Consider the following 113,978-nt stretch of genomic DNA (forward strand, 5'->3'; position numbering starts at 1 on the left):
CCCCTCTAGGTGGTCACAAAGCACCGAGCTGATCTCCCTGTGCTATGTGGCTGCCTCCCACTAGCTATCTATTTTACCTTTGGTAGTGTATATATGTCCATGACACTCTCTCACCCTGTCACATCTCACCCCTCCCCCTCCCCATATCCTCAAGTCCATTCTCTAGTAGGTCTGTGTCTTTATTCCCATCTTGCCACTAGGTTCTTCATGACCTTTTTTTTTTTCCTTAGATTCCATATATATGTGTCAGCATACTGTATTTCTTTTTCTCTTTCTGACTTACTTCACTCTGTATGACAGACTCTAACTCCATCCACCTCATTACAAACATCTCCATTTCATTTCTTTTTATGGCTGAGTAATATTCCATTGTATATATGTGCCACATCTTTTTTATCCATTCATCCGATGATGGACACCTAGGTTGCTTCCATGTCCTGGCTATTGTAAACAGAGCTGCAATGAATATTTTGGTACATGACTCTTTCTGAATTATGGTTTTCTCAGGGTATATGCCCAGTAGTGGGATTGCTGGGTTGTATGGTAGTTCTATTTTTAGTTTTTTAAGGAACCACCATACTGTTCTCCATAGTGGCTGTATCAATTTACATTCCCACCAACAGTGCAAGAGTGTTCCCTTTTCTCCACACCCTCTCCAGCATTTATTGTTTCTAGATTTTTTGATGATGGCCATTCTGACCAGTGTGAGATGATACCTCATTGTAGTTTTGATTTGCATTTCTCTAATGATTAATGATGTTGAGCATTCTTTCATGTGTCTGTTGGCAATCTGTATATCTTCTTTGGAGAAATGTCTATTTAGGTCTTCTGCCCATTTTTGGATTGGGTTGTTTGTTTTTTTGTTATTGAGCTGCATGAGCTGCTTGTAAACCTTGGAGATTAATCCTTTGTCAGTTGCTTCATTTGCAAATATTTTCTCCCATTCTGAGGGTTGTCTTTTGGTCTTGTTTATGGTTTCCTTTGCTGTGCAAAAGCTTTTCAGTTTCATTAGGTCCCATTTGTTTATTTGTGTTTTTATTTCCATTTCTCTAGGACCTGGGTCAAAAAGGATCTTGCTGTGATTTATGTCATAGAGTGTTCTGCCTATGTTTTCCTCTAAGAGTTTGATAGTGTCTGGCCTTACACTTAGGTCTTTAATCCATTTTGAGTTTATTTTTGTGTATGGTGTCAGGGAGTGTTCTAATTTCATACTTTTACATGTACCTGTCCAATTTTCCCAACACCACTTATTGAAGAGGCTGTCTTTTCTCCATTGTATATGCTTGCCTCCTTTATCAAAGATAAGGTGACCATATGTGTGTGGGCTTATCTCTGGGCTTTCTATCCTGTTCCATTGATCTATATTTCTGTTTTTGTGCCAGTACCAAACTGTCTTGATTACTGTAGCTTTGTAATATAGTCTGAAGTCAGGGAGCCTGATTCCTCCAGCTCCATTTTTCGTTCTCAAGATTGCTTTGGCTATTCGGGGTCTTTTGTGTTTCCATACAAATTGTAAAATTTTTTGTTCTAGTTCTGTGAAAAATGCCAGTGGTAGTTTGATAGGGATTGCATTGAATCTGTAGATTGCTTTGGGTAGCAGAGTCATTTTCACAATGTTGATTCTTCCAATCCAAGAACATGGTATATCTCTCCATCTATTTGTATCATCTTTAATTTCTTTCATCAGTGTCCTATAATTTTCTGCATACAGGTCTTTTGTCTCCTTCGGTAGGTTTATTCCTAGATATTTTATTCTTTTTGTTGCAATGGTAAACGGGAGTGTTTTCTTAATTTCACTTTTAGATTTTTCATCATTAGTATACAGGAATGCAAGAGATTTCTGTGCATTAATTTTGTATCCTGCTACTTTACCAAATTCATTGATTAGCTCTAGTAGTTTTCTGGTAGCATCTTTTGGATTCTCTATGTATAGTATCATGTCATCTGCAAACAGTGACAGCTTTACTTCTTCTTTTCCGATTTGGATTCCTTTTATTTCTTTTTCTTCTCTGATTGCTGTGGCTAACACTTCCAAAACTATGTTGAATAATAGTGGTGAGAGTGGGCAACCTTGTCTTGTTCCTGATCTTAGTGGAAATGGTTTCAGTTTTTCACCATTGAGGACAATGTTGGCTGTGGGTTTGTCATATACGGCCTTTATTATGTTGAGGAAAGTTCCCTCTGTGCCTACTTTCTGCAGGACTTTTATCATAAATGGGTGTTGAATTTTGTCGAAAGCTTTCTCTGCATCTATTGAGATGATCATATGGTTTTTCTCCTTCAGTTTGTTAATATGATGTATCACGTTGATTGATTTGCGTATATTGAGGAATCCTTGCATTCCTGGAATAAACCCCACTTGATCATGGTGTATAATCCTTTTAATGTGCTGTTGGATTCTGTTTGCTAGTATTTTGTTGAGGATTTTTGCATCTATGTTCATCAGTGATATTGGCCTGTAGTTTTCTTTCTTTGTGACATCTTTGTCTGGTTTTGGTATCAGGGTGATAGTGGCCTCGTAGAATGAGTTGGGGAGTGTTCCTCCCTCTGCAATATTTTGGAAGAGTTTGAGAAGGATAGGTGTTAGCTCTTCTCTAAATGTTTGATAGAATTCGCCTGTGAAGCCATCTGGTCCTGGGCTTTTGTGTGTTGGAAGATTTTTAATCACAGTTTCAATTTCAGTGCTTGTGATTGGTCTGTTCATATTTTCTATTTCTTCCTGGTTCAGTCTTGGCAGGTTGTGCATTTCTTCCAGGTTGTCCATTTTATTGCATAGAGTTGCTTGTAGTAATCTCTTCATGATCGTTTGTATTTCTGCAGTGTCAGTGGTTACCTTCTCCTTTTTCATTTCTAATTCTATTAATTTGAGTCTTCTCCCTTTTTCTCTTGATGAGTCTGGCTAATGGTTTATCAATTTTGTTTATCTTCTCAAGAACCAGCTTTTAGTTTCATTGATTTTTGCTATTGTTTCCTTCATTTCTTTTTCATTTATTTCTGATCTGATCTTTATGATTTCTTTCCTTCTGCTAGCTTTGGGGTTTTTTTTGTTCTTCTTTCTCTAATTGCTTTAGGTGCAAGGTTAGGTTGTTTATTCGAGATGTTTCCTGTTTCTTGAGGTAGGCTTGTATTGCTCTAAACTTCCCTCTTAGAACTGCTTTTGCTGCATCCCATAGGTTTGGGATCAGTCGTGTCTCCATTGTCATTTGTTTCTAGGTATTTTTTGATTTCCCCTTTGATTTCTTCAGTGATCACTTCGTTATTAAGTAGTGTATTGTGTAGCCTCCATGTGTTTGTATTTTTTACAGATCTTTTCCTGTAATTGATATCTAGTCTCATAGCGTTGTGGTCAGAAAAGATACTTGATATCGATTTCAATTTTTTAAATTTACCAAGGCTTGATTTGTGACCCAAGATATGATCTATCCTGGAGAATGTTCCATGAGCACTTGAGAAAAATGTGTATTCCTGTTGTTTTTGGTGGAATGTCCTATAAATATCAATTAAGTCCATCTTGTTTAATGTATCATTTAAAGCTTGTGTTTCCTTATTTATTTTCATTTTGGATGATCTGTCCATTGGTGAAAGTGGGGTGTTAAAGTCCCTACTATGATTGTGTTACTGTCGATTTCCCCTTTTATGGCTGTTAGTATTTGCCTTATGTATTGAGGTGCTCCTATGTTGGGTGCATAAATATTTACAATTGTTATACCTTCCTCTTGGATCGATCCCTTGATCATTATATAGTGTCCGTCTTTGTCTCTTGTAATAGTCTTTATTTTAAAGTCTATTTTGTCGATATGAGAATTGCTACTCCAGCTTTCTTTTGATTTCCATTTGCATGGAATATCTTTTTCCATCCCCTCACTTTCAGTCTGTATGTGTCTCTAGGTCTGAAGTGGGTCTCTTGTAGACAGCATATATATGGGTCTTGTTTTTGTATCCATTCAGCCAGTCTGTGTCTTTTGGTGGGAGCATTTAATCCATTTACATTTAAGGTAATTATCGATATGTATGTTCCTATCCCCATTTTCTTAAATGTTTTGGGTTTGTTATTGTAGGTGTTTTCCTTCTCTTGTGTTTCTTGCCTAGAGAAGTTCCTTTAGCATTTGTTGTAAAGCTGGTTTGGTGGTGCTGAACTCTCTCAGCTTTTGCTTGTCTGTAAAGGTTTTAATTTCTCCATCAAATCTGAATGAGATCCTTGCTGGGTAGAGTAATCTTGGTTGTAGGTTTTTCTCCTTCATCACTTTAAGTATATCCTGCCACTCCCTTCTGGCTTGCAGAGTTTCTGCTGAAAGATCAGCTGTTAACCTTATGGGGATGCCCTTGTGTGTTATTTGTTGTTTTTCCCTTGCTGCTTTTAATATGTTTTCTTTATATTTAATTTTTGATAGTTTGATTAATATGTGTCTTGGTGTGTTTCTCCTTGGATTTATCCTGTATGGGACTCTCTGTGCTTCCAGGACTTGATTAACTATTTCCTTTCCCATATTAGGGAAGTTTTCAACTATAATCTCTTCAAATATTTTCTCAGTCCCTTTCTTTTTCTCTTCTTCTTCTGGGACCCCTATAATTCGAATGTTGGTGCGTTTAATGTTGTCCCAGAGGTCTCTGAGACTGTCCTCAGTTCTTTTCATTCTTTTTTCTTTATTCTGCTCTGCAGTAGTTATTTCCACCATTTTATCTTCCAGGTCACTTATCCGTTCTTCTGCCTCAGTTATTCTGCTATTGATCCCATCTAGAGTATTTTTAATTTCATTTATTGTGCTTTTCATCGTTGCTTGGTTCCTCTTTAGTTCTTCTACGTCCTTGTTAAATGTTTCTTGCATTTTGTCTATTCTATTTCCAAGATTTTGGATCATCCTTACTATCATTATTCTGAATTCTTTTTCAGGTAGACTACCTATTTCCTCTTCATTTGTTAGGTCTGGTGTGTTTTGACCCTGCTCCTTCATCTGCTGTGTGTTTTTCTGTCGTCTCATTTTGCTTATCTTACTGTGTTTGGGGTCTCCTTTTCACAGGCTGCAGGTTCGTGGTTCCCGTTGTTTTTGGTATCTGTCCTCAGTGGCTAAGGTTGGTTCAGTGGGTTGTGTAGGTTTCCTGGTGGAGGGAACTAGTGCCTGTGTTCTGGTGGATGAGGCTGGATCTTGTCTTTCTGGTGGGCTCGTCCACGTCTGGTGGTGTGTTTTGGGGTGTCTGTGGCCTTATTATGATTTTACGCAGCCTCTCTGTTAATGGATGGGGCTGTGTTCCTGTCTTGCTAGTTGTTTGGCATAGGGTGTCCAGCACTGTAGCTTGCTGGTCGTTGAGTGAAGCTGGGTCTTGATGTTGAGATGGAGATCTCTGAGAGATTTTCGCCGTTTGGTATTACGTGGAGCTGGGAGGTCTCTTGTGGACCAGTGTCCTGAAGTTGGCTCTCCCACCTCAGAGGCACAGCCCTGATGCCTGGCTGGAGCACCAAGAGCCTTTTGGGAGGTCTGACGTCCTCTGCCAGCGTTCAGTGGGTGTTCTGTAGGAGCAGTTCCACGTGTAGATGTACTTCTCATGTATCTGTGGGGAGGAAGGTGATCTCTGCGTCTTACTCTTCCGCCATCTTGCCCCTCCCTCTCTATCTCTCTTTTAAATATGAGGAAACAGTCTGATATTTCACTATTGGCCTAGTAAGTTCCAGAAGTATTTTATCTGATCCCAAAGCCTACTCCATTCGCTTAAGTACAATACACTCGAATTCACCGGGAGAATGCACGGCGCGCCTCAGGCTGCTGCAACGTCACGCCGGCCTCTCTATTTCATTCTTTTTAATGGCTGAGTAATATTCCATTGTGTATATGTACCACATCTTCTTTATCCCTTCCTCTGTCGATGGACATTTAGGTTGCTTATGTGTCTTAGCTATTGTAAATAGTGCTGCAATGAATATTGGGGTGCGTGTATCCTTTCAAACCATGTTTTTCTTGGAATATATGCCCAGGAGTGGGATTGCTGATTCATATGGTAGTTCTATTTTTAGTTTTTTAAGGAACCTCCATACTGTTCTCCATAGTGGCTGTATCAATTTACATTCCCACCGACAGTGTAGGAGGGTTCCCTTTTCTCCACACCCTCTCCAGCATTTATTTTTGTAAATAACTTCCCACTTTAATTTCTAATTGTTTTCTGATTATAAATAAAAATGAAAATGATTAAAAAAAAAAAGAATCATGACCCCCAAATAGGTAAATGTTGGCAGTGGGCAGAGATGGGTGGGGAGCCAGAACAGACAAAGTAAATTAAGTAGGGCATTCCTGCCCAAAGGACACTAAAGGTCATCAGTGAACTTAGGCTATGTGGCCCAGACATGAGCCCCAGTCCCCAGGACAGCTGGGGATTCAAGGTTCCAGCCCCCCATTCCCTGAAGGCTCAGAGCTGCTCCTCCTCCTCTTCGTCATTCACGGGGCTCCCTCTGGAGGCCAGAGTGTGCTACTGACACGATGGCCAAGTAGGGGCCCACAGCACAAGGCGGACGATCTCTCCCACAAAGCGGGGGGAGGGAAGGAGATTTAGTATGGTCCTTGCCCACCCCTGGAAGGTATCACTTTTTTTTGCGGGAGTGTGGAATTCCCCCCAGCGTTGGTCAGGTGAGTGAACCAAAATGGGAGTGCTGTGTGCTTGTGGAAGACAAAGCGAGTGAAGATCCCAATTACTGTAAACTGGCACACTCCACGCTGTGGGGAATGGACATGCTCCATATGGCCACTGACGGTGGGCAATGGAAATGTGGACCTCTTGGGTCTGGAGGGCCTTGTATGGGGCTACAAATTTAGGTCATGGGCTGGAAGTCTAAATAAGAAATGAAGTGGTGAGGGAAGTCACAAAAGTTAAGCCAAACACCCTCAGGAGGCAAGAACAGGTCCACAGGGCCTGGGACTGAAGGTTTCCCATTCTGTGCTGCTGATGTTATTAGCTGGTTTTCTAATGGCCACAAGCTCCTCGGGTGGCCTTGGGTGGCCAAGACACCTTCTTCGCACTGGTCCTCAGCAGTCCAGAAGTTGTAACCCTGTGGGTCAGTTTCCTGGGCCGAGTGTCAGTGTAGGGCCACTGTCCTTGGGCTGCACTGCAAGAGCAGAGGTGTAAACAGAGAGGCAGCCTTTGGGAAGATGTCAAGTCAAAGTTAGAACCAAAGAAGTCCTCAGTTAAAAGAAACTGGTCAGAAGGAGAGTCTTGGTCATAACCAAAACAGTGGAAGTGGAAAGAAACGGATAAGAAAGGACTCAGATGAAATGTAGCAGAGGCAGGACCTGAGTCTATAAAAATATACCTGTAGAGATTTTCTTAACCCGTTAACTGTCACAGACCCCCTTTGACAGTCTTGTGAAGCCTATGGACCCTTCTCAGAAAAATGATCTTAAATGCATCCTGGGGAAAGAAATTATATACAAACATGGTTATTATCAAAATATATTTAAAAAACAAATTTGTGCATCATAATACATGTGCTCCTTTATTAATATATTAAATAACAAACTAATATAATTTCAACATAGGAATGGTTGCAATTTGTGTTTTGAGAGAGTTTGTGTAATGTGATATGAAAATATATGTGATTTTAATTGGTGACAAAGTTACAAGTACTGCTAATATTACCAAAATCTGTTACTTCTATTTACAGTGGAAGGAAATGGTAATTTTCAGGTAGACATTAATGAAAATAAACATGTACCTTCTTCCTATCCAAGTGCACACCCCTGTAAATTCTGTCCACAGACTCCACTCCAGAACACTGTTCTAGAGTCATCTTCATAAGGAACCCATTTCTTTTCCTTAGCACCCTACCCAGGAAAAGTGGAGCTACGGTTTCTCCAGGTTTGCCTAGTATAAGGTTTTAGTTCAATTGGCTTATATCAGAACTGGGAGGCAAAATCCTTCATTTCTTCCAGCTCAATGTTTTTCAAACATTTTGACCTACAACCCATAATAAGAAATGCATCTTGTATTGAGACCCAGTGCACATACACACAACTGAAACTAAAATTTCACAAAACAATACTCTACTATATGTAGTATACGTATAGTACATAGTTTGCTAGGGCTGCCATAACAAAATATCACAGACTGTAGGGCTTAAGCAGTGGAAATTTATTTTCTCACAGTTCTGGAGAATGGAAGTCCAAGATCAAAATGTCGGCAGGTTAGCTTACCCTTCCCCCTCCTCATATCCTCAAGTCCATTCTCTAGTAGGTCTGCGTCTTTATTCCCGTCTTGCCCCTAGGTTCTTCATGACCATTTTGTTGTTGTTGTTTTTTAGATTCCATATATATGTGTTAGCATATGGTATTTGTTTTTCTCTTTCTTACTTCACTCTGTATGACAGACTCTAGGTCCATCCACCTCACTACAAATGACTCAATTTCGTTTTTTTATGGCTGAGTAATATTCCATTGTATATATGTGCCACATCTTCTTTATCCATTCATCCGATGATGGACACTTAGGTTGCTTCCATGTCCTGGCTATTGTAAATAGAGCTGCAACGAACATTGTGGTACATGACTCTTTTTGAATTATGGTTTTCTCAGGGTATATGCCCAGTAGTGGGATTGCTGGGTCGTACGACAATCACTATTTTTTTAAACTTGCTATAACAAGTTTAAAAAACTTGGCTCGTTAAATATCCTGAATGTGTCGAAATCATGTTTCTCTATTGTTTCAAATTTAGCTAAAAACTAAACATAACATGATACAGTCAAGGAAGTGACATCTCCTCACCTTTGCCATATTCTATTGATTAGAAGAATGTCACAGGTCCTGCCACATTCAAGGGAAAGAGATTACACAAGGTCATGAACACCAAGAGGGGGATCATGAGGGGTCATCCTACAGTCTGTCCACCATACATACTCTGGAGGAGACAGAGTCTGAGTTTGGCCTAGGTAATAAACCAGATGAAGGTAATAAAAGCAATGAATGTGAGTGAGCTCAAAAGCTTCACGTCCTTTACGTGTGTAGCTTTTAACCTATACAATAAGATTGAGATAAGTAATGGTGCTCTCATTTTACAGATGAGTTACCTGGAGGGGACTATATTTCCCTGGCTGGGGAGTTGGGCCAAGGGGAGTATCTGGACTTAGAGGAACCAAAGAGTCAGTATCATTAGATGACCCAGGCTCAGGCTGAGAACCATCCGGGTTCAGTGGCAGAGACCAAACAGAGCTTCACCCACACTTGCAGACCATCCACTGACATTTGACTGACCACCACAGGACACTTGCATTGAGAACTTACTCTTTTTGTTGGCAGAGGGTAGTAGTTATTTGTTCTCTTGGTAACCACCCAGCAGATGTTGTGCCTGATGGCGTCTTTGTTCAATCCATCCAAACTCTCTTCTGTGCACACTATCTCCAAGAACCCAAGATACTAATAAGCCCCCGCAACTGGCAGGGGGGCTTGAAGACCTGAGAAGTGTGGAAGGTTCACCCTGGTTGGGGTACAAGAAGGCTGTCTTCAGCATGCCAAGCTCAGGGGATGGGAATCCTAAATCCTAGCAACACAACCATGGATGAAACATCTATTTTCCTTCAAGTATCCACTACAGGAGGGACTAGAGACATAAGTGAATAAAGCAGAGACTGTCTCTAGTAACTAAGGAAAATTCAGATTTCATTCATGTACTACGGATGTGTTTGTGATTATACCCAGCAAACATTTATTGAATCCTTCCTGTTGATGGGAGATATAAAGATGAATAATTTCTATCTCCGCCTAATCCAGGAAGAATACAGCGTAGATAGATTAGTGCTATAATAGAGGGACCGAAGAAGTATCCACGGAAGTATCCTGTAGGGTGGGGGGAAGGAGAGGAATTTCACGGAAGGCTTCTTGGAGAAGATAAATCATTTCCTTTGCAGTTAGGCATTGGAGAATTGGCAGCACTCTGCTACATGGCTGCTGAAGAGTGAGGCCTATATAAGGCAAAGCTTGAGCAAAACCCTGGAAGCCAAGCTGTGTGGAGAATTGGTGGAAACTATGGTTGAGAGAGTACTCAACCATACTTGAGAGGTAGGAGGGACTGAATTATTAAGGCCTTTGAACTGGTTTTAGGGGTTTGGAATAGATTTTGAAGTCATTGGAACATCATGGATGGAAAGAACAGATTCAGAGGAATGCTTTAGAAAAAGAACTCTGCGGAGGACAGGTTCAGGGTAGGAAGAGATTTGAGTGAGGCAGTGTTAGTATAATTCGGACAGGAATTAATGAAAGGTTGAGCCGAGGCTATGGAAGCAACTGGAAAGGAGGTGCAGAGGTCCATAGGGTGACTCTGGGAGATGGAAGAGTGGAAACCAACAAGAATTAAACCAAAGGCAGGGCTTCCCTGGTGGCGCAGTGGTTGAGAATCTGCCTGCCAATGCAGGGGACACGGGTTTGAGCCCTGGTCTGGGAAGATCCCACATGCCGCGGAGCAACTGGGCCCGTGAGCCACAATTGCTGAGCCTGCGCGTCTGGAGCCTGTGCTCTGCAACAAGAGAGGCCGCGATAGTGAGAGCCCCGCGCACCGCGATGAAGAGTGGCCCCCGCTCGCCACAACTAGAGAAGGCCCTCGCACAGAGGCGAAGACCCAACACAGCCAAAGATAAATAAATAAATGGATAACTTGAGGGAAGAAAAAAAAAATTTCTTTAAAAAAAAAAAAAAACCAAAGGCAGAGAAGATGGTGATGCCATTAACCAAACCCAGAAACCAGGCGGAGGAGTACACAGGTGAGGCAAATCAATGATGGTGTCCAATATGTTAAGTCTCAGGGGCTTGTAAGACATATTTGTGGGACTGTAGGTATACAATTCGAGAGAGAGTTATCTTGAGTTATCTTTATCACCACGCAGACAAAATACTGAGTCATTTTCGAGAACAGTATTTGAAACTGTGAGAGTGCATTAAACTAGTTACGAAGATGGTAGAGCATTGAGAGAGGGCTGGAGAGTGCTGTATACGTGAGAAAGAAGAAGTAGAAAGCAACTTAATAGGGACAGAAGTAGAATCAGGAGAGAGTGTGGTTCTGGTGACCAAGGGAAGAATTTTTTTTCTGAGGATAGCTGATTTACGATGTTGTGTTAGTTTCAGGTGTACAGCAAAGTGCTTCAGTTATAGATATACATATATCTATTCTTTTCCAGATTCTTTTCCCATAGGGAAGAACATTTTAAGGAGGAATTACTGTTGGTAAACTAGACAAGATGAGACCTAAGCAAGGACCACCGGGTGAGGTGAGTAGGTCACTGGCAACTTTGGGGAGCAGTTTGGGAAGAGTGGCAGAAGCAGAAATGTTCTGCCTGAGGAGACAGGAGGCTAAGGTGTATCACATCAGTCACTTCTAGGGGAAATTTGAGAAGGGACGAGTGTGAGAAAGGAAAGTGCCTTGAGGAAGGAGAGGGGGTATTTGAGACATTCTTGTAGCCACGAGCTACTCTTTTCCTCGCAAGAACACAGCTGTGCACGATAGGAAGAAGGGGTGCGAGCCCCATTTATTTCTTCACACAAAACTCCAGCTCTAAATTACCATCAGGGAAGGGAGGAGGGGGACATAATCTCTATTGTCAGATTCAGATTTTGCTCCGGCAGCTCTGGCTAAGTCTACTTCAGCTGTATAAACTCCATCCCTCCACCCCAGACAAAACAACAAAATACCACCGCCTCCCTCCGCTTCTTCGTAATCTGGAAAAACCGAGCAGGTGCACCGTGCCGGAGTCCTGCGCCAAAGACCCCTCTCCGAGCCGGCTTTAACCCGAAGGTGCTCGGCTCCCGAGCGGGTCCGGCCTGGTGTGCAGCTCCCGACGCAGCGCGCCGGGCGCAAACCCGACAGGGTCGCTTCAGTTCCGCCCACCTGATCCTCCCACGATGCTCAGGCTTTGCGGGCCGTGGCCTCTGTGGGGACATCAAGAACAGTCAGGAAAACCCTCGGCCCAGCCTGCAGCCCCTTCGGCCCGCTGCAGTCGGCCTCCATTACCTTTTCCCGCGCCGCGCCGCCCTCGGGAAAATGACACCTTGTGCCGTCAGCTGAGGCAAAAGGGTATGAGCTTTTTACTAAGCAAAGAGAAAATGCAGAACCGACTCTACATAGCAAAGGGGTGTGTTGCCCCGGCCCGGTCTCCCGGACGCCCCGCCCAGGCCCGCCCTCTCGGCACCGGGGACTACATTTCCCAGAGGCCTCAGCGGCCCCGAGGGGCAGGCCTGTCCGCTCTCCGCTCACACTGAGCGGTGACTGGCTTCCCCGGAGGAGGGCGGGGCCTACCCCAGCCAATGGGTGAGAGGCTCGTTACGGCGGCGGAAGCAGCGGCGCTGGGCTGAGGGGTGGGGGGCAGAGTGCTAGCGCCTCGGCGGCGGCGGCGGGTCCGGGAGCCCGAGGACGCCGGCCCCACAGGCGGAGAGCGCACGAGAGCGAGCTCGAGGCGGCGCGGCGGCCACTCGGCGCAGCACTCAGGTAATGGCGGGACGGGCGCCTGGGAGCGGAGGGGAGGAGAGGGGAGGAGACGAGGGGGCGGGGCGGCCGAGCCGGGCTGCAGCGTCCTTCCCGCTGCGTGTCCCCGGGGAAGGGCAGCGGTCCCTCGTCTCCTGCTGCGCAAACCTGGGCTCTTTCCCGAGCTGAGCACGGAGGTTGGGCCGGCGGCAGAGGCCGGGTGTCCTGTGGCAAGGAAGGGAGAGGCGTCGGGAGGGCTGGGCTGATTCGGGCGTGGGGGCGTGGCGGGCGTGGGCCTTGGCGGGGAAGCTGAGAGGCCGGGAGAGCGCGGGCGGGCGGGCGGCCCAGGGAGTTTGGCTCCTGGAGCAGTTTAAAGTGACTCTCCACATCCGGGCCCTGCGCCCGCCGCTTTCAGACCCTGACCGAGGCGGGGCCTCCGAGCTCCCCGCCCCTTTCGCCTGCGGCGCTTGTCTGCCTCTGCCATTGGCTCAGCCTCGAGAGGTTTGGGCTGCCCCGGCGAGGCTCGCGCCTGATTGGCTGGCAGTCGGCGGGAGGGTGGGGCGGGATCTCAGCGCGCAGGCAGCGCTGGATTGGTGCGGGCCCCGGACTGACGCGCCCGGCGTGGGGCCAATGGGCGGGCGGGGGAGGTAGGGGCAGGTTCGGGGGAAGAGGACTGGAGCGCAGCGGCAGCCGGGCGGCGGGGGTGAGCGGGGCCGGCGCGGCTGGACAGCGGCGGGCCCGAGGCGCGCTGGGGCACGAGTCGTCCCCGCGACCTCGGAGCCCAGCGCTGCCACCGAGATGGGTCCTCCGCGGCACCCCCAGCCCGGCGAGGTGGAATCGGGAGGGGCGGGCGGCGGGCGGCGGCAGGTAAAGGGCACACTGGTCCCGGGGTTCCTCAGAACGCCTGCCCCCCTCCCCAGGGATGGAGTCTCAGAGACCCGGAGTGTCTGGAGACGTGTGTTCTCCGATCTCAGCGGGGGGCTTCAGGGTGGGGGCAGGATTGCGGGCGGATCGGGGATATCGGCTCCTGAGGGAGGAGTGGGGGGTCGATTTTAGGGAAAGTGGTGAAGGTCTCGGTTCCCTTTGGCTCAGTGGGGCTCTGTGAAAGGGGCGGGGGAGAAATCCGTCAATGGAGGCCTGTGCAGAAAAGCGTTCGAGAATTCTTTTCGGATCAGGTCTTGATGGAAGGTTTCTGATCCCTTCTTAGGACAGGGCATCTGCCTCCGATTCCTCCTGTGACACACTGATGACAGTTCTGTTCACCTTGGTGTGAGGCTTAAGTCTTTCAAAGGCACATGCCATTTGTCATGAAACTTAACACAGAAGTATATATATTGTGTTAAGACCTGTCACGTGGATGTTATACACAATGTAGTGTCGACTTTTTCTTGTGGCAATCCACAGGTATTGGGGGGCGGTGTCATAATATCCCCCAGCACCACATAAACGATTTTACCATTAATTGAACCTATGTACATCAAAAACTTAAACAGCTTACACCATTTCTGCACTGTATATTGAATACAAGTATCATTTTAGATAGATGATGCTACATTTGCTTTTCTAAGAGAAGATGTAGGTACTAAGAATGCTTTACTTTCTCCTTATTGATTCTAATATCAGAATCCAGTAATGACCATATGCCTATGCACTGCAGGTGGAAATGAGTTCTCAACAGTTTCCTCGGTTAGGAACCCCCTCCACCGGGCTAAGCCAGGCTCCTTCACAGATAGCCAACAGTGGTTCTGCAGGATTGATAAGCCCAGCTGCAACAGGTGAGATGTGTGATATTTTTCTATATTGCTTCCTGCTTTAAAAATATTGCCAGTTTTCTAATTTAAAAATAAGCAAATTCTTTGTGGGATTTTAGTAAATACTAGATTATCAAATTTGAAGAAAGGATATATTACAGTCCTAATTTAAATAGGGCTTTCTTTCTTCCTGTTTTAACCACTTGATTCACATGTTCAGAGTGTACATGAAACTTATAGTGAAGCACGCCTACAGGAACTATTTTTTTTAATGTATTAATGTGTTCTTATTTAATTAAGGCCCAGAGGTGTAATAATAATGCCATGAGGGAATGCAAAGGTGTGTAAGACATAGGTCTTGCCTTTCAGGAGCTTACTATATAGGAAAAGAGATTTTAAAAAGATGTGTATACGCACATATATGCAACTTGGTTTTTAGTTGTATACTTTTTGAATGCTGAAGATCAGTGGCCTCAGCTGGTGATGATTTTGCCCCCCAGGGAATATTTGGCGATGTCTCGATACACTTTTAGGTGTCACAAGTAGGGGGTGCTCTTGGCATCGGAAATTTAGAGGCCAGGGATGCTGCTAAATACGCGACGTTAAGCAGGACAGCCCCCAACCCCACAGCAAAGTATCTAGTCCAGTCAGCAGTGCTGAAGTTGAGTTACTCCTTCAAATAATTCTGTATTCTGTGTATCAAGTGGAAAGGTGGCGTTGCGAAGTGAAGTAAGGTACTCCTTTTTTTATTCCTTTCTTTACTGCCTGATTTCTATGTTCCTCATTATGGTAAATGGTACTACCATCTACTTATTGCTCAAACCAGAAACTCAGGCATGGTGTTTAATTGTTCTGTCTTTGTCTCTCACCTGTGAGCTGTGGCCTCCTTCCTATTGCTTCGCCTCCTTCCTGCCAACTTAGTTTTTGTTACAAATTTATTTTAGTTCTCTTTAGACTTGAAGTAACTTTAAGCTCCTTTATTCCTCCTGCTTAATAGTAGCTGCTCATATTTTCTGAACAGATGATAAGTTCTCAATCTTCTTGACCCTGGGACTTTACACAGTCCAGTTTTGTTTTGTTTGCCACAGTCTTTCTTCTTCCTTTGCACACTTATTTATCTGGCTAACTCTTTGTTCTTCTTTGAGGTTTCCTCTCAGATGTCACTTTCTCTGGGAAGTCTTTACTGACTCCCATCATCCACTGCAACTCAAGGTCGGGCCTCCTCCTAGAATGAAGGCCAGGACTTTTCTGTCCATGCTCCTTTGTATGTGCTATCCTTGCTACAGGGTAGAGGTCAACAAATTCTTATAGAGCCACTTCAAGTTCCTGACCCCTTAACAAAGATTTTTGACAGTGTTTTATCTTTTGTATGAATTCACAGCGGAATTTTTTTTTTTTTTTTTTTTTTTTTTTTGGCCAAGCTGCATGGCTTGCGGGATCTTAGTTCCCCGACCAGGGATTGAACCCAGGACACAGCAGTGAAAGCGCCAAGTCCTAACCACTGGAGTGCCAGAGAATCCCCACAACAGAATAATTTAAAGGAGCATAGCTAAAGAGAATATTTTTGAACATCTATTTGCAACAATTATACTGCTCATTAAAAAGGGCATCAATTAGCAATAATTGCCCTCAGACTTTGTTGAGAAGGAAATCATTGATTTAGACCAAAATTGTCTATAATTTTACTTCTGAAATGTGTATGTTGTTTCTTTCAGTTGCTCTTAAAAAGAAAATAAAATTTTCCTTAAGTAGTTAGATGTCTTTCTATATTTCCTGTTGCTCTTACTGGAAGAAGTAATTTGGGATCCTACGCATGTCAGGATTTCAAGTACATGTTCACAGTACGGAAGTGTAGATTACAACCAGTTCTCTTAACTACTGCTTCAAGGTTCTTTTCTGATAAAAATAAACAACTTCAAATACCTAGAAGGAAACGATACATAGTTGCAAAAAGAGCTTAGTGGAAAATGGTCAGTGTGTTATATCTTAAATGAAAATGTCAAAAATCAAAGTCTTCCTGGACAGATAGGTTTGGGGGAAAGTTATGAAATTGTCCAGTTCCTTTAAAATTTTAATTAGGGGAAAATCTGGGCAGTGGGGAAGGTTAACAATCAGTTGATAATGGAAAGACAGAAGTAAAACTCTTTATTCGCAAGCATCACGTATACAGAAAATACTAAATGTTTTTTAAAAGCTGTTAGAACTAATAAGTGAAATTACTAAAGGTTGCAGGATAAAAGTTCAGTGTACAGAAATCAATTATATTTCTAAATACTAGTAATGAATAGTGAAATCTACCCACAAAATACTTAGGAATAAGTTAACAAAATATGTGTATGATCTGGGGTTAGAAAACTATGTAAAACGTTGCTGAGAGAAGTTAAAGACGTAGATAAATGAAAAGATCTTTCACATTCATGGATTGAAAAACTCAGTATTTTCTTTTACCCAAAGGGATCTGTAGATTCAAATGAATCTTAATCAAATTCACATCAGGTACTTTTCTAAAAATTGAATCTAAAATTGAATCTAAAATTTATGTGAAAACCAAAGGACCTAGAATAGCCAAAGCAATTTAGACAAAAAAGAAGAAGAAAGTTGGGGGACTCCACTGCCTTACTTCAAGACTTGGTATAAAGCTGCACTAATCAAGACAATGTGGTATAGCATAAATCACTGGATCATTGGTACAAACTAGAGGATCCAGAAATAGACCCACACATAATGGTCAATTGATTTTTGATAAAAGTACATAGATAATTCAATAGGGGAATGATAGTCTTTTTAACAAAATAGTGCCAGAACACCAGAATATCCATATGAAAAAAATAAACCTTGACCTTTACTTCCACTATGCACATAAATTAACTCGAAATGTATAATTATGGACCTAAATATAAAACTTAAAATCTCTAAAAGAAAATATAGGAGAAACTGTTTGTTACCTTAGAGTAAGTAAAAATTGTTTAGGGCACAAAAAACACTGATTAAAAGGAAGCAACTAATACACTGTACTTCATCAACATTAAAAATGACTGCTCTGCAAAAGACACTGTTAGTAAAATAAAAAGGCAAGCCACCAAATGAGAGAAGACATTTGTGATAAATGTGTCAGCAAAGGACTTACATCTGGAATATATAAAAAACTTGTAACTCAATAGCAAAAAAGGCAAACAGCTTGTTTTTTTGTTGTTTGTTTGTTTTTAAGGGACGAAATATGTGAATAGACACTTTACCAAAGATGCTGTATAAAGGCCAGATAAACACAAAAGATATTCAACTGTATTACTCCTCAGGACAATGAAAATTAAAACCACAGTGAGAAACTACTATACACCCACTAGAATGACTAAAACAAAAAGACTGACAATACCGAGTTTTGACGTGTTTGTCGAGCAAGCAGAACCCATGCATTGGTGGGATTGCAAAGTAATCTAGCCACTTTGGTAAGCAGTTTGGCACAGTATGTTAAAAAATTTAACGTAAGCTTACCGTACAACCCAGCAGTCTCATTCCTAGGTATTTACCCAAGATAAATGAAAATGTGTGTCATACATACAGTGACTTCTCCTTCAGTGTTCATAGAAGCATTATTCATAATAGCCAAACCCTGGAAAGAACCCAGATTTTACCAACTGGTGACTGGATAAGCAAAGTTTGGTTTAATCCATACAGTAGAATACTACTCAATGGTAAAAAGAAGCAAACTAGCATTATACACAGTAACGTGGCTGAATGTCAGAAGCATTTTCCTGAGAGAAAGAAGCCAGACCCAAAGGACCACATACTGTGTGGTTCTATGTCTATGAAATTCCAGAAAAGACAAAGCAGTGGTGGTAGAACCATCAATAGATCAGTGGTTTCTAAGGAGTAGGGGTGGGAGGGAGGGAATTGACTGCAAAGGGGCATGAATGAACTTGTTAGAGTAAGGGAAATGTTCTATGTCATGATTGTGTTGTGATTACAGTACTGAATACATTTGTGAAAATTTAGTTTTATACAAAAAATTAGTAGATTTTATATGAAAACTTTACGTCAGTTAATAATAAAGCTGATTGATTAAAAAATGGATAAGATATGAACATATACTTCACAAAGGAAGATGTATATGAATGGCCTATGGTCACATAAAAAGAAGTTCAACATTACCAGTCAGCATGGAAATGTTAATTAAAACCACAATGAGATACCCAGTACACACCCACTAGAATATCTGTGTGTCAAGAATCCGTGAGGATGAGGAACAACTGGACCGCTAATACACTGCCAGTGGGAACATGAGATAATACAACCACTTTGGAAAGTACTTCGGCAGTTTCATATAAAGTTTACCATTTGACCCAGCCATTCTGCTCCTAACTTGTTGGTGAGAATGTAAAAAAAAAAAATCATTGAACTCTCTTTAGAATAGCCATTTTATTGTATGCAAATTATACCTTGATAAAGCGGTTTTAAAAATCAAAATTTTTTAAAAATCTGAATGACCTAGAAGGGTCAATGTATAGCAGAATATAAAGTATATTAATCTTTTCTCCCAGCACTTTTTTCCTCCAAGAGAAAATTTCTGATTTTTTTTCCTGAGGAGATCATTGAACAAGGACTCAGAGTACATATGGATATTTATTCTAGAGTTGTAGACAATAGCAAAAATTTGGAAATAACCTAAAAGCTCATCAATGATATAATGGTTTAAAAAGGTATAGTACATCTATTCAATAGAATTTCATTTAGCACTTTTGAAATGATGCGGTGTATATTCTATATTACTTAGCGATTCCACTCTTAGGTGGAATCCAATAGAAATGGTAATGTTCACCAAAAGACATACACATGAATATTACTAGCATTCCTATTCACAATAGTAAAAAAAACTGAAAACTAACTGGGAGTAAAATGGATAATTTGTGATTTATTCAAGCAATGGCATACTGTACTGAGAATGAAAGAGCTACGGCTACATGCAATAACATGCACAGATCTCATACCTATAAGTGAGAGAGACAAGAACTGCGTACATTTGTTACGAGTGTATTTATATAAGTTCAAAAACAGACAACAGTAACCTATAGCTTTAGAGGTTAGCACAGTGAGTGACATTGGGAGGGAGAGCGACTGGAATCAGGCTGAGCAGGGGCTTATGGGAGCCAGTAGCGTTCTGCTTGTTGATCAGGGGCTGGTAACTCACGCGTCCTCCGTTTGTAGAAGGTCACTGAGCTATGCACTTGTCTTTGGGAAGGTTATAGTTAAATAAAAAGTTAAGTAAATAAAAACCCACCTAAAATTAAAGAGCTGAGAAGTGTCTGACGTTTTACCAAAATAGTAACTTGGTGCCTTTAGGGATAGACTTTGGGAGCAGCTTTACTTTCTTTATAGTTTTCCAAGTAATTAAAATTTTTTACGTAAGTATAATCTTTATATTCAGAAAAATAATGTCAGTGTTGTTTTGGGGAAATGATAGTGCAAATTAATATTTTCACAGACTCTTTCATTACATGAGTTCCTTGATTTTTAATAAATTTTTTTTATCAGTGTGTTCTGAATTCACAGCATTTTTTAATTTATTTTTAGTTTTATTTATTTTTGGCTGCGTTGGGTCTTCCTTGCTGCGCGTGGGCTTTGTCTAGTTGCGGCGAGCGGGGGCTACTCTTCGTTGCAGTGCGCAGGCTTCTCATTGCGGTGGCTTCTCTTGTTGCGGAGCATGGGCCCTAGGCGCACGGGCTCTAGAGCGCAGGCTCAGTAGTTGTGGCGCACGGGCTTAGTTGCTCCGTGGCATGTGGGGTCTTCCCGGACCAGGGATCGAACCCGTGTTCCCAGCATTGGCAGGCGGATTCTTAACCACCGTGCCACCAGGGAAGTCCGAGTTCCTTGATTTTTTTAACTTAATTTTTAAATACGTTGCATGTTCTCATGGTCCAAAATTCCAAAAGAAAAAGAGTATACACTGGAAAATATCTCTCCTTCCTGTCCCCCACTCATCCACTTTCTTTCCTTTCAGGGAACCAAGATGCTTTGGAGATATGTTATCCATATACAAATACAAATGTATTTGTATTTGTGTGTATTTTATTTACTTTTTCTCTGTTCTGCACCTTGGTATTTTCGTATATCTTTTTCATAATATATATATATTATACATTTTCCCGTAAGAGTACTTAAAAAGCTTTCTTGTTTTATTTTTATAGTTGCATGGTAGCCTATTGTGTGAGTATACCATAATTTATATAACCAGTCCCCTATTGATGGACCTGTAGGTTTTTTGGTTCCTTTGCTAGTATAAAAATACTGAAACAAATAACTTGTACCTGAGTCATTTTACACACATGCTGTGTATCTATAGGGTACAGTCATGCAAGTGGAATTGTTGAGTCTCAAAGGGTGCATGCATTGTAATAATGGTAGAGCTTTACTTGTTCACTCTGTAGGGATTTGGACTGAGAAATTGGTTACCTTTTTTTTTTTTTTTGGGCCGCACCGCACAGCATGCAGGACCTTAGTTCCCGGACCAGGGGTCAGACCCGTGCCCCCTGCAGTGGAAGCATGGATTCTTAACCACTGGACCGCCTGGGAAGTCCCCAAGTCACCTTTTTAATATTAGGTTTTTATAACTTTTTAAATAAATATTTTAAATGAAATTGTCTTATATCTTATATTACAATTTCAAGTATTTGAGGTCATTCTAGATAGTTTTCAGGCCCTTTGTTCATAGGAGTAGGAAATTACAATATTTAAAACAAGTCCCGTGTTCCATAGGTGTGACTTTCGAGTTGGCTATCCATCAGGGGAATTTGATGCCCAAATTTTCCTTGTTAAGAAAATCTCACAAGGAAATGGTCAGTTTATCAACCCTGAAACTTAACTGCAAGCACCACTCTTATATGTGCTGTTCTATTATTTGATATTGGAAGGGCATGACACGCTGTTTCACCCTTCATGTCTTCACTAGTCAACGATGAATCTAGTCGAGATGCTGAAGTCACTGCCAGGGAGCACGTGGGTTCCAGCAGCTCCCTACAGCCCCGTGAAGAGAAGCAAGAGCCTGTCGTGGTAAGGCCCTATCCACAGGTGCAGATGTTGTCTACACACCATGCTGTTGCATCGGGCACACCTGTCACAGTGACAGCCCCACCAGCACATCTGACGCCAGCAGTGCCACTCTCATTTTCGGAGGGACTTATGAAGGTAATGGAGAGGTTTAAAATTTCACATTGAACAACAGCTAAAGACTGGCTAGTATTTCTGACAGTGCTCACAAAGTCTTAGGCTGTATCCTAGGATCATAGCTTTTTCTTTTTGACCTATCAGTTCAGCTCCTCTCTGTAACTCAGAGTTCCGCTGTTCTGCAGTGCCTAGTCTTGTGCCGCTGGGCAGTTGGCATCACAGGATCTTTTCTCGTACCCATTTTGACGTTGATTTTATTTCAAGTTATGGGCATGCTAGTGTAGCTTTTATCTTGGAGTGGCACTCTTCTCCAAGGTTTTGTTTTGATAGCTTGCTAATTTGGGTGTATCAGAATATCGCCTTGTGTATTAACCATATGGATATGTGTCAGTTACTGGGAGTTTTGTTTACTTCCACCCAAACTTGGGAGGCAGCACGGTATAGAAGAAAGAATGTGGGCTGTGAGCCATACAGATCTGGGCTTTATTCCCAGTTCTAGTTTTTACTGTCTGTGTGGCTTTAAGCAAGTGACTTAGCCTTGCTTTGTATGTTTCCACATCTGTAACATGGAAGTGCTAGCACTTCAATGGAAAGGCTGTGATGCTAAGAGGTAAAATATATAAGGCCTCTGGCATCTTTCCTGGCACTCCCCAGGTCTGATTTGTGTACGTATATAGAATGAAATGCATCACTAGTAAAAAGCTGTTGATATGTTTCGTGTGGTTTTCTGTTTGCAGCCGCCCCCGAAGCCCACCATGCCTAGCCGTCCCATTGCTCCTGCTCCACCTTCTACCTTGTCACTTCCCCCCAAGGTTCCAGGGCAGGTTACCGTTACCATGGAGAGTAGCATCCCTCAAGCTTCAGCCATTCCTGTGGCAACAATCAGTGGACAACAGGTTTTTTTCCTCTTAATTTGCTGATTTTCAAACTGAGATGCCAAACTGTTGATCATTATTTATTGAATGCCAGCAGTACATTAGGCACTGGACTAAATAAAAAATTAACTGGTCACTGGTATCTGCAAGGGGACGAGAGTAGAGCGGACAGAGAAGGATGGCATCGGGAGTAAGGCCAGTATGCACCGTGGTCTTGTCGTTTAGCCCGTGTGTAGTGGGTGTCTGCTGTGGACGAGGCACCAGCTGCAATGCAGTGTGAGGAGCAGATCTAGCTAAGGCCGCCCGTGACCTTGAGGAGCACAGGAGTGCGGTCGTGCTGGTTACAGGTCCAGAGCTCCCGTGGGCTGAGAGCAGCCTCGCAGCAAGTGCTTCTCTAAGCTGCTTCTCTGAGGAGAGTGATGTGTATCTCTTGGGCGACGGGCAGGTTCCCTCAGCAGCCTGCCAGTTGTGAACATTTATTTTAAAGTCTCATGTTATAACTTAATTTTTTTTTTTTGAAATTGCAGTCCTTCCCCATAATATGTATTTGATTTATTTAAATATTTTAAATTACTTACCAATGAAAACTGAATCTCACAACTCACTCCCTTCAAGTTTTCAGGAAAAAAATGGTATTCCAAAAAGATGCACTGTGGTTTTTTTCCTTTTGTCGTACTGCTGAGTCCTCCCAGAAGTGCTGGAATGTCCACCTGAGAAGCACTGGCACTAGGGTTGGGCAGGTGTGAGGAAGGGACACTTATGGGTGAGCTGGAGAACTGACGGGGGAGTGCCCGTTGGATGCTGACTGAATTTACTTAGAAATCCTGGCTAGCATAAAGAATACCTGAGTGCAGTGGCGTGTAAAGGAAATAGTGAGAAAAAGAAAAAATAAGCTATAGGCCAAGACAAAGAAAACAAGGGTAAAAGACTAATATTGAAGATGAGAGTGTCTGAAAGTGGACAGTCAAATGTGTCATCAGTGACAGGAATCTAACAACTAGCTAGACTCAAGGCAGTTGACGGGTCCTCCCTGTCCCTTACCACATGCCTGCTGGCACAGGGCATCGTGCAGTACGCTGTGAAAAGAAAACTAAATGTCCTTTCCCTTGGGGTGCTCACTATCTAAGAGGAACAACATGACCCACATTTGGAGGCAGCTGACTTCCTAGAAGCAATGGCTAAGCACCCGTGGCTAAGACCAGGCACTTGGAAATAACGTCGCCTCCTGTTTCTTGCAGGGACATCCCAGTAACCTGCATCACATCATGACCACGAACGTACAGATGTCTATCATCCGCAGCAACGCACCTGGGCCCCCTCTTCACATTGGAGCTTCTCATTTACCTCGAGGTAAAGGCTGCATGTTTTTTCAGACTCTTGAAGTGCAGTGACAGGTATACGTTTGGTAGAAGATACAGTAACGCAAAGCATATCCAGAATGAGCTTTTTAAAGTTGCAGGGCAGCAGAAATAAACTTAGATTAATGCACATTTTTAGCGTGGCCTAATAGGTGCTTATTATAGTTGTATTGCAACACGTATGTGTATGTGTGTAAACTCAGAGCAATTCAAATTTTCTGTATGGTCTAAAAATTGTCCTTTATACTGAGGAACTCCTGAAAGCTATGGTAGTGTAAATATGGGCTTCATTTTTAATAAATAAGTCGCAAGTGTTAATACTGAGTATTTTTGAAGTTTAGTGAAAATGCTTAGTCAAATCATCTTATTCACATGGCAGTAAGATGAATTTATTCTTCCAATTAAGTTCTGATAGGTTGTAAGGTATTAAGTTTAATGAGTTTTTTCAATTACTTGATCAGAAATTGTTACCTTTTATTGGAGAGGATAAAATTATTGTCGGCAAAATCAGGCGAACGAATACTCTCTCTCAATGTAACTTAGTGGTTCTCAGAGTGAGGTTCACAGACTGCAGGGGGATCTGTGTGAGGTCGAAACTAAGACATGTGCCCTTTTGTCAGTGCTGATATTGGCACTGATGGTGCAAAGGCAGTGGTGGTTCAAGTGAACTCTCACTGGTGGTTAAACTGCTGCAGCCTTGGCTTGAATCAGGGTAATAGCAGCACCGTGCTGTGCTTCACTGCTACATACTTGCAGTTTTTTTAAAAAAAAAAAAAAGCCAGTTTCATTTAAGAACACCCTTGAAGAAGCAATACAGATTATCAGTCTTATGAAATCTCAGCCCTTGAGTGCACGTTCTCTTAATTTTCTATATGATGAAATGGGAAGTATACATAAAGCACTTAAGCTGAATACTGACATACTGAGCTTATAGGGAATATAATTGTAGCTATTTAAATCATGAGCCCGGAAGCCACACTAATGAAAAAAATACTGTTTTTCCAGGTGCAGCAGCTGCTGCTGTGATGTCCAGTTCTAAAGTAACCACGGTCCTGAGGCCGACCTCCCAGTTGCCAAATGCTGCTGCAGCTCAGCCGGCAGTGCAGCACATCATTCACCAACCAATCCAGGCACGCCAGGGTTGTGGGCAGCCAGCCAGCAAGCGTTAAGCGCCTACTCTGAGTTATGCACTCTGCTTGGCACTGTGCGAGCCCTTGATCCTCAAGCGACTTTGGATCTAGTTGCCAAGATGTAGAGAAGGCTGAATTATATACAGTGTCATGTGATCCGCTGTAGGAATTTAGGAGAGAGGTAGTAAGGGAAGGCTTTTGGTCGGGATGGGTGTGGCAGTGGGGATTCCGAGACGTGAAGGGCACGTGAAGGGGGGCAGCCCTCTGAACAAGGCAAGGAAGATAGTGGTGGTTGTACACAATGTGGAGTAAAGACTAGTTAGAACTAAGGGATTCTAATTTGGATAGGGGTGTGTGAACCCCTGAACATTTTATGCACATATGTATGCTTTTTGAGGAAGACGGTCCATGCCTTTCAACTTTTTTCAAGGAAATCTGTGGCCTCAGTACTACTGAAGTATAACGTGTTACTGCATGCTACCGTGTCTGTCTCTAAATTCGGGACTCTAAGATGGAGACTGTAAACTTGATTTTGTACACAGCAGAGAGCTACTGCGTCTTTGGAATATACTGATATATGGTCAAAGAAATATCTTTGAAAGATTAATCTGGCTGAATTGCGTACAGAAGGTAGAAGTTCAGTGCCTTTGGGGCCAGACTGGTAGCATGTATGAAATAGCTGGGTTTAAGGTACTACGGAAGAGTGCTGACTGGGACGCGGGGTAAGATATGTCTAGCCTAGAGCTTTCACATTAAACAAAATAAAAGACTTTGCTAGTAGTAAAACACATGTGGAGACTGATTAGGGCCCCAGGAGTATAATGGTAGGAAGGGTTGGAGAAAGAGGAGAACCAAGGTCAGGAGCTCAGTAGTGAGGAGGGCAGCACAGCAGTCCTAGTGTGAGAGGACAGGCTGTGAGAGCAGCGCGAGGGGCACGAGGTCTGCAGGTGAGAAACAGATCAAGAATGGGCAGAGTTTGCTGAGTTAACCTGCACGTGGCAGGAGCAGGAGAGAATGACTACTCAGAAGAGCTCAGGTGACTGGAGAATCTGACAGTGGACAAGCGGGTGAAGCCCAGTGTGGAACTCGTTTGTCAGGTGAAGATTTTACACACAGATGTAGGGGTAAGGGAAGTGTATCCATATGGAAACATCTAGAAAGCATCTGGGCACCCTGCACCTTCCGCTGGTAAAGAATGCTGTTACCACGTGTTTGCCTTTTCTGCCCTCAGATGGCATGAGAGCCAGCATCCAGTTCTGAGTAGGCCCTCTGTGGGAAGCCCTAGGTTGTGTCGTCATGAAAAGTGTCTGCTCCAGGACCAGCAACAGCTCTGTGGGAACTAGAGCTGAAGGGCTAGATTCCAGTCTGTACTAATCGTAGGACAGAATTTTGAGTCTGGTCATATTCGAAAAGGAGGGGCTTGTGTACTGTCCAACCAGAATTGGATTTTTTGGGATAATTCTGGCTCTTGGCCTTCTAACAACCTATCTGAAAAGAGAACTCGGTAATGAGAATTTATTTTCATTTGGACATAAACACCCTTATTTCGAGGCCCAGTTTTCATATTATACTTGAAGTGTTTTTGGCCTACTGTATTTTGCTTTTCAGTGAAATATGTTTTTCTCTTCTCTTGGTAGTCTCGTCCACCTGTGACCACCTCTAATACCATCCCTCCTGCTGTGGTAGCAACTGTGTCGGCCACCAGAGCTCAGTCTCCAGTCATTACTACAACAGCAGCCCATGCCACTGATTCCGCACTTAGGTATATTTGGGGATTTGAAGATCAGCCATCCTGCCATCCTCCCTTCTTCTCTCCCCTTTTCTTTTCCTTCCTTCATTCAACTCAATAAATATTTATTGAGTGCTTTTTTCTTTTTTTTAATGAGCTATGTTGTGTTCTAGACACTGAGGATAAAGCAGTGAACAAATAAAAAATTCTTGCCCTCATAGAGTTTCTGTTTGTAGAAACTGTGGCTGGAGACATACAATAAAAAAATATATAGTTTTTTAGGTGGCAAAGAGTGCTTTGGGGAAAAATTAGGGCGAATGGGATTTGGAGTGACAGGGTGGGCAGTGCAGGGAGCTTACTGTGTCATATTAGGTGATCAGGAAGGGCTTCGTTGATAAGAATGCAGTTGAACAGAAAATGGAAAGATGTCAAATGAGCCATATGGTTGTCTGGGATAAGAGTGTTCTAAGCAGTGGGAACAGTAAGTGCAAAGGCCCTGAGACAGGAGTATGTTTACCGCATAAAGGGGCAGCAAGAGGCTAATGGTAGGAGGGTGGCCAGAGATTATTTTAGGAGGTAGCAAGGTCCCCGGGTCATGCCAAGCCTTATGAACCACTCTGAGGATTTGGCCTGTGCTGGGGGCAATGGGAAGCCTTAGCAGAGTTTGGAACAGAGCAGCGCCATGATCTGAAGTAGCTGCATCAGCCTGGTTGCTGGAGAGAGTAGGCTGTGGGGAGGCAAAGTTGGAAGCAGGTTGTTGCGAAGAGTATGGCAGGAATCCAGGAGAGATGGTCGTTGGAGGTGGAAAGATGTGGTTAGATTCTGAATAGAACTTTGAAGACAGCGGAGGGGATTTCTGAGGAATCACGTACGGGGTTATCAGAGAATGAACAGTCAGGCTTATGCCAGGGCCGGCTGGCTGTGCAGCTGGGAGAGTGGAGTTGCCTAAACTTGAGATGGGGAAGGATGGGAGGAGTGGGTTTGGGGAGGGATTCCGGACTCTGGTTTGGGGCATGTTTAAGGCTGTGCTAACTTCTGAGCACCCAAGTGGAGATGTTGAGAAAGCGTAACGTATGAGTCTGGGGTCCACAGAAGAGTTCGGGAGGAGATGATTTAGGAAGGCAATGTAGATGGGGAGGAAGTTTATGAGAGAGAAGATGGCTCCCAATTGAGAGGGCTGTCGAGGGAAGCAGTGTTCTCTGGGAGAACCAAGATTCATTAGGGCAGGAAGATAGTGGATATATTCACAGAAGAGGTTGAGGATACAGGAGATTTTGCTAAAGATGGATTGTGAGTCCAGAGAGTATAGTAGAAAGGTTGGGTGGTTGAGAAGTGAAGCCAGTACAATTAAGAGATTTACAGAGCCGTACAGGGAGAGAGTCTGGTCGATGAGGGATGGTCTCTGATGCTTCTTGCGAGTGACACAATCAGGGATGAAGACATCAGGGTATTTGTCCTCACGACCCCCAAGCATATTGTGCTGGTGAAGCTATGAAAGTTGGGGAAGGCAATGGCGTGAGAGTCTTGCCAGGAGCATGCAGTGTTCCAGTGGTCTTTCTTGATGCTTGCCATCGATTACGTGGGTGCCGGGGAAAGAGCCTTTGGCAATATGAACAAGAAGTGATTCACTGGACAAAAGCAGGGATAGGGCATGGAGAACAGAGCTGTCGGGAACTAGAGACCATCCGGAAGTCTACCAGTTGGAAGCAGTCTGAGATGCCTCCTTGGTTTCATCCTTGCTTGACCAAGTAAATGAAAAGGAAACAAGGGAAAGAAAGCGGATCTATTTATTTATTTATTTATTTTTGGCTGCATTGGGTCGTTGCTGCACGCGGGCTTTCTCTAGTTGCAGCGAGTGGGAGCTACTCTTCGTTGCGGTGTGCGGGCTTCTCATTGCGTTGGCTTCTCGCTGCAGAGCACGGGCTCTAGGCACGTGGGTTCAGTAGTTGTGGCACGCGGGCTCAGTAGTTGCGGCACACGGGCTCTAGAGCACAGGCTCAGTAGTTGCACACGGGCGTAGTTGCTCCGCGGCATGTGGGATCTTCCCGGACCAAGGATCAAACCCATGTCCCCTGCATTGGCAGGCAGATTCTTAACCACTGCGCCACCACGGAAGCCCCGAAAGCAGATTTTAAAGAGAAGGTTAAGTTTTGTGATACTGAGAGTATCTGTGGCAACAGGCAGTTGAAGAGATGTCTGTGCTTGAGAAGTCATTAACGTGGGCTACAGTTAACGCTCTAGGTATCTGAGTCTACCCAGCGGGAATAAATATAATGAGAAGAGGGCCCAGAACAGAGCTCTGAAGAAAATAACACTTACATGCAGAGTAGTGCCTAGGACTTAACTTTAACCACTAGCTCTGTCACTTACTAGCTGTGTGCCATTAGGCAAGTGTTTTTAACTTCCCTGATCCTTAGTCCCCTCTTCAATAAAATGAAGACACTTTACTTCTCGGTAATTGAATATATTGCCTGAGGTGCAAAGAGACACAACAGCCCAACATAAAATAGACTGTGTTATTCATGTTAACTTTATAGTACCTTCAAAAAATTAATATATTCAGATGGTATGATGAAATTCAAAAGGTATGAATGTGTATACAGTGAAAACTAGGGTTAGATTTTTTTTTTTAAACCATGTTGTTGAATTATCTGTCTTTTCCAGTGTGTTGTTTTTACTAAAAAATGGATATTGGATTTTGTCAGATATATTTTTAGCATATAACTATATTTTCACTCCTGTGACAAATATTATTGTGTGCCTCGTCTGTGCCAGTCACTGCTCTAGGCACTGGAAATACACTAGGGAATTAAACAGGCAAAACCCTAATGATCAGATGATTTTCCTACTTAAATTATCTATAACTGTGACAAATTCCTAATGTCTGACTTCCTAGCTAATGGATGTACTGACGGGCATTTTGGCATATGTTGCATGTTTGTGATGGTGTGCCTTCAAGGTGTATTCCTGGAAGTGGGAGTGCTAGGTGAAAGAGTAAAGAGTAAATGTCTCAATTTCCTCACCTTGAAAATGGCAGTAATATTACCTTCCTTGATATGGAAGTTAATATATAAATATTAATGTGTAAATGTGTATATATTAATACTAATATATAAAGCACTTAATACATGCCTGACATGTAATGGTCATTAACACTTGTTATGTATTAACACTTGTTATTTTTCATTAGAGTAAATGAAAATCAAAGACTAGTATAGTCTATGCTTTCAGAAACACTTAACATATCTAAATACTTAATAGAAATGTTCTTTTTGGGGGTATCTTTTTGTATGAGCTGGACCTCTTTAAAATATGAGCACGTTTAAGTTTGAATTTAGGAGATCCTTTCCGGGTGATTCTGTTGGCATTCTTCTTTGTTACAGGTATCTTCAGAATTGTTCCCATAATTAGATTCCTCCATCCTAAAATTTGTGATTATTTTAATTATGTATACACATATCTCTCTGAATGCATTTCATTGTAAATGCTGGGAGTGGGCAGCTTTCACTGTACTCTGGTGACCTAAGTCATCAACTATTAAAAATCCAGTCTTCAATAGTAGGCTTTCTCCTCAGTAAGTTCCACCAAGTGTCATAGTTGCACCTAGGACCAGGCTTTCAGCTTTCCTTTGAACTTGAATAATATGCCATTTAGTTCTCTTTCTGTAGGGAGAAAGCCATCCTTTATTCAGTTGGTACGTTTTATTCACTAATATCCCACCAGGTCTGATCTTAAAGCATTTTGAGAGAGGATCCCTGTGATGAAACCATTGGTTAGTTTGGATACGTGAGGTCCCAATCACATTTCACCCTTACGGCTCAACTTTTCATGTTTTCTTCTTCCTAATTTATAATCACATGGTTCCAAAATACAAAAACATAAAAAGGTATTCAGTAGGGAGTATCACTCCTCTGTCGCACGTCCACCAAGTTCCTATGTTCCTTTCCCTTTGCCTTTGTAAAGTAACATGTTTATAGCTTTCGGGGTATCCTTCCAGTGTTTCTTAAATACAGTCGAATTCACATGCAATTCTTAACTTTTATCCTTTTTACCCCCCAAATTGTTTAATTCATAGATTCCTAAGCTGCCCTCTTATTGCAGCCGGCAGTGTGTCAGTCTCATGATTCATATGTTCCTCTTTGGGTTTTTTTCGTATAACAACGTATGTTGAAAGCTTTCCATTTCAGTACGTGGAGTTTCATTGTTCTTTTAGCAGTAGTATGATGACCCATCGTGTAAATGGATTTGAGGTTCTTTTCTATACTTTACTATCATAAATAATATTGCAGTGAATAACTTTATACTTTTGTCATTATGCATGTGTGCAAGAATATCTGTAGGATAAATTCCCAAAAGTGATCAGAGGGTATATGTGATTGTAATTTTGATACCTATGTCTTATTGCCTTCCATGGGGTTTGTACCAATTTACACTCCCTCCAGAATATTTAAAAGTGCCTGTTCCCTTACAGCTTGAACAACAGAGTACCCTGTCAGTTTTTTGGATTTTTGCCAATCTGATAGGTGAACGATGATATATCAGTGTCTTTTAAATTACATTTCTCTTCCTCTGATTAAGACTTAGTCTTTTCCCTTTGTTAAGGGGCCATCTGTGTTTTCTTTTTAGCAAACTGACTATTCATATCCTTGGCCTATTTTTCTATTGGGCTGTTACTTTTCTTATGGATTTCTAGGAGCTCTTCGTATATTAAGATTACACTTTCACCTGTGAGTCTTTTTACTTTGCCTGTAGTGTGTTTTACTGTGTTAGGAGGTTTGCTTATTGGTTTACAGAGTCAAATTTCTTGATTTTTTTATAGCTTTCGGATTTTGAGAGCTTTTAATTGTTAGAAAGCTCTCCCCCACTCCAAGGCTATTAAAGAATTCTGTCTTTTCTTCACGTACTTTTTTATTTTCCATTAAACCTTTCATCATTTTCATATTTATTCTGGTGTACTGTGTGAAGTATGGATCTAATTTTATTTTTTCCAAATGGCTATGTAGTCTTCCTAGCATCATTTATTAAACAGCCCATTCTCTCTCCTCTGTTTGAGGTGTCAACTTTGATATACTGTCAAGTTTTCTTACCATTTTTGCAATTTCAGTAGCATGCTTGCCGGTTAATTTGACATGATGTCTATGTTGATATCCCTTTCGATTATGAGGCAGTCATAACTATAACTTTATCTTCTGGTAAGGGATGATATAAAATTGGGGGAAGGAAGTCAGTGCTTCAAGGTCACAGGTTAAGCTTCCGTTAATCAAGGTTTTCTGTAATATTACCTCATAACAGTTAGAACCTTAGTTCGTATCTTCAGCTTTGTCCACAGAGTGAAACGTGTTCATTATAGTAATGCTTACTCGAGATGGTGAGAGAGTGTTGATTCATTATATCGAGGATACTCAGTATGACTAAGGATTAATTTATTTGGTTCATGGTACATGTTGATACCTTTTAAAATGAGGCTTACGGCAGTTTCAGGAGAGAAACTCGATGGGCAGTTAACTTCATTGGTTCACCTGTGGACTTCACAGACCTGTGAAAAATAAAACTCTGACTGTGACCCAGCACCAGACAGTAAGTGGCCTTGACTGCCTGCATTGCGTCTGGAGACAAGTCATAGATCGTAATGTCTTTTCTGTCTTCCCAGTCGGCCAACTCTGTCTCTCCAGCATCCACCGTCTGCAGCAATTAGTATTCAGCGTCCTGCCCAGTCACGGGATGTGACAACAAGAATCACACTGCCATCTCACCCTGCGCTAGGGACGCCAAAACAGCAGCTCCATACCATGGCTCAGGTAAAACCAGAGATGAAGAGCCATCTGTATACTCTGTGGGTTAAAACCAGAACTGTGCAAAACTCGCTAAAAGCCTGGCAATATCGAAAGCAGTGATTGCGTTTAAGCGGGATTGGGTGGGAGATGTTCTTGTTTCTAACTGTGTTGTGGGGTGTCCCCCCCACAGAAAACGATCTTCAGCACTGGCACACCGGTGGCTGCAGCAACGGTAGCACCTATTTTGGCAACCAACACCATTCCTTCCGCAACCACGGCTGGTAAGTCGGCAGCCCTGCTCTTCCTGCCAGGGAAGAAGGAGGCATAAGGCGTGGGTTCATTTTTTATTTCTCAGCTTCAGGCAGAGAACAAGAGTTAGGTTAGAAAAATTCTCTTACTTTTTCCCAAGAGCTTTTCTTGGGTTTTTAAGAATCTGTAATGTGTGCAGAGAGGCCATTGTTGAAGAATTTCCCTTCTTCTCCTGTTCCAGGATCGGTGTCACACACACAAGCTCCCACGAGTACAATTGTTACCATGACAATGCCCTCACATTCATCCCATGCTACAGCAGTGACCACCTCAAACATCCCGGTTGGTAAGTGGCGTGCAGCCTGCAGATGGAAGCTTACAAGGAATTTTTCAGCCCCGCTGACCAGGTCTTCGTATAGCTGGCTAGTGTTGATTTTTTTTTTAATTGTTAATTTTCAAAGCAACACTGACTTTAACTTTGAGTATTATTTCATATACAGATTTGGCATTTTGATGGTAGGGGGAGAAAAAAGAAGATAACCGTCTCTGAGAGCTCAAAGTAAACTACTTTAACTCCACTTTTGACTTATTCATCAACCTTTACCTTTTCTATGTTTACCTTTTAAAAAAGTAAGTTAACTTTACTGATAAAAGTTTGACAAGAACAACAGGAAAAGCAAGAAAGAAGCAAAGATCTGGAGTGAAGAGACCTCGTACACTGACAGATTGTTCAGGAAAAATCTCTGGGTGATGCAACAGTGGGAAGAATGCTAACCCTCAAGTCACTTCCCCGAGGTTCTTATCTGGGTGCCACCCAAGGTACTTCATGACCATCCTAAAATTCCTTCCAGGCTTTGTTTATTCCCCTTTTAAATATGTGTGTATTTTCAGTATTAAAACATCTTTGAAAAGTTTCTGGCAGCCAAACTTTAGTGATCAAGAGCAGGGATTGGCAAGCTTTTTCCGTAGAGCCGGCTCGTAAATGCTTTAGGCTCTGCAGGCCTCGTGGGTGTGTGCAACTACCTAGCTATGGACAATATGTAAACAAATGGGTGTGGCTGTGTTTCAGTTAGATTTTTTTTATGGACACAGAAATTTGAATTTCATGTCATTTTCAGGTGTCACAAAATAGTCTTGATTTTTCCCCCCCCTGCCATTTAAAAGTGTGAACCCATTGTTAGCTCATGGGCCAAAACAGGCATCAGCAAGGTTTGGCTGGCAAGTTGTCAACGCCTATCGTCAGAGCTGATAGCTCACTGTCACAGCTTCCAAAGCAGAGGCTGTGGCCTATGAGGCAGAACACTTCCTTCTTTAACCCACAAGTCACAGGTTTTAGTTTCTAGTGTTACCTCTGCCTTGGTTCTGTAACAGTGAGTGTGCCATCTTAACTCTCCTTCACTCCCAGAGATGTGGGACAGCTGCCATATTTTTAATCTGCTGTACTTTCAGAAGTAAGACTGCCTTTTGTGAGAGGACGCACTGACATACTCGATGGTCAGAAATCTGGTGACCAGACACAGAAGTGTCCCCCCTACCTGCTGTGTCCCAGCACTGGGGTGGTCCCTCCCTCCCTGCTTCCTTCCTTTGCATGTGTGACAGGCTCCAGCTTCCACAGCCCTCCTAGCAAACTTTGAGGGCACTTTTCCAAAATAACGGTAGGACCCAGGAAACCCTTGCTCCTCTTTTAAATAACTGGGCCATTCCAGCCCTTAAATTGGTACTCAGCCCCACAGATGGCTTTTAGCAGAGAAAATAACTGCGGTCTTTCTCACGTTACTGCTCACTCCAGCTTGGCATTGGAGAAACCAAACTTCTGTCACACCCTCTGAATTTAATTTCACTTCTATGAAGTCTGGCAGTGGGGGTAGGGGTTCGGCATTACAACACTTTTGTTGAAAAAGATCGTTGATTGTTCCATGTTGTCATTTCAGGCTGTTTTCTGGCTATACCTAACAGTGTCATCAGTTATCCGCAGCGCTGTCAAGTCAGAGCCAAGCCCCTTCTTTTCCATTTTTATAGTCGAGAGTCTCACTAGGGAATGTGCAGCTATGAAGAAAATCAGACCAGTAAAGAGGGGCAGCGTACCCTAGGAGGCTGTCTGGTTGCGTCTTGAACCCTCTCTGTGGAGAATTATTTAGAGATCAGTTCTTGTTAATGTCACTGTGTCTTCCTAAGAGTAACACTGTGGAAGTAAACTCACTGAAAGTAGCAGGAGACAAATAATGTTCATTCATTTGGCTAAAACTACCAACTTCTCACCTGTCCTAAGTTACTGTATTGCTGTGTTCTCTAACTCCCCAGCTCATTTATCTTTGAATTTTTACCATTTACTGAATTCTAGATATGAAGATCATTTGACAGAAGTGTCCAAACAGATTTAAACATCTACTTAGTGTGATTGCTTTTGTCAAAGTTCCATCAGGTTTATGCTCTAGTTTTGTTTTCCTCTTGTGTAGTAACCCAGATATTTGTTACATCATAATGGGATCCCTGTACAGAAGGGCCTCAGTTCAGAAGGGAAACCTGATATTAACCCTAGAGCATTGATTTTCAAGTTGAGGGCATAAGAGCTATATTAAAATCACCTAAGTGGCTTTTTCTAAGTGTCGCTCGCTTTCTCCAGGTGAGATTAGATATTGAATTCACCCATTGTTATTAATAGGCATGTGTTGGATCAGGGGAAGAGCCTGATAACCCCAAGCATAGGGTTTTCACCTGCAGTGAATGCCCGTTTCCAATAGAATGCCACCCTTATTTTCTCCACACCTGACAGTGGTCTCAGAATTATAAAAAGCAGAATCAGATGATCCCAGCCTACAGAAAACAGGGATTATCTTTGAAAATAGCCCCAACTTACGATTTCTGCATTATGTTTTTCCTGGAGTTTTTTTTTTTCTAAATAATTCAGGATGTATGGCCCTTTTAATTAGGAAAAAGTAAAGGTATGATTCATGTGTTTGTGTGGTTACCATCTGATGCTTAGCTACTCTGCCAAACACAGCTGCTTTTTTATTGGAAGCATAATTTTCTCCTACCTTTTATGGGCACAGTGAAAACACAGGCTTAGTCACTTTTCCCTCAGCACCCTCTCGACTGACTACTGATGGAAAATACATCATGCCAGCTTCTCTCTGCGTTAGCCAGCAGAGGCCATCCTCGCTGGTCAGACTGGGCATCTCACCCATCATCCTGCAGAAACTTCTCCAGCTGCCTCCCTCAGAAAATATCTGGGCCCGGGGGGGTTGCTGCTTACCTTTGGCGTTCAGTGTGCTGCACCTTGGGTAACGTGGTGGCATCCTCCCAGTCTCTAGTGTTTGCGTGCCTGCCATTGGTATGACTTGGGTCTTTACAGAGAATTAAATTTGAAAACTGTATGATCATTTTGATTTTGCCATAAAATATTATGCAAAGTCACAGGACACTCAGAAAACTTTAGAAATTAAGTGATTTTCTAGAGAAGGCCTCCTCATAGATGAGGAAACTAAGACTTGGAAATTAAAATGACCTTCTCATTACTTATTAGCTACGTAATTACTAATCAGTTATAGGCCTCTGAGAAGAATCTAAGGTGTTTGCCATTTCTGTATTCAAATTTTTGTTGATTTTTTTTTTTTTTTTTTTTAAGTTTTCTCCTTTTAAAAAAAAGGTCTCCAAGAAGCCAGGTCAGGGGAAAAGGGCCTAGTTGCTGATGTTTTTGATGAAGTATTAATGTTGAACCCTGCTTTGACAGATAGCAGTGTAAATATATCAGTGGATTATTGGATTGAAATAATTCAGTTGAACCATAGGTACTCATCTTTTCATTTTTTATTTTGATGAAAACTAAAAATCCAGGCTTCTTATTACTGTTTGCATTCTTAAGATTGTTGCTGGCCAAGAATGTTTTGGCATGCCAATGAAAGCATATGAGCAGTAATGTAATTGGATTATACTTTTTGTAGCTAAGGTGGTGCCTCAGCAAATCACACATACTTCTCCTCGGATCCAACCCGATTACCCTGCAGAGAGGAGTAGCCTGATTCCCATTTCAGGACATCGAGCCTCTCCAAATCCTGTGGCTATGGAAACCCGAAGTGACAATAGGTAGGAGGGAATGTGCCCCATCGTGGCACGAATTGTTTTGATTTTTCAGTGAAACCAATTGTCCCACAAATATGGCACGTATTTCCTTATTTTCAGTTTTTCCCCCTGAAAATCTAATACATTGTGTAATTTCTTTAATTTTATGAAACTGTGCTGTATTTATTCATTCTCCTTTTGATGAATGTTCTAGTATCTTTTTTTTGACTTGTGTACTTCTCTTTTTAATTTATTTTGAGCCATTTTGAGTGTAAGGGTGGCAGCATCGTGACCCCTTATCCCTATTTCCATTTTCATCTCTAGAGAACAAAGCTGTTCTTACTTAACCACAGTACGGGTATCTGAAACGATCCTTTAGCTTTCCATTCTCTTTCATACATTGAAATTTTTGAAGAGTATAGATAGGCCATTGTTTTTGCAGAATATTCTTCAATTTGGGCTTGTCGGATTGTTCCTCCTAGTTAGATTGAGGCTGTGCATTTTTGAAGTGAATACCAGTAGGTGATATGTTCTTCTCACTGTTACTACATCAGAGAGCTCATGCTCTCCCTTTGTCCCATTAATAGTTATCTCAACATTAATTACTTAATGAAGGTGATGCCAGATTTTTCTGCTGTAAAGGTGTACTTTTCTTTTTTGTAAATAACTAATTTGTGTGGAAATACCTTGAGACTGTAAGTGTCCTTATAAGCTTTCACTCAGTAGTTTTGCTTCTATTGACGATTCTTGGCTGAATCAGTTGATGGTTGCAATGTGATGGTTGCAAGATAGTGACTTGTTCGATCATTTTGTTGATATTTATCAGTTGACATTCTGATGTAAAGAAAGTTCATCTATCCCCATTTATTTATTTTGCTGTGTATTTTATTTTTGAACATCTGCATGGGCTCATGGATTTGGTTTTATTTATTCATAATTATAATCCATTACTGTCATCTATTTCGATGCTCAAATTGTCTCCAGGTTCGTCCTTGGGAGCCCCTTCAGACTAGTTCCTGGGTTTTGCTATGTCCTGGTCATTCTAGCCCTTCCTTACTTCTCACCACATTAAGGTACTTGAAACTCTTCCTGAACTTGGTCCCTCCCTCTGAGCCCTGGAATCTGCCATTTCTCCAAGGAGCCCTGGTTCCTTTGCATCATTTAGAAACTAAGATCTAGCCATTAGCTCTGTTTGTTGTTACTGGATTGTCACTTCTTCTAGGCCCTTTCAGCAGGCAGAGGTAGAAAGTATATAACATTTTAAAGACTAAGTACATTCTGGTATCTCTGGTCCAGCTCCATTACCTCCCCCATTCTGTATTTGTATCTCCCTTCTCCCACCCCACAGTGAGAACCTGGTGGAGTGCACATGAAGTAATTTCAGAATTGGATCATTTTTAAATATTCTTGTTTGATTATTGTGGTGTATAGAAATACTTATTAGTTTTTTTCTTTTCTTTTCTTTTTTTTTTTTTTTTTACCAAAGTACAGTTGATTTACAATGTTGTTAGTTTCTGGTATACATCAAAGTGATTCAGTTTTTTATATATATATATGCTATACAGTAGGATCTTGTTGTTTATCTATTTTATATATAGTAGTTTGTGTCTGCTAATCCCAGACTCCTAATTTATCCCTTCCTGCCCCTTTCCCCTTTGGTAACCACAAGTTTGTTTTCTATGTTTGTGAGTCTGTTTCTGTTTTGTAAATAAGTTCATTTGTGTCATATTTTCAATTCCACCTGTAAGTGATATCATATGGTATTTGTCTTTCTCTCTCTGACTTACTTCACTTAGTATGGTCATCTCTAGGTCCATCCATGTTAAAATATTACTCTCTCTAGGTCTGTATCCTTTGATATAATTGTTTGGGATGCAATTTGGGAAACGTTAGTATGGCAGTTAAAAGTAAAAAGAGTTTGTAGGGGATGGGATCATTTGAAAGGAAAGAAGAAAAACCATTTTGGTTCATATTATCTGTGTTCCATCTATAGACCATCTGTTCCTGTTCAGTTCCAGTACTTTCTGCCAACGTACCCACCTTCTGCATACCCACTGGCTGCTCACACCTACACCCCGATCACCAGCTCTGTGTCCACCATTCGACAATATCCAGGTATGAGCCCCACTGTTAAGATGACTTTTAACATTTTAATTTTTGCATGCAATGAGATAGAAATTGATCAGTGAGTATTTCTAGTATGGATTTAATTACTCTAGCTTCTATTTTCAGATTCAGATAAGGCTGAAATCTGAAGCTTTAAGGTTGTAAATCACCATCCCTGACATCTAAAAAAGTTGTTACTTATTAGTGATAGTAGCATGATTTTATCCCACCCTGAGGATAATTATGTTAACAGTTTTTGTTATCCCTTAAAATGGAAGTGCAGTTAAAAACGAATAAAGCTATACTCTTACAGGGCTTCTATTGTTTTGTGGGATATTTGTTGTGTTTTAATGTTAGTCCAGTTATGCTCAAAATTCACTATCCAGTCTGGTGAATAGTGTTCTTTTTGCCAATCCAGAATAAACAATACTACTTAAACCTCAGGGTTGGTATAGTCTTTTCCTGTGGGACCCTCAGCTCACTTCAGGCATAAGAAAGCCAGGTTGTCAGATTGTGGCCATTGCCTGTCTGCTGTGCCGTCCAGGACTGCAGCTGCGCCCACATGTGGCCATTGAGCATTTGAAGGGGATCCGGCACAAAGGAAGAACTGAATTTTTTGTTTTACTTAATTAAAATGAGAGAAATTTCAAATATGTTTGGAGCAACTCAGTGATATGCAACTACTTTTTTCAAAATTGTAGATTTTGTGGAATCAAGATACAAATCGAATATTTCTGAAATTTAGTCTCTGAATTGAGACGTGTTTTAAGAGTAAAATGTACCCTGAATTTTGAAGACATAATATGGAAAAGAGAATGTAAAGTATGTTGTTAATAACTTTTATAGTGATTATATTTTGAAATGATAATTTTTGGATATATTGAGTTAAACAAGATATGTCATTAAAATTAATTTGGCCTGCGTTTTACTTTATTAATGTGGCTACTGGAAAATCTAAAATTGCATGTATGACTTATATTTTCGTTGGGACAGTGCTAGTCTAAAACTTTCAAACACTGAGGTTTTTTTTTAATATATAAATTTATTTATTTTATTTACTTATTTTTGGCTGCGTTGGGTCTTCGTTGCTGTGTGCGGGCTTTCTCTAGTTGTGGTGAGCAGGGGCTACTCTTCATTGAGCTGCGCGGGCTTCTCCTTGCAGCGGCTTCTCGTTGTGGAGCACGGGCTCTAGGTGCGCGGGCTTCAGTAGTTGTGGCTCTTGGGCTCTAGAGCACAGGCTCAGTAGTTGTGGCGCACGGGCTTAGTTGCCCCGCGGCATGTGGGATCTTCCTGGAACAGGGCTCAAACCCATGTGCCCTGCATTGGCGGATTCTTAACCACTGTGCCACCAGGCAAGTCCCAATACTGAGGTTTAAATAGCTTTGAAAATAGGTTCCTCCATCTCTACATTGTTCTATGTGTGTGTTTTGATTTTATTTTTTTTTGCCGGGGGTGGGGGATGTTTGTTTTTCAAAACTTTCTTTTTAAAGGAACTTCATAATGGTGTTTTATTTATTTATTTATTTATTTATTTTGGGGCTGTGTTGTTGGGTCTTTGTTTCTGTGCGAGGGCTTTCTCTAGTTGCGGCAAGCGGGGGCCACTCTTCATCGCGGTGCGCGGGCCTCTCACTGTCGCGGCCTCTCTTGTTGCGGAGCACAGGCTCCAGACGTGCAGGCTCAGTAGTTGTGGCTCACGGGCCTAGTTGCTCCGCGGCATGTGGGATCTTCCCAGACCAGGGCTCGAACCCGTGTCCCCTGCATTGGCAGGCAGATTCTCAACCGCTGCGCCACCAGGGAAGCCCATAACAGTGGTTTTTTATTAACAATCTTATAAAGTAGAATAATGTTTAATTGATTGTTGCCAAAAGTAGGATGCAAAAAGTATCATAGAAGCATGTTGACAATTAGGAAGTAAATTTCATGTGTGTGTGTGTTACACTAATTGCTGAAAATTCTTAAGTCTCTGTATCAGTAACAGCACTTGCCTTCAGGTTCTCTCCTTCATCTACTACCTTGGCCAACTGATAACTTGTATAACAGTGCAGTCATTTTGCTTTTCTGGAGAAGGTCATTCATGACCACTGTGTATTTCTCTGAATGCTAGCCAGCTGAAAAGGGCATGCAGAGTCTCTCTTGACCTAGAATCAACTATGCAGACACTGTCATTCTATATAAACCTTTATTGTAAAAATCCATCATAAGAGCACTACTGTCTCAAGTGTTGGGGATCCTGCCAGTCATCTGTTTCTCTGCATTATTCTCCTTTCATCACTGCCGTAGCCCTGAGAGATACTAACACAGAAAAATGAATAGTACGTTCAATACTTTATTTCTTCCAGGATCGAACTGTCATTGTTGGTGCAGATGAGAGGTAATATATTATTTCTCAGACATGTGAATCTAAACATGGATGGACACAAATGAAAAAATGATTTAGTAACCAGCTTACAGTATCCTATTGAATATTTATTGAAACCCTACTTTATGTAAGGTCCTATGCTAGGCTCTATTTTTAAAGTTGACTTTTAAACAGCTTTCAACAAGCTTAGAGTCTAGTAGGAAGATTAGACATGAAGAGATACTATAATATGCTAAATCTCAAAAGAGGGGCTTGAGCAAAGCCATGCTGCTTCTGAGGTAAGAGGTTATTTCTACTTGAGGAGGTAGGATTGGAGGTCAGGAGTGATTTCCTGAAGGAAGTGACATTTGGAAAGCATCTTTCAGAAAGTATAGGGCAGAGCCGTAGTGGGTTTGGAGAAAAGTACTTTTCTGTCCGTGAATAAAGTATTAGCTAGACTATGTGGTCAGAGCAGAGTGGTTTGGTTTGGGCAGGAGCATAGTGTGAGTGAGAACACAAAGTGTGAAATAAGATTGGATCTTAAAAAGGCTTGGAGTGGTGACTAGACTGCAGGTTCAACAGCAGGCAAATGACCAAAAACTGTTATTTAACAGAAATAGCACAGATACACTTCTCAGGAAGAAGCTATAATGCTCTGGAAATTGTGTATGTATGTATTTTACAAAGGAAGAATTATAAACCGTGACTATAAATTTACATGTACTAACTTTTCACTATATTTTTCTTATGCATAATAATAATTTAAACCTTTATCTCTATGGTTTATAAAACGTTTTCAGTCAGATTATTTTTTAAAAATTGAGGTATAATTGACATATATTAGTATCACATGTACAGCATAATGATTCAATATTTATATATATTGCAAAATAATCACCACAAGTCTAGTTAACATCTGTCACCGTACAGTTAAAGATTGTTTTTCTTGTGATGAGAACTTTTAAGATCTACTCTTTTAGCAACTTCCAAATATACAGTACAACATTGCTAACTATAGTCGTCATGTTGTACGTTACATCCCCATGACTTATTTATCTTATAACTAGAAGTTTGTACCTTTTGGCCACCTTTACCCATTTTGCCCACTCTCCACCCCTGCCTGTGGCACCCACCAGTCTGTTCTCTGTATCCAAGAGCTTGGTTTATTTTTGTTTTCTGTATTTTAGATTCCATATATAAGTGAGATCATATGGTATTTGTCATTCTCTTTGTGACTTATTTCACTAAGCATAATACCCTTTAGGTCCATCCATGTTGTCACAAATGGCAGTATTTCGGGTTTTTCTTCTTTAATGGCTGAGTAATATTCCATTATGTGTGTATGGATATATATACCATATCTTCTCTATCCATTCATCCACTAATGGACACAGATTGTTTCCATATCTTGGCTATACTAAATAATGCTGCAGTGAACATGGGGATACGTTATATCTTTTTCCAGATTGTTTTGATGACCGAGAAGAAAAGTCTTTTGTTTGTTTTCTTTCCACAAACAGTGAGAAATCCCTTCTTTTTTTGTCGCTTCCTGGGAATGTTTTTGTTTTCAGTTTTGTTGTTTGTTTGTTTTTAATATACACAGTAGATGATATGTTTGCCTGATAGATAAAAGGACAAGTTAATTCTCTCTTCAGTGCGTATTTTGGAATTTAAAATTCACAACTACTGTATTTCAGAAGTGCCTGTGATAGTGGTTCTATCAATTAAAGCAAAGATTCTTGACCTGGAGGCATGGATGTATCTCAGAAGTTTTATATTAATTACTTACATAGTTGCCTGGCTCACATTTGGCTTTTAATAAATGATTGCTTTTTTCTCATTTTAATGCTATTTCTAGCAATCTGCAGAGAGATCGTATCAAATTGGTGGAAGTAAGGGGAAGAAAACCTCAACGTATAGAGTTTATGTAGCACTTTTTTTTTTTAAACTGAGAGTTTAGATCTTGAACAGTGGAAAAATTGTTTTGATTTGAGTGTTTTTCTCCTTATGTGGACTGTGCTAATCAAAGCTAACATTTTTGTCACTTTTTGCATCATTTTTAGTTTCAGCTCAGGCTCCAAACTCTGCCATCACAGCTCAGACTGGAGTTGGGGTGGCGTCCACCGTCCACCTGAACCCCATGCAGTTGATGACAGTGGATGCATCCCACGCTCGACATATCCAAGGGATCCAGCCAGCCCCCATCAGTACACAGGGGATCCAGCCAGCTCCCATCGGGACCCCAGGGATCCAGCCAGCCCCCATAGGCACACAGGGAATTCACTCAGCAACCCCAATCAGCACCCAGGGACTTCAGCCTGCGCCAATAGGGACCCAGCAGCCTCAGCCTGAAGGAAAGACTTCAGGTAATTTTAATTTTTTACATGGAAACTGGTGTGGAGGGAAAAGGTACACAGGGTTTGAATCATGATTCTACCACTTGCTGGCCTTGTGGTCTCAAGTAAGCTCGCTAGGCCTTAATTTTCTCTTTGTAACATGAGTTGCTTAGAACTTACCTGTCAGGGTCTTTGTAAGCATTAGAAACTACGTACATAAACAGCCTAACATGCATTTGCACATGGGGAGAAGTGTTCTAAAAGAGCTCTTAGTTGAGAGAGTACATTCACCTTATAAGACTAGCGTTCTCATTCCATTTCAAGATTTTTTTCTTTTTTATTTTTTGGTCGTGCTCCGCGGCTTGCGGGATCTTAGTTCCCCGACCAGGGATTGAACCTGGGCCCTGGCAGTGGAAGTGCGGAGTCCTAAGCACTGGACCACCAGGGAATTCCCTAAGATTTTTTTTGGAGTTGTTTGTAAAGCTGTAAAGATAGACTGGAATGTTGGTACCATTATTAGGAATTGAGAGGTGGTGGTATTTCACCAAAAAACTGTAGCAGAACATTTCTTGCAGTATACTATATACTTTATGTATCTTATCTCACTTATTAGTAATTATGACTGTAGAGCAAAGAAAAGAGGTTCTTAATGGTGCATCAGTAGACTTTGTAACCTCTCCCACTTTGCCATCTGCTTTTGTCCTTATCCCTCATCTTCTTGACATTGGGCAGTCCTAACATGGATACTCTTGATTGTGGTGGTCTGATCGTTGTTCTTTGTCTTATGTGACGTTTTAGTAATGTGACTTGCATTTCCTTCTCTCCGTTGCTCTTTCCTGTCCTCCAGCAGTGGTGTTGGCAGACGGAGCCACAATTGTAGCCAACCCTATCAGCAGCCCATTCAGCGCTGCTCCGGCAGCAACAACTGTGGTGCAGACCCACAGCCAGAGTGCGAGCACCAACGCTCCAGCCCAGGGCTCGTCCCCACGGCCAAGTATACTCCGGAAGAAACCTGCCACAGATGGGTGAGTAGACCCAGAGGGGCCAAGTGACACCTCTACTTCTGGATATAATTGGTGTAAACAGTAGGCAGTAATCCAGTGCTGATAGCAAACTCAATTTCCTCCAAGATAACTTGACCGCCGGGTTATTCAGTAGAGCCTTGCCAAGCTCAGACTGCAGGATGGTAAGAACCCAGGAGTCAGTTGGGTGTCAGTTTGTAAGCATGTGTTGCGTATTACGTACTTTTAGGAGTTCTCTCTGGTTCTGAGAGTTTAACCCTAGAACCCCTAAAGTAGCTTGAACTGAACTCTTCAGGCTTGTCTAGCTAGGCACAGTAATGTGTGCTGTGTATTTTTTCCTCATTGTCCTAAATGAATTGTTGCTCAGGGCAAGCAGTTTCCCAAGTGTATTAAGGGTCATATTTAGTAGCAAATAGTGTTCTGTGTTGTCATATAAGCTTCTGAGTTGGTGGGTCCTAGGTGGGAAGGTATGTGCTCTGCCATAACAGAGACCAGAGTCTCTGTCTTAATAGTAAGTCAGTCCATGACACAGTAACCATATCAATGAAAACACAAGGCAGAGCTTGTAGTTAAGATGGCAGATGGAATATGTACTTCTAAATTTCTCTTCCTCTCAAAACCCTACAGAACTTTTAGTAAAGAGGCTTTTTAAAAAGATTGTAGGGAATTTCCTGGTGGTCCAGTGGTTAGGACGCCACGCTTTCACTGCCAAGGGCGCACGTTCCATCTCTGGTTGGGGAACTAAGATCCCACAAGCCACACGGTACGGCCAAAAATAAGTAAGTGGGTAAGTAAGTAAATAAATATTTTTTGAAAAAAAGATTATAAACCCACAGGGATGGGGAGAATAGGAGAAGACACCAACAGCAACACGACTTTGAAGCTGGAAAGCAAATAGGCAAGTGCTCACTCGCTCCCTTAGCTGTGAAAAAGGTGAACGTTAAGTCTGCAGAGAAGAACGCTGAGAACCATCCTTGTTTAAATTGTGAATCTCCAAAAGGACCAGGAGCAGGAAGAACTGGGGGTAGAAGGCTGGGCTGAAATCTGTCTGAAAAGTGGTTAGAGCCCTGCCTTTCCTTCTCTACCCACACTGTTGGGTGCACTGCCCCTCCTCTCCAACGCCAGTGAACTCTGTAGATGGTCCACTGGGATTAGCCAGCACATTGAAGGGCATGGTGCTGTACCAAAAACGGATTAGGTGACCAAGCCTGTGTGGAGTGCTGAGACTTCTCCCTCGTGGCTGACACGACCCTGGCAGTTGAATTTAACTCTGTTGACAGAAAGTGAGAAGATGAATGTACTCTCCTTCTAGGGTCCATTCCAGCCCGAGGGGAAAGAGCTAAGGATACCAACAGTAGGGATTTAAGGACACTAAGGACAGGGCTCTGATTGCCCTTAAAGTAAACAAGCCCTGCCACAAGCTCAGAGCTTCCAACCAGCTTTTTAGTCCCCCCACTCCTCATCATGAGCGTGCAGCCAAGCATATCAGGTATCTGAGGGTTCTTCTAACGACGCAAGATAGAAGCCACAGTGAACACACTGAAAAAAGCAGCTCGGAAGATGCAGAGGCTAGGCAAGGAGAATAAAACTAAAAACCAAACATAAGAACACATGAACAGAGACAGACACTGTCAGTACCATCTTCAAAGGACAAAAGAAAACTGCATCCATGAAACAGGAAGGCCGTGCTCCACAAAAGGAACATTCCGAGAACAAGAATGTGTCCAGAAATCAAAAACTCAGTAGAAAACTTGAAAAGTAAAACTGAGGAAATCTCTCAAAAGTAGAGCAAAAAGACAAACAGATAGAGAATAGGAGAGAAAAGACCAAAAACTTAAAGAACCAGTTCAGGAGATCCTGCCTCCAAGTGATGGGGTTTCAGCAAGACAGATCAGAGAAGAGGAGAGGGATGACTTAAAAATAATTCATAGAAAATCACCAGAACCGAAGGGTAGGAGTTTCCTGATTTAACGAACCGTGAAATGCTCGGTACAGTAGATGGCAATGGATACAAACTGGCACCAAGATAAAATGTTTTGAAATTTCACAGCACTGGACAAAATGAGATCTGCCCCTTCTCCCATGCTTCGTCACCTCCAAAGTCCCTTCTGCTGTGCCCTCTGAGATCGTCTGTCATCATCTGAGTCCCCTGTGGCCTGACCTCTTCTCTGAGCATGGCTTCTTGCTTTAATTGGAACCTGGCTCTTCTTTGGGGTCTCGACTTCCTCCACTCTCCCCAGGGTGGTGGCTGTCTCTCCCTCCCCATTCCTTCCTGTCACTGGGCCTGGAGGTGGGGTAGCTGTCCTCTTTGGGCCTCACTGCCACTTTCAGGCCCTTCCTTCTCAACAGCAGACATGCTTCCTGGTCTGTATTTAGATTTCATAAAATTTGCAATTGAAAAAGTAGTTTCACATAGCCAGGTTACTCCAGACACACTGAAAATTTTTCCAGTAACTGAATCAAATACCGTTTTTAAATTCAAATTAGTTTAAATGAAATATTGTTAAGAATCTTGCTCGTCAGTTGCACTTGTCACCTTTCAAGTGCTTAGTAGCCCCATGTGGCTGGTGGCTACCTTGTGGGACAGATTCAGGTTTGATTTGGGGTCTGTGTTTGTCCTTCAGAAGGTACATAGTGTCTGGCTGTGTCATACCGTCTTCAACTTTAAAGTAAACAGAAATGATTTCCCAGCTCTCTGGCCTCTCAGTTGCTTGAATGCATCCTCTGCATCCGCCCTCCCTCAGCAGGGCACACCCATGAGTGCTAGCACTCCACGGCACAGAAGTCCGGCAGCTTTTTCTGTACCCTAGGGTCCCACAGCCCGCCTCTCTTTCCACGTCCCTGGCAGCGACTCCCAACAAGACCCAGCTGGGAGCCTTCAGTCTGTTGGTCCTTACCACCCTTTCACTTTTCCTCACTGCCTTTCCTGGCCTCTTTGTCTACTCTCCCTGGTTCAGAGTCTGTGGTCCGTTGCAGTCATTTCCTTGCGTACAGCCTCAGCTTCCCTGTCCTCCTCTTCACGTTGTCAAAATCAGAGTTAAAATCCAACGTTCTGCCTAAGTTGTGTTGTGCCGCTTGCCTGTGTGCAGCAGTGTTGCCTCGTCCTGCTTAACCTCACACACCTCCCCTGGGACCTCACAGCGGACCAGCACAGTCTGCTCTCCTTGACCATTCCTCCAGACACCCGTGTACCTCTGCTGCTTTCCAGACTTCCACGCCTCCTCTCCCACGTTCACTTGTAGCTAATGAATGTGCCGCCTGCTTTTTTCTTTCTGCTATTTTCTTGAGAAAATGGAAACAAGCAAAAGAGAAGTTCACAAACTAGCTATCACATACTTACCTGGCTGCCTCTGTCTCCTGCTCCGCCTCCATCTCTCAGTGGCGAGCTCAGCACTCAGAGGTGAGCTCCGGGGGCATCTCTCCAAAGCACCTGATTGCAGCCTGCCTCACCTCCGTGAGAACCGTGCCCCAGCTCTTCTGCCTCTCTCCTCCATCAGTTTTTTCTTGTTAGTGGATCCTTCACATGAAAAAGTATAAACTTGTTGTCATTTCTTCCACTTTGCTCTGCTCTCTAACCCATGTTTTTGCTCCTGTTTGCAGTGAAAATGAAGGCGTTGTCTCTATTTGCTAGCTCCACTTCTTCCAGTCTCTCTTTCTTTCAGCACTTTCACTGAAGTGTAGAAAACTGCACAGATGATGTATGTACAGTGTAATGAGTTAGCACAAACGTATAACTGCTGTATCGGTCAAGAAACAGAACATTACCAGCACTTTCTCCCAAAGATTACTAACCAGTTTTTCTTTTTACCCTATGGATTTGTTTTGCCTCTTTTTGAGCTCCCCTAGAATCATATACATTTTTTGTGTGAGTCCGTCTTCTTTCACTTGGTTTTGGGAGATTCATCCATGTTACTGCATATAATTGTAACTTTTTTTATGGTTATATAAAATGCCCTTGTCTGAGAATACCATAGTTTAACCATGATGGATATTTGGGTTATTTCCAGTTTAGGGCCATAATGTTACCCCAGACATCTTTGTGCATCACCTTTGATGCATCCATAAATGCAGTGCTGTTATGTACCTCGGAGGGGATTTGCTGGGATGTGGGCTGTGCTCATTTTCAGCTCCAGCAGGTAACGCCAGCAGTTTGTCCAGGTGTTTGTACCCATTTACACTCTCACCAGCAGTGGGGTCCTTGCCTTCATCATCATCGACGCTTGTTATTTGGCACTCTTTTTTAAGTTTGGTCATTCTGTGGGTTTATAGTAGTGTATCTCTTTAGGGGTTTGGAGGGCTTGTTTGTACTGAGGGATGGGGGGTTGAGTGGTCTTGCTTTTTTGTTTATTTCTTACTTTTTATTGTGGAAGGTTTAAACATAATACAAATTTGAACATCTGAATTTATACCCATTATTCAACTTCAGTTATTAACTTATCAGTTCATGTTTTATCTGTATGCCTATCCACCACCTTCCACCATATTATTTTGAAGCAAATCATAGGGAACACGTCATTTTGTTTGTACATATTTGTATATATTTCAGCATGTGTTTATTGAAATACATACTTTAAAAAAATGTAATAACCCCATAATGTTATCAAATATTTAGTCATTGTTCAAACTTCCAGTGATCTCAAATGTCACAAATTTTGTTTTGTTTTATATTATTTATTTGAATCTGTATTCTGATAAGGTACACACATTACGATTGGTCGATATGTCTATTAAGACTCTTCTAATATATGTTACCTCCATTTCTGTTTTCCTTGCAGTTTGTCTGTTGAAGAAACTTGGTCTTTTGTCCTGTAGAGTTTTCCTGTCCCCTCCCAACTCTCTCCCTGAATTTGTCGATTGCATCCCCATTCTGTTAGTTCCCTAGGGCTGCTATAACAAATTACCACAAGTTCGGTGGCTTCAAACAACAAAAGTTTATTCTCACAGTTCTGGTGACTAGAAGTCTGAAATCAACACGTCGGCAGGGTTGGTTCCTTCTGAACACTCTCGGAGGGTCCACTCCATGCCTTTCTTCCAGCTTCTGGCGGCTGTTGGCAGTCCTTTGTGTTGCTTCGCCTGTGGATGCGTCACTCCAGTCTCTGCTTCCATATCCACATGGCCTTCCCTCTGTGTCTGTGTGTCTCAAATCTCCCTCTCCTTTCTGTTAAAAGGATACCCATCATTGGATTTAGGACCTACCCTAAGTCTAGAATGATCTTATCTACTTAATTACATTGGCAAAGACCCTATTTTTTTTACATTCATAAGTACCAGGGATTAGGACTCGGATGGATCATGTTAGGGAACACAATTCAACCCACTACCCCCATTGCCTAGTTTCACTTGTTATTCTCTCCTCCACATTTTCTCTAAGTTGTTACTTGAATCTAAAGGCTTGGTTAAATTCACTTTTTCTCCCCTTTTGGCAAGACTCCTTCATAAGTTGGTGGTTTAGTCTTTTTATCAGGAGAAATACGCTGTGTGGAAGTCAACCTTTTTGAGATGTTAGCAGTCTTACGATCAGTGTCTGCATCCATTCATGATGAGGCATTGCAAAGCGGTACATTCTAGCCATTTTGTCTCAGACCGACTCTTCTAGCATTTGCTTGCACCGCTCTGCCAAAACTAAGCGTGTCAACATCACTTATGACTTCCACATTGCTAAGCTCCGGTAGTTAGTTGTCAGTCGGAGCCACGCATGGCCTCTACTGCGTGACAGTTGATCACTGGCTGCCTTGATCAGCTGTTTTCACTCAGTTCCTCAGGTCAGTATAAATACATAGGTACAATAATGATTGTAACTGCTAAACAGATTTAAATTTTATTTTATTTTTAAAATTTTTTTATTTATTTATGTTTATATATTTATTTATTTCTTTTTGGCTGTGTTGGGTCTTCATTGCTGTGTGTGGGCTTCCTCTAGTTGTGGTGAGGGGGGGCTGCTCTTCGTTGCAGTGCGCGGCCCTCTCATTGCGGTGGCTTCTCGTTGCGGAGCACAGGCTCTAGGTACGAGGGCGTCAGTAGTTGTGGCGTGTGGGCTCAGTAGTTGTGGCTCGTGGGCTCTAGAGCACAGACTCAGTGGTTGTGGCGCATGGGCTTAGTTGCTCCGCGGCATGGGGGATCTTCCCTGACCAGGGATTGAACCCGTGTCCCCTGCATTGGCAGGCGGATTCTTAACCACTGCGCCACCAGGGAAGTCCCTAAATTTTAATATTAAGTACAAAGGAGATGTGTAGGTAGAAGGTAGAAGAAGCAGGTAAAAGAGTCGCAATGGTTGCTTCCTGAAGAGAGACGGTCAGGAAGTGGGGAGGCAGGGGGAAGGGATCTGCTGTATGTTATTAAAAGGGTTTTAGTACTATTTGGTTTTTTAAATAATCTGCCTTCATTACTTTGATAAAATTTGAAAATCCATTAAAAAATACCTAGCCATAGGTACACTTAGCAAATGTGTAGTTCTTATCCTTTAATGCCGTCTGGGTTTGTCTCTTTACTCTTTCAGAATGGCAGTTCGGAAAACCCTCATTCCTCCTCAGCCTCCTGAAGTGGCTAGCCCTCGAGTGGAGAGCTCTATGCGGAGTACGTCTGGGTCGCCTAGGCCTGCAGGGTGAGCACATCATTGAGGACAGAAAAGTCTAATACATGCCGCAGACTTCACATCATTTGCCTCTAAAAAGAACCACTAGTGTGTGCATCTAAAAGAACCACTTTCTAGCTATGAGATCTGGACACGTTTCTCAACCTCTCTGATCCTTATTTACCTCATTTATGAAATGGGCATACTTATAACACCTGCCTCATAGGCTCCTTGTGTATTTAAACCACTTAGAACAGAGCCTGCCTCATAGTAAACACCCAGTTATTGTTGCTATCGAAAATGGCATCATGACAATAGTTAATACATTCTGTTTTCTTTATGCTTTATCTCCTTAATTCTAAAAGTAATATTTTGGAAAAGAAAATGAGACAATATAAAAATATTTAAGGTATAAAGAGAAAATCGTCCTATTCTCCACCCCCCTCTCCAGTCCCACTCCCCACAGTAATATTGATTGGTTAAAGTTTTGTTAAGCATCTTTCCACGTCTTTTTCTACATACACGTGTAGATAGGTTGATAGATTCTTAAAAACAGGATTTTGTTGATTGTTTTATATACTGCATTTTATACTTATATCTGTAATAGCTTACCATGTTAATATATTTAGATCTGCTTCTTCATAAAACTTAAAAAAAAATTTATGAATGCCATGTGTGTGCCAAGTATCATTTTAGAATCTGGGGATATAAGAGTGACTGAAATAAAGTGTCCATTCTCCTTAAGCTTACTATCTAGTGCGTGTAGAGAAATAATAAATATGTGAAGAAAAAGAAAACAGTGTAAACGGAATATAAGTGATGGGAGGAAGGGGTGATGACTTATAGAAAGGCCTCTCTGAGCAGAGGCTTTAAGAGCATGGAGGAATAAGCCACATGCTCCCTGATGTCAGACTATGTCAGGCAGAGGAAAGAGCAGGGACTAAGACTTTGAGGCAGGAGTATTTGCAGTCACCACTTTGTACATTAGTGCAGGAATGTGCAAATAACCACGTAAACGGAAACTGTGCATGGTTATTTATAATTGTTCTGTGACCTTAAAAACATTTGTGAAAGTATCAAAAATTCTCTTAACTGTCAGTTAAAATACATAGGGAAATGAAAAACATAGTAAAACTAAAATTTACTTAGTACACTGTAATTTGAACATCAGAAGCGCTGAGAATTAAAGTGTTTTATTTCTTTCTAAAAGCTAATCAAGTGGGAATTCCCTGGCGGTCCAGGGGTTAGGGCTCCACGCTTTCACTGCTGAGGGCCCAGGTTCAAACCCTGGTCGGGAACTAAGATCCCACAAGCTGTGCAGCATAGCCAAAAAAAAAAGAAAAAATAAATAAAAAAATAAAAGCTAATCAAGAGTACAGTTGGCCCTCTGTATCTAAGGGTTCCACATCTCGAGCATCCACAGGTATCCATGGATTTTTTTATCCGCGGGGGTGGGTATTAAGGGACGACTGTAGTTGGAACAGTGCTTCCCTTATTCACATTGAATAACTTATGATACAGAGCAAGAGTCCTTCTATGCTTTGGTGAATTGTCATACTCCTTTCTAAGTTTGGGTCTGCCCTGACATTTTATCCTGTCTTTTTTTTCTTTTGGCGCATTGGGTCTTCGTTACTGTGAGCGCGGGCTTCAGTAGTTGTGGCACGTGGGCTCAGTAGTTGTGGCGCACGGGCTTAGTTGCTCCACGACGTGTGGGATCTTCCCGGACCAGGGATCGAACCCGTGTCCCCTGCATTGGCAGGCGGATTTTTTTTTTTAAGAATTTATGCATTTATTTATTTATTTATTATTTTTTGGCTGTGTTGGGTCTTCGTTGCTGTGCGCAGGCTTTCTGTAGTTGCAGCGAGTGGGGGCTACTCTTCGTTGTGGTGCGCGGGTTTCTCATTGCAGTGGCTTCTCTTGTTGCGGAGCACGGGCTCTAGGTGCACGGGCTTCAGTAGTTGTGGCACACGGGACTCAGTAGTTGTGGCGCATGGGCTTAGTTGCTCTGCGGCCTGTGGGGTCTTCCCGGACCAGGGCTCAAACCCTTGTCCCCTGCATTGGCAGGCGGATTCTTAACCACTACGCCACCAGGGAAGTCCGGCAGGCGGATTCTTAACCACTGCGCCACCAGGGAAGTCCCTATCCTTTGTCTTTTCAGTGTTGTAAATTATTTCCAGAAGTTCCTTTAATGTGAGGTTGTTGCCAGCATCACTTCCAGGGACATCTTTATCCTTTTATCAAACCATCTGCCTTAACTAATCCTTGGAATCTGGGTGCACATTCCACAGCAGCATCTTTATCTGTGCTAGCAGCTTCACCAGATAGCTTCCATTAACCAAATCAATGCTGACTATTGACAAAATGAATGCAGCCTTTATTGGCTGTAAAAGGTTTTGGTTTTTTGGTTTTTTTAATCCTCCTTGTAATTTCCATCTTCTTTCAATGTGGCAGTTAATTCAACACTTTGGTCTGAGTGATTGGGTTGTTGTGGGGTTTTTTTTACAGCCTTCAATCCAAAATGGAAGTAAATACTCTGTTTCACTATAGTGGCTTACTGATCCTACTGCAGTTTCAACTAAAAGATGATATGAAGTGACTTTACCACCTTTTTTATGTTCATTGGACTTTCTCAGTGTGGTCCATGCCATAGCTTCATACAAGCCTAGGTCTCATCCTGAATTATCTTTGCTGTTGCCATTTTCAGATCTTCTAATCACATCCCATTTTACTTCTAGATTTATCACATTTTTTTCCTGTGTTTTCATCGCTGTTGGCCAGTTCTCTTTCAGTCGTTCATTTTTGTAAAATTTCACCTGGGCTTATCACTAGGAAACTAGACAGCACAACTACACACTTTGCTGTCTGCATGAACTGAGCAGTAGATGTGCAGTCATCAACCAGTCAACAACATACTGCAAAAGAAGTGATGTGTGATGTGCATGTCTGTAAGTTACAGAGTGATTTGTGGACTGAAGAGCTAGTAGCAAAGTTTGCACTTTATGAAGTTACTCACAGTTAATAAATATACTGTAGTAACTGAAATTCAAACAGTGTTGGCGGGGGACTGGGGGAATACAGTTACATGTATGTATGTGAAAGTCACACATATCAGTGTTGTGCGAAGTAAGCACTGTCTGTGTAGGAATAAACAAGGAGCAGCAAGGGAGAGCAGCCTAGAATGAGGGGCAGGGTTGTACAAAATGGTTCAGAGATAACAGTGAGAGCCAGATTATGTTTACAGGGCTTTGTGGGCCATTCAAAATCTTTCGCATTTTATTTTGAGTGAGACAGGAGTGCCATCAGAGGGCTAAGGCATAGGAGTGACATGATTTGACTTATTTCTAAAAGGATTGCTCTGGCTGCTGTGCTGAGAATCAACTGCAAGAAGACTAGAGTGGAAGCAGTGAGACCAAGTAAGAGATGATAAAACCTTAGACTCTCTTTATGACTCGGACCAGCATGGAGGTAGTAAAAGTCTTCAGAAGAGTTCAGATTCGCAATATTATTGAAGGTACAGCTGTCGGAATTTTCTGAGTGGAGAGAAAGGGAAGGAGGCAATGATAGCTACCAATTTTTGCCTGAGCAACTACAGATAAGGAATTACCCTTTCTGAAGTGAGAAATAGCAAGGGGGAAATCAGGAGTTTACTTTTAGATATTTTATTTTGAGATATCCAAGTGGTTAAACACACCCAAGTGGAGATGTCACGTGCATAGCTGGATATATATTTCTGAAGTATGTACAATTCTGGAATTGAAGATAGAGGTCCATGCTGATGATTAAGATTTGGGAATTAAAGCAGGTACCGGCATACCTTGTTTTATGGCGCTTCACAGATACTGCATTTTTTACAAATTGCAGGTTTATGGCAACCCTACATCAAGCAACTCTATCAGTGCCATTTTTTTTTTTTTTTCAGCATTTGCTTACTTTGTGTCTCTATGTCACATTTTGGTAATTCTCACCGTATTTCAAACTTTTTCGTTATTGTTATATCCGCTATAGTGATCTGTAATCAGTGATTTCTGATGTCACTGCTGTGATTCCCTGAAGGCTCAGATGATGGTTAGCTTTTTATAGCAAAAATGTATTTTTTTACAATTAAGGCATGTATATTGTGTTTCTTTAGGCATAATGCTGTTGCACACTTAATAGACTACAGTATAGTGTAAACATAACTTTTACATGCACTGAGCAACCAAAAAATTTGTGTGACTCGCTTTATTACGATATTCATTTTATTGCAGTGGTCTGGAGCCAAGCCTGCATTATCTCTGAGGTATGTTGTATGTATGCTTTAACACCATTGAGAGTGGAAAAGCTCCCATTGACAGTGAGTATAAATAGAGAAGTGGTACAAGGACCACACCTTAGGACATAGCCATCTTTAGAGGTCAGGAAAGTGCAAAACCAGAAAAGGAGACTGTATTCCTGTACTGTGTGATGTTCCCAGATAGGCTGGTGCCATAATTAAGTCCTCAGTTAATGAACATTTAAGTTATTTCCATTTATCACTGTAATAAACATTACTACAGTGAATCTCATTATCTATCATTGAGCCTCGTGGCAAACATTTCTCAGGGATAGATTTCTGGAAGTAGCATTGATGGGTCAAAGTAAATGTGCAGTTTAAATTCTGATTTCCAGTCACTCTACCTTTTTACATGCTTAGAAGATATGTGTTCCCATTTCCTGCACATTCTTGCCAACACCAGATATTAAATTTTGCAAACGTAATACACTTATTTTCAGTTGTTTAAGATTTTTTTTTTTAAACAGAGCAGCATATGGAGTTACTTTTAAAGTGGTAGAAAAAAAGTAGTTCATGAAGGTGAAGAGCACACCGTGATGTATCAATACAAAAGTTTATCCCATGTGAGCAAAACATGCAGAAACTTGGGTGAGGAGGGGCTGTTGCAGACTCTTTCCTGGGCTTAGTATGATTCAGAGAAGCTGTGGGGTGGGCCCCACACAGGCACCCAGGCTGGCCTTTTTTTGCAGTTGGCAGTCTGTTTCTGTGGCACCTGAAAGAAGAGAGGATTTGGATTGTGAAAAACAACCAGCTGAAAGAGCAGTTTTCCTACCCTCCCACGCCCAAGGAGTCTCACGTAAATGGCTGTTTCTTGGAATAGCCCAACTCATTTACCGACGAGTAATAACAGAAGGATTGATGGGAAAATAAGTTTAAAAAGTAGGAAAAAAGCAACAAAATATACTAGTTTGTTCACTGAGAACACTCACCAGAAAAACATTTACAGGGGACAGATGAAATTTATAACAGAATATTTGACTGTGAATAGAAATAGCCACCACTTTTATGAAACAAAACACAAGGATGAAATACAAAGACTCCCAAGAATAAATGAGAAAACACAAAGAGATGACACATGAGTGGACAGAATTCAGTAAAGATTTAGAAGAAACCATCACAGAATGAAGTACAGTTAAAACAGAAAACAGTGTAGGCATAGAGGATGGAAATGAAAAAAGTAAACAAAAATTTTAAAAGAAAACAAAAACCATACAGAACACGCTGTGATACAAGTAAGATCAAACATATACATCAGCGTCTCTGAAATCAATATATAACTTTAAATTGACTGCATGTTAATATCTTATCATTAAATAATGTATTTTTAAGTTGTTCACAAAATATTGGTGTATTGTATGGTGTTGGCAACTTAGATTCAATGAAATACTGAAATAGAGTGGTGTTGTGTAGAGATGGTAGTGGGTAGAGTGCAGTTGCTGAGTTGCATTGTACATGTATATTTTTAGTTTTATAAGAAACCTCCAGGGCTTCCCTGGTGGCGCAGTGGTTGGGAGTCTGCCTGCCAATGCAGGGGACATGGGTTCGTGCCCCAGTCTGGGAGGATCCCACATGCCTCAGAGCAACTAAGCCCATGCACTGCAGCTGCTGAGCCTGTGCTCTGGAGCCCGCGAGCCACAACTACTGAAGCCCCCGCGCCTAGAGCCGGTGCTCTGCAGCAAGAGAAGCCACCACAATGGGAAGCCTGCACACTGCAGCGAAGAGTGGCCCCCACTCGCCACAGCTAGAGAGGGCCCGTGTGCAGCAACAAACACCCAACACAACCAAAAATAAAAATAAATAAATACATAAATGAATAAAAATAAATTTATAAAAAAAAAAAAAGAAACCTCCAAACTGTTTTCCAGGGTAACTGGACCATTTAAAATTCATACCTGCAACATAGGAGATCCTTTTATTATACAACCCTGCTAAACTCATTTATTAGTGTTAGAAGGTTTTTTGTAGAAATAGTTGCTCCACATTCTTTCCTGCAGTGTGCTTATTAGCCATCTGAATATTTTCTTTAGCTAATTGTTCATTATTCATGTGTTGTGCCCATTTTTAATGGGATTATTTGTTTTCTTAGTGTTGAGTTTACAGACTTCTTTATATTTTCTAAATATAACTCCTTTATTAGATATGTGTTTTGTTTTCGTTGTTTTAACCATCTTAAGTGTATATTTTAGCGGTATTAAGCATATTCCCAGTGCTGTGCAACCAATCTCCAGATATTTTTCATCTTGCAAAACTGCAGCTGTATACCTGTTTTACAACAACTCCCCATTGTCTCTCATCTCAGCCCCTGGAAACCACCATTCTGCTTTCTTTTTTCAGTGAATTTGACTACTCTAGGTAGCGCATATAAATGGAGTCCTACAGTACGGTCACCCCTCGGTACCCTCTCGGGGCATTGGTTCCATGACCTGCACCCCTGCATATATCAAAATCCATGGAAGTTCAAGTCCCTTGTATAAAATGGCATAGTACTTTCATGTAACCTACGCATCTCCAGATTACTTACAATACCTAATACAGCGTAAATGCTGTGTAAATAGTAGCCAGCATGCACCAAGTTCAAGTTTTGCTTTTTGGAACTTTCTGGAATTTTTTGTCCCTAAATATTTTCCATTCACTGCTGGTTGAATCTGCAGATGTGGAGCCTGCAGGTATAGAGGGCCGACTATATTTTTGTGATTGGCTTATTTTACTTAGCATAATATTCTCAGATATATGCAGTATGTGCTTTGCAGATATATTTTTCAGTCTCTGCCTTGTCTTTTCAATCTCTCACAATGGTCTTTAGCAAAGCAAAAGTTGTTAATTTTGACGAAGCCCAATTTATCAGTTTTTTGTGCTTTTGGTATCATGTCTAAGAACTCCAGTCATAAAAGTTTTATAGTTTTACATTTTTACATTTAGATTTATGATCCTTGTTTAGTTCATTTTTGTATATGGTGTGAGGTTTTGGTCAATATTGAATTTTTTGCCTATATAAGTCCTGTTACTTGGGGCCTTGAACTTGAGGGGTATTGTCTTGTGTTGCTTTTGATATTCTAAATTTTCAGCAGTAGTATATAAATTTTCAGCAGCAGCAATATAAATCAGTAAAGCTTTACAGCTGTCAAGTGAAATATTTTACTTAAAAAAATGTTTGAGAAGAATTTGTAATGACATCGATGACTTCTTATAAAACTGAAAAAAGTAGAATATACATTTTTGAAGACTGTATTTGTAGTTACTTTAGATGTCTGGAGTATTTCTGGTAAAACATACTGGAATGTTGTGGTGACCCTGGGTAGAGGGCTGGGTGTTCGAAGTGGAGGGAAGTTATTCTCAATTTGTATTCTTTTCGATCTTTTCCATGTGCATGAGTTTCCTGTTTTATAAGAAGTAGGTTTACAAATGACATATGAAGTGTGAGTGTAGTTGTTATTAAAAAAAAAAAAAACCTCCTAAGGCAACATATGCAGTAATGAATTCTTGGAGGGAAAAATACAGCATTGTAATGAAACTTGGTTGTCTTTCAGTGATGTGACTTTGATTTCTTTAAAATGTTCCCTTTTTTCTAAGTTAATTTTATTACTGCCTATAAAAACGATGGGGATGGTTCTGAAACTTGAATTCCCTTTAAAAGTTACCTTAAAGTTCAACTTTTAAAATCAAGGAATAGAGTTTTAGTTGTGCTGTGTGTTGTACAAAAAGAATTGGACAAATATTCACCTTCTGAGATGATGCAGGTTAAGGCAGTTTTCTGTGTTTGCTACATCATCTTTGCTTTTGTGTTTCAGTGCCAAACCCAAGTCAGAGATCCACGTATCGATGGCCACTCCAGTCACTGTGTCTGTGGAGACCATGTCCAATCAAAATAATGATCAGCCCACCGTTGCAGTCCCACCCACCGCTCAGCAGCCTCCACCAGCCATTCCAACTATGATTGCAGCAGCTAGCCCCCCGTCACAACCAGCGGTTGCCCTTCCAACCATTCCTGGAGCAGTTCCCGTCACTCCACCCATCACCACCATTGCCACTGCCCCTCCACCGCCAGTGGCTGTGGGCAGCAGTCTCTCCTCCGTTTTGGGCCCTCCTGTACCTGAGATAAAAGTTAAAGAAGAAGTGGAACCAGTGGACATCATGAGGCCAGTTTCTGGTAAGTTCATTCACGGTATACTCTTTGCTGGCAGTTGCTTCTTCCCCTTTTCCTAACTCTCCTCAGAGTCCAAACTCTTGTGTGACCCTCAGCCAGGAAGCCTGAGCCTTGATGCCCATTTGAAATTTGTATTTCATTGGTTTTTAATAAATAGAAGAAAGCATTACGCTCCTTTTGAAAACTAAAACCATATTGCTGCCCTTTTGTAGTTAATTTTCTAACCAAAATCATGAAAAAGATTATTATTTCCCCAAGAATATCTTTAAACATAGCTTCTTGTATTCATTAAGAAAATGTTGCCATGTAAAAGGGGTTCACAATACAATCATAGCTAAGTGCTGATTAGTTTACAGTGTATTCCCTGCCAGTTTTTGTTGCCTTGTGTATGCAATAAAGTAAGATTTGTGTTGTAGAAAGTAGTCTCTTGATAAATTTATTTGTGATTAGTAAAATCTCAAAACTACCATTATCCCCTCCCTCTTCTCAACTCTAAACTTCTAGTTTGTAAAAGGCAGGTCACTATAAAGGTTTTCTTTTTGTTTGTTTAGTTTTCTGTTATTTTAATAACTTATGTGGAATCTTATTTTTCCTGACTACAAAAGTAACATTCAGTGTATGAAGTTTATAAAATACAGACAAAGCCAAAGTGGAAAACAAGTCAGTTTGTCCCATAGTTACCCAGTATTACCCTCTTACCATTTCGGCGTGAAGGCCCCCATCTCCGATGCCATCTGTTCAGTTATGAGGTGTGGTCATGCTATGTCTACAGTTTTTAAACCTGCTGTGTATTTATTTGCTTATTTATTTTCATTTTATTATGCCAGGAAATATCCTTCTATGGCACCCATATTTAGCCTCAGCACTTCCGTTGAAAGGTACTGTGGATAACCCTGGAGGGGAAAGGAAATGGTCTCACTTTTGCTGTTCATCTGCTCTTTCAACGTTCTGGATACTTCCTCTTAACCTCTCGGTACTAGGAAGTTGGCAGTAGTCCTTCCTCAAACTGTAAGGCTCTGCACCGGCCTTTGTCCTGTAGGGCTCTTCACCAGGCACTGATGATACAACCTTGTACAAAACAAGCACAACGCCATCCTCTTGGAGCTTACCTTCTAGCAAGGGCGACAGACGGTAAAATGAAGTAGAGACAAAGTGTAAGGGAAAGTTAGGGCTGGAGCTGTGATTTTTAAGAACGTTTTAAAGGGAGGGCCTTACTGAGGAAATGATCTTTGAGCAGAGACATTAAAGAGATGAAATGCTGGCCATGAGGATATCTGGAAAAAGATCATTTCAGACCAAGAGAGCAGTAAATGTAAAAGCCTGGTGTGCTCAAAGAATAGCAGAGGCAACGGTAGATGGAGCTCAGTAAGTGAGGGGAGCGGGACAGACAAGTTCAGAGAAACGGGGTCAAGACTGCGAGAGCCTGTGGGCCACTGTAAGGCCTTCGGCTTTGCTGAGGGAGGTGGGAGCTCTTAGAGGGTTCCGAGCAGAAGAGAGACTTGAGCTCACTTCCATTTTTAACAGACCACTCTGGCTGCTCTGTGGGAAAAAGACTGGGAACAAGGGTGGAATTAGCGAGATGTGTTTAGAGGCTGCTGCATTAATTGCAGGGACCAGTGAAGGTTTCAGCCAGGGTAGTAGCAGTACCAGTAGTATGACGTGGTGAGAGTCTAGATATATTATTGAAGTAGAACTGAGAGGATTTCTTTATTAAGGTGGAATGTTGTGTGTGAGGAACAGCATCGGAGGCTATAAAGTTTTTGGTCTTAGTGTATGGAAGCATAGCGTTGCTGGCAGCTGAGGTAGGGGAGGGTGCAGGGGCTCTCCATTGTGTAAGGAGAGATTAGGAGTTAGTTTTTGATCTTACCCATTAAGTTAGATCTTAATGGATAAGATCGTCTGAGGAGTGAGCACGATAAGAAGCGGAAGCCGTTGAGAACCGAGCCCTGGGGCACCGCAGCGTCTTGAGGAGGGGGAGGAGGCTGAGGGGAGGGGCCAGAGTGATCGGGATAAAGCGTGGAGCATGACGTCCTAGAGAGCCAGGACAAGGGTCACGGCTGATGAGAGACCAAGCAAGGTAAGCACTGAGCAGGACCATTGGATTTAGCAGTACGAAGGTCATGCAGATCTTGAGAAGAGCAGTTTCCACATGATGATATTGGCCACAGCATGCTGGGGAGTGGGTTCAAGAGAAAGCTGGGAAATAACTATTAGAGACGGTGAGTATAAACAGCACTTGAGGAGTTTGTTATAAAGCGCTAGAAAAAAGAAGGGCAATAATCTGAAGGGAAATGATGCCAGGAGGAAGTTATTTTTAAGACAGGACAAATGAGTTTTGTATGTTAATGGGAGTGATCCAGTAGAGGGGAAAGAAGTGATGATGCAGGAAAAAGAGATGACTTCCTGGAGCGATGTCTGAGGAGGTGAGAGTGGGTGGGACCTATTGTGTATGTGAAGGAATCTGTGTCTGCTGAAATCACAGAGAGAAAGGAAGTGCCTGGTCACAATGCATGTAAGCGGGTATAGCTGGTGGGAATTTATGGACATTTCCTTCTGATTATTTCTGTATTTTCCAGTAAGATAGAAAGCAGGGTCATAGCTGAGGGTCAGGGTGGTATAGGAGGTGTTGAGGGTGAATGGACTTGGCAGATGTGGGAGGATCGTCCAGCAGCAAGGGCCTGCTCGAGGTCAGCGAGCATGCTAACAGGACACCTGTGCCCGTTGCTGTGTGTTTTTTTCTGGCTACACTCAGCTGCACAGGTGCAAACTGGTTGGAGAGTTGGATTTAACCTGTTGTGCTTTTTGCTCAGTGAGTACAGTGAAGCAAAAGAAAGGACAATAAATGAATAAAGTGAATAAAATTGATGGGAGAATTAAAACCCAGTGATAGGAGAGAGTGGACATTTGAGGGATGAGTGACAGCAAATAAGTGGTATGATTAATGGATAATAGTTCCTAATGGGATCTAGGAATTGTTGGAGGTAAGTTACTAAGAGAAGTGACCTAGAAAGATAGTTGGGCTATCTTTGGGCTGGAAAGTCAGGTGCTAGAAACTGAGATGTGATGACAAAGTGAAGGGTATGACTATTGGGAGTGGGTGGCTGAGGAAGGGTGGAGGGAAAGGATAGGCCAAGGATATATGGTATAGAAGAGTTGAGGAGAACTTTTCTCGTGCTTTGCGAGTCCCCAGATACATGATCCATACAAGCCCAAACAAATGATGTTAACATTGTACTAAGCATGCTGCTTATCTGGGGGCAGTGGACTGCGGTAGTTAAATAGTCCAGGCTCCGAAGCCAGACTGCCTCTGTCAGCTCCCAGCTGTCCCACTTCCTACTTGTGTGATTTGTGCCATGTTTTCTCATCTTTAAATTGGGGCATAATATAATGCCTACTTACTCAGATTACTTTTAAGATTATATGAGTTAATGGGTTATCTCCTAGAAATCAATGCTCAAAGGCTTGAAAAACAGTGGCTTGAACATGTAAGGTTTTATTGTCTCCCTTGAAGCGAATCCTGAGGCAGACAGCCCAGGCATGGTATGTGGACTCCATAAAATCATTAGGGATCCAGGCTCCTATCACCCCTAGCATTTGACCCTCATGCTCTTGATTCAAGATAGCCGCCGGAACGCCAGCTGTCCTATCTGAGTTCCAGGGTCACAGGAAGAAGACGAGTGGGTCATGCCTTCTTTCTTTTAAGGAAACTTCTTAAAAGTGCTACAGAGCACTTGTATTTTCATTTCAAAAGGCCACAGTGAACTGTAAGGGAGACTAGTAAATATGGTCTTCCAGCCAAGTGACAGTGTGCCCATTTCAAAGTGAGGGGTGCTGGTGCGAAGGGAGGTGCAGATGTGCGGTGTTAGAAAGCAGTTGGCAGCCTCTGCCACAGCTGGAGTGCTTAGCATGGTGCTGGGCATGTCGGAAGACTCCGTAAGTGTTAGCTCTCTTTCCTGTCTTCCTCATCGTTCTCACTGATGGAAATCAAGTGACACTTTCCACTGTGTTTGGGCTCTCATGCATGTGTGCACCCTTTTTCCTATGACAGCAGTTCCCCCCCTGGCTACCAACAGTGTGTCTCCGTCTCTTGCATTGCTGGCTAACAACCTGTCCATGCCTACAAGTGACCTACCACCCGGTGCTTCGCCAAGGAAAAAGCCTCGGAAGCAGCAGCACGTGATTTCAACAGAAGAAGGGGATATGATGGAGACAAACAGCACTGATGATGAGAAGTCCACTGCCAAGAGTCTTCTGGTGAAGGCAGAGAAGCGCAAGTCTCCTCCCAAGGAGTACATCGGTAATGCTCACTTGAGCTAAATTTTGTCACGAGAAGCTTCCCACTTAAGTCAGGGGTCCCATCCCTGAGGCTGTTTACATAGCCAGATTTCACTTACGGCTCACCTGCAGGAATTGTACCAGGAAGATTGTTGCAAATAGATAGTAAGCTATTTAATGTCTTCTTTTTCTTCTCTTTTGAATAGATGAAGAAGGTGTGAGGTATGTCCCAGTGCGTCCAAGACCTCCCATTACTTTGCTCCGTCACTATCGGAACCCCTGGAAAGCTGCATACCACCACTTTCAGCGGTACAGTGACGTCCGGGTCAAAGGTCAGTTTCCCCAGAAATGTTTGGTGTTAACACTTGCAATGGGTCTTTCACTCAGCTATATTGAAATCACAGTAGAATAGAAAAACAGAATCACAGTTTCCCAGTTTTAAAAAGAACCGTAAGTTTTTGTTATAAAATCTCAAGACTTTATTGTTTAACTTAGACAGACTATACAGTTGAGCATAAAATTTGGAAAATTATCCTTTGCCTCAGAAAGCTATGTGTACTTTCCTGGAAACACAGTCTAATGAATAAATGACAACATGTGTTGCCAGCTCCCCAAGTGGTCACAGATGACCTCTTCAGCCCTCAAAGTAGTTGAGGAAGAGCTATACTAGACTGTTACTGGACATGGTCCACAGTAGTTCCAGGATGCTCAGATATACATGTGTGATAAGCCCCAGGAAGTGTATTTTCCAAAAGACCTTTTGTTCAACATATGTGAAGCTCTTGGAATGGTCCAGTGCAAGCACTCAGTGAATGTTTTTGTGGTTTTGAACTTGAGAATAACATTCTCATAAACCCACTTACAATAAAAATGTCTGATAGTACTTTGCAAATATCTGCAAATATTTCTATGGATAGACTTCGTGTCATTAATCTCAAGTATAATCATTGCACAAAGAAGTGTAAGTTTTCAGGGAATTGGTCATATTTCCCATTCCCTCAAATAAACTTTACTTGGAAGCTTCCTTGAAGCCTCAAGATGAGTCTGAGTTGGATGGTACTGACTAATGCCTATCAGCAGGAGTGAAGGTCCTGACAGTTCACTATCTGAATGGAAGTATAGAGGTGGCTGCACTGCCCAGCTTTTCTTCCTCACAAGTACACTCTGAGGATTGAAAAGAGGGTGAGATTTCGAAAGAGAAATCAGAATGTTGGCCTTTGGTGGAAGCAGGATATGAGCCACCAAACATTTCTTCACACCACAGGAATTCCATATCGTAGCAGGAAAATATTTACAGTTTTCCCTGGTAACATTTTAAGCCATAAAAGATTCTTATTGCTTATTGGAACTCACTCTTCAAGAGCTATCTCAAGAAAGATTATTTGACAGCTGAAAATACTGATGATTCCGAAATCTTCTGTTTGGATATGTACATATTTATCACCTTGTGCCAAGTCTCTTGACTATTAAACTTCAATTGAACTGTTTTGCCTAAGCTTTAAAGTCATATTCATACAAAGAAATAAAGATGGAGTACTAAAAACAGGTAATTCACAGGGAGGAAAGAAAAGAGAAATAGGGGAATAATAAGCACAGAAAACAAACAGAAAGCAAATAATAACATGGCAGGCTTAGCCTTACATATCAGTAATTACCTTAAATGTAAATAGTCTGAAAGTACCAATTAAAACACAGATGGGCAGAGAGGATAAAAAAAAAGATCCAACTATATTATGTCTGTAAGAAACTTCAGATACAGTGTGTCAGTAGAGTGACAGTAAAAGGGTGGAAAAATATGTACAATACAAAAACAATAAAAAACGAGTAGTTATAGTAATATCAAATAAAAGTAAACTTCAGAGGAAAGGAAATTACTAGAAATGAAAAAAGGCATTACATACTGATTAAAAATATATAGGCAACAAAAATCGAGAGCTTCAGAATATATGAAGCAAAAACAGCTGAAAGGAGTAGTAGGCAAACGTGCAGTCATAGTTAGAACTTCAACACCCTCTTCTCGGCAGTTGATAGAAGTACTTGACAGAAAATCAGCAAGGATATACAAGAAATGAACACCACGAACCAACATCTAGTAGACATTATAGGACACTCGAACTGCAGCAGAATACATATTTTCTCAAGTGTACACAGAACATATAAAGACAGACCATATTTAGGATCATAAACCTCAACGAATTAGGGAGAATTGAAATCATACAGAAAAATATAAAGTATCTTCATTGACCATAATGGAATCAAACTAGAAACCAGTGACAGATAAAACCTCCAAGCCATGGATTAAGCAACACACTTATAAATAATGGGTCAAAGAGGAAGTCTAAAGGGAAGTTTTTAAAAATACTTAAAACTGAATGAAAATAAAAGAACAACATACCAAAATATGTGGAAGGCAACTAAAGCAGTGCCAACAGGAAAATCTATAGCACTAAATGTTTATATCAAAACAGAGGAGGAAATATCTCAATCACAGTTTCTACATCAAAAAACGAGATAAAGAACAACATAAACTCAAAGCAGGTACACGGAAGAAAATAGTGAAGATAGCAGAAATCAGTGAAATTGAAAACAGAAAATAATAAAATGAAAAAGCTAATTCTTTAAAAGAAAAATCAATAAAATAAATAAATCTCTAGCAAGACTGAAGAAGGTAGAAGAGAGAGGACGTAAATCATGAATATGAAGAAGGAAACAGGAGAGACAGCACTGCAAACATCTGCAGACAATAACCGTACGCTTACTGCATATGCAAGCATGGCAACAAACAGTGCTTGACACATGATATTCTGTGTCAGAGATTAGCTCAAGATGGCAGAGTAGAAGGATGTGAGCTCAACCCTTCTTAAAAAAACACCAAAACCACAACTAACTGCTGAACAACCATCAACAAAAAAAAAAGTACTAGAACCTACCGAAAAAGGTAGCCTACATCCAAAGACGAAGAAGCCACAGTGAGATGGTAGGAGGGGCGCAATCGCTATAAAATCAAATCCCATACCCGCCAGGTGGGCAACTCACAAACTGGAAAACAGTTATACCACAGATGTTCTCCCACAGGAGTGAAAGTTCTGAGCCCCACATCAGGCTTCCCAGCCTGGCAGTCTGACAACAGAAGGAGGAGCCCCCAGAGAATCTGGCTTTGAAAGCCAGCAGGGTTTGATTGCAGAAATTCCACAGGACTGGGAGAAACAGAAACTCCAATCTTGGAGGGTGCACACAAGGTCCCATGCACACCAGGACCCAGGGGTAAAAAGCAGTGACCCCATAAGAGACGGGCAGACCTACCTGCTAGTATTGGAGGGCCTCCTGCAGAGGTGGGGGATGGTCGTGGCTCACTACAGGGACAATAACACCAGCAGCAGCAGTTCTGGGGAGTACTCGTTGGCGTGAGCCCTCCCAGAGGCCACCATTAGCCCCACCCAACAGCCTGTAGGCTCCATGCTGGAACACCTCAGGCCAAATGACCAACAGGGCAGAACACAGCCCCACCCCTCAGCAGACACGCAGCTTAAAGTCTTCCTGAGCGTGGCCCTACCCACCAGAGGAACAAGACGCAGCTCCACCCACCACTGGGCAGGAACCAGTCCCTCACATCAGGAAGCCTGCACAAGCCTAATCTAGCCTCATCCACCAGAGGGCAGACAGCAGAAGCAAGAACTACAATCCTGCAGCCTGCGGAATGGAAACCACAATCACAGAAAGTTAGACAAAATGAAACAGCAGAGGAATATGTCCCAGATGAAAGAACAAGGTAAAAACCCCAGAAGAACAACTAAGTGAAGTAGAGGTAGGCAACCTACCAGAAAAAGAATTCAAAATAATGATAGTGAAGGTGATCCAAGACCTCGGAAAAAGAATGGAGGCAGAGATCGAGAAGATGCAAGAAATGTTTAACAAAGACCCAGAAGAACTAAAGAACAACACAATAACTAAAATGAAAATTACACCAGAAGGAATCGATAGCACAATAACTGAGGCAGAAAAATGGATAAGTTATCTAGAAGACAAAATGGTATAAATCACTGCCATGGAACAGAATAAAGAAAAAAGAATGAAAAGAAATGAAGACAGTCTGAGAGACCTCTAGGACAACATTAAATGCACCAACATTCGCATTATAGGGGTCCCAGAAAGAGGAGAGAGAAAGAACCTGAGAAAATATGTGAAGAGATAATAGCTGAAAACTTCTCTAACATGGGAAAGGAAATGGTCAACCAAGTCCAGGAAGCGCAGAGTGTCCCAGGCAGAATAAACCCAAGGAGGAACACACTGAGATACATAGTAATCAAATTGACAAAAATTAAAGACAAAGAATATTAAAAGCAACAACGGAAAAGCAACAAATCACATACAAAGGAACTCCCATGAAGTTATCAGCTGATTTCTTAGCAGAAACTTTGCAGGCCAGAAGGGAGTGGTGAGATATATTTATAGTGAGGAAAAGGAAGAACCTACAACCAAGATTACCCAGCAAGGCTCTCATTCAGATTCGACAGAGAAATCAAAAGCTTTACAGACAAGCAGAAGCTAAGAAAATTCAACACCACCAGACCAGCTTTGCAACAAATTCTAAAGGAACTTCTCTAAGTGAAAAAGAAGAGACCAAAACTACTATAGAAACAAGAAAATTACAATTGGAAAAGCTCACCAGTAAAAGCAAACATGCAGTAAAGGTAGGAAATCATCTGCACACAATACGATACCAAAACCAGCAAAATTGTGAGAAGAGGAGAGCACAAATGCAGGATGTTGGAAATGCATTTGAAATTAAAAGACTAGCAACTTAAAACAATCTTATTTACATATAGACTGCTATATCAAAACCTCATGGTAACCGCAAACTGCAAATCTACAATAGATACACAAAAAAGGAATCCAAACACAACATCAAATCACAAGGGAAGAGAACAAAGAGGAAGGGAAGAAAAACCACCTGCAATAACAAATCCAAAACAGTTAACAAAATGGCAGTAAGAACACACATATCGATAATTACCTTAAATGTAAACAGATTAAATACTCTAACCAAAAGACATAGACTGGCTGAATGGATACAAAAACAAGACCTGTATATATGCTGTCTACAAGAGACCCACTTCAGATCTAGAGACACATACAGAATGAAAGTGAAGAGATGGGAAAAGGTATTCCATGCAAATGGAGATCAGAAGAAAGCTGGAGTAGCAATACTCATAACAGACAAAATAGACTTTAAAATAAAGACTATTACAAGAGACAAAGAAGGACACTACATAATGATCAAGGGATCAATCTAAGAAGATATAATAGTTGTAAATAGATATTCACTCAACATAGGAGCACCTCAGTATATAAGGTGAATATTAACAACTGTAAAGGGAGAAATTGACAGTAACACAGGACTTTAACACCCTGATATCAAAAATGAACAGATCATCCAGACAGAAAATCAGTAAGGAAACACAGGCCTTGAATGACACATTAGACCGGATGGACTTAATTGATATTTTTAGAGCATTCCATACAAAAGCAGCAGAATACATATTCTTCTCAAGTGCACATGGAACATTCTCCAGGATAGATTACATCTTGGGTCACAAATCAATCCTCAGTAAATTTAAGAAACTGAAATCATATCAAGCATCTTTTCCAACCACAACGCTATGAGATTAGAAATCAACTACAAGAAAAAACTGCAAAAACCACAAGCACGTGGAGGCTAAACAATATGCTACTAAACAACCAGTGGGTCACTGAAGAAATCAAAGAGGCAATCAGAAAATACCTAGAGACAAATGAAAACACAGTGATCCAAAACCTATGGGATGCAACAAAAAAAGTTCTAAGAGGGAAGTTTATAGCAATACAATCTTAGCTCAGGAAACAAGAAAAATCTCAAACAATCTAACCTTACACCTAAAGCAACTAGAGAAAGAAGAACAAACAAAACCCAAAGTTAGAAGAAATCATAAAGATCAGAGCAGAAATAAATGAAATAGAGATGAAGAAAACAATAGCGAAGATGAATGAAACTAAAAGCTGGTTCTTTGAAAAGATAAACAAAATTGATAAACCTTTAGCCAGACTCATCAAGAAAAAAAAGGAGAAGGCTCAAATCAGTAAGATTAGAAATGATAAAGGAGAAGTTACAACTGACACCACAGAAATACAAAGGATCATAAGGGACTACTACATGCAACTATATGCCAATAAAGTGGACAACCTGGAAGAAAAACAAATCCTTAGAAAGGTACAATCTTCCAAGACTGAACCAGGAAAAAATAGAAAATATGAACAGACCAATCACAAGTACTGAAATTAAAACTGTGATTTAAAAACTCCCAACAACAAAAGTCCAGGACCAGATGGCTTCACAGTTGAATTCTATCAAACATTTAGAGAAGAACTAACACCTATCCTTCTGAAACTGTTTCAAAAAATTGCAGAGGAAGGAATACTCCCAAACTCATTCTATGAGGCCACCATCACCCTGATATCAAAACTAGACAAAGATACCACAAAAAAAGAAAGTTACAGGCCAATATCACTGATGAACATAGACGCAAAAATCCTCAACAAAATACTAGCAAACCGAATCTAATAACACATTAAAAGGGTCATACACCATGATCAAGTGGGATTTATCCCCGGGATGCAAGGATTTTTCAATATCTGCAAATCAATCCATGTGATACACCATATTAACAAATAATTGAAGAATAAAACCTATATGATCATCTCAATAGGTGCAGAAAAAGCTTTTGACAAAATTCAACACCCATTTATGATAAAAACTCTCCAGAAAGTGGGCATAGAGGGAACATACCTCAACATACTAAAGACCATATATGACAAACCTACAGCTAACATCATACTCAACAGTGAAAAGCTGAAAGCATTTCCTGTAAGGTCAGGAGCAAGACAAGGATGTCCACTCTCGCTACTTTTATTCAACATAGTTTTGGAAGTCCTAACCACAGCAATCAGAGAAGGAAAAAAAAAGTCATCCAAATTGGAAAAGAAGAAGTAAAACTCACTTTTTGCAGATGACATGTTATTATACATAGAAAATCCTAAAGATGCTACCAGAAAACTACTAGAGCTCATCAGTGAATTGAGTAAAGTTACAGCATACAAAATTAATACACAGAAATCTGTTGCATTTCTATACACTAACAACAAAAGATCAGAAAGAGAAATTAAAGAAGCAATCACATCATAAAGAATAAAATACCTAGGAATAAACCTACCTAAGGATGCAAAAGACCTGTACTCCAAAAACTCTAATATGCTGATGAAAGAAATCAAAGATGACCCAACCACATGGAAAGATATACTGTGTTCTTAGATTGGAACAATCAGTATTCTCAAAATGACTGTACCACGCAAGGCAATCTACAGTCTTAAAATTTGTATGGAGACACAAAAGACCCTGAATTGGCCAAAGCAATCTTGAGAAAGAAAAATGGAGCTGGAGGGATCAGGCTCCCTGACTTCAGACTATACTACAAAGCTATAGTCATTACAACAGTATGTTACTGGCACAAAAACAGAAATACACATCAGTGGAACAGGATAGAAAGCCCAGAAATAAACCCATGCACCTGTGGTCAATTAATCTATGACAAAGGAGGCAATGGAGAAGAGACAGTACAATACAGTGGAGGAGAGACAGTCTCTTCAATAAATGGTGCTGGAAAACTGGACAACTACATGTCAGAAAATGAAATTAGAACATTCTTTAACACCATACACAAAAATAAACTCAAAATGGATTAAAGACCTAAATGTAAGAACAGACATTATAAAACTCTTAGAGGAAAACATAGGCAGAACACTCTCTGACATAAATTGCAGCAGTATCTTTTTTGATCCATCTCCCAGAGTAATGGAAATAAAAACAAAAATAAACAAATGGGACCTGATTAAACTCAAAAGCTTTGCACAGCAAAGGAAACCATAAACAAAACAAGAAGACAACCCACAGAATGGGAGAAAATATTTGCAAATGATGCAGCTCACAAGGGATTAGTCTCCAAAATTTACCAACAGCTCATGCAGCTCAGTGTCATCAAAACAAACAACCCAATCAAAAAATGGGCAGAAGACCTAAATAGACATTTCTCCAAAGAAGACATACAGATGGTCAAGCGGCACATGAAAAGATGTTCAACCTCACTAATTATTAGAGAAATGAAAATCAAAACTACAATGAGATACCACCTCACACCAGTCAGAATGGCCATTGTCAAAAAATCTACAAACAATAAATGCTGGAAAGGGTGTGGAGAAAAGGGAATCCTCCTACACTATTAGTGGGAATGTAAATTAGTACAGCCACTATGGAGAACAGCATGGAGGTTCCTTAAAAAACTGAAAATAGAGGTACCATATGATCCAGCAATCCCACTCCTGGGCATATATTGGAGAAAAACATGGTTCGAAAGGATACATGCACCCCGATGTTCATTGTAGCAGTATTTACAATAGCCAAGACATGGAAGTAACCATAGTGCCCATCAACAGAGGAATGGATTAAGAAGGTGTGGTACATATATACAATAGAATATTACCCAGCCATTACAAAGAATGAAATAATGCCATTTGCAGCAACATGGATGGAGATTATCATACTAAGCGAAGTACATCATACAGAAAAAGACAAATATCATATGATATCCCTTATATGTGGGGGAAAAAAAACATACAAATGAACTTCTTTACAAAACAGAAACAGACTCACAGACTTAGAGAACAAACTTATTGTTACCAGGAGGGAAGAGTGGGGGGGAGGGCTAGATTGGGAGTTTGGAATTGACATGTACACACTGCTGTATTTAGAATAGATAACCAACAAGGACCTACTGTATAGCACAGGCAAGTCTGCTCAGTATTCTGTAATAACCTAAATGGGAAAAGAATTTGAAAAAGAATAGATACATGTATATGTATAACTGAATCACTTTCCTGTGCTCCCAAAACCAACACAACATTGTTAGTCAACTGTACTCCAATATGAAATAAAAATTTTTTAAAAAGAAGGAAACAGGATATTACTAAGACTGTGCAGCCATTAAAAGCATAAGGAAATACTACAAACAACTTTATGCTCATAAAGTCAACTGCTTAGATGAAGTAGACCAATTCCTTAAAAGCCACATACTACCAAAACTCAATCAGAAACAGGCAATCTGAATAGTCTTATAACCATTAAATAAGTTGAATCCATAATTTAAAAGCTTCCAAACAGGAATCTGTAGGCTCAGATACTTATATTGGGAAATTCTACCAAATGTTTAAAGAAGAATCAACACCAATTTCCCACAATCTCTTTCAAATATAGGAGGGAACACTTCATTTTATGAAGCCAATATTTTCCTGATACAAAAACAAGACAGAGAGAGTACAAATATAGAAAACTACATATCAATATTCCTTAATGAATATAGATATAAAAATCCTTAACAAAATGTTAGCAAATTGAATCCAGCAATGTCTAAGTAGAATTTTACACCTTGATCAAGTAGGATTTGTTACAGCTGTGCAAGGTTAGTTCAGCATTTGAAAATCAGTGTAATTCACTGTTTTTAACAGGCTATATTAATTTCCTAGGGCTGCCATAACAAAGTACTACAAGGTGGATGGCCTAAAATAACAAATATATTCTCGCATAGTTCTGGAGGCCAGAAGTCCAAAATCAAGGTATCAGCCGGATCATGCCCTCTCTGAAGGCTGTAGAAGAGAATCCTTCCTTGCCTCTTTTTAGCTTCTGGTGGTTGCCAGAAACTCTAGTTATTCTTCGGCCTGCTACTGCATTACTCTGATTTCTGCCCCCATCTCCAGCAGAGCATTCCTCCCTGTGTTTCTTGACTCTTTGGATTTAGGGCCCACCCTAATTCAGTATGACTTCTTAACTTGATTACATCTGCAAAGACCCTCTTCCAAATAAAATCACGTTCACAAGTACTAAGGGTTAGAACTTAAACATCTTTTGGAGGGACACAATTCAACCCACAACAGAAGCTAAAGAAAAATCACATGATCATATCAATTGATGCAGAAAATTTGTTTGACAAAATTCAAAACGTTTTCATGATAAAAACTCAAAAATAGAGAAGGAGGAAGACTTCCTCAACTTGAAAAAAGTCTACAAAAAAACTAGAGCTAACATTATACTTAACGGTAAAGACTGAATGCTTTCTACCTGAGATTAGCAAAAGGATAAGACTGTCTTCTCTCACCACTCTTACTTAGGATAGAACTGGAAGTTCTAGCCACATTGTAAAGTAAGAAAAAGAGGTAGAAGGCTATACAGGTTGGAAGGGAATAAATAAAACTGTCTCTATTTGCAAATGACATCATTGTCTACATAGAAAATCTCAAGGATTCTACCAAAAACCCCTGAAACTAGTAAATAAGTTCAGCAAGGTCACAGGCTACAATATCAACATGAAAAAAATCAATTATAATTTTAGATACCTGGAATGTTGTGGAAACATATTGAAAGCATAATGCCATTTACAGTTATTCCCCCCAAAGTGATATACTCAGGTACAAATCTAGCAAAACATGTACAGGACGTGTTTGCTGAAAACTGAAAAATGCTGATGAAAGAAATGAAAGAAGATCTAAATAAATGAAGAGACATACAGCATTCTTGATTAGAAAAACTCATAAGATGTCAGTTCTCCCTAGATTGACCGATACATTTACTACAATTTCTACCAAAATCACAGAGGTTTTTGTAAACTTAGTAAAGCTTGTTCTAAACATTATGTGGAAAGGCACAGGGACTAGAATAGGTAAAATAATCTTGAAAAACAAGAGAAATCTTCTTAAAAATCTTCTTTAGCTTCAGTACTCGAAACAGCATGGTGTTTGCAGAAGGATAGACGTGTTGATGACGGGAATGGAATAAAAAATGCAGAAGTAGACTCACACAGATATGCTCAACTGATTTTGACCAAAGTGCAAAAGGAATTCAATGGAGGAAGGAGAGTCTCTTTAACAAATAATGCTGGACATCCATATGTTTGGTGGGGGGGGGGGGGACCTCAACCTAATCCTCACACTTCATGCAAAAATTAACTCAAAATGGATAATAGATTTAAATGTAAAACTATAAAACTTTTAGAAAAAAAACCTAGGAGAAGGTCTTCAAAACCTAGGGCATGGTGAACAATTCTTAGACATAACACCAAAAACACCATCTCTAAAAGAAAAACAATCAATAAATTGGACTTCATAAAACATTTTTTTATCTATGAAAGACCCTATAAGGAGGATGAAAAGACAAGCTATAGACTGGGAGGGAATATTAGCAAGCTACATCTCTAATAAAGGACTCATGTGTAGGATATATATTAGGAACTCTCAGTACTTAACAGTAAATAAAAACAGTAATCCAGTTAGAAAATGGACAAAGGCATGAAGAGACATTTCACCAAAGAGGATACATGGATGGCAAGCACCTGAGAAGATGTCCAAGGGAATATAAATCCTAGTCCTTAAGTGTGGGCTATTTAGAGTCTTTGTTCCAAAGTGTGCAGTGTGGTGGAAGAGGGTGTCTGTCTCTCTTTACGGTGGAGACATGTGACAAACATCACCTAAGCCAGGTGACCAAAGTCAGTTTCAATAGTGATGAATCAGTGATGACAATGGTACTTCTCTATGTCTCCTCTCAAAAATCTATAACCTCTGTCTAATCCTAACAAAAACATCAGACAAATCTAACTAGAAGGTCATCCTACAAAATAGTTAACCAGTACTCTTTAAAACTGTCGAGTTCATCAGAAACAAGGGAAGTCTGAGAAGCCATCAAGCCAAAAGGAGTCTCAGGAGACATGACAAGTAAATGTACTGTGGTATCTTGACTGGATTCTGGAACAGAAAGCAGTAAAATTTAATTTTTAAAAAGCATTTATCCCTAGCCATTAGAGGAACTTAAATTGAGTTGCCTATCAAAATAACTGAAATTAGGGAATGCCCTGGCAGTCCAGTGGTTAGGGCTTGGCACTTTCACTGCCAGGGACCAGGGTTCAATCCCTGGTCAGGGAACTAAGATCCCACAAGCCACGCAGCACAGCCAAAATAACTGAAATTAAAAATACTGATAATGCCAAATGGGGATGTAGAGAAACTAGATCTCTCATACATTCCTTTGAGCATTTTGAATGTTATCCCACTGCTTTCTAGCCTCCATTGTTTCTCTAGAGAAGTCAACTGCTGATTTTATTGGGGTTATCTTGTAAATGATGCATCATGTTTTGTCTTGCTCCTTTGAAGATTTTCTCAACTTTGACTTTCAACATTTTTATAATACTATAATATGTCTTTTTGTATCTTTGCATTTATCATACTTGGGGTTCCTTGAGCTTCCTGTATATGTAGGTTATTGGTTTTCAGTAAATGTGAGAAGTCTTCAGCCATTTTTTCTTTGAATATTTCTCCTCCTTTCCCTCTTTTCTTTTTGGTACTCCCTTATACATGTTTTGGTGCTCTTAATGGTGTTTCCTGTTTCTTTGAGGCCCTGTTCATTTTTCTTCATTTCTTTCTCCCTTCAGTTCTTCAGTGCTGTTGGTCTGTGTTCAACTTTACTAATTCTCTTTTGTACCAATTCAGATCTACTGTTGAGCCCCTCTAGTGGATTTTTAACATTTTGTTTACTGTACTTTTTAACTCCAGAATTTCCATTTGGTTCTTCTCTTAAAAAATAATTTCTATCTCTCTACTGATATTCTCTATTTAATGTGACATGATCATCATACCTTCTTTTACTTCTTCACTCATGCTTTCTTTTCATTCTGTGAATTTATTCATAACGGCTACTTTGAAATCTTTTTCTGATAAATCTGACATCTGGTCACTCTCTCAAGCAGTTTCTGGTGCCTGTTTCTTTTTCCCTGTGTATGGGTCATACTTTCCTGTTTCTTTGCATGCCTCATAATTTTTGTTAGAAATTGGACATTTTAGATACTATATTGTAGCAACTCTTGGTACTGATCTCCCCATCTCCTCCAAGACCCACTATAGTTATTTGCTATTTGCTTAGCGACTGGCTGGATTTTTTTAGTGAAGTCTAATCACCTGCACCCCGCCAACACCACCAAGTGTTAAGCCTCTGACGTTACTCCTTGGGGAGGCACAGCTTTGGGTGCCCACAGTCACCTGGGAAGACAGTGACATTAGTCGGGTTCTCCCCCACTGTTTCCCTGACCACATCCAACTGATAAACCCCACTACTTGCTTGCCACTTGATCTACTAGAACACAGTACTGGAATTTGACCTTAAACACAAATTCCTCTGCAAACTAATCCAGCCGTATTGTAGCTCCTTGCCAGAATGGCTTCTGAGGTCAGAGTTTGGTGTTTGTTCTTCCCCCAGGAGAGCTCCTGCCAGCTGTCTTACTCTTTGTTCTCTCCTGAAAACTGGTCAGCCCACAGTCTAGACTGCATCTTTCACTGGGTCTGCACGTTTCCTCCTACTTGCCTTCACTACACTCTCCACTGCTTTTGGGAGCATTTGAACTTGCGCACTCTGTTGAAAACGGAGCCACCTCCTTTGGGAAGAGATTAGAAGCTTCCTGTGCTATGGCCTGTTTCTCCCTCCAGGCAGAATCTCTGAGCCTAGGGCTCTGGAGGTGGGGGTGGGACAACGACAGCCTTTTCTCCGAGTAACACCTTGCTCTAGGAGGTGAGCACTCAGTGTAGGGGAAGAGGAGTGAGTAGCCTGGGGTCTGTCCACTTGGTTTGCCTCTCCTAATGTGACGCCACCATTTAACAAGCCAGGAGAAGGGCTCCTGGGGCCCCAGTGTTCTCAGCACGCCTTGCCTAAGGTGCAGTCTCCATCCTACAGGTGGGGTTGAGCAAAAGAAGGGGGCCCCCACGTCAGTTAGACTCGCCTGGGACTTGGCCTCAGCAGCAGGGAGCAGGGAGCAGGAGGAGAACTGGCTCGCCCCTCCTGGGAGGAGAGCCGTCTCCCTAGGAGCCGGAGGAGAGGGAGCGCTGTGTTGTGGGCTGCAGCGATCTGGAATGGAGTCGCCGCCTCTCTGAGCTGGAGAGAGGAGAGAGGGAGCAGTCTTGGGTTAAATACCACGGACTTCCTGTTCTTTGCCCATTTTAGTAGATTTGCTTGAGTAGATGTTTCTGCATTACTCTTTGCCCTTAGGACCTTTCCCAGAGGTTTAAAGCATTATTTAAAAATTTTCCCCAGTTTCACTGGGGAAGCAGCTTAGAAGAACACTGTCATATCACAAGTCAGTTGTCTCTTCTGCATTGCTGAGCTACTCTGGAAAAAAAAAAGTTTAGAGGTTTTATAAAAACCAAACATACACTTACCATATGACCCAACAGTTGCACTCCTGGGCATTTTTCCCAGAAAAATGAAAACCTGTGTTCACACAAAAATCTGTACACAGGTGTTCATGGCAACTTTTTGGTAAGAGCCAAAATCTGGAAACAACACAAATGACATCAAACGGTTAAACAAACTATAGTGCCATTGAATACTGCTCAGGAATGGAAAGGAAAGAACTGTTGATCATGTAATAGCTTAGATGGATCTCAAGGGCATTGTGCTTATGCTTAGTGGAAAAAGCTAATTTTAGGAGGACACATACCAAAAAGAAAAAAGAGAAGACATATCATGTGATTCTATCTATATAACAATCTCTAAGTGACAAAATTATAGAGATAGAGAACAAATTAGTGGATTTTGGGGTTAATCATGGGGCAGGGGTGGTGTGACCATAAAGGTGTGGCACGGGAGAGATCTCTGTGGTGATGCAATACTTCTGAATCTCGATTGCGGTGGCAGTCACATAAATCTAAAATGATGTAATGGCATATACTCACTTTACATCAGTGGCAGTTTCCTGGGTGCGATACTGTACTACAGTTATTAAGATACAGACAGTGGTGAAGGAGAAATACCTGACCTCTCTTTACTGTCTTTTTTCCCCAGTAATAGCTTTATTGAACTATAATTCATGTAGCATACAATTCATCTATTAAAATGTACAATTTAGTGATTTTTAGTATGTTCACAGTTGCACGTCCATCACTACGGTTAGTTTTAAAACATTTTCATTACCCCAATAAGAGACTCTACAACCCTTAGCCATCATCCCCAATCCTGCCATCTTCACTCCTCCCTACCCCCAACCCTAGGCAACCTCTGATCTGCTTTCCATCTCTATAGATTTCCCAGTGCTGGACATTTCCTATGAACGGAATCATATATTATACAGTCTTCTGTGACAGGCTTATTCCACTTAGTGTAATGTTTTCAAGGTTCATCCATGTAGCATGTTATCAGTACTTCATTCCATTTTCCTGCCGAATAATATTCTATTTTATGGATATACACCACATTTTATTTATCCATTCATCACTTGATGGGCATTTGGGTTGTTTCCACTTTTTGATTATTATGAATAATGGTGCTGTGTTCATTTGTGTCTACATTGTTTTTATAAATTTATTTTATTTATTTATTTTTGGCTGCGTGAGGTCTTCATTGCTACACGCAGGCTTTCTCTAGTTGCGGTGAGCGAGGGCTACTCTTCGTTGCGATGCGCGGGCTTCTCATTGCGGTGGCTTCTCTTGTTGTGGAGCACGGGCTCTAGGCGTGCAGGCTTAGTAGTTGTGGCGCACGGGCTTAGTTGCTCCGCAGCATGTGGGATCTTCCCGGACCAGGGCTCGAACCCGTGTCCCCTGCATTGGCAGGTGGATTCTTAACCACTGCACCACTGCACCCCATGTGTCTACATTTTTGTGGGAACATCTGTTTTCGTTTCTCTTGGACATATACCTAGGAATAGAATTTCTGGGTTATTTGATAACTATAGTTAACATTCTAGCAACTCCCAGACCATTTTCCAAAGCAAATACATTTTTCCCACTGGCAGTGCATGATGATACTTCTGATTTCTCCATATCCTCACCAGCACTTACTCTTTTTTTTATTACAGCATCCTAATGGGTGGGAAGTGGTACTTCACTGTGGTTTTGATTTACATTTCCCTAATGCCTAATGATGTTGAATATCTTCATGTGATGTTGGCCATTTGTATATGTTTTTTGGAAGAAATGTCTTTTTGGATCCTTTGCCCTTTTTAATTGGTTTGTCTTTTTATTACTGAGTGGTAAGAATTCTTCCTATGTTTTAGATGCAGGTCCCTTACCAGATATATCTCTAGACTATCTTTGCAACTTCTGTGAAACTAAAAAGTTTTTTTTAATGTTCATAATGAAATATACACGTCCATCTAAAACTGGTGAAATCTGAATAGGGTCAGTGGACTCTGTGAGTGTCACGGTTGTGATATTGACTATAGTTTTGCAAGATCTTACCACTGAGGGAAAGTGGATAAAGAGTACACAGGATCCACAACATTGTAAAGCAATTAGAATCCAATAAAGATGAAAAAAAAAAAAGTACACGGGATCTCCCTGTATTATTTCTTACAATTGTATGTGAACCTACAGTTCTCTCAAAAAGGTTAAAATTCTTTCATCCCATTCATGCTAATACTTGCCTAGTAGACAGAGGTTTTTTTTAATTGCTCTGAGATGTAAAGTTCGTCAGTTTTAGGTTCACAACCATATCGAAAGAGATCTTCCATGCCCCCCCCCACCGCCCCTCCCGAACATGCACAGCCTCCCCTACTGTCAACGGTAGGGGTGCATTTGTTGCATCTGCTGAACCTACACTGACATACAAGTATCACCCAAAGTTCATCATTTACGGTACGGTTTGGTCTTGGCATTGTACACTGTATCAGTTTTGACAAACATATAGATAGGGTTTTTTCAAGATTAATTTTTAAAATAATAAAATAAGTTTTTTAATTAACAAATGTATTTTTAATTATCCATGTACTATGTAATTACATTTTAAGTCCTAGTTAAACAGTGATATTAAAACTTCACAGATACAGCTAAACTCACCTTTGACAGGTGCCCCTCAATCCTAGTTTCTTTCCCCAGTCCAAATGATACAATTCATATTTATTTTACTACAGTGCTGGTTACTGGACTTTTCTACCTACATTTAAATGTGACTCAAGTTGGAGCCCTGTGATTTCTCCAAGATCTAGATAACACCACGGAGCTTCTAAGCTTCATGCCCAAACTCTCCACATGCTGGCAAGCATCACACGTGAGCAAGGCTCCAACCCACTAAAGACCATTTCCTTCATTTAAGAGTTTAGAGTACTAACTTACTCTCTTTTGAACTCACTAGATTAGCAGAGTAAGTCTTTAAAGAATTCTTCTGGTGTGGACAAACAGAGCTTTTATTCATGTTGTGACTTGTATTTTCAATGACTTAAAGATATTTAAGTAAAATTCTTAATAAAGTAGTGGCTTGAACACAAATGACTTCAGCTCTATAAAAATTGAAATATACTTTTTTTTTTTTTTTTTTTTATGGTTCCAGAGGAGAAGAAAGCTATGCTGCAGGAAATAGCTAATCAGAAAGGAGTATCGTGTCGTGCCCAAGGCTGGAAGGTTCACCTCTGTGCTGCCCAGTTGCTGCAGCTGGTAGGTGGCGCTCTAGCAGTTGTTACGTCCTGCTGAAAAGAAGGATGGATGCTGGAGACATCTGAGTTCATAGAACATTTTCTTTAGAGTGATTCCGAAGCGTTCCCAGTTAACGTGGGTCATGGTAGAATTTTTATGTGTGCTGTGTGATATTATAATTACTGTTATCTATTCTGTGGCTGTAATTGTGATCTAAATATATCTTAGTTTTGGTCCCCATAAGTGAAATGTACTGAACAACTTAAGTTTGTGAGACGTACAATTAAGGTTCAGTATTACGTGTGGCCGTGACATCTGAAAAAGAGGGGGCATCAGATGACCTAACTGTGTAAGCTCCTCCTCCTCACTCTGCTCCTTATCGCGGGGACCAGGCACAGTTCCCACTTCTTCCTGAAGAGTGGGCTTCAGTTCTCTGCCAGCTGGCGATACTCACATAAGCCAGTGACCTCCTCCCGGGAGCACCAGGGGGCACCACTCCCTCCTGATACTACAGTGCCTGCCTCCTACAGCCCCTACTTCTTCACTCCGTTCCCTGCTTGTCATGGAGTGCAACCCCCATGTGGCCGTGCGTGGTGTGCGGTGTCCTCTTCCCCTGGGCTGTGAGTATACTGACTAGTAAACTGCTGTTGATCTCATCTGTCCCATGTGTTAGGTGTCCAGCCCTTTCCATAACCCTAGGCGGGAATCCTTCCTTCAACAAGGTAAAGAGGAGGTGATCAAAATAATAACCTCACAGAGTTTTTCCATCTTTGGAGTAGCAGTGATCTGAAAAACATTGTCTTTTATGAGTATTGTTTTTAAAGTAGTGCCATGGCTAGTTTTTTTATGTAGCATAAAAGCATATTTCTCTGAAACTTGTAGACTTGTTTCTCAGAGGAATTGTGAATTCCTGGCAGAATTTAAAAGTTATCCTTGGACTTCCCTGGCGGTCCAGTGGTTAAGACTGCACTTCCACTGCAGGGGGCACGGGATTGATCCCTGGTCGAGGAGCTAAGATCCTACATGCCGTGCGGTGCGGCCAAACAAACAAATAAATAAATAAATAAGTTATCCTGGGGGCTTCCCTGGTGGCACAGTGGTTGCGAATCCACCTGCCAATGCAGGGGACACGGGTTCGAGCCCTGGTCCGGGAAGATCCCACATGCCGCGGAGCAGCTAAGCCCGTGCACCACAACTACTGAGCCTGCGCTCTAGAACCAGTGAGCCACAACTACTGAAGCCTGCGCGCCTAGAGCCCACACACCCAAAAAAGAGTAGCCCCCGCTCGCTGCAACTAGAGAAAGCCCGTGTGCAGCAACGAAGACCCAATGCAGCCAAAAATAAATAAATAAAATTAATAAATTTAAAAAAAAAAAGTTATCCTGGAAGATGGACTGAATTATGGCAAATTGTAATGTAAATTGTTGTTGATCAGTTTTCTTTACTGCATCTTAGTCATTGGGAGAAATGATTTTATCACCCAAACAGATCTGATACCGGTTTACACAGGTGATTCAGGGTGGGTTGTTTACCTGAGTTTGACAGAAGTATCTCTGAGGTCATGACACCCTCCCTCTTGTTTGTTGCAGACAAATCTAGAACACGATGTTTATGAAAGACTCACCAACCTACAGGAAGGGATCATCCCAAAGAAAAAAGCAGCAACTGATGATGATTTACACCGAATAAATGAACTAATACAGGTTTGAAGGAGCCCTTTCCCTCTCCTTACTTCTCCCTTTCCCTCTCTCGTCCACTAATGTCTTTAGTAAAAACCTATTACTTACTTCAGCCTGCATTATCAAGAAACACTAAAACATTTTTTCTGTGTGAAAGCCTCAAAATGGCTCAATCCAAAGGTGAGAAGTTCTTTAAAAGCCACATTGTCTCGAAAATTACTGACTGACGATGTCATGTCTTTTGTTTCAGGGGAATATGCAGAGGTGTAAACTTGTGATGGATCAAATCAGTGAGGCCAGAGACTCCATGCTTAAGGTTTTAGATCACAAAGATCGTGTCCTGAAGCTTCTAAATAAGAATGGGACTGTCAAGAAGGTGTCAAAATTGAAGCGAAAGGAAAAAGTCTAGACCCCGAATCAGGACTTTGGAAACAGAATTTATGAAGAATGGTGTTGGGGGTGGGGGAGGGCTTTGGTTATTTTCAAAGCAGAACATTGAAATTAAGAAAGCGTTCCTTAACGCTCGAAAGCAGAGGGGCCCGTAGCATCCAGTGACACGGAAGGATCAGAGCTGATCTGACGCAGTGGACTCCAGGCTTTCTTTCAGGCGTCTCCCTCTTACACTTACTGTGTCGTACATGATTCCTGATGCATCAGTGTCTCCCAGTTGGAATCAGTGACACAAGTGACTGGCTGGCGTTTTTCGGCCTTCCAGTTGATAAACTGTATTTATCTGCTGGATTCCTGCAGGACCCATACTGAGCCTGGACTGAAAGTACCCACTCAGACCATCTGTTCTCTCTACGCTGAAAACCGAACCTCTTCCCCTCACCCCAGTCGGTCCTTACTCTGACCTTCAGATGCCCACGCTGGCCTTCTAAAGCAGTGCCATGGCACCGAGAGACCTGCCACGTCTCACTCTAAAGGGTTTGAACTATCAATTCTTGTGATTTTTTTAAAGAACCATTTCAAAGTGAAATTGTTATATTGTCTGTCCTGCGTGTGTCAGAGTTGGGTTTTGTGGAGGTTCGGAGCAGGCAACACCGTAAGTTGCTCGGAGATCTTTGTTCTGAAGTACATCCTTGGTTATCTGTACTTCTGTAGCTGGTGTGATGCTGTTAATTGTATGTACCACACATCTCCAAACGTTAATAAAGGACTCAAAGAGGTTTTTGTACAGAAGCAGTTTACATCTTTTTATAAAGTTAATCAGTGCCGTACTGCACATCGCTCGAGTGTTTACCCTACTGTAGTTTCTCTCACGTTGTTGAGTCTACTCTGTTAAAGTTTTGTTGTTCCACACAGAGTTCCACTTACCCTCATATCTTGAAGATGTCACAGATGGTGAAGCCTGTTGGCTTTTGGTTATCTTAAATACGAGACTACATTGTATCCCACTGCAGATAGAAATTGGTCATGTTATAGGACAATTAGGGTGCAGTAATAGGGGTAGAGCTTCCAGGAGAGTGGAGTTTCTTTACAAGGTTGCTTCCTGTGAACTAGCTCAAGTGGGAAGGTAGCCCAGCCTTGCTTTTTGCCTTGACCTGCACAGATCTGAGACAGGAGTCTATGCCGAGTCTCATCCAGTCTTTGGGACCAGAGACGGCCCTCCTGGGACGGCCTTCCTGGGATGGCCTTGGCTCTCCTGGGACAGCCTTCCTCGAACTGGAATGGTAAACTCGCATCTGTTGTAGGATTGGGGAAGAGAGAAGCAAAGCAGGCTTTCAGCCTTCCCCCGGTTAGGCCACATGGCCTGCATAGCATAAGCTAAAGAGGTCCTCGGAACAGTCAAGGCTGCTTCACTAGAGTGTTTCAACCTGAAGATGTTACTGACTGTGTACTAGACGATGCCGGTTTAGTGTTGTGTGCAGTCTAGTGCCTGTGCTAGCACAGGGCTCCTTGCCTCCATTTCTCATCTGTGCACATTGCCCAGGTATACGTGATGTGCTGGCTCTGAAGGACAGGACCCAGGTACTTTGGATCCTGCTTTGCAGACCTGTTCTCTCTAAAGGTATTGTTACCTCTGTTTAAACAAAACTTCGATAACCCTGGTCAAAGGAAGATTGTCAGTACAAGCTTTGCCGTCAGTGCAGGTTAGAACGGTGGTGTTGTCTGTTTTCCCTCGCCTTATGAGGACAATATGATCAGAAGATAGGAGAGGGTGGAGGGGGAGATGAATTATCTGTACAGCATTATTTAAAAACAAAGCACCTTAAAGTATACAGTCTGATAAGATCTTACATACATATATGCCCATGAAACCATCACCACGATCAAGAGAGTGAAGATATCAGACCCAAAATTTTCCTTGTGCCTCTTTGTGATTTCCTGCCTCTCACCCCTCCCTGCCTCACCACCCCCCATCTCCAGGCAAAGATTAATCTGCTTTCTGTCACTCTAGATTGTATTTTCTGGAATTTCATTTGAACGAAATCACACAGTATATTCTTTTTTGAGGGAGGGAGTCTGGCTTCTTTTACTCAGCATAATGGAAATTTATGGTGAGATTTGCTCATGTGGCTTATTTCAATAGTTCATTGCTTTTTATTGCTGAGTAGCAAGCACTCCATTGTATGGATATGGATATTCCTTCCACAAGTTGTTTCTGCATTCACCTGTAGAAAGACATTCAGGTTGTTAGGTTTTGGTTATTACAGACACAGCTACTTTGTACATTTCTGTTCTTTGTATGGACAAATGTCAGTACACACCTTAATTGGTGATTTTATGTTGGTTGTACTTTCCAGGGATTTATGACCAGGAGATAGTGCTGAGAAGTCCAGACACCCAGTGGCTCTTGGTCCAGAAAACTATCATTCACATACTTAAAGATGAGAAAGAATTAGAAATATATTTGAGGTAGGACATCGATGTGGTTTCTGTTCTTTACAGTAGAAAATTAAATCTGGGGGAAAAAAATTTTTTTTTTTAATATTTATTTATTTGGCTGAGTCATGTCTTAGTTGTGGCACGCGGGATGTTTTAGTTGCGGCATGCAAACTCTTAGTTGCGGTGTGTGGGATCTAGTTCCCTGACCAGGGATTGAACCCAGGCCCCCTGCATTGGGAGTGGGGAGTCTTAGCCACTGGACCACCAGGGAAGTCCCTGGGGAAAAAGTTTTAATCCATCTGCTTGGTCTAGAAAATCTTTCATATTATTTTCTTAAACCTAGGTATTTCAAAAGATCATTAAATAGAAAATGCTCTAGAATATTTTCATTGATTTTTATCATAGTAATAATATAGAATCACACAGTTTTAGAGTTTAGAAGTTATTTAGAGGTTATATAGTCCAGCCCAACCTGTGATGAAATGGACACCTTTGAAAGGATGTTAAGTTTTTGTACTTTTTTGTAGTAAAATACAGCACAGGTAAAGAAAAGTACGTGAAACAAATGTATAGCTTTATAAGTTCTTAAAAGAAGAACAACTTTGAAATGGTCCCCCAGAGTAAGAAATAGAACTTTGCTAGCCACAAAATGCTCTATCCCAATCACAGCGCTCTACCTCTCCCTAAAATAACCACTATCTTGACTTTTCCCTCCCAAATAATCAGTTTTATTGTGATGTAATTACAGAGAGTAAAATACCCAAATCTTAAATTTACAGTTCTGTGCATTTTGACACACATACACAACCATGGCTAACAACCAGATAAAGATACATGACATTACTGTAACCTCAGAAGGAGCTCCTTTGTAGTCAAGTACACCTGTGTCCTCCCACCCACACCCATTAGTTTTGTCTGTTCTTGAATTTCGTGTGAATGGAATCACACAGTATGTACTTATTTGTGTCTGGCTCTTTTGCTCAACATAATTTGAGATTCTTCCATCTGTTAAACGTATCCTAAGTTGTTTCTTTTTACTGCTGTGTGACTACGCCACAGTCTGTTTACCCATTTCCCCACTGAAGGGCATCTTGGTGCTTCCAGCTCTTGACTATTACGAGTAAAGCTGCTGTGAACATTTGAATGCAGCTTCTCGTGTGGAATCTCAGGTTTAAATCAGTTGAGTAAAAACCTAGGAGTGTGATTGCTGAGTCATAAGGTAAAACTATGTTTAGTTTTGTAAGAAACTTCCAAACTATATTCCAAAGCAGCTGTACCATTTTACAGTCCCACCAGCAATGAGTGAGAGTTCCTGTTGCTTCACATCCTCGTCAACATTTAGTGTTGTCAGTGTTTAGATTTTAGCCATTCGAACAGGTGTGTAGTGGTTTCTCATTATTTTCATTTCCAGTTCCCTAACGATATGGTGTTGAGCATTTTTTCAAATGCTCATTTGCTGTCTTTATATCATTTTTGATGAAGTATTCAGATCTTTGCCCATATTTTAATTAGCTTGTTTGTTTTCTGATTGAGTTTTAAGAGTTCTTTATATATCTTTGATACCAGTCCTCTTTCAGATGTGTGTTTTGCAAATATTTTCTCCCTGTCTGTAGCTTATGTTGCCATTTACTTAATAAATGGTACCTTTTGAAGAGCAGTTTTTAATTTTAATAAAGTACAACATCAGTTTTTTCTTTCATGAATTGTGCTTTTGGATAATAGCTAAAGACTCGTCACCAAACCCAAGGTCACCTAGGTTTTCTCCTATGTTTTGTCATTGTGGTTTTATAGTTTTGTGTTTTACATTTAGGCTATAATTATCAATTTTGAGATAATTATTTTGAAAGTTGTAAGGTCTGTGTAAAGTTTTTTGGGTTTTGGTTTTCGGGACTTTTTTGAACATGGATGTCCAATTTTTCCATAATCATTTGTTGAAAAGACTATTCTTAATTAAATTGCCTTTGCTCCTTTGCCAGAGATCAGTTGACTGTATTTGTGGAAGTCTATTTCTGGGCTCTGTATTCTGTCCCATTGATCTACTTGTCTATTCTTTCATCAGTACCACTCTGTTTTGATTACTGTAGCTTTACAGTAAGTTTTGAAGTTAAGAGTATGAGTTCTCCAACTTTGTTCTTCAGTATTGTGTTGGCTATTCTAGGTCTTTTGTCTTTTCATATAAATCTTAGAATCTGTTAATATGTATAAAACAGCTTGCTGGAAGTTTGACTAGGATTCCATAAATCTAAGATCAAGTTGGGAAGGAATTGACATCTTAATAATGTTGAGTGTTCTAGTCTGTGAACATGGACTGTCTCCTCATTTATTTAGATCTTTGATTTCTTTCATCAGTCTTGTAGTTTTCCTCATGTAGAGCCTGTACATATTTCATTAGATTTATACCTAATTATTTCATTTTTGTGTGTGTGCTATTGTAAATGGTACTTTTTTTTTTTTTTTTTTTTTTTTTTTGCCACACCGCATTGCTTGCGGTACATTAGTGCCCCAACCCCAGGGATTGAACCTGGGCCTTCAGCAGTAAAATCACAGAGTCCTAACCAGTGGACCGCCAGGGAATTCACTATTTCAAATTCTGATTGTTTCCTGGTGTTATATGGGAAGCAGTCCCCATTTATATACTGTTAACCTTGTGTGCTGTGATGTTGTTGTATTCACAGAAGTTTTTGTTGATTCTTCAGGACTTTCTATGTAAACAGTAATTCCATCTGTGAACAAATACAGTTTTATTTCTTCTTTCTCAATCTGTTTAGGTTTTATTTCCTTTTCCTATCTATTGCACTAGGTAGGCCTTCCAGTAAGGTGTTGAGTAGGAGTGGTAAGAGGGAATATCCTTGCCTTGTTCCCAGTCATAAGGGTAAAGTGTCCAGTTTCTCATCATTAAGTATGACATTAGCAGCAGGGTTTTTTTGTAGATGTTCTTTATCAAGTTGAAGTTCTCCCCTCTTCCTAGTTTGCTGAGAGTTTTCAGTCATAGAATGAATGGTGGATTTTGTCATATGCTCTTCTGCATCACTAATATGATCATATGAGTTTTCTTCTTTAGCATGTTGGTAATGTTAGATTACATTAATTAATTTTTTACTATTGAACCAGCCAGTCAAACCAGCACACTTGAAATAAATCCAACTTGGTTATGGTGTATAATTCTTTTTACACATAGTTAGATTCAGTTTGCCAACACTTAGTTGCATCTGTGTTCATGAGAGATACTGGTCTGTGCTTTCTTTTTCGTACATGCCTTAAGTATGGTTTCAGTGTCTTGGTAATAGAATGAGTTAGGGAATGTTCTCTCTGTTCTCTTTTCGGGAAGGGATTGTAGAGAATTGGTACAATTTCTTCCTCAAATGTTTGGTCAAATTCAGCAGTAAAAACATCTGGACCTGGTACTTTCTTTTTTGGGAAATGATTAATTGATCCAATTCTTTAAATAGACATAGGCCTACTCAGATTGTCTCTCTCCTTGTGTGAGTGTTGGTAGTTTCTGTCTTTCAAGGAATTGGAGCATTTCGTCTAAGTTATTTGTGGGCATGGAGTTGTTCCTAGTATTCCTTTATTATTTCCATGTCTGTAGGTACAGTAGTGATAATCTTTCATTTCATTTTTTTAAATATTTGAGATATAACTCACATAACATACAATTCACCTACTTGAAGTGTGAAATTCAATGACTTTTACTATATTCACAGAGTTGTGCATCCATCACCACAGTCAATTTTAGAGTATTTTCATTGCCCCCAAAACAAGCCCTGCGCCCTATAACCATTACTCCTGTTTAGGAGTTTAATCTGTTTTGAGTTAATTTTTGCATCTGATGTGACGTAGGGAGTCCAACTTCATTCTTTTTTTTTTAATTGAAGTATAGTTGATTTACAATGTTATGTTAATTTCTACTGTAGAGCAAAGAGATTCAATTATACATACATATATTCTTTTTCAGATTTTTTTCCGTTATGGTTTACCATAGGATATTGAATATCGTTCCCCGTGCTATACAGTAGGACCTTGTTGTTTATCCATTCTATGTATAATAGTTTGCATCTGCTAATCCAAAACTCCCAATCCATCCCTCCCCCTTCACAACCACAAGTGTGTTCTCTTTGTCTGTGAGTCTGTTTCTCTTTTGTAGATAAGTTCATTTGTGTCATATTTTAGATTCCACATAAAAGTGATACCATATGGTATTTGTCTTTCTCTGTCTGACTTACTTAGTATGAAAATCTCTAGGTCCATCCATGTTGCTGCAAATGGCATTATTTCATTCTTTTTTAATGGCTGAGTAATATTCCATTGTGGAATTGTGGTATATACCACATTTTCTTTATCCATTCATCTGCTGATGGACATTTAGGTTGTTTCCATGTCTTGGCTATTGTAAATAGTGCTGCTGTAAACATTGGGATGCATGTATCTTTTTGAATTATAGTTTTCTCCAGGTATATACCCAGCAGTGGGATTGCAGGATCATATGGCAACTCTATTTTTAGTTTTTTGAGGAACCTCCATACAGTTTTCCATAGCGGCTGCACTAATTTACATTCCCACCGACAGTGTACACACCCACACCCTCCACACCCTGTCCAGCATTTGTTATTTGTAGACTTTTTAATGATGGCCATTCCTACCAGTGTGAGGTGATACCTCATTATAGTTTTGATATGCATTTATCTAATAATTAGCAATGTTGAGCATCTTTTCATGTGCCTGTTGGCCATCTGTATGTCTTCTTTGGAGAAATGCCTATTTAGGTCTTCTGCCCATTTTTTGATGGAGTTATTTGTTTTTTTGTTATTGAATTGTATTAGCTGTTTGTATGTTTTGGAAATTAAGCCCTTGTCGGTCACATTGTTTGCAAATATTTTCTCCTAGTCCATAGATTGTCTTTTTGTTTTGTTTATGGTTTCCTTTGCCTACAGAGGCTTGTAAGTTTGATTTGTAAGGTCTCATTTGTTTATTTTTACTTTTATTTCTATTGCCTTGGGAGACTGAGCTAAGAAAACATTGCTATGATTTATGTCAGAGAATGTTTTGCCTATGTTCTCTTCTAGGACTTTTATCCAACTTCATTCTTTTGCACATGCCTAGCCAGTTTTCCCACCACCATTTGTTGAAAAGACTATTCTTTCACCATTGAATTGTCCTGGCAATCTGTCAAAGATAAGTGAGTTGTATTTGTGAAGGCTTATTTCTGGATTCTCAATTCTATTCCTTGGTCTAGCCTTAGGCCACTACCACACTGTCTTGTTTACTAAAACTTTGCCATAAGTTTTGAAATTGTGAGTTCTACACTTTGGAACTCTTTTTCCATATTGTTCTGGCTGTCCTGGGCCCCTTGCATTTCCAGGTGAGTTTATGAACAGCCTGTCAATTTCTGCAAAGAAGTCATTTGGGATTTTTATAGGTATTGTGTTGAATCTATAGATAAATTTGGAAAAATTTGCCCCCCTTAATATGAAGTCTTCTGATCTGTGTACCTGGACTGATTTTAGAATTTATTTAGTTCTAATTTAAATTCTTTCAATTGTTCTATAATATTCAGAGTAAAAGTTTTTCATTTGTCAGACTCCTTTTATTATTTTCATGCTACTGTAAATGGAATAGCTTTATTTTTTTAATATTAACTATTGTTAATTTATTATACAACTCACTTAACACATTCAAGCAGAAATACAGTCAGGCCCAGAGGAAGACAGTTTCTTTTCTGCCCCTGTGCCCCTTGGTTATTACAAATTTTAATAAGACATAATCCTTATTGTAGTAGATTCTTCATGTCATTACAGTTTCCTGCCATTGACACATAATTGCTGGCATTAGTAAGTGTAGGAAAAATGTTGTGGGCTGGTCTATGTAGCAAAAATATTTGTGACAGGCCCCTTTGATTAGCTTTATTTTTTTATTTTATAATTTTTTATTGAGGTATAATTGATTTACAGTATTCAAGTGTACAGCATAATGGTTTACAATTTTTAAAGGTTATTCTTCATACACTTATAAAATATTGGCTATATTCCCTGTGTTGTACAATATATCCTTGTAGCTTATTTATTTTATACATAATAGTTTCTATCTCTTAACCCCCTACTCCTATCTTGCCCCCCTCTTCCCTCTTCCGTCTCCCCACTGGTAACCATTAGTTTGTTCTCTATGTCTGTGAGTCTGTTTTCATTTTTTGCTATATTCACTAGTTCGTTTTATTTTTTAGATTTCACATGTAAGTGATATCATACAATATTTGTCTTTGGCTTATTTCACTAAGCATAACACTTTCCAAGTCCATCCATGTTGTTGCAAGTGGCAAAATTTTATTCATTTTTATGGCTGAGTAGTTGGAACAGCTTTCTTGGTTTCATTTTTTGTTTGCTTATTGCTACTGTATAGATACAATTGATTTTTTAAATATTGTACTTATTATTATTTATTTTGAAACAGCTTGACAAATATAATTCACATACCATACAGGTCACGCATTTAAAGTGTATAATTCATTGGTTTTTGATATATTACATTATTAATTTTTTAATTGTAGTAAGAAATACATAACGTAAGATTTGCCATTTTAACTATACAGTTCAGTGGCATTAATTACATTCACAATATTATGCAAACTTTACCACGACTATTTCCAAAATGTTTTCATTACCTCTTTGTAACCATTAAGCAGTAACTCCTCATTCCCCCTTCCCCAACCACTGGTAATCTCGAAACTATTTTCTGTCTCTGTGGATTTGCCTATTTTTAGGTACCTCGTGTAAATGGAATCATACAATATTTGTCCTTTTGTGTCTGCATTATTTTGCTCAACATGAGCTTTTCAAGGTTCATCCAGGTTGTAGCAGGCATCAGAACGTCTTTCCTTTTTATGTCTGAATAATATTCTGTTATATGTACATAGCACATTTTATTCTATCCATTTATCTACTGGTGAACACTTGGATTGTTTATAAATTTTGCCTATTATAAATAATGCTATAACGAAAATTGGCATATAAGTCTCTGTTCAAGTGCCTGGTTTCAGTTCCTCTGGATATGTATCTAGGAGTGGAATTTCTGAATCATATGATAATTCTGTGTTTAGCTTTCTGAGGAACCACCAAACTACTTTCCATAGTGGCTGCATCATTTTACATTGCAAAGTACGTTATTCTTTTTGATGCTATTGTAAATTGAATTGCTTTTACAATTTGCTTTTGTCTTGTTCATTGCAAGTATATAGAAATACAACTGATTTTTGTGTGTTGATTTTGTATGTATCCTTCAGGTTTGCTGAATTTATTAGCTCTAACAGTTTTTTGTGGAATCATTAGGTTTTTTTACATGTCAAATCATAACATATGCATACAGAGAGAACTTTACTTCTTCCTTTCCAATTTGGATGCCTTTTATTTGTTTTTCTTGCCTAATTGCTCTGGTTTGAAATTCCAGAACCATGTTGAATGGAAGTGGTGAAAGGTGGCACTGTTGCCTTGTTCCTGATCTTAGAGGAAAAGCTCTCAGTCTTTCACAATTAAGTATGATGTTAGCTGTGGGTTTTCCGCATATGACTTTAATCGTGTTCAGGAATTTCCCTGCTATTCCTGGTTTATTGAGTGTTTTTATATTGAGTTTTATTAAATGCTTTTCCTGCAACAATTGGAATGATCATGGGGTTTTATTCCTTCTTTCTAATAATGTGATTTACTACATTGGTTAATTTTAATATGTCAAACCATACTTGCGTTCCAGGAATAAATCCCACTTGGTCATGGGATGGTCCTTTTCATATGCTGCTGAATTTGGCTTGCTAGTATTCTGTTGGGTGTTTGCATCTATATTCATAAAGATTTTCATCTGTTGTTTTTCTTGTAGTGCCTTTGTATAGTTTTGGTATCAAAGTAATTCTGGCTTCATAGAGTGAGTTAGAAAGTGTTTTCCTCTTCTTCAGTTTGTTGGAAGAATCTGTGAATAATTGGTATTGATTCTTTTTTAAACGTTTGGTATAATTCACCAGTGAAGCCATCTGGTTCTGGGATTTTCTTTGTTGTGAGGTTTTTCATTACTAATTGAATCTCCTTACCACTTACATGTTATCTTAATTCAGGCTGCTGTAACAGAATACCATAGACTGGGTGGCTTAAACAACAAACTTATTTCTCACAGTTCTGGAGGCTGGGAAGTCCAAGATCAGGGTGCCGGCATGCCTGATGACTGGTGAGACCACTCTTCCTGATTTGCAGTGACTGTCTCCTTGTTGTATCATCACATGGGGGAGAGCAGAGAGGAAGCAAGCTCTCTCGTGTCTCATCTTATAAGGACACTAATCCCATTCATGAGGATTCCACCTCATGACCTAATTACCTCCCAAAAGCCCCACCTCCTAATACATTAGAGGTTAGGATTTCAACAGATGAACTTTGGGAGGACACAAATGTCCAGTCCAAAGCACTTACATTTAATGTGATTACTGATAAAGAAAGGTTTACTTCTGTCATTTAGCTGTTTGTTTTCTGTGTATCTTCCATGTTTTTTATTCCTCATTTCCTCCATTACTGCCATTTTTGTAGTAAGTTAGTTTTTTGCAGTGTAGCATTTTGATTCCCTTCTTTCTTTTTCTGTATATTTTAAAAGTTATTTTCTTGGGAGTTACCACGGGGATTACAATTAACATCATAAAATTATGATAATGTGCTTTGAATAATAGTTCTCATAGTATACAAACGCTTTGCTCCTGTATATCTCCTCCTCTCCCTCTTTATGTTATTATTGTCACAGATTACATCTTTATACATTATATACCCATTATCATAGATTTATAATTATTTTATGCATGTTTCTTTTAAATCATATATGAAAAGGGAGACATTGGGACTTCCCTGGTGGCGCAGTGGTTAAGAATCTGCCTGCCAGTGCAGGGGACACGGGTTCGATCCCTGGTCCAGGAAGATCCCACATGCCGAGGAGCAACTGAGCCTGCAAACCCCAACTACTGAGCCTGCGCTCTAGAGCCTGTGAGCCACAACTACTGAGCCCGCTTGCCACAACTACTGAAGCCTGCGCACCGCAATAAGAGGAGCCACCTCAGGGAGAAGCCCACACACCACAATGAAGAGTAGCCCCTGCTCGCCGCAACTAGAGAAAGTCTGCACGCAGCAACGAAGACCCAACACAGCCACAAAAAATATATATATATATACACACACACACATATATATACACACATATATATATATATGTATGTATGTAAAAGAAAAGGGAGATATTATAAATATAAACTAAACCCAAAGTACAGTAATACTGGCTTTTTATTTACCTTCATGAAGTTACCTTCACTACTGTTTTTTAATATTTTCTTATGTCTTTGAGTTATTGTCTAGTGTTCTTTCATTTCAGTCTGAGTAACTCATTTTAGGATTTCTTTTTTTTTTTTTTTTTTTTTTATTTGGCTGCACCAGGTCTTTTCATTGCAGCATGCAGGATCTAGTTCCCTCACCAAGGATCAAACCCGGGCCCCCTGCATTGGGAGAGTGGAGTCTTAACCACTGGGCCACCAGGGAAGTTCCCATTTCAGGATTTCTTGTAAGGCAAATATACTGGTAATGAGCGTCCTCAGCTTTTGTTTATCTGGAAATGTCTTAATTTCTTCTTCATTCTTGAAAGATAGTTTTGCCAGATATAGAATTCTTAGGTGACAGTTTTTTTATTTCAGTATTTTAAGAATGTCATCCCATTGCCTTTTGATCTTCATGGCTTCAGATGAGAAATCTGCTGTTAACCTTACTGAAGATCCTTTGTATATGAGGAGTCACTTCTGTCTTGCTGCCTTCAAGATTCTCTCTTTGTCTTTGAGTTTTAGCAATTTGACTATAATGTATTCCTTAAAAAGATGTGGATCTCTTTAAGTTTACTCTGTTTTGGGTTTGTTGAGCTTCTTGGAGGTGTGTATTCATATCTTTCATCAGATTTGGGAAGTTTAGGCCATTATTTGTTCAAGTATTTCTTCTGCCCCTTTCTGTCTTCTCTTTCTGGGATTCCTATAATGTATATGTTGTTCTGCTTGATGGTATCCCACAGGTCCCTTAGACTCTGTTCACTTTTCTTCATTATTTTTTCCTCATTATTTTTATCCTCAGATTGGTTAATTTCTTATTATCTAATCTTCAAATTCATTGATTCTTCTACTTGTTCTGATCTACTTTTGAATCCCTCTGTTTTTCATTTCAGTTATTGTACTTTTCAGATCCAGAATTTCTTTTTCATTGCCCTTTATAGTTTCCATCTCTTTATTGATATTCGCATTTTGTTCAGATGTCACCTTACTAATTTCCTTTAGTTCTTTGTTCATGGTTTCCTTTAGCTGATTAACATTTAAAATAGTCGCTGTAACACCTTTGACTAATAATTCTAATATCTGGGCTTCCCCAGGGATAGTTTCTACAGACTCTTTACTTCCTGTGACTGGACTATACTTCTCTATTTCTTTGTGTGTTTTGTATTTTTTGTTGAGAAGTAGATACTCTGAGCATCATGTTGTGGTAACCCTCTGGAAATCTAATACTCCCACTCATCAGGGATTGCTGAGTTTTCTTTGTTGATGGCTGGAGCCATCCTTCTGTAGCTTTTCCATACTATTTTTTGCAAAGTATATATTCTTTGTTGTGTATGTTCACTGAAGTTTCCCTTCTGTTGTCTCTACAGTCAGCCAGTGTACTGACAAAGATTTCCTTAAATGGCTCTCAAAAGAGAGAAAAAAACCTATCTCTTTAAACTCTCTCTTGTCTGGGAGGCCCATCAGCCCATGGGTTGAAACGATGGCCCACCTCCGTGGCTGCTGCTCATTTATCAAATCAGAACCCACAACCCCATCTTTTGGAGAACAAAGTCCTTATGACCCACTCTGGGTCCAGCAAGCCACACCAAGAGTGTGTGTAGGCTGCTGTTTCCATAGCTGCCTGCTCCAGGGCTTAAGACTGAGGGATAGCAGCCACCATCTCACTGAAGCTGAAATAGACAGAAGTTTACCAGCCTCTTCATCCAACTGTCTCTTGGATGGTGCAAGTGTTCTTCTACTCTACTGGCTGTACCATGTAGTTGCTTCAGACAGTTCCTGGCAATCTGATGGTTGGGTCAGTGGAGGGATAGATTCCTGGAGCTTTCTACTCTGCCATCTTTCCTGATGTCACTACAATACAATTTGAAGTTATCTATATACAGTTTGGATTTTGTGTGTTCCCACAAACTTGCTAAACTTGTTTATTTCTTCTGACAGTTTTTTACTGTATTCCTTAGAATTTTATATATACAAGATCAAGATCCTGTCATATGCAAAGAGAGTTTTCCTTCTTTCTTTCCAGTCTGGACATCTTTTATTCCTTCCTTCCACACCTTTTATTCCTTCCTTCCTTCCTTCCTTCCTTCCTTCCTTCCTTCCTTCCTTCCTTCCTTCCCCCCTCCCTCCCTTCCTTCCCTCTTTTCAGTAAATATTGAACATATGTGGTGAGAGAAAACATCCTTGTCTTGTTCCTGATCTTAGGGGAAAAGCATTTAGTCTTTCACCATTAAGTATGGTGTTGAATATGAGTTTTTCATAGATGCCCTTTATGAGATTAAGTTCCCTTCTATTCCTACTTTGTTGAGTGTTTTTTAATCATGAAACCGTGTTGCATTTTGTCAAATTCTTTTTCCACATCTATTGAGATGATCATGTGGTTTTTGTCCTTTATCCTATTGATGTGTATTACATTAATTGATTTTCAGATATTAAATCAACTTTGTGTTTCTTTGGATATATCCCATTTGGTCATGATGTATAATCCTTTTTAGTAATGTACTTGATTTGCTAATTTTTTAAAGGTTTTTAGTATATATTCATTAAAGATATTGTTCTGTGCATTTCTTTTTGTGTGTGATGTCTTTGTCTGTTTTTGTATTAGAGTTATATAGGCCTCAGAATGAGATGGGAAGTGTTCCCTGCTGTCCTTTCTTTTGGAAGAATTTGTGAAGGGTTTGTATTAATTCTTCCTTAACGTTTTTTAGAATTCACCAGTGAAGTCACTTGGTCCTAGGATTTTCTTTGTGGGAAGTTTTTTGATTACTAATTCAATTTGTTTATTTCTTATAGATCTATTTGGATATTCTGTTTCTTCATGAGTCAGTTTTGGTAGTTTGTGTCTTTCTAAGAATTTGTTCATTTCATCTAAGTTATCTAATTTGTTGGCATACAGTTGTTTCTAGTATTCCCCTATGCTTCTTTTTATTCCTGTAATGTCAATAGTAAAGTCCCCTCTTCAATGTCTGATAGTAGTAATTTGTGACTTCTGTTTTTCCTTGGTTAGTCTAGCTAGAGTTTTGTCAATATTTTTAAAGAACCAACTTTTGGTTTCTGTTGATTTTGTCTGTTGATTTCCTGTTTTCAATTTCATTGATTTCTGTTGTGATTTTTATAATTTCTATGCTTGTTTTAGGTTTAAATAGCCATTCTTTCTCTGGTTCCCTAAAGTGGAAGCTTAGATTATTGATCTTCAATCTTTCTTCGTTTTTTACTTTATGTATTTAGGGCCATAAAGTTACTTCTAAACACTGTTTTCTTAGTTGCAGCATGCACACTCCCAGTTGCAGCATGTGGGATCTAGTTCCCCAACCAATGAAGATCCTGTGTGCTGCAGCTAAGACCCAGCGCAGCCAAAAAATGAATAAATATTATATATATTTTTTAATGGTCCACATCAAAACAAACAAAAAAAAAACACTGCTTTCGCTTCATCCTACAAATTTTGAAAATTTGTATTTTCAATTTCATTTAGTTCAAAAAATATTTAATTTCTCTTGAAACTCCTTTGACCCATGTGTTATTTAGAAGTATGTTGTTTAATTCCCAAATATTTTGGAATTTTCCAGTTATCTTCCTGTTATTGGTTTCTAGTTTAATTTCACTGTGGTCTGAAAACATTCATTGTATGATTGCTGTTCTATAAATTTGCTAACACGTGTTTTATGGCCCAAAATGTGATTTATCTTAGTAAATCAACTCTGGCATTAATGGACTCCTCTATCTTGACATTTATTGTAATCATAGTTTTACATTTCTCTATGATTTTAATAACCAATTATGTCTATCTAAACATTACAGTTCATCTTGCCTGTTTTCTTATTGTCTTTGATATGCCTTTTATTTATTTTTAACACCTTTATTGGAGTATAATTGCTTTACAATGTTCTGTTAGTCTCTGCTGTATAGCAAAGTGAATCAGCTATATGTATACATATATCCCCATATCCCCTCCCTCTTGTGTCTCCCTCCCACCCTCCCTATCCCACCCCTCTAGGTGGTCACAGAGTACCAAGCTGATCTCCCCATGCGATACAGCTGCTTCCCACTAGCTATCTATTTTACATTTAGTAGTGTATATATGTCCATGCTACTCTCTTACTTCGTCCCAGCTTACCCTTCCCCCTCCCCCTGTCCTCAAGTCCATTATCTACATCTTCGTCTTTGTTCCTGTCCTGCCCCTAGGTTCATCAGAACCTTTTTTTTTTTTTTTAGATTCCTTATATATGTGTTAGCATATGGTATATGTTTTCTCTTTCTGACTTACTTCACTCTATGACAGATTCTAGGTCCATCCACCTCACTACAAATAACTCAATTTCATTTCTTTTTATGGCTAATATTCCATTGTTGATATGCCTTTTAAATCTTTAGTCAAAGGTGGCCTTCCTGTTCTTTTTTTCTTAGAGTTTGTTTGTTAAGGAACTCAATCCTTTCCCCACAGTCTGATTTTTGCCGATTGTACTTAATAGTATAGTTAAACGTGATTCTCTGTCCTCTGGATCCAGAGTCTTAATCTGTTCATTTTTGATTTTTTATTTTGGTAGGACTATGTGTGATGTTGTATTCTTTCAACAGGAGTTACTTACTGCCTAATTATCTCTCTTTATAATGTTAGCAGCCAGTAGGAGCATCTTCAGGTTGACTCCTGATTCTTTTTGTTATGATCTTGCTCTCTGGTGTGGCAAGATGTTCTAAACACATCTTGTATATTTCCTGCTTCTCAAATTGGTCATTTCTCTAAGAATCTCTAGTTTCAATTACTAGGAAGTGGTGTTTAAACATCACAATCTAGGCAGTGGGGCATGATTATTGCTATTGGGTATGTAATTGTTTCTAGGACTTTTTAATAGATATACAAATGCATATTTAAGTGTAGTGATTAATTGTAAAGTTACCCCCCACCTCCTTTCCATAAACTACTCTTTGGAAGCAAGTCACTAAGTATAGCCCACGTCCAAGCGATGCAAAATTAAGCTCCACCTCCTTGAAGGCTCTCCCCTCATTATTTTATTTTATTTTATTTTATTTTATTTATTTATTTTTGGCTGCATTGAATCTTCATTGCTGAGCGTGGTGTTTCTCTAGTTGCGGCGAGCGGGGCTACTCTTCATTGCAATATGCAGGCTTCTCACTGCGGTGACTTCTCTTGTTGTGGAGCACGGGCTCTAGGCACACAGGCTTCAGTAGCTGTGGCATGCGGGCTTCAGTCGTTGTGGCTCACGGGCTCTAGAGCACAGGCTCGAGAGCTGTGGCACACGGGCTTAGTTGCTCCGTGGCCTGTGGGATCTTCCCGGGCCAGGGCTCGAACCCGTGTCCCCTGCATTGGCAGGTGGATTCTTAACCACTCTGCCACCAGGGAAGCCCTCCCCTTATTTTTTATTGTTAAAAAATAAAAATAAAATAAAAAATAAAAATTTTTGGCCATGCGGCATGTGAGATCTTAGTTCCCCAACCAGGGATCGAACCCACACCCCCTGCGTTGGAAGCGTGGAGTCTTAACCACTGGACCACCAGGGAAGTCCCTCCCTCATTTTTTAAATAGTTATACTATACCTACAATATCAGAGCACATCGACAGTAGGGAGCATACTACTCTCCCTTGTAATCTTCAATTAGTATTAGTTCTAGAAATAACTATATATTTAGTGCTTCCCACCAGTCCTTATGTCAATGTCTCCACTTTGTTTGAAACTTGTTCTCCGGTGAGTTCCTCAAGAAGGCCTCAGAGGTACAATATTCCTTCAGTTCTGGTGTATCAGTAATTGTCCACACCTTTTATAATTGAATGTCAGTTTGACTGACTTTAATAAAATTCTCTTAATAAAATTCTTCATTCACATATAGTTTACCTTTTTGTTTTACAAAGAGGAAGTGGAAACTTTACAAAGAAAGTGTATATAATCTTTTCATTCAAACTAGCATACCAGTGTTTTAAAAGGCTCACTTATAAGTTAACTTCTACCATTTTAATAGCATGTGATTGGTATTTTTATTTTATTTTATTTTACTTTATTTACTTTTTTTTTTTTTTTTTTTTGGGTGTGAAGCTTGCGGGATCTTAGTTCCCCGACCAGGGTCTGAACCTGCACGCTCGGCAGTGAAAGTGCAGAGTCCTAACCACTGCACCGCCAGAGAATTCCCATGATTGGTATTTTTAAAGCACTCTCAGGGATTTGTGGCTATCAGGTTGCTACAATTATTGCATTCAGGGTGTGCATCATCCCTGCTTTTTCTTCTCGTTACATTTATCCATATTCTCATAGTTTTCCATGCTGTGTAATAAGTTACCACAAATACAAAACAACAATATTTATTATTTCAGTGTCCATGCTTCAGGAACCCAGCAAAGCATAGCTGCAACCCTGGGCAGGGTTTCACGAGGCTGCAATCATGGTATCCACCAGGGCTGGATATCATCTGAGTCCTCTTCCAGTCTCACGTGGTTTTTCAGCATAATTAATTTCCTACTGAACACATGATGGCTTGCCTCTTCAAGGCCCAAAGGAGTGCTTTTCTGGCTTCATAACACCAGAGGCCAGGCAGGCATAGTTACTGCAGTGGACAGCAGAGTCAAAGCAGCGATCTGAATATTTTGACTCGCCATAGGACTCAGACCTATGGTGTTGGCTAGTTAATCATGGAGTTACTAGACATGAAATAGATAGGAAGCCTACTAGATTCTTAATCTGTATAAGCAGAAAAGTTCTAGGTCAAGTGAACAAAAGTCTAGCTCAAATTATAAAACTAGAGAGTCACACCCCCTCAATCAATTCCCAAACTTGAGCCAGTTGACAGATCCAGAACCTTTTGAACGAAGGGGAGTCTGGGTCCCCTTGAGGAAGGACCCCAGTACACTACCAAAAATGTATACTGTTAATCTTTCTCCCAGCCTTCCCCAAAGGGACCTACAGCCTTTTACCACTTTTACCAGAATATCTATGCACTGGGGAACAGGGAATAACCAGACCTTTCAGGGACACTGGCTGTGACTAGGCATTGATTTCAAGAGACCCAAAAATTGTCATGTGCCCTCCAGTCAGAGTAGGAGCTTATGGGGTTCTGGTCATCAATGGAGTTTTAGCTCAGGTCCATCTCACAGTGGGCCCAGTAGGTCCCCAAGCCCATCCTGTGGTTATTTCCCCAGTTCCAGAATGCAGAATTGGAATAGACATACTTAGCAGCTGGCAAAATCCCCACATTGGTTCCCTGACCTTCAGAGTGAGGGCTCTTGTAGTGGGAAAGGCCAAATGGAAGTCATTAAAACTGCCTCTTCCTAGGAAAATAAGAAGTCAAAGCAATACCCCATTCCTGCAGGGATTGCAGAGATTAGCACCACTATCAAGGACTTGAAAGTTGAAGGGGTTGTGATTCCCATCACATCCCCATTCAACTCTCCTAGGTGGCCTGTGCAGACGACTGATGGATCTTGGAGAATGAGAGTGGCTTATCATGAACAACTAAGTGATGACTCCAACTGAAGCTGCTGTAGTGGATATGGTTGCATGGCTTGAGCAAATTTACACATCCCCTGGTCCCTGGTATGCAGCTATTGACCTGGCCTTTTCCTCCTCACCGGTCCATAAAGCTCCCCAGAGCAGCTTGCCTTCAGCCTTCACTGTCCTACCGGAGGGGTATATCAACTCTCCATGCTATGTTACAGTTTAGTCCACAGGGATCTTGATCACCTTTGCCTTTCACAGGATGTCACATTGGTCCATCACGTTGGTGACGCTATGCTGATTAGACCTTGTAAGCAGGAAGTAGGCACTACTTTAGACTTATTGGTAAGACACGTGTCGGAGGATGAGAAGGAAAGCCAAGTAAAATTCAGGGACCTCCTACCTCAGTGACATTGCACACAGTTGTGTGCCACACGTCAAGATATGCCTTCTATGTTGAAGGATAAGGCCTCTCCTATAACCAAGAAAGAGGCAATGCCTAGTGAGCCTCTGTATATTGGAGGCGACATAGTCCTCATTTGAGTGTGTTACTTCAGCCCATTTGCTGAGTGACCCCAAAGCTGCTGGTTTCGACTGGGGCCCAGAACAAGAGAAGGTTCTACAACTGGTCCAGCTGCTGTGCAAGCTACTCTGCCACTCAGGCCCTATGACCCATCACATCCAGTGGCGCTCGAGTGTCAGCGGTGGGCAAGGATGCTGTCCGGAGCCTTTGGCAGGCTCCTGTATGCGAATCGTGTCACAGGCCTTTAGGGTTTTGGAGCGAGACCCTGCCATCCTCCATGGATAACTACTCTCCTTTTGAGAAATAGCTCTTGGCCTGCTACTGGGCCTTAGTAGAGACTGCATGCTTGACCATGGGCCACCAAATTACCGTATGACCTGAGCTACGCATCGTGAACTGAGTGTTATCTGACCCACCAAGCCATAAAGTTGGGTGTGCACAGCAGTGCTCCTTCGTCACATGACGGTGGTATATATATGTGATTGGGTCTGGGCAGGCCCTGAGGGCACAGGTAAGTTACATGAAGAAGTGGTCCAAATGCCAGTGGTCCCCATTCCTCTTACACTGCCTTCTCTCTCCCAACCTGTACTCTTGGCCTCATGAGGAGTTCCCTACAATCAGTTGACAGAGGAAAAAAGACTCAGGTCTGGTTTACAAATGGTTCTACATGATATGCAGGTACCACCCAAAAGTGGACAGCTGCACAATAGTCCCTTTCTGGGACATCCCTGAAGGACAGTGGTGATGGTAAATCTTCCCAGCAGGCAGAACTTCAGACAGTGCACCTGGCTGTTCACTTTCTTGGCAGGAGAAATGGCCAGATGTGGGATTATATACCCATTCATGGCTGTGGCCAATGATTTGGTTGGATGGTCAGGGACTTGGAAGGAATATGAATTTCTTTGGTGACAAAGAAACTTGGGGAAGATGTATGTGAATAGACCTCTCTGGATAAGACTATATTTGTGTCCTATGTGAATGTTCACCAAAAGATGACCTCAGCAGAGGAGGATTTTAATAATCAAGGGGATAGGATAACCTGTCCTATGGATACCAGTTAGCCTCCCAGGATAACCTGTCCTATGGATACCAGTTAGCCTCTCTCCCCAGCCACCTCTATCATCTCCCAACGAGCTCATGAACAAAGTAGCCATGGTGGCAGGGATGGAGCTTACGCATGGGCTTCCACTCGTCAAGGCCAGCCTCACTCTGCTACCAGCTGCAGGGATCAACACTGAGCCCCCATGTGACACCATCCCCTGGGGTGATCTGCCAGCTACCTGGTGGCAGGTTGATTACATTGGACTGCTTCCATCATGGGAGGGGCAACATTTTGTTCTTACTGTAATAGACACTCTGGCTATGGATTTGCCTTCCCTACATGCAATGCTTCTGCCAAAACTACCATCCGCGGACTTACAGAATGCCTTATCCACTGTTATCGTATTCTACACAGCATTGCTTCAGATCGAGGAATGCACTTCACAGCAAAATAAGTGTGGCAATGGGCCCATGCTCACAGAAGTCACTGGTCTTACCATATCTTCCACTAGCCTGAAGCAGCTGACTTGATAGAATGGTGGAATGGCCTTTTTTTCTTTTCTTTTATTATTATTATTTTTTTAATTGAAGTATAGTTGATTTATAATGTGTTAATTACTGCTGTACAGCAAAATGATTCAGTTATACATATATATATATCTTTTTTTAATATTCTTTTCCATTATGGTTTATCATAGGATATTGAATATAGTTCCCTGTGCTATACAATAAGACCCTGTTTTTTATCCATTCTATATATAGAAGCTTACACCTGCTAACCCCAACCTCCCACTTTATTCCTCCCCCAAACCCCTCCACCTTGGCAACCACAAGTCTGTTCTCTATGTCTGTTACCCTGTTTCTGTTTCATAGATAGGTTCATTTGTGTCATATTTTAGATTCCACATATAAGTGATATCATGTGGTATTTGTCTTTCTCTTTCTGACATTTCGCTTAGTATGATAATCTCTACTTGTATCTGGAACGGCCTTTTGAAGACTCAGTTACAGCACCAGCTAGGTGGCAATACCTTTCAGGGCTGGGTCAAGGTTCTCCAGAACCTCTCCATATATTCTCTGAATCAGTGTCCAACATATGGTGCTGTTTCTCTGATAGCCAGGACTCACAGGTCTAGGAATCAAGGGGTAGAAATGGTAGTGGTACCACTCACTGTTACCCTTAGTGACCCCCTAACAAAATTTTTGCTTCCAATTCCTGTGACTTTGTTCTGCTGGCTTAGAGGTCTTGCTTCCAACAGGAGGAATGCTTCCACCAGGAGACACAACAGTGATTCCACTGAACTGAAAGTGAAGACTGCCACCAGGCCACTTTGCATTCCTCATGCCTCTGAATCAACAGGCAAGGCAGGGAGTTTCTCTGGTGATTGATCTTGATGACCATGGGGAAATTGGACTACGAGTCCACAATGGAGGTAAAGAAGAGTATATCTGGAATACAGAAGATACCTTAGGGCATCTCTTAGTATTTCCATGCCCTGTGATTAAGGTCAATGGAAAACCACAACAACTCAATCCAGGCAGGACTACTTATGGCCCAGACCCTTCAAGAATGAAGGTTTGAGTCACCCTACCAGGTAAAGAACCATGACCAGCTGAGGTGCTTGCTGAAGGCAAAGTGAATACAGAATGGATAGTAGAAGAAGGCAGGTATAAGTACCATCTACAACCATACAACCCATTACAGAAATGAGGACTCTAATTGTCATGAGTATATCCTCCTTATTATACCACTCTGAATTATACCACCAGCTTTCTTGTTTCTCCAGTTTGCACACAGGAGATTGTGGGAAACTTAGCCTCCATAACCATGTAAGCAAGTTGCTATAATAAATTTCCTCTTATGTATATCTCTATACATCCTATTGGTTCTGTTTCTCTGGAGAACCCTGATACATACGGTTTCCATGATTCAGGAGCTCAGGACGCATAATCAGGAGCCTGATCAGGGTCTCAAAGGCAACAATTATGGTATCATCCGGGGCTGGGATATCATCTGAGTCCTCTTCCAGGCTCACATGCTTTTTGGCAGAATTCATTCCTGTGGAACTCCTGGTGGCTTGCTTCTTCAAGGCCCAACGGAGTGTCTTAAGCCTCTCTTAAAGGGCTCCCTGATTAGGTCAGGACACCCAGGATGATCTCCCTTTTAATTAACCTAAAGTTGATTGATTAGGGACCTTAATCACATCAGCAAAATCCCTTCAGTTTTGCCATATGATGAAATCAAATTATGAACGTAAAATCCCATCATATACACAAGTCCCACTCACACTCAAGGCAAGAAGAAGGTCGTGCACACCAAGGGGAAGGAAACTTGGGGGCCATCCTAGACTTCTACCTAACACAAGTTGATTTTTTTTTTTAATTTTTTAAGTGTGTAACAATTGCATTTTGGAAAACATGCTGCTCTCTTTTGTCTTGAGTTTCTAATGTGAACAAGGTCTAGGGTTAAGTTTGAGGACAGATAGAACAAAGCATGTTTGTACTTTCTGGCTGTTTTTTTGCAGACGGTTTACATCAAAAAGAAAGGCAGCAATAGACAGCAGCATGTGCTAAGCGGTAAATCAGGTACATAAAACAAAAGTGCTTTCAGTGTTTAGAGAAGGAAATCGTCACAGGATAGGAGTGACAGAATGAGGTTAGCAATTGAACTAGATCTTGAAATTGAATTGAACAAATATTTATTAAGCCCTGAGTGACTCTATCGGGGCAGAAAGAGGAATCAGACAGTCTCTGCCTTCCAGGAACGTATAGTCCGGAGGGAGAGACAACATTGAACCAAATGAATGTGGGCAGGTTAAAAAGTTTGTAGATTAGAAATAGAATACATAGGGAAGAAATCCCATAAATCATAAAGGATAAATAGTCTGCAGAAAAAGGAAAAAGCAACAAATGGCAAAGCGGAAAGGCAGGGTGCAAGGGGAAGTAATAACGAGAGAGAAAACCGCAAATGTGCCAGAGCCCAAGGCTCGGGGTCTTGTACGCCCAACTACATAATTTTCACTTATCCGTAAGAGTCATGGGAATTCTGGATTTCCCTGGTGGCGCAGTGGTTAAGAATCCGCCTGCCAATGCAGGGGACACGGGTTTGATCCCTGGTCCGGGAAGATCCCACGTGCCACGGAGCAACTAAGCCCATGTGCCACAACTACTGAGCCTGCACTCTAGAGCCCGCGAGCCACAACTACTGAGCCCATGAGCCACAGCTACCGAAGCCCGTGCACCAAGAGCCTGTGCTCCGCAACAAGAGAAGCCACCGCAAGGAGAAGCCCGTGTACCACAATGAAGAGCAGCCCCCGCTCGCCACAACTAGAGAGAGCCCGCACACAGCAACAAAGACCCAACACAGTCAAAAATTAATTAATTAATTAATTAATTAATTATTTTTTAAAAGAGTCATGGGAATTCTTCAAGGGGCTTGGAGAGGGAAGTGGAGGGCAATAAAGGCACCAAGTAGGATTTTGTTTCCTGCATTTCTTCAATTACCCCTGGGAAAGCTAATTAACATCTCTAAGCCTCAATTGTCACATCAGTTAAACTGGGATAATAGTAATTTCTATTTCCAAGGTGTTGATGAGATGATGAAATGGAATATTCTGTGCCAAGCCTTTAAGATAGTTCCGAAGGGCCAATATTCAGACAGTGATGAATACTTAGCTACTTTGGTCAGAGATGAAGAATCTCTAGGTAAGAAATTGCCCTGCTGCTCTCTGCCAAAGTCTCTTGCTTTGTCTGAGAAGAAAACATAGTACAGTTGTTAGGGGAACCACTAACCGAAACTGCCCATGCTGGCCAGGCCGGATAGTAGCCACCTGCAAGAGTTCTCTTACAACAAGAGGTCCTGGTAAAGAACGTGGAACTAACAAGCTACCACCAACTGGAAGAATTCGGGAAAGGTCAAAAGAGAGAGGAGATGCCAGTCCATATGTCCTACCAACCTCCCAGAATCCTCTCACTGGAATCCACCTTGGCTGAGGGATGCGCACGCCACCAGGAAGGACCCTGAGTCAGACCAAATATGGACCAAGCAAGATGCTCAGCCAGAGACAACCCGGAAACTAACCCCATCACCATAAAACCTGAGACTGCGAGCCATGTGGCAGAGCAGCTCTCCTGGGTTCCCTTAGCCTCCTGCTCTCCACCTGGGCGCTCCTTCCCAATAATGTCTCTTGCTTTGCCAGCACGTGTGTCTCCTCAGACAATTCATTTCCGAGTGTTAGACAAGAGCCCACTCTCAGGCCCTGGAGAGGTCCCCCTTCCTGCAACACACTGAGTTAGGCAATAACTTCTTAGAAACAAGACCAAATGCACAAGTGATAAATGAAAAAAAAATTATTTGAACTTTATCAAAATTTAAAACTTTTGTGCTTCAAATAACACCATCAAGAAAGTGAAAAGGAAATCCTCAACGGGAGACTATGTTTGTAAATCTTGTCTCTGCTAAGGGACTTGTATCTAGAGTATTTAAAGAACTCTTACAACTCAATAATAAGATAAATAAAGCAAATTTTTAAATGGGCAAAGGATTTAAATAAACATTTATTCAAAGAAGATACATAAATGGCCAGTAAGCACATGAAAAAATACCTAACATCATTAGTTTTGCAAATCAACACCAGATTAAGATACAAATGCACACCCTTTAGGATTACTATAATAAATAAGATGACAATAACAAGTTTTGTCCACAATGTGGAGAAATTGGAACCCTCATATATTGCAGGTTGGAATGTAAAATGGTGCAGCCACTATGGAAAATGTTCTGACAATTTATCAAAATGTTAAACATAGTATTATCATGTGATACAGCAATTCCACTTCTAGGTACACACTCAAAAGAATTGAAACATATGTCCACACAAAAACTTGTATATGAATGTTCATAACACCATTATTCATAATAGCCTAAAAGTAGAAACAACCCACATATCCATCAACTGATGAATGGATAAACAAAATGTGATATGTCCATCCATCATCTGTACAGTGGAATATTATTTGACCGAAAACATTATGCTAAGTGAAAGAAGCCAGACACAAAAGACCAAATATTGCATGACTCCATATACATATGAAATGTCCAGATCAGGCAAATCCATCACAGAGCAATGGTTGCCAGGGGCCGGAGAGAGGAGGGAATGGGTGACTGCGACGGGAGAGGAGGTTTCTCTTTGAGCAACGAGAATTTTCCAAAATTAGACTAGGGTGATTGTTGCAAAACTGTACATATACTAAAATCCATCAAATTGTACACTTTAAACAGATGAATTTTATGGTATGTATTTATATCTCAATAAAGCTGTTTTTTTTTAAAAAAGCAAGTTTCTTCAAGGGGTCAAACATTAGACTTCTCCATGCCAAATGCAATAACAGAAAACTACAGGGCAATGCTTACAAAATTCTAAGGGAAAGATTGACCTAAGAATTTTATACACCGTGAAGATACCTCTTTAAATACGAGAGGAACAGACGGACTGCTGAAAAAGCTACTGAAAAAGAAATCTAGCTAAATAAGAAAGAGTCAAATGAAAGAATTCAACAACAGAGGAGTCAAGGTAAAAGGACTGAAGGTGAAAATGGAATCAAGTTAAAATTAGAACCATGATTAAACAGTGGGGGAAATATGATTTGAAATAAAATGTAAATGTTACTGACCAGGGTTCTTGGCCTCCTTAATTACTCAATAGAGATTGATCAGAGGCCAGACAAGAAATTCAGGCAAGGCCTTGGGAGCGAGAACAAACAACAGGTTCCCTTGCTTGCTCACTCACTCAGCAGGGGCAAGCTGGTTCCTTATGTGGGGTGAGGGTAGGGGGTGTGTCCAGGGGTCGGCGGGAGGGGTGGCCGAAGTGGTTTGCCCACCCCTTCAGTGGTGTTGTGTGCAGCGGGCATGCGCAGTACCCTGCTTTTGCTCCCGACCCCCTGCTTTTGCTCCCAGATCCTCAGAAGTGGCAGTTGGGATTTCTGGTCTGTTTGTATCTTGTCCAGAATTTGCCCCAACTGCACATGAATGCACGCAGTTACTTTTAGTCCCTTATCGTTTCTTTGTATTTTGTTGCTCCAGGGGACCTTCTGTTCAGGTGCAAGCACTGCAGCAAAGGGTCCCAGGTCCAAGCCTGTCTCATAAATATTATAAACAAAGGAGGATCATTGACTCCTGTCTTTTAGAGATGAGGAGAAGAATGTTAAACTTCCTTCCTGTTCCCCTCCTTCTGCCTTTTGACTTTGTTGTTTGTATGTATTTTTCAGGTGGTGAGCAGAGGTTAGACTGCTTTTTGTCCCACAGGAACAAACAACTGTGTCATCTCAGTGGCTCAGCGGTGCAGGTGTTCTGTGCCTACGTTCCACACCCAACACTGGTTGTCTGGGGCTCCACTCCACACTGTCACCTGGAGACCCGGATCAACAGAGGGTCACTGCCCTGTAGCTTCAAGGCTGGGAACACCTGGCTCTCACCGTCAACACCCCAGGGAATAACCTGCTGAGCGGGGTTCACACAGGCAATAAAATGCGTTAGCCCAGAAGTTGGGAATTCCCTGGCGGTCCAGTGATTAGGCTGCTTCGCTTCCACTGCACGGGGTGCGGGTTCAATCCCTGGTCAGGGAACTAAGATCCCTCATGCCACACTGCACGGCCAAAAAAGAGAAAAGAAAAACACAAACAAACAAAAACAGAAGTGACACCTGTCACTTTGACTCCCAGCCCATTGCCCTGTCTTAACTGCAAGGGAACAGGAGAGCGTGACTTCAGCTGTCCCTGGCAGAGAGGGAAAGACTGGATACAGGCAAGCTCTAGAAGTGCCATCCATAGCCTTGAATACATCACTAAGATACAAAGGGTCAGGAGTAGCAGAGACTCCTCACCTCTAGTGGTTTTGAAAGGCTTCCCCTTTCCTGGGGCGCCAGTGCCCACAGCCCTGTCCCTGGGTGAGTTTTGGGATCTCGTACCAGTCAGTGGCAGCCTTACTGTCCTTGAAGGTCCTGTGGGAAGATAGTCTTGACTGTGGTTCTCCTTGCACGGCCTTGGAACCCAGTTGATTCTTTCCAAAGATGTCCATGTCTTTCCACAAATTCTTCACCTTCTCAAAGCAACCTGGCTGGATTTTTGTCATTTGAGATAGAGAACCCTTACTGGCAGGGTACTGTTATGTATACGGCAGTTAGATGGCTGGGAAAATGCCCATTTCTCATTAACTTGTTCTGTGCCGAATGAATAAGTCTCATGATAGAAAAGCCAAATTTGTGGGCTGGGCATAAAAGATTTTACCCCCAGTCCCCAAATGGGGCTCCTACCAGAATTACCCTTGATAGTTTAGCTTTTCCGAGACCTATATTTCCTTTAAGGACAAGAAGAAAAGAAATAATGCATTCTTTCAAATATGCAAGGGTGCTTCCACACATGCCCCATTTCTTTCTCAAAACTGAGGACTTTAGGCGTTTCTTCCATCAGTAATTGAACACTACCTGTAGCTCTGCCAGCACTTCAGGCTGAGAGGAATAATTTCTCAAGTACTAAACTGCAGCTAACTGCCAAATGATTTTGTGAAGGAAAGTGAGGTGCCATGCCATTTCCAGCTACAAAAAGAGCATCTACGACCCACAGACTGGGAGAGAATATTTGCAAATCACTTATCTGACTTGTATCCAGAGTATATAAAGAATACTTACAACTCAATAAAAAGACAACCCAATTAAAACATGGGCAAAGGATTTGTACAGATATTTCTCCAAAAAAAGATCTGCAAATCAAAACTATATACATTAAAACATATTAAGGGAATGCAAATCAAAACCACAATGAGATACCACTTCATGCCCAGTAGGATGGCTCTCATTTAAAAAGACAGACAATAGGGACTTCCCTGGTGGCGCAGTGGTTAAGAATCCGCCTGCCAATACAGGGAACACGGGTTCAAGCCCTGCTCGGGGAAGACCCCACGTGCCGTGGAGCAACTAAGCCCGTGAGCCACAACTACTGAATCCGCGCACTGCAACTACTAAAGCCCGCGCGCCTAGAGCCCGTGCTCCGCAACGAGAAGCCACCGCAGTGGGAAGCCCGCGCACCTTAACAAAGAGTAGCCCCCGCTCGCCGCAACTACAGAAAGCCTGCGCGCAGCAACAAAGACCCAACACAGCCAAAAATTTTTAAAAATTAAAAAAAATCTGTTTAAAAAATAAATAAAAAGACGGACAGTAACAAGTATTGCTGAGGATATGGAGTAATTGAGGGCTCATACATTGTGGGTGAGAATGTAAAATGATGCAGCCATTCTGGAAAACAGTCTGGCAGTTCCTCAAAATGCTAAACCTAGAGTTACCATATGAAACAGCAATTCCACTCTACGTGAAGTGGGATGAAAACACATGCCCACAAAGATACATGTACACAAATGTTCACAGCAACATTATTCATAATAGCCCAAAAGGGGAAATTAGGGCTTCCCTGGTGGTGCAGTGGTTAAGAATCTGCCTGCCAATGCAGGGGACACGGGTTCGAGCCCTGGTCCGGGAAGATCCCAAATGCCGCGGAGCAACTAAGTCCGTGCGCCACAACTACTGAGCCTGTGCTCTAGAGCCTGTGAGCCACAACTACTGAGCCCACATGCCACAACTACTGAAGCCCATGCACCTAGAGCCCATGCTCCGCAACGAGAAGCCACCGCAATGAGAAGCCTGCGCACCGCAACGAAGAGTAGCCCTCCCTCGCCACAACTAGAGAAAGTGCACGCGCAGCAATGAAGACCCAACGCAGCCAAAAATAATTATAATTAATTAATTAATTTTTTTAAAAAATCTCTACCTTTAAAAAAAAAAGGGGGGGGTGGGTGGAAATTATTCAAATGTCCATCAACTCATGAGTGGATAAACAGAATGCAGTATATCCATATAATGGATTATTATTCAACCATAGAAGGAATGAAGTACTGACACATGGAGAGACCTTGAAAACATTAGGTGAAGTGAAAGAAGCTGATCACAAAGACCACAGATTGTATAATTCCATTCATTTGAATGGTCCTGTCCAGAAGAGGCAAATCCATAGAGAAAGAAAGGCACTCAGTGGTTACCAGGGCCTGGGGAGAGGAAGGATGGGAAGTGGCTGTAAAGGGTGTGGGGTTTCATTCGGGTGATGAAAATATCCTAAAATGAATTGTGATGGTTGCACAATTCTGAATATACTAATACGCACGGAATTGTACCCTGTAAAAAAGTCAGTTTTGTGGTCTATGAATTAGATCTCTTTAAAACTGTCATTTTTAAAAAGTACACATAAAACAGCTATTTTGCTCAGATATTTTTTAAGGTTCAAACAAGTTTGTTATTCTCATTTTCAGCTTTTGAAAGTGATTGTGTAGGAAGAAAAGAGATCAGCCTCTTGCCATTAAGAGGTGGTTAAATTTTGCCTTGGGGAATAACAGATTAGGGCCTAAAATCCTATTAGATTTATTCAGTGCTTCACTCCCTTCCCCCTAGGTCTCTCCTCCTCAAAGAAGCATTTTCCAAAAGCCTAAGCATGTTGACCTATGGTCGTGTCCAGGGTTTGGGGACAGGAATGACCTCAAACGCCCTGTCCACTGGCGCCAGGGACCTAAAGGTTCCGGACACGGTGGGAGGGGCGCATGCCCTCCAGGGCTCCTTCCTCCCCACCCTCCGGGCCTCTTGCTGGAGGGTCTAATCTCAACATGCAGCAAGGCCCCTGCAATGTAACAAATCACAGAAAGACAGCTTCTCATACCTTGGAATAGCGCTGGCCTGGCGGTTTGGAGACTTTGATGGTGCTCTGATGGGGCTGGCAACTCAGTTGTGGCAGGGGCATGTCACTCTACCCTTTGGGGCCTCAGTTTCCTTATCTGTAAAATGAAATATTTGGATTGGATAATTTCTAACCCTTGGGTTACATTTCCTTTCTATAACAGATACAGATATGTGTGGTTACAGCTAACAAGACCGATATTCAAACTTTGCATTTCCTTCTCTCCTTTTAGAAATATTTCTATTT

The 113,978-nt window shown here is 41.0% G+C and overlaps 1 protein-coding gene across 6 annotated transcripts; it reads left to right on the top strand.

Annotated features, from left to right (window-relative positions):
- The first annotated feature begins 12,300 nt into the window (after positions 1 to 12,300).
- On the top strand, positions 12,301 to 83,992 carry SAP130 (Sin3A associated protein 130). 6 transcript variants are annotated; one of them, XM_061183003.1, is made up of 21 exons: positions 12,301 to 12,448; positions 14,082 to 14,199; positions 21,119 to 21,354; positions 22,071 to 22,229; positions 23,447 to 23,558; positions 24,572 to 24,696; positions 26,334 to 26,458; positions 32,076 to 32,223; positions 32,390 to 32,480; positions 32,690 to 32,794; positions 36,390 to 36,531; positions 38,501 to 38,622; positions 43,015 to 43,317; positions 44,135 to 44,312; positions 50,806 to 50,910; positions 58,981 to 59,339; positions 63,385 to 63,633; positions 63,818 to 63,943; positions 81,049 to 81,152; positions 82,721 to 82,834; positions 83,061 to 83,992. In XM_061183003.1, the coding sequence occupies exons 2-21, from the start codon at positions 14,088 to 14,090 to the stop codon at positions 83,217 to 83,219; spliced, it is 3,174 nt and encodes a 1,057-aa protein (XP_061038986.1). In that variant the 5' UTR covers positions 12,301 to 12,448; positions 14,082 to 14,087; the 3' UTR covers positions 83,220 to 83,992. The 6 variants fall into 6 exon arrangements, with proteins under 6 accessions (XP_061038986.1, XP_061038988.1, XP_061038989.1 ...); XM_061183005.1 differs by having other exon boundaries at positions 44,138 to 44,312; XM_061183006.1 differs by having other exon boundaries at positions 22,146 to 22,229.
- Positions 83,993 to 113,978: the final 29,986 nt, after the last annotated feature.

This window comes from Eubalaena glacialis, chromosome 1 (genome assembly GCF_028564815.1).
Source record: "Eubalaena glacialis isolate mEubGla1 chromosome 1, mEubGla1.1.hap2.+ XY, whole genome shotgun sequence".
Lineage (NCBI taxonomy): Eukaryota > Metazoa > Chordata > Mammalia > Artiodactyla > Balaenidae > Eubalaena > Eubalaena glacialis.

What these genes read in the sequence shown, in the direction of transcription:
- SAP130 (XM_061183003.1), top strand. Translation starts at nt 14,088, where the DNA reads ATGAGTTCTCAACAGTTTCCTCGGTTAGGAACCCCCTCCACCGGGCTA. An exon ending in GCCTGAAGGAAAGACTTCAG is followed by an intron (nt 43,318 to 44,134) that starts GTAATTTTAATT and finishes CCTGTCCTCCAG; the next exon opens with CAGTGGTGTTGGCAGACGGA. An exon ending in GAATAAATGAACTAATACAG is followed by an intron (nt 82,835 to 83,060) that starts GTTTGAAGGAGC and finishes CTTTTGTTTCAG; the next exon opens with GGGAATATGCAGAGGTGTAA.